This window comes from Mixophyes fleayi, chromosome 6 (genome assembly GCF_038048845.1).
Source record: "Mixophyes fleayi isolate aMixFle1 chromosome 6, aMixFle1.hap1, whole genome shotgun sequence".
In the NCBI taxonomy this organism is placed as follows: Eukaryota; Metazoa; Chordata; class Amphibia; order Anura; family Limnodynastidae; genus Mixophyes; species Mixophyes fleayi.
Genome location: NC_134407.1, coordinates 13,881,174 through 14,025,352, shown reverse-complemented (window position 1 = coordinate 14,025,352; position 144,179 = coordinate 13,881,174). Strand labels below are relative to the sequence as shown.

Here is a 144,179-nt window from a genome sequence, read left to right as displayed (position 1 = left end):
AATTTCAAATATCTGGGAGAAACAAACTGTCCTGTTCCACCTACCTGCAATTTACCCATACATAAACCCGTCCCATAGAAATTCCGTGGCCAACCTATTGGGGTACAATCCCTTTACTTAACTCCGACAAAACAATAGGTGAAAAAGATTTAACGAGCAGGAGCTCACGCAGTGGGTCTATCAGTATTAATCGGACCAATCCTCCTAGTGCATTTTTTATTTTTTTGGGGATGCCCTCCTTCCACAAGTGTCACAGGCATGCTTAAACCCACAGGCCACACCTCTGTCACATGACCTCCGTTGTAGGCAAAATATTTACCTCGAAAGGGCTGACCATATCTATTCGGGAGTTGTATCTGTCTCAACACACTCACATCACTCACTCTCGATCTAGGCTGAGTAACCTCTAGCCACACCTCCACGTCCTTACCACCCAGATCCATCACCACAGACCATCCTTCTTTCTGTGAAATACCTCCTCATATCTCCTCCACATGTTGCCTCTAGAGCGAATATATACCTCCCCTGAATCAAGTATTTATATTTGATAAGATTCATGTGCTCTTCCTGCCAGCTCTCCAGGCAACCAGCCTCCAACACCAGAAAGCCCTCCAACCGATTGGAAAACCTCCTATTGGTATCCTCACCCACGCCAGAGCGTGACCCTGCAGCTGCCAAAGCACCTTTTGCTTTGCTAGTGATGACACACATGCCCACCAATCGTCCCCTGTGCATCTTACCACGCACCGTGCCTCTCAATCCACGAAGGACAGCTGTATTGGAACAGCGCACCACATCATCACCTGTTATCCTGCCCTTGGAGCTGTCACATTCACTCCCCGCCCCATGGCGGGTACCACACAACTTCCTCTCCAGCAACCTTAACCTTATTAGTGATGGCAAACATAACAACAAAACGGCCTGTGCATATCTTACCACGCACCTTGCTCCTAATGTCACACAGGAGGGCTGTATTGGAACAGCACACCACATTGTCCCCCGATATCCTGTTTCCTTCATTGGAGCCAACAACTTCCAACCCGCCCTACGGCGGGTACTACACAACTTCCTCTCCAGGAGCTTCATTAATCTCGTGTCCGTACTCCCAGACCTGGCCGGAACCTCACTCCCGGAGGTAGAAGAGCTGGCATCAGAACTAAAACCAGACACCCTACTGGCATGCTCACCAACTGATCCACAACCCCCACCTTCCACATGTGACGACGGGCCCACCATGGCCTTAGATGCAACTTCCGCATAAGAAGCACGCCTGGACCTCTGACCTGATGTCACACACCCAGCCAAACCTGCAGAGAGAGAAACAGAAAGAGAGCTCCCTGGCCTAGGAGCCGCAGTCCCTGAATCCACCGACAGTGCTAAAGTATGATCTAACAAACTACGGTCAGCCACTGAGCGTCAGACTGGATCTGCTCGCTGACCTGGGTCAACTAAATTTGAGACAACCATGCAGGGGATGACTCGATGACCTGCCAGGGAGGACGCATGACCCTGCCTCGAATCTGACCCACCAGTCACCATCTGCACGTCACGAACACCCAATGACACTGAAGGTGTTAAAGCAGCAACCTGCGAGCCCTCCGTCCCTGCAACCACCGAAGACACCGAAACTGTGGTAGAAGCACTGGTGGTTAAGCCGAGATTACTGGGACAGCCAGGAACAGAAAAGTAAGGACCATAAGCAGAAGGGTGGGGGGGATAGCCAGGAGTAAACCAAAAGGCGGGCACGAAATTGCATAACGGAAAGAAGTGAGGACCTGGCTATGGGAAAATCAGCCGGAACTAATGCTCTGCCATGGAAATGAGGGCTGAGAGAAGGATGGGAAAGATGTGTGTCTAGGACCCTGACCCGCTGACCAGGGGGGGTTATATCCAGAAAAAGGGGAACAAAATGGGACTGGGTTACCTGAAGTGACACTAGTAGCGTACCCAACGGCTGAGCCACTGCCCACTACCAGTGGAAGACCAGGGTGGGAGGATGTGGGCACCATTCGATGCAGTGGGTCAGAACCCACGGAACAAGTGTGAAAGTTGCCTTGGGAAGTAGAAACCCCAGAGGCGGTGGGGGGGAAGGGTAAAGAGGAGGAAAGGGGTATAGGATAAAGGGGAAGAGGAGGGGGAAAAGAAGGAAAAAGAAAGGAAGAAGCAAAAGATGGCCTAGAAAAGCCGGAGGGAGGAGGGGCGGAGGGAATTGCTGCTGCATGGGGAAAGAGGAAATATTGGTATGGGAAGGGTTGGAAATGATGGAAAAAGGCAGGGAGGACTATGAACTCCGGGGGCGCTGGGAAGAAAGACTGGGAAGGGAAACTGGAACAATACCCTGACTACACCACAGGGGGGAAGAAATGCAGGGAAATACCAGAAGCCGTGGAGAGAGGGGGAGGGACTGAGGGGTACTAGGGATGGGACCTTGCCCAATGGGAGCTACAGCGTCTCCCCCCCAGTCACCAGGCCAGACTGGCATTCGGAGGGGGGGTAATAAAAGCCCCAAAAACATTGGTGGCAGTGGAGGTAATAACGGGCGCTCCTGGAGTGCCTGGATCCAAGATGGCCGCCACCGCTGCCGGCCGTGACCGCACACGTGCGGCTGGCCGCGCCTGTGCGTGAGCGTGCCACCACTCGCATGCAGAAACCTTTTTTGCCGCCGAAGCTGCGGCCGATCCACCTTGCCTACAGGCTTCCCGGGCAGTGAGGGGGACGGAGGACTGACCAGGCGGCGAGTCCTGGACCTGGACTCGCCTCTACAAGGCAGTGGGGTGGGACTCGGACTCTCTTGGCCCTAAGCATTATAAGTCGGGAAGGGGAAGAAGAGTGGAAATTGGGAAAGAAAATGAAAGAAAGGGGAAAAGAATACAGTAAGAGAAAAATAAGGGAAACGGAGGTTATGGTGAAAGAAAATGAGAAAATAAGAGGAAACAGAGTAAAGAGACAACAATAAAATACAATAAATAGAAGCACAAAATATGCACAATATATACTCACCAGGTCTGAAGAGTAGGCTATACTCACTTCCCACTACACCCAGCTAAATTAACTCTTGCTATACCTTGTCAAAGATATTTTTGGATCAAGTCAATTTATTTTAGCATGAAAATATTTACATTGTTTTATCTTATTTTAGTATATCATTTATATTTGATGTGGTTTTATTATGTCTATTGGATCCTTGCGTGTGAGCTGATGAGAGGGATATGAGCAGAAATTAAGGAGTTAATTCAAAGAACAAGACACGCCTATATGCCGTCTCAGCCAATTGTAATATGACATTTGTGACTTGTAATACAACCTACTTTTGTTACTGATAAAAACTGTCTGGTCTGTAGACGGGCAGAATTTCAGAGATTGAAATTTAGACTGATAATATTATCACAGCACAAGCTTTTATTTTGTAAATAAACAATGATATCATTTCTTATTCTTAAAGTTTCTTTTGCTGAAGAAATTAAATTATTACTTTAAGAACCTTATACTTTTCATCTACATGCACCCTTAGCGTTTATATCTCTTCGGGCTAATTCCAGCCCTCTTTTATACGTCTCTTTATGTGCCAGGCATCTGCTCAATGCTGTACAGCATGCACAATCCTGCCAGTGCTCACGGTCAGCCTGAGTTGGCAGAAAGACCAAACCTGTGTGTTCCACATTTACTTTACTCACAATGAGTTCCTATCCAAACTAACAAGATATCATTGGTTTGGAACTGTATCGAATTGCACTGGTTCAAGGACTTCACACTTTTGGTGGCACCTGTCTTATTAATTTGAAAATAAATTTTTGGCTTGCAGTTAACATATTAAAATAAACTATAATGTTATATGTTTTGTGCCTGTTTGAGCTATGGCTACATGTTATAGTGTTAAAAACATTATTTGAAATTGAACAGCAAACATTACTGTATTTGAGTTCAAAGTTCAGTTCTATGGAAACAATGTGGGTTCCTTGCTTCAGGTGGGCTAAAAAATGACACTTACATTGCTCAAATTCTAGATACATTATTATTACGTTCTGCTGTTACTATCATTAAATGCACTACACACCTCATACATGATACTACCCATAAAGTAAATTCCTTGTCTCATTCCATTGGCAAAATATTGCTACATCAAAGGACTAGGCTGCAAGGTAAAGCCCCCAAGTCTTAAAAGGCTACATAGAGATCTTATGCTGGTATGTTATAGTCTGATCAGTTGTGGATCTTTTGACACCTCTGGCTTTTACTGCCGTATGTTCCTCACATTCACCACTAGGTGGCACATTTGAGCAAAGATGAGGTGAAATTTCCCCTGAATCAGGTTTGCATTGGAATTTACATTCATTGCACAATACTATTTTCGGTCTTGTTCTATCTGTGAGGAGTTTGTATGTTCTCCCCGTGTTTGCGTGGGTTTCCTCCAGGTGCTCTGGTTTCCTCCCACACTCCAAAAACATACTGGTAGGTTATTTGGCTGCTAACAAATTGACCCTAGTCTCTCTATCTCTGTTTGCCTGTGTGTATGTTAGGGAATTTAGACTGTAAGCCCCAATGGAGCAGGGACTGATGTGAGTGAGTTCTCTGTACAGCCCTGCGGAATTAGTGGCGCTATATAAATAAATGGTGATGATGATTATGATGTGCCAGATATAAAAAAGAAAAAAAAAGCACACACACAACAAGCTACACAGCCCATCCCCGTGGACCATATGTAAATCTGCAAGTGGATTTCAGCTAGATGAGAAAATGTTTATTTTTTAATGTTTTTGCTATTTTTTTATTTACTCAGCAGACTCTACTGTAATAAACTGAACAGTAATCTAGAAGCTACTGAAAGAGTTAATACCTAGGTTTGTGATTTTGGAACCCAGTACCTTAGTTATGAAATCCAACATAGTGACTGGACAACAGAAACACAATGTTCTCACCATATTCCTAGCACAAAATCATATAAATGTTCTACCTACTAGTGTAACTTTACAAACCACTTACATTTGTTTAGAAACTATTATTATCATCATCATCATTTATTTATATAGCGCCAACAGCTTCTGTGGCGTTTTACAATTGAGAACAAACAGTAATAAAACAATACTGGGTAATACATACAGAGAGGTAAGAGGGCAACTATTATCAAACAACTATCACCTGTAATGTACCAGACCACTCATTTTAACACAAGCAGTATTCCTCTGAACACACACAAATGTGAATAACAATGTTTTAATTCATCTATATGCTTTAATTCCCCTCCCCTCCTGTCTCCATACCTGTTCTTCCGCTTCGTCTTTACTGCATATGACTAGCCGGAGTTTCTGAAGTATTGGTACTTTTTGTTCATTGTTCTGTATGGTTTCACCCTGTGTAGTCTACTGTTAGTACTGTGTGCGGCGCTGCGGATACCTTGTGGCGCCTGACAAATAAATGATAATAATAATAATAATAATATTAATCTATAGCATGTTCCCTAACAGCACTATGGTCATGAGTTCGATTCCTGACCATGGCCTTATCTGTGTGGAGTTGTATGTTCTCCCCGTGTTTGCATGGGTTTCCTCCGGGTGCTCTGGTTTCTTTCCACACTCCAAAAACACACTGGTAGGTTAATTGGCTGCTATCAAATTGACCTTAGTCTCTCTCACTCTGTGTGTATGTTAGGGAATTTAGACTGTAAGCTCCAATGGGGCAGGGACTGATGTGAGTAAGTTCTCTGTACAACGCTGCGGAATTAGTGGTGCTATATAAATAGCTGATGATGATGATAATAATGCTAATAATTATTAGAGGAATCCTCTACTTTTTTAATCCTATAATACAATATTTATATACAATAACACAGCTCTGCATACCCTGCAGGCTGCCCGGAAATGGAGTCTTTGGTCCATTAATAAAAAAACAGATTAATTGTGGCCAGTATCTGCAGCTCTTTTATTATTTAATATTTGCAGTGACAGTAGAAATAGCCCTACCGTGCCCCAGGGAAGCCAGCCAGTAATGCCGGGTATTCAAGGGAGGAGCTGCTGCGCTCGCGCATGCGCAGCAGCTCCTTCTCGCCGAACAGGAGTTATACAGCAGCCGCGGTGCTGTGACAGAAGCGTCGCGGAGGTGCTGTAAGAGAAAAAATATTTGGCATGTTTCAAAACATGCATTTTGCCCGATCGATCCGCGGAGGGGAGGGGGGGTTTCTGGAGACTCAGAAACAAAAATAAATTACAGACGTTAAATTCGGTTATGTTGGTTAACTGGAAAATTTGATAATCACTGCAGTTTTCATTTCTTACATGAACGCTTAATGTCCCTTTAGGAGCCAATTTTGAGGGTCCACCTAAAATGGTCAGATATCTTTATTGGAAATGTACTGCAGCATCTATTTGCTTAGAATGCAAAGCTTAAATAAACTAAACATTTTAAAATAACCATTACATGATAATTGCAAAGTAACTGGGGTTGAGAATGTGAAAAGATTTTGATTCAATAGATGGCTCAACAGAGTCAGGAGAGAAGAGAAACTGAGAAGGCAGATGTTAGAACAAAAGGTTACAGAAGAAGTAACAGAAGCTGTCACAATAAGGACAGGGTGATAGATTAACTTAAAGGAAGTAAGGAATTGTGCAACATCTTACACAACATTATGTAACAATGATTCATAAGTAACCTTTTCTGTTTCATCAAACATACAAGACATTGTTGTTTGGGGGTTGTACAATTCTTCAAATCTATTATATTGATTGCATTGCTTATTGAAATGTTACTTGGATGTGGCACATTACTCCACCTCAGGATATTTTCATTTTTTTCTTTGCCAATATTTTGCACAATGAAACATATTCAAAGGATCAATGCTATAAAGTCATGAATTTACATGTTTGGATCACTATTAGTTGTTTAACGTAATGGCTTACGGTGTAGCTTAGCTCAATAAACAAAGATGTCTAATCTCCCGAAACGTACAGCAGACTCCCAAATTAGTGAGGAGATCTCCTGGACTCCTTAACAGCAATTACTTCTCCTGCAAGGGTGCTTGACCATATGAAAGTGCAGTGATAACACAAATTGCGTTATCACGCACTGCTTAACTTGGCAAATAAAGAGGTAATTAACGAAGGGCAATGGATGAGCATCACAAAACACCTTGGGACTTGCACCGGTGTTTCTTGATGATCTACAAGCAAATGTTGAAGCATAAAATATCTATCATGAAAGGCCGATCTCCTACACTATTAGTACAACTACTTTCAATTAAATTAACATCCTCTTTAAATACCACATAATTTAGCCTTATCTATGGCTCAAATAGATCAATTTAATTTTACTTTTCTACTTTACATACACTGCTTCCAGAAATTGTAAAGACACTGGGCCTGATTCATTAGCGATCTTATCTGCCGTTTTTTGCGGTTCTTACGAAAATCTTCTCTGCACATGCCCAGAAAAGGGACTTAAGAAGGAAGATCTGTTGCTTATGCTAAGAATTTCTTAAGTTAAGATGAAAATCCTTCTTAAATGCACTTAAGAAGTTCTCCCAACACTTAAGAAAAAAGGGTTGGGAATGGGAGATGAATGGGCGGAGATTGTACTGACTTAAGAAGCGTAGGCATTATTTGTATTGACTTAAGAAGATTAGGCGTTTACATCCGGATTCGTTTGATAGCTAAGAAGAAATGCTCAGAGTTTTATCTTAACTTCCTGCTTAAAGTTAAGGAAGCTCGGGGTCATGTTTAAGTCCAAAGCAACTATAGCAGCAGCGCTGAAAACAACACTAAACTGTTCAAGAAGCATAGTTCCTTTAAAACACTCACAACTAAATACGCACAACATACATCTTAATGCAGTTCACTCCAACATAAAATTTTATCACAAAATTTTCTTTTATATTTATTTCAAACATTAAACAATGTGTACTTTTTAAAAAAAAAGTTTTTTATTACAACCATACTTGCAATAAATTGCAACGTAAAGTGGTTTATGTGTCTAATAGTTAGCATATACCTTTGTTGATATGTGTAAAAAACGGCTAATAATACACTAATAATAATATGAAAGCATAACAGCTTAATTTGTTAAAATTCTTCGGATACATTGTGTGAACTTAAACCAAGAGTACTCTTGCATAAAGGACACATAGGAAAACGACACAAACATGGGAAGGCTATACAAACTCCAGAGAGATAAGGGCATGGGGTGAGGATTAGAACTCAGGTCTCCACTGTTGAAAAGTGGATTGTCTAACCACTAAGGCAATGTGCAAGTGGAAACAATATGTGCATGATATAGACTTGAAGGAAAAGCTGAGCATGAACTTCTCTCATAACAAACTATTTTATTTTTATAATTTTTGCTAATGTCAATAATTATACAATGATATATTATACTCCTAAATATTTGGTAGATGCAAATTTTAAATAATTGGCTAAGAAACATCATTTATGTAGTATTTAATAATAATAATAATAATAATAATAATAATAATTGGACTTAAAATTGTTTGTCTTTTTTGCATTTTTTGGGGGGAGGGGCACTTTTTTTTCCTTTTATCTGTTTTTTGTTTTCTATTTGTTTGTATTCACTTTATTTGATACAGGTGCTTGTCTGTGTTGAAGCTTAACACACATTTCAGCATGCAATATAGGCATATTCCACAAAATGGGTCAGGAATCGAACTCATGGCCCCTCTGATGAAAAGTGGATTGTCTAACCACTAAGCCAACATGTAAGCGGAAACATTGTGTGCATGATATAGACTTGAAGGAAAAGCTGAGCATGAACTTCTTTCATAATAAACCTTTTTACTTTTATAATTTTTATTAATGTAACAATCAATTATATTATTATTATCAATTATACAATGAAATATTATAGCCCTAAATCCTTGGTACATCCATGGATGCGGATGTAACAGCTTATAATTCCCTGATATAAATATTTACGCATGATACAATGTAATTGCCCAAACATATACTAGCATACTCATCTTTAAATCACACATCACAAATATAGGGATATACAAAGTCCACGCAGATACAGGCATGATTGTGGATTCGAACTCATGACCCTACTGTTTCCAGCTCATTTGTCTAACCAGTAAGGAATATTTCAAATTGAAATACACATACAACACAGAAAAGGAACTAGTGGCAACCTAAAGTGTTAATGAGCATAATTAAATGAACAATTGCACACACCTTCTTAGTAACAGATATAAAGGATCATGTTTTGTTTTTTAAAATTAAAATAAGAAATTCTATGGTAATGCATATCAGAATAAATTGCAATCAGAACTAAACGCAAACACTTTTTAATCAGTATAAAAGGAAGCAACAGATTTTTGTAACCAACGTTGCATAGACCCAGCATCAGATCTTGTTATCTGAAACCACAGTGGCCCATACACCTGCATATACTTGTTTCATTACAATCCACTATAAAAGACTGCTTAATGCACACTTGAAGTTGGTTAGGACTCTATAGTGGAGTTTTCTGGTGTGGCTTTGTATAGTGGTCTTTTATTTGTATTAACAGTCATCTTTTCTCTTACTCTTTTAAAGACACTTTAAAGGTTTGTGTTTGTAAGATATTTTATGTTCCACAATAATGGTGCATCTAGTTTTTCATATGTAATGTGCATTTTAAAGTGTGTTGTTTGTATTATAAATTTTAACTCAATTTTTGATTTTTTGGTTGGGGCAGGGAGGAGTGTTCTGAAGCCTTTCAATCTAATATCTATTAAGATCATTCTTATGTGTTTTTGCACTTTCCCATGTTGCATGTTTATTCAACAGATCCCCAGCACTCCTGACACTGTGGAAGCAGGTCACTTCAGGTTCAACACTGACTTGCAAGGTAAAATCTTTTTCTAATATTGTTTATATCACACTTTGAAAATTCTTTGACATCCTAATGCAATTGTTTGGTGATGAAAGTAAAGGCCTGTACCAGATAGTTTGGACTTAAACAAATGTTTACCTTTGAAATTGTACTCTAAGAGCTCCCTCTTCCCCTGCTGAGATTATCAGATGTGACTTTTATAGCCATAGCACTTAGAAAAATAATGAAGCTTGATTGTTAGAGTTTCCTTTAAAATAGACCAAACTAAAGGCTTTCATTGATGTACTATCAGGCCTTAGCTGGGACATATCTGCCTCACTTGAAAAATATTCTGTAATTAAGCATATCTGTTAATCATATATCTGACTCACTATGTGAATTTTCTTTTCTGTCCAGGTAAAGTACATAAACTTAGTGTTGTGTGTTTATTGATTTTAAGGCACTGATTTGTTAATGTTTTATAATGGAGATACCTTACATTCGCTTTCATTGTAAGGATATGTGAGAAACAGACACAATTTTAGTAAATAGCTAAATGTTTGTAATTTATTGCAACAGACCTTATGACCCCAGGGCCGCCGAGAGGGGGGTGGCGGGTACTAATTACCCAGGCCCGGGCGCTGACAATGTTTTTTTTTTTCTTTTTTTTTTTTTTTTCGGGGGGGGGGGGGGGGGGGGCTCGGTCGTTGGTGGGGGGGAGCAGGGTAGTTAAAAAAAACAAAAAACCCATACTCACGGGATTGCGTCCCTCCTCTCTGCTGCTCTGTGCACCATTACTCCAGACTGACTGCATGCCGGGTGTGACATCATCATGTCACGCCCAGCATTCAGTCAGTCTGGAGCAATGGAGCACAGAGCAGCAGAAAAGACAGGGAGAAAGAGAGAAGTAAAGGTAAGTGAAGGTAGGAAAACGGGGGGGGGGGGGTTAAAAAACGGGGGGGTTAAAAAATGGGGGGTGGGGGCAATAGCAGCATGACACAGGGGGGTTAAAAAAGGGACAATAGCAGCATGACACAGGGGGGTTAAAAAAGGGACTATAGCAGCATGACACAGGGGGGTTAAAAAAGGGACAATAGCAACATGACACAGGGGGGTTAAAAAAGGGACAATAGCAGCATGACACAGGGGTTAAAAAGGGGACAATAGCAGCATGACACAGAGGGGTTAAAAAAAAGAGGGACAATAGCAGCATGATACAGAGGGATTAAAAAAAGAGGGACAATAGCAGCATGACACAGAGGGGTTAAAAAAAGAGGGACAATAGCAGCATGACACAGGGGGGTTAAAAAAGGGACAATAGCAGCATGACACAGAGGGGTTAAAAAAAGAGGGACAATAGCAGCATGACACAGAGGGGTTAAAAAAAGAGGGACAATAGCAGCATGACACAGAGGGGTTAAAAAAAGAATGACAATAGCAGCATGACACAGAGGGATTAAATAAAGAGGGACAAGCAGCATGGCACAGAGGGGTTAAAGAAAAGAGGGACAAGACAAGCAGCATGGCACAGGGGGTTAAATAAATGAGGGACAAGCAGCATGGCACAGGGGGTTAAAGAAAGGAGGGACAATAGCAGCATGGCACAGGGGGTTCAAGAAAAGAGGGACAAGCAGCATGGCACAGAGGGGTTAAAAAACGAGGAACAAGCAGCATGGCATAGGGGGTTAAATAAAGGGGCAAAGGCAGCATGGAGGGTGCAGTGTAATCATAAGGGGGCATAGCGTGGTGATAATAAAGGGGCACAGTAATGTGTGTGTGATGGCACGCAGCTTTTGGCAATGTAGTGTGTGTGAGGTAGATGGTGGCTAATTAATGGGTGCTATTTTGTTTGCGGGGTAATGGGAATACTATTTTAATGTTGGGGCTGGAGGAAGGCCTAATTATTAATCATGGATGTTATTGATTTAACGGTGGGGCTGGCTGTAATTTTCTAAATGTAGCCATTTTTTTTTCCAAATAGGTCCTCCAACATTCCAGGATCCAGACAAGCCGCAACTAAAGAAACCAGCAGCCACATGTGGTAAAAGTGAGAAGAACAGGTAGGACAGAGCAGCATAGTGTGTGAAATGTTGTCATTCTAGTAGGGACAATGCCAATATTTGGTGAGTGTTTGGTGAGCCCAGTGGGCGCAGGCCAAGACTGAACTCTTTCTGTACACACTGCATTCTTCCTATACTACACAAGGGTGCTAGATGTCCTGAAAGTCAGGAGTGCTTGTACAAATGTCACCCCCCCCCTGCGGAATTCAGGACCTAGTAATTTTATTGTGCTAGCCACGCCCCAACGGCGAAGTGCCACGCCCCCAATTGTGAGACCATACCGCTGAAAAATTTTGCGCTTGCTCCACTATAAGGGGGGCCCCATGAATTTGTTGTACCGGGGCCCTGAATTCCTCTTGACAGCCCTGTATGACCCAGCTGCCAGCTGGAGCACAAAGGAGGTGTGGAGTAAGAAAGACATGAAGGAGTTGCCTTTTTCAGCATGTAATTATCTATAGTTACCAATAATAATTACCTTTTAGGTTATTGGGGGACCTGCATTACAGTTAAGGCAAGAAATTGTGGATTTTACAGCTTGAAAGTACAGGTGTGTGTAAAGTACAAACAGTCAAGTAATAATTTTTTTCAAAATGGTCTAAGGTTGATCTCTTTTTCTCTAATATTTTAAACAGATACAGAAGACAGTCATTATGGTTTCCAGCAAGACCTGCTTTGCAACACCTCTAACCAATGAGAGAAAACCAACATGCATCAGTTTGTATTTGATAATTGTATTTTTTTTTTACAAGGAGTTTGTATTTTCAGTTTGATTTTATTTTGTGTTTCATTGGATTACTGTAATTGTGTTTATTAATAAATATTAATCATTTTTTATTACAATACCGAAATAATACATAAATATTTTTTTATTTTTACAATACTCATTCTCCTGTAACTCCTTGCTGCTTTGCACACTGTTGAACACCCTCTTCTCATACACATCCTTCACTCCATTGTCCATATAGACACAGTCCTCTCCTGGGTCACTTCCTATCTCTCTAACTACTTCTGTAGTGTACCCACCTCTGGCACATTCTCCCTTCCACTCTCACTATCTATTAAGGTCTCACAAGGCTCCTTTTTTTCTAAATGGTGTACTTTAATATTGTACATCTCTAGTGTTTGGGTACTAATTTGCTCATTTGGTCTCTCAAATGTACATTGCTTTCACTGAGCTATTTCTTTCACCTCTATCTGTTGAAAACCACTGTCTCTCTGCATTCGCCCCATGGATGTCACAACGATAGCTAAAGCAAATCATGTTTTATACAGAGCTCATTCTTGTCCATCATGCCAGAGTCACCAACTGGCCTCCAATCTCACTCACTGTCAATATCATCATCATCATCATCATTTATTTATATAGCGCCACTAATTCTGCAGCGCTGTACAAGCGCTGTACAGAGAACTCATTCACATCAGTCCCTGCCCCATTGGAGCTTACAGTCTAAATTTCCTAATATAGACACACACTCACACACAGACACACACACGATAGCAGCCAATTAACCTATCGGTATGTTTTTGGAGCGTGGGAGGAAACCGGAGCACCCGGAGGAAACCCACGCAAACACAGGGAGAACATACAAACTCCACACAGATAAGGCCATGATCGGGAATCGAACTCATGACCCCAGTGCTGTGAGGCAGAAGTGCTAACCACTAGGCCACTGTGCTGCCCTCCAAGATTTTAGATACAAGTTTTTTCATGTAGCACACAGATATCAACTTTAAATTTCAGTGTACAAATAAGCAATCAAGTATTTGTGTGCTACATGAAAAAACAGTCAGTATTTAACTTATGTGCAAAACAGAATACTAATTTGCACCCCTTGTATTGTAACATGGAAATTTAAAGTTGATATGTGTGTGTTACATGAAAAAACAGTCAGTATTTAACTTATGTGCAAAACAGAACACTCATTTGCACCCCTTGCATTGCAACATGGTTTTGTCCAGCAGACTGAAATAAGGATCCTCTTCATTTAAGATCCTTAATGAATCAGGCCCTTTGCCCAAAATTGGTGGAAAATTGGACAGAGAAAATTAGAAAATAAACTGTAAAGGACTTGAAATGAATGCTAATGTTGTAAATAGTAATAAAAACAGCTCAAAATCAGATATTTTTAGCTATTTCTCTACATTTTTAATTAAATCCAGATCCAAAACCAAAACCTTTCAGGATTTTTGAGCAAAACCAGCAACAAAACCAGATCACGAAAACATTTTAGAACCAAAACCACATCCAAAACCAAAACACGGTGGCACATCTCTCCTTCAACATGTGTGTATACTGCAGTCTGTTCTCTGTGTCTACGTATAGCAAATACTGTGAGCGTACTTCCACATAAATTCAAATTGAAACATACAGTATCTTGAGATACACCTTGATTTCAATAGGGTCAGATATACGCACAAGTTCTGCGCTCTTTTTAAACAAGAAATTTCTGTGCAGGCCTTAGCTAAGGAGCAAACTTACTGAAAGATTGCAAATCCGTCTCATCATGGTGACATTTACCTTTAGGCACTTGAAATGCAGATTTTGCAGGAGCTTCCTACTGCCGCGGGCAAAAGAAAACTTCCTTCTGCCTTACGGTTGTGACATCTCTCTGTGCGTAGTATGAATGTGGCAATTATACTCTTGTTGCTCCTATTACATCAGAATTCCAACGCTGGTTCCAAGTGGAATAAAGACACAGACACACACACACACGATAGCAGCCAATTAACCTATCGGTATGTTTTTGGAGCGTGGGAGGAAACCGGAGCACCCGGAGGAAACCCACGCAAACACAGAGAGAACATACAAACTCCACACAGATAAGGCCATGATCGGGAATCGAACTCATGACCCCAGTGCTGTGAGGCAGAAGTGCTAACCACTAGGCCACTGTGCTGCCTTAATCCCACTATACCCTCTTTGTTGCTTCAAATGTAATTTCTAAGTAAGTTTGTTAGGAGGATAGGAGGACCAGATTCATGAGGTAAATTAGGGTCCACAAAATGTATTAGTTTGATCCTTATCAAAACCATAACAAAAGTTGATTTAAACTAGACACATATTGCAAATCATAAGTAAATTACTGTCTGTTTTTTGTGGTAGTTACCTCAAAATGTTACACTTTATTTCAACACTTACAACTCAGCTAGGACAATAACTATCACACTTATAAATCTAGTGCCTGTTATAAAGTGACAGTAATTGCGAACATTTCTCAACTATCTGCCCCCACTTTGCTAGGATACGATGAATGAATGACAGGCACACAGGTGTACAAAAGGTCCGCGAGTGACGTGAGCTCGCACTCACGTGCTCAGAGAACCAATCACAGAGAAGAGTATTGGAGAGTATCTTAGTTTCAAGATGAGGGTGAGTATATTCGCACTCAGGGAGCTAAGGGTGTTGGCTGAGGCAATGGAAAGTATGCCTGCAAGGTATCATCTCTAATGAGATGAAACTGCAGGATTACCGGAGGGTGCGCAGGCGATCGTCCAATGATCGTCGCCTCTCTTCCCCTCTGATTACCTCCTCTCACGCACGTATCCAAGACTTCTCCCGCGCCGCTCCCCTCCATTGGAACAAGCTCCCCCGCTCCATCAGAACTTCCCCTAATCTGTCCTCTTTCAAACGAACATTAAAAACCCACCTTTTTCTTAAAGCCTTCCAGTCTAATGCCTACACTCCCACCGGTCGGCTACCTCTCTTTCTCATCCCTTCTTCCCTTCTCCCCCCCTTCCTCGACTCCGTCTCCGTTTCTCCTGTCTCTCCGTCTCATCCATGTGTCTGTCTGTCTTCCCCTCCCTTTAGATTGTTCGTGTCACAAATCGGGATCTTAGCCGCACTTACCTCATCCGCCGCTGTCATATCACGGCTACCTGGGTCCCTTCTGGCCGTCTGCAGCATTGCCATCCTCCACACCTCCATTTGTAAACAAACACATACTGTTTGTTCTGCTGCATGGGTGCGGCCATCTTGGATGCAGTCAGGTGATCATTCCAGACCAACCAGATTCTGCAGCTGTGATCACATGAACTGATCAGCCAATAGTTGTTTGGGACACCCTATTTAAACCTGCTGCTGTGATCTGTTCATTGCCAGAACAACACACTTCTCTCCAGAGGATAGTTCTTGGCTCCAGTGTTCCTGACTGCATTACAAGTGCAGTAATCCTGACTGCATTACTAGTGCAGTGTTCCTGTCTCCATTACTAGTGCACTGTTCCTGTCTACATTTCCAGACTGCTAATTCCCCTGCTATATTCTACAATCAGCAAGAAATATGAGCAAGAAGTTCATCCAGGCTGCTAAGTTCTGTTTCACTCATGCTCCAGCTAGTCCCAAGGGTCCCGAATCGAATCAAGAAATTCAGACGACCGTGACAGTTCGCTCCCTTGAGCAGGGCTCTCCTACCTCCTGTTTCCATCACTTTTAACTGTGCTCTCCAGCTACTCTGCTCACCTCCTCTCGGTCCCTCTGCCCTCTGTCTCCTCTCGCTTCTCTCCGCTCCCCTCAGTGACTCTCAACCTGTCATCTGTGCCCACCCTCTTGGGCCATAGTTACCTGCCTATACTCATTTTTCCCCTCCCTCCCTCTCTTTCATGCTGTGCCTGAGCCCCCAGAGTTATAGTGCTTACTGTTACTTGTACTGTGCTGTTTCACCTTGTACTGTGCCATTGTTTGTCCTTGTATGGCGCTACGGATACTTTGTGGCGCCCTATAAATAAAAATTAATAATAATAATAATAATAATTTGGCTGCGGTTTCACTGCCACAGATCTATAGTGCAGCTCCAGCGTTGCTGGAGTGAACTGAGGCACCGCCAGACCCAGCTTTTGGCTTAGCTGAGAAAGGAGATTTTAAGATGTGAGTTCTCTGTTATTCAGATACAACACTGCAATACACATACTTGCTTTCCATTTTAAAATCTTTTCAAAATTTACACAAGACTTGGTAAACCAAAAATGTATATCTAGATCAAGATTAGAAATGTCCCTCCCCCTCCAAAGCCATACGCTTTGGTACATGTGAAATTGTGCTTTAAAAATAAATGTACTATCCCTACTGATTAAAGGCCAAACTCCAGACCAATAAGGTATGTTTTGGATTCAAACTCATTACCCCAGTGCTGTGAAGCAGAAGTGCTACCCATTAAGGCAACTTGCTGACATTACCTTACAGACATTTATAATATTACAGTGGCAGATGTGTTATATTGCAAAAAGAGTGGAACGCCATCTTTGGGGATAATGCTCACAATTGGCCTAAGCTTTTTTCACATGTTACAAGGCGTTATCCAAATACCTCCTGTAAAATTGCTCCCTAATCTGATGCTATTTAGATTGTTCGTGTCACAAATCGGGATCTTAGCCGCACTTACCTCATCCGCCGCTGTCATATCACGGCTACCTGGGTCCCTTCTGGCCGTCTGCAGCATTGCCATCCTCCACACCTCCATTTGTAAACAAACACATACTGTTTGTTCTGCTGCATGGGTGCGGCCATCTTGGATGCAGTCAGGTGATCATTCCAGACCAACCAGATTCTGCAGCTGTGATCACATGAACTGATCAGCCAATAGTTGTTTGGGACACCCTATTTAAACCTGCTGCTGTGATCTGTTCATTGCCAGAACAACACACTTCTCTCCAGAGGATAGTTCTTGGCTCCAGTGTTCCTGTCTGCATTCCTAAGTGCAGTGTTCCTGACTGCATTACAAGTGCAGTAATCCTGACTGCATTACTAGTGCAGTGTTCCTGTCTCCATTACTAGTGCACTGTTCCTGTCTACATTTCCAGACTGCTAATTCCCCTGCTATATTCTACAATCAGCAAGAAATATGAGCAAGAAGTTCATCCAGGCTGCTAAGTTCTGTTTCACTCATGCTCCAGCTAGTCCCAAGGGTCCTGAATCGGATCAAGAAATTCAGACGACCGTGACAGTTTGTTCTGGCCAAATGGATCCGCCAGGGGAACATACCCCGAGGGAGGACTCTGTCCAAATATTAGCTGGACGCATTGAGAGACAAGAAACTAACCAGGGGCAAATTTTGAGATTGCTGCAGGATGTTTCTACACGTATGGATACCTTGCAGTTATTCCGCAGTCAACCATCCCATACTCCGCCTGAGCCAGTAATACCTGCTTCACTACCCACTTCATCCGGACTCCATCTTCCCACGCCAGCTAAATACAATGGCGATCCGAAGAATTGCCGCGGGTTTCTCAACCAGTGTAGTATACACTTTGAATTACAACCCGGGAATTTCCCTACTGCACGTACCAAAACTGCTTATATTGTTTCGCTACTATCAGGGCAAGCTCTGGCATGGGCATCACCGCTCTGGGAAAAATCTGACCCAATTTTATCTGATATTGATAGCTTCCTGTCTACCTTCCGCAGAATATTCGACGAGCCTGGAAGAACAGCGTCAGCCGCTTTAGATATTCTGCGGCTTCGGCAAGGACAGCAGACTGTGGGCCAGTATGCCGTTCAATTTCAAACACTTTCCTCTGAGCTGTCGTGGAATAACGATGCGCTTGTTGCGGTCTTCTGGCAGGGCCTGTCTGACCACATTAAAGATGTATTAGCATCTCGGGATTTACCTACAACGCTAGACCAATTGATTACCATCTGCAATCGGGTTGATATTCGGTTCAGAGAGAGAGCTCTAGAAAAGAGGAGGCTGAAACACCCCAAGTTCCTCCCCATTCAACGGGTCTGCTCATTGTCTCCTTTCCCTGAAGGACCCATGCAACTAGGCAAAGCACGTCTTTCACCCACCGAGCGACAACGGCGAGTTAGAGAGAAACTTTGCTTATACTGTGCCAGTTCCGGACATCTGCTACATTATTGTCCTCGCAAACCGGGTAAACATACCCTCCTAGCTGACTATGAGGAGGTGAGCCTAGGAGTGGCCCTTCGCTCCCCACAAGGCAAGGACTGTATTATCCCAGTCACCCTGAAACACGCTCAAGACTCCCAATACATTTCAGCCCTGGTGGATTCAGGAGCAGCTGGGAATTTCATGTCTGCCAAGTTAGCTGCTGAACTAGCCATTCCACTAGTGAAAATTCCAGTGACCATCTTTCTCTCTGCGGTTGATGGTAGCCGTATTCCAGGGGGTACCATTACGCATCAGACTTCTCCAGTGACTCTCCAAATAGGAGTTCTGCATTCTGAATCCCTTACCTTTTTGGTCATCCCAGAAGCCACTAGTCCTGTGGTTCTCGGGTTTCCATGGCTTCAATTGCATAACCCCCATATCGACTGGTCGACTCCACAAATCTTGGCGTGGGCTCCAACTTGTTTCGAGTCCTGTTTACAACGTGTTCTTCCACATTGCTCCACCTCTGATAAAGAAGTTTTGACAGTTCCTTCTGCCTACCAAGAGTTCACAGACGTTTTCAGTAAGCAAGCTGCTGAAACTCTACCACCTCATCGGGATTGGGACTGTCCCATTGATCTAGTTCCAGGTAAAACCACACCACGTGGCAGAGTCTACCCTCTTTCTATCCCTGAGACAAACTCTATGTCTGAATATATAAAAGAGAACTTGAAAAGGGGTTTCATTCGACCATCCTCTTCACCAGCAGGAGCCGGGTTCTTTTTTGTAAAGAAAAAGGATGGTGGATTACGTCCCTGCATCGATTACAGAGGTCTCAATGACATTACCATCAAGAACCGGTATCCTCTGCCCCTAATCACAGAGTTATTTGACAGAGTCAAAGGTGCCCAAATATTCACAAAGTTGGATCTCCGCGGGGCCTACAATTTGATTCGCATTAGGCGTGGCGACGAATGGAAAACCGCCTTTAACACCAGGGATGGGCACTACGAATATCTAGTCATGCCATTCGGTCTGAGCAATGCCCCAGCAGTTTTTCAGAATTTCATAAATGAAATCTTTCGGGACTTACTGTACCATACTATTGTGGTATATTTGGACGATATCCTCGTTTTCTCCTCTGATCTCCAGTCCCATCGCAGACATGTTAAAGAGGTCCTCAGCCGTCTCAGAAGGAATAAACTGTATTGCAAGCTTGAAAAATACACCTTCGAAGTTGAATCCATCCCATTCTTGGGGTATATCATCTCAGGTACTGGTCTCCGTATGGACCCAGAGAAGGTGCAAGCTATTCTTAACTGGCCTCAACCATCTACACTAAAGGCAGTACAGCGATTTCTGGGATTCGCGAACTATTATCGAAAATTTATTCGTGGCTACTCTACTGTAGTAGCACCACTCACCGCTCTCACCAGAAAAGGGGCTAATCCTGCCAAGTGGTCTGAAGAAGCCCAAACAGCTTTTCAACTTCTGAAACAAGCATTTATTTCTGCTCCCATACTCAGGCAACCAGATTTAACCTGTCCATTCTACTTGGAAGTTGATGCCTCATCTGTCGGAGTAGGGGCAGTTCTTTCCCAAAAACCAGCTGATGAGCAATGGCATCCTTGCGGGTTCTTCTCCAGGAAATTTTTACCAGCTGAACGAAATTATGCCATAGGGGACAAAGAACTGCTTGCCATCAAATTGGCGCTTGAAGAGTGGAGGCATTTACTTGAGGGAGCTCGTTATCCATGTCACCTTCCGTCCCGGTTCCAAAAATCGCAAGGCCGATGCTCTGTCACGTTCTATGGTGAAAGAGGAAGATTCCATCACTGTGGATCCACGGCCTATTATCAGCCCACTCAGCATCGCAGTCAGTAGACCCGACAATACACCTCCCCAGGGAAAAATTTTTGTTTCTGAGAATCTGCGTAAAAAATTGCTCCAATGGGCACATTGTTCTAGATTTGCCGGTCATGCGGGCATCCGCAAAACTCAATCTTTCATATCGAGAAGCTACTGGTGGCCTACTCTTCATCAGGATGTTCAGCAATTTGTTTCCGCATGTGGCAGCTGTGCCCAACATAAAAGTTCAAGACAATCTTCAGCTGGTCAACTTTTGCCTCTGCCTATTCCCACCAAACCCTGGACCCATATTTCTATGGACTTTGTTTCTGATTTGCCAAATTCTAATAATTTCAATACCATCTGGGTCATCGTTGACCGATTCTCTAAAATGGCGCATTTTGTTCCTCTCCGTGGCCTCCCATCAGCACCTATACTGGCTCAGCAATTTATAAAGGAGATCTTCCGTTTGCATGGGTGTCCTGAAGAAATCGTCTCAGATAGAGGAGTTCAGTTTGTGGCGAAATTCTGGAGATCCTTATGCCAAGCACTACAGATCAAACTAAACTTCTCTTCGGCCTATCATCCACAGTCCAACGGGCAAACGGAAAGAGACAATCAGGACCTAGAAACATTTCTCCGTTTGTACATATCTTCTTCACAAGACGACTGGGTAGATCTGCTTCCTTGGGCAGAATTTGCTCATAATAATCATTATCACGAATCTTCTGCTTCCACTCCATTTCATACGGTCTATGGCCTACACCCCAGGGTACCCTTGTTTACTCCACTTCCTACAGCCTCAGTACCTGCCTCTGAAGTTTTCCTAAAGAATTTTGCAGGCCACTGGCGCCAAGTACGGGAATCTCTACTTAAAGCGTCCCAACGCTACAAAATTCAGGCCGACAAAAAGCGACGAGCCATTCCAAGCTTGAAACCGGGAGACAGAGTTTGGCTGTCAACTCGCAATCTACGCCTCAGAGTTCCATCTATGAAATTCGCTCCCCGCTTTATTGGACCGTTTAACATCTCCCGGGTCATCAATCCAGTGTCCTACAAATTACATTTACCATCTTACCTCAAGGTACCCAACTCCTTCCATATTTCTCTCTTAAAACCATTGGTGCTAAATCGGTTTTATACACCCAAACTGGTTTCTCCTGAAGTGCAGACTGAACATGGTGATGAATATGAAATTAAAGAGATCTTGGACTCTCGGTTTCGACATAAGACCTTACAATATCTAGTCGACTGGAAGGGCTATGGTCCAGAAGAGAGAGCCTGGATCAAAGCTTCTGATGTCCATGCTCCATCTCTCATCAGAAAATTTCACCGCAAGTTTCCAACTAAACCCCAATCTAAGTGTCCAGTGGCCACTCGTAAGGGAGGGGGTACTGTCACAAATCGGGATCTTAGCCGCACTTACCTCATCCGCCGCTGTCATATCACGGCTACCTGGGTCCCTTCTGGCCGTCTGCAGCATTGCCATCCTCCACACCTCCATTTGTAAACAAACACATACTGTTTGTTCTGCTGCATGGGTGCGGCCATCTTGGATGCAGTCAGGTGATCATTCCAGACCAACCAGATTCTGCAGCTGTGATCACATGAACTGATCAGCCAATAGTTGTTTGGGACACCCTATTTAAACCTGCTGCTGTGATCTGTTCATTGCCAGAACAACACACTTCTCTCCAGAGGATAGTTCTTGGCTCCAGTGTTCCTGTCTGCATTCCTAAGTGCAGTGTTCCTGACTGCATTACAAGTGCAGTAATCCTGACTGCATTACTAGTGCAGTGTTCCTGTCTCCATTACTAGTGCACTGTTCCTGTCTACATTTCCAGACTGCTAATTCCCCTGCTATATTCTACAATCAGCAAGAAATATGAGCAAGAAGTTCATCCAGGCTGCTAAGTTCTGTTTCACTCATGCTCCAGCTAGTCCCAAGGGTCCCGAATCGGATCAAGAAATTCAGACGACCGTGACAGTTCGCTCCCTTGAGCAGGGCTCTCCTACCTCCTGTTTCCATCACTTTTAACTGTGCTCTCCAGCTACTCTGCTCACCTCCTCTCGGTCCCTCTGCCCTCTGTCTCCTCTCGCTTCTCTCCGCTCCCCTCAGTGACTCTCAACCTGTCATCTGTGCCCACCCTCTTGGGCCATAGTTACCTGCCTATACTCATTTTTCCCCTCCCTCCCTCTCTTTCATGCTGTGCCTGAGCCCCCAGAGTTATAGTGCTTACTGTTACTTGTACTGTGCTGTTTCACCTTGTACTGTGCCATTGTTTGTCCTTGTATGGCGCTACGGATACTTTGTGGCGCCCTATAAATAAAAATTAATAATAATAATAATAATAATTTGGCTGCGGTTTCACTGCCACAGATCTATAGTGCAGCTCCAGCGTTGCTGGAGTGAACTGAGGCACCGCCAGACCCAGCTTTTGGCTTAGCTGAGAAAGGAGATTTTAAGATGTGAGTTCTCTGTTATTCAGATACAACACTGCAATACACATACTTGCTTTCCATTTTAAAATCTTTTCAAAATTTACACAAGACTTGGTAAACCAAAAATGTATATCTAGATCAAGATTAGAAATGTCCCTCCCCCTCCAAAGCCATACGCTTTGGTACATGTGAAATTGTGCTTTAAAAATAAATGTACTATCCCTACTGATTAAAGGCCAAACTCCAGACCAATAAGGTATGTTTTGGATTCAAACTCATTACCCCAGTGCTGTGAAGCAGAAGTGCTACCCATTAAGGCAACTTGCTGACATTACCTTACAGACATTTATAATATTACAGTGGCAGATGTGTTATATTGCAAAAAGAGTGGAACGCCATCTTTGGGGATAATGCTCACAATTGGCCTAAGCTTTTTTCACATGTTACAAGGCGTTATCCAAATACCTCCTGTAAAATTGCTCCCTAATCTGATGCTAATTAGATGGTAGAAATTTGGCATCTGAAATAAAAATAACTTTAGTACTCATTTAAACAATAATAATGACATTTACACATCTGTGTTTGTCAAATTTTATTCCTTTTATTAAAGATTTTCTTTAGATCTGTATTAAAATGCATGTCAGTTCACATTATTATTAGGCTAGATCAGTGGTTCCCAAACTTTTGCAGTTCACGGCACCCTTAGAGTCTCCAAATTTTTTCAAGGCACCCCTCCAAAATAATTACTGAGCAGTTCTGTTTTAGAAGTAGTTGGGTCAAAAAAGTATTTAGAAGTAGTTGGGTCAAAAAAGTATTTAGGTCAGGACAGAAATACTTATTTAGTTGTATGCAAAAATGCCACCTCTACATCCAGACACACTGCCCCCTCTGCATCCAGTCACTCTGCCCCCTCTCACGCTGCCCCCTCTGCCCCCTCTCACTGCCCTCTGTCACGCTGTCCCCCTCCTCTGCTCTCTGTCACGCTGTCCTCCTCCTCTGCCCTCTGTCACGCTGTACCCCTCATCTGCCCTCTGTCCCCCTCCTCTGCCCTCTGTCACACTGTCCCCCTCCTCTGTCACACTTTCCCCCTCCTCTGCCCTCTGTCACTCTTCCCCCTCTGCATCCAGTCACTCTGCCCCCTCTGCCCTCTGTCACCTCTCATGTCACACTGTCCGCCTCCTCTGTCACACTTTCCCCCTCCTCTGCCCTCTGTCACACTTCCCCCTCTGCATCCAGTCACTCTGCCCCCTCTGCCACCTCTCACTGCCCTCTGTCACGCTGTCCCCCTCCTCTGTCATGCTGTCCCCCTCCTCTGCCCTCTGTCACGCTGTACCCTTCCTCTGCCCTCTGTCACACTGCCCCCTCTGCATCCAGGCACTCTGCCCCCTCTGCAGCCCTCTGTCACGCTGCCCCCCTCTGCAGCCCTCTGTCACTCTGCTGCCCTCTGTCACTCTGCTGCCCGCTGCCCCCCTCTGCTGCACGCTGCCCCCCCTCTGCTGCCCTGCTGCCCTCCTCTGCTGCCCTCTGTCCTCCTCTGCTTCCCGCTGTCCTCTGTCTTCCTCTGCTGCCCGCTGTCCCCCTCTGCTGCCCGCTGCCCCCCTCTGCTGCACGCTGTCCCCCTCTGCTGCCCTGCTGTCCTCCTCTGCTGCCCTGCTGTCCTCCTCTGCTACCATCTGTCCTCCTCTGCTGCCCTCTGTCCTCCTCTGCTTCCCGCTGTCCTCTGTCCCCCTCTGCTGCCCGTTGCCCCCCTCTGCTGCACGCTGTCCCCCTCTGCTGCACGCTGTCCCCCTCTGCTTCCCTGCTGTCCTCCTCTGCTGCCCCGCTGTCCTCCTCTGCTGCCCCGCTGTCCTCCTCTTGGCCTCTGTCCTCCTTTGCTTCCCGCTGTCCTCCTCTGCTTCCTGCTGTCCTCCTCTGCTGCCCTCTGTCCTCCTCTGCTGCCCTCTGTCCTCCTCTGCTGCCCGCTGTCCTCCTCTGCTGCCCTCTGTCCTCCTCTGCCCTCCTCCGCTGCCCTATGTCCTCCTCTGCTGCCCTATGTCCCCCTTTGCCCTCCTCCGCTGCCCTCTGTCCTCCTCCGCTGCCCTCTGTCCTCCTCCTCTGCTGCCCTCTGTCCTCCTCTGCTTTCCGCTGTCCTCCTCTGTCCTCCTCCGCTGCCCGCTGTCCTCTGTCCTCCTCTGCTGCCCTCTGTCCTCCTCTGCTGCCCTCTGTCCTCCTCTGTCCTCCTCCGCTGCCCGCTGCCCTCTGTTCTCCTCTGCTGCCCGCTGTCCTCCTCTGCTGCCCTCTGTCCTCCTCTGCCCTCCTCCGCTGCCCTATGTCCTCCTCTGCTGCCCTATGTCCCCCTTTGCCCTCCTCCGCTGCCCTCTGTCCTCCTCCGCTGCCCTCTGTCCTCCTCCTCTGCTGCCCTCTGTCCTCCTCTGCTTTCCACTGTCCTCCTCTGTCCTCCTCCGCTGCCCGCTGTCTTCTGTCCTCCTCTGCTGCCCTATGTCCTCCTCCGCTGCCCTCTGTCCTCCTCTGCTGCCCTATGTCCCCCTTTGCCCTCCTCCGCTGCCCTCTGTCCTCCTCTGCTTTCCGCTGTCCTCCTCTGTCCTCCGCTGCCCGCTGTCCTCTGTCCTCCTCTGCTGCCCGCTGTCCTCCTCTGCTGCCCTCTGTCCTCCTCTGCCCTCCTCCGCTGCCCTCTGTCCTCCTCCTCTGCTGCCCTCTGTCCTCCTCTGCTTTCCGCTGTCCTCCTCTGTCCTCCTCCGCTGCCCGCTGTCCTCTGTCCTCCTCTGCTGCCCTCTGTCCTCCTCTGCTGCCCTCTGTCCTCCTCTGTCCTCCTCCGCTGCCCGCTGCCCTCTGTCCTCCTCTGCTGCCCGCTGTCCTCCTCTGCTGCCCGCTGTCCTCCTCTGCCCTCCTCCACTGCCCTATGTCCTCCTCTGCTGCCCTATGTCCCCCTTTGCCCTCCTCCGCTGCCCTCTGTCCTCCTCCGCTGCCCTCTGTCCTCCTCCTCTGCTGCCCTCTGTCCTCCTCTGCTTTCCGCTGTCCTCCTCTGTCCTCCTCCGCTGCCCGCTGTCCTCTGTCCTCCTTTGCTGCCCTCTGTCCTCCTCTGCTGCCCTCTGTCCTCCTCTGTCCTCCTCCGCTGCCCGCTGCCCTCTGTTCTCCTCTGCTGCCCGCTGTCCTCCTCTGCTGCCCGCTGTCCTCCTCTGCTGCCCTCTGTCCTCCTCTGCCCTCCTCCGCTGCCCTATGTCCTCCTCTGCTGCCCTATGTCCCCCTTTGCCCTCCTCCGCTGCCCTCTGTCCTCCTCCGCTGCCCTCTGTCCTCCTCCTCTGCTGCCCTCTGTCCTCCTCTGCTTTCCGCTGTCCTCCTCTGTCCTCCTCCGCTGCCCGCTGTCCTCTGTCCTCCTCTGCTGCCCTATGTCCTCCTCCGCTGCCCTCTGTCCTCCTCTGCTGCCCTATGTCCCCCTTTGCCCTCCTCCGCTGCCCTCTGTCCTCCTCTGCTTTCCGCTGTCCTCCTCTGTCCTCTGCTGCCCGCTGTCCTCTGTCCTCCTCTGCTTCCCGCTGTCCTCCTCTGCTGCCCTCTGCTGCCCTATGTCCTCCTCTGCTGCCCTATGTCCTCCTCTGCTGCCCTATGTCCTCCTCTGCTGCCCTATGTCCTCTGTCCTCCTCTGCTTCCCGCTGTCCCCCTCCGCTGCCCGCTGTCCTCCTTCGCTTCCCGCTGTCCTCCTCCGCTTCCCGCTGTCCTCCTCCGCTGCCCGCTGTCCTCCTCCGCTGCACTCTGTCCTCCTCCGCTTCTCCCTGCCATAAAAAAAAGAAAGAGCACATAAACTTACCAATCCGCCGGGCGCCGGGACCCAGCAGCCTCCTCTCTCCCGCAGCTGTCACTGACGTCGATATTCAGTGACAGCTGCGGGAGAGAGGAGGCTGCTGGGTCCCGGCGCCCGGCGGTTTGGTAAGTTTATGTGCTCTTTCTTTTTTTTTATGGCTGGCCCGCGGCACCCCAGTGACAGCGCCGCGGCACCCCTGGGAGCCGTGGCGCATAGTTTGGGAACCGCCGGGCTAGATGCTTATAATTGAGAAGCAGGTTGAAGTTTTTACAAGAGGCTTATGTGTAATATTAATTCCAACAAACCGTAGACATCGTGCCCGCCAACAACAGGCGTTGGAGGAGGCGGAGGAGTCAGCAGAGGAGGTGAGAGAGGCTCCTGAGGAGGCAGAGGAGTCACCAGAGGAGGCGGCAGAGGTGCCTGAGGAATTGGAGGAGGCACCAGAGGAGGTGGCGGAGGCACCTGCGTTGGAGGTGGCAGAGGTGGCCCTGGAAGAGGAGGTGCATGCCATACAGGCAGTGTTTGAAAGGGTGATGGGTGAATGTAAGTATTGAAATTAAACACTTTTCCAAATTGTATTCCTTTTGAGTCACATTGTAGTTGAGCAAAAATCATGATTAATCTCATGCCCTTTTCCAAATAGCTAGTTATCCATTCCACAGATTTCAACCATGATGGCCATAATAATAATTTTTGTTGCTTCAAGTAAACCCCACCCCGAGCCACCACACAAAAAAATGGTGTGTGTGTCTTTTGCAATCTAATTACAAGACATGTGTCAAAGTTATTTTAGCCAATAATGGATGGAAATTTAGAACACACCTTAATATTTAATTTACATTGGTCCCTTTGCGCTACATCATAATTTCTTTAACATTTATTTATGATGGTATCAGCAAATCTGAGTCCTGTCCAGTCCCACACAGTCCCTGGCCCAATAAAGCTTACAGTAAAACAACACACACACACACATTTTGATTGATGAAGTCAAAAGGAGTTATGGGAGGAAAAAAAAATCACAGGCAGAACATACAGGGCCAGATTCATTAAGAAAATTTAGACAATAAAAGGAGTAACTTGGTCAAAGCATGTTTGATTGCTGGTATATTGCAAAAGTTGGAATATATTTATAATTGGGGTACGGCATGTCCTAGATCAACTTTAAATGTATCAGTGTGGTACCTGAAAAAAAGAGCCATTAGTTTCTTTGGTGCCCAATAAAAAACTTTTGGTCAACACCTTAACAAGATTCCAATTTTCTCTAATTTTGTCTTTACATAGCTTAATGGGCCACAAAGTCCACGCAGATAAGGTCATGTTTAGCATTTGAAATCATGACGCCATTGCTGTGAGACAGAAGTACAAACCACTAAGGTAACCGTGCAAGTGTGGAAAATGAGTACTCTCTTTTTTTTGTAAATTACAATATGTCTTTTTGTTACAATTCACAATTCACAATCCATTAAGGACTCATCATGGCCTTTCTATCTTACTCCAAGTACCCATCAGGTTCCCAGAACTGGCTTATGCCCAAGACCAGTGCGAGTCACCCATTTGATTCTGCTTTGCACCATATTTGAATTCCATCACAGTGGCTTCCTGAATTATAAGTCTGCCGTTAAACAGGTGAATACAGCAGAAAATACCACTCCCACCATCCTCTTTATATAATCGTACTCATTAACATTAATAGGATTATTTCCCATCATCTTCTACCTAAGAGAAATAAATTGGTCCTATCACTCTGACTCAGATTACAGACCCAGACCAATTGTTAGGTTCCCTGGGTCACAGTAGTTTTCCATTTTACTTTATGTGTATTTTTATGATTAAGCTGATTATGACACTGTCAATAATAAGCGCCATGAAAATGTGCTTTTCCTTATGCAAACCTGTCCTACCGAGTTCATACTATTGTCAATTTGTATGCAAATTGTTTCCTTCTATTACTTAAGCCACTGTACATTACCTGAGGCCAATTAACACATGTGACAAGTAAATGTTCCCTTCTTTACCTGGTGTGGGTGTGTGTGTGTACCAAATTTGTGATTTGCTGTGACTTGTGACCGGCTGTCATATAGACACATTTTGCTCTGTATCTCTGGTTCAGAAATAGGTATGAAGTTGAAAACTTAGTGTAGTGTAGATCTACATACAATACACAAGAATAATGGAAAATGCTTAATCCAGCTCATTGATTCTAGGGGTGAGCACCGGCCACTTTTGGTGTTTTGGGTTTTGGGTTCTGATTACCTTGAGGTTTTGGGTTCTAATGGGTTTTGCCAAAACACCACACTCAAGGTTTTGGTTCTGATTTTGGGTTTTGGGTTCTGATTTTTTTTTTTTTTTAAAAAAAAGCATAAAAAGTGCAAAAATCCAGATTTTTGGATTTTTTTCACTCCTACGCTATTATTAACCTCAATAACATTCATTTCCACTCATTTCCAGTCTATTCTGAACACCTCACACCTCCCAATATTGTTTTTAGGCCAAAAGGTTGCACCGAGGTAGCTGGATGACTAAGCTAAGCGACACAAGTGGGCGGCACAAACACGTGGCCCATCAAGGAGTGGCACAGCAGTGGCAGACAGGATGGCAGTTTGAAAAACTAGGCCCCAAAGAGCACATAATGCCAAAAAAAGAGGTGCAAGATGAAATTGTCTTTGGGCCCTCCCACCCACCCTTATGTTGCGGAAAAAGGACATGCACACTTTAACAAACCAATCATTTCAGCGAAAGGGCCTACCAAACTACTGTGGCTGAAATGATTGGTTTGTTTGGGCCCCCACACAAAAAAAGCTATTCATCTCTCCCTGTACAAAGTAAAAAACTGGCTCTACCGAGGCAAGATATCAGCCTCATGCTCATCCTCCATTTTTTCAATGGTGACAGCATCCAATGCAGCGACAGTAGACATGTCAGCAATGGTTGGCAGGTCCTTCAGTCCGGCCCAGATGTTCTCGGCATCCCCGCCAGCGGGTCTTTTATGAAATCTCCGCTGTTTCCTCGCAGCCACAGGTGTGGAAGAAAATGAAGGAGGAGCTGTTGGCATATCACGGTCCTCTTCAGAGGACAATCTCCTGACCAGCAGGTCTTTGCACCGCTGTAGACTTGTGTCCGCCGGAAACAGAGACACAACAAACGCTTTAAACCGAGGATCGAGCACAGTGGCCAGAATGTATTCCTCTGACTTTAAAAGAGTGACCACCCTCGGATCCTGGCAAAGCATACGAAGGGCGTCATCCACAATAGCTACATGCTTTGTGGAATCGCAATGCTTTACCAGCTCCTCCCTCACTTTTTCCAGCTGCTTCTGCAACAGCCTGATCAGGAAATCACCTGACTCAAGCTGGCAGTGTCGGAACTGACTTCTCGTGTGACAAGTTCAAATGGCTGGAGAACCTTGCACAACACGGAAATCAGTCTCCACTGCGCTTGACTCAGGCGCATCCCCACTCCTTTGCCTATGTCGTAGGTGGCTGTGTAGGCTTGAATGGCCTTTTGCTGCTCCTCCATCCTATGCAGTATATAGAGGGTGGAGTTCCAGCGCGTCACAACCTCTTGTTTGAGGTGATGGCAGGGCAGGTTCAGGCTTTTCTGATGTTGCTCGAGTCTGCAGTAGGCAGTGGCAGAATGCCGAAAGTGTCCAGCAATTTTGCGGGCCACCGCAAGCATATCCTGCACACCCCTGTCACTCTTCAGGTAATGCTGCACCACCAAATTTATTGTGTGGGCAAAACATGGCACGTGCTGGAAATTTCCCATATGTAATGCCCGCACAATGTTACTGGCATTGTCCGATACCACAAATCCCCAGGAGAGTGTAAGTTGGGTAAGCCACTGCGAGATTATTTCCCTCAGTTTCTCTAAGAGGTTGTCAGCGTTGTACCTCTTATTAAAACTGGTGATACACAACGTTGCCTGCCTTGGAATGAGCAGGCGTTTTGGAGATGCTGCTACTGATGCTGCTGCTGCTGTTGCTGCGGAAGGCGATGCATCTACCCAGTGGGCTGTCACAGTCATATAGTCCTTAGTTTACCCTGAACCACTTGTCCACATGTCCGTGGTTAAGTGGACAGTGGGTACAACCGCATTTTTCAGAGCACTGAGGACACTTTTTCGTACTTCTCTGTACATCCCGGGTATCGCCTGCCTAGTGAAGTGGAATCTCGACAGGATTTGGTACCGGGGACACAATACCTCCATCAACCGTCTAAATCCCACTCCACTGATGGCGGACACCAGACGCACATCTAACACCAACATAGCTGTTAAGGCCGCAGTTATCTGCTTTGCCATAGGATGACTACTGTCGTACTTCGTGCTCATGGCAAAAGACTGTTGTAGGTCAACTGTTTAGTGAAAGTCGTAGCGGTCTTACGACTTCCCCTCTGGGAAGATGACCGACTATCAGCAGCAACAGCAGCAGCGGCAGTAGTAGTTGAGCGCTGCAGGATCCTCCGGAAGAATCCCGGATTGAAGAGGACTCAGTCATGCCGGTGACATGTCCTGCAGGACTATCTGACTATCTACAATTGACGAGGAGGGTGTTGCTGGTGTGGATACAACAGGACCAAGGGATTTAGGTGTCCCTGGACTGCTGACGGTCCTAGCCACAGTTCCTGAACTAAACACTGAATTATAAAGGTTCTTCAGGTGACATATAAGGGAGGATGTCTCTAGGTGGCCAAGATCCTTACCCCTGCTTATTTAAGCTTTACATAAGGTACATATGGCCATACATTTGTTGTCCGGATTGGGATAGAAATAATTCCAGACCGAAGAGGTGGATTTCTTGATCTTCTGGCCAGGCATGACGATATGCTTTTTCATCCCATGGACAACAACTGTTTCCCCCCCTTGGTGCCTCATTCAAGATAACCACATCAGCATCCTCCTCGTCAAGTTCCTCCTCAGCGCCAGCTACATCAATATCCTCCTCCCGGTGTACAACATTGACACCTTCATTAGCCAAATCTGTAACTGGACTGTGGGTGATCCTTCCAGCATATGCAAAGGGCGTGCTGCAAATGGTGGAAGGAGACACCTCTTCCCATACAGTGATGGGAAGGTCAGGCTTCGCAACCACCAACACCCTTGGACTCGCCTTAAGGATTTGTGATGCCATCTCTTTAGAAGGCAGAGTTGTTTTCTGTGTTGTTGATGACAGCTTAACTCTCTTAAATTTTTTAGAGGGGGGGGGAGGAGGAGGGCTTAGATCCTTGGGTGAAGCTGAACCCCTAGTCATGAACACGGGCCAGGGTCTAAGCCGTTCCTTGCCACTCCATGTCGTAAATGGCATATTGGCAAGTTTACGTTTCTCCTCAGATGATTTTAATTTTCTGCTAATTTTAGTGAACTTTGGCTTTTTGGATTTTACATGCCCTCTACTAGGAGATTGGGCATCGGCCTTGGCAGATGACATTGATGGCATTTCATCATCTATGTCATGACTAGTGGCAGCAGCTTCAGCATTAGGAGGAAGTGGTTCTTGATCTTTCCCTACTTTATCCTCCAAATTTTTGTACTCCATTATAGTTTAATCTCTGGTACTAATATTTCTGGACTGCAGGAACAGTGAACGTAGTTTAATCTCTGGTACTAATATTTCTGGACTGCAGGAACAGTGAACGTAGTTTAATCTCTGGTAGTAATATTTCTGGACTGCAGGAACAGTGAACGTATTTATATATTGCAGTACTAATATTTCTGGACTGCAGGAACAGTGAACGTAGTTAAATATTGCAGTACTAATATTCTGGACTGCAGGAACAGTGAACGTATTTATATATTGCAGTACTAATATTTCTGGACTGCAGGAACAGTGAACATAGTTTAATATTGCAGTAATAATATTTCTGGACTGCAGGAACAGTGAACGTAGTTAAATTTTGCAGTACCGTATATACTCATTGACTCGAGTATAAGCCTAGGGTGGGAAATGCAGCAGCAACTGGTAAATTTCAAAAACAAAAATAGATACCAATAAAATTACATTAATTGAGGCATCAGTAGGTTAAATGTTTTTGAATATTTATTTCAAAGAAAAACAGTAAACTAGCTCTGTAAGTGGAAAAGAGTCAACAAAACCAATATGGTATCAACAATAACTTTAAAAGTACAAAAACCTTAGCTCAATCAGCAACCAAGCTAAAACACAAGAGTTAAAATCCTTCAAAACTGGATTCCTCCTCATCATCTGTATGTCCAAACAGAGCTTCAACTCTATCTGGTGTGAGGCTATCAGCATAGACATTGTCGTCATCACCGAGTTCGCAGTCATCACCATCACTGCTGTCGTTCTCATACAAAGCGCTGTCTTCACTGCCATCCATAGCATTACTAATGCCACATTTCTTGAAGGCACGTTGCACCATGTCCTCTGGAATCTCTTCCCATGCATCACGAACCCACTTTGCTACCAATTCTATGTCGGGCTTCCTCAGATTTCCAACTTTTGTCAGTTGGGCTTGACCAGACGACATCCATTCATGCCACATCTTTCGCACACGGTCTTTGAAAGGTTTGTTTAAACACACATCTAGGGGCTGCAATACAGATGTAAGCCCACCTGGGATAACGGCCAAAGTAACTTGAGAAGACTTTGCCAATTTTTTTATGTCATCAGATGTGTGGGCTCTGAACATATCCCAAACTAGCAATGATGGTTTTTTCTTTAAGGCTGTTCCTGGACGTCCGTTCCAAATTTCTTCCAGCCATTTTTTTGTTCCGTCTTCATCCATCCAGCCTTTAATATGTGCACGCACTGTAATTCGTGGTGGGAATTTGACCTTTTTAGGCAAGGTCTTTCTTTTAAAAATAATGACAGGCCACAGCTTAGTTCCATTAGCCAAACATGACAGAACGACTGTGAAATGGTTTTTTTCATTTCCTGTGGTTCTGAGTAAAATAGTTTTTTCTCCCAAACTTGCCACAGTTCTGTTGCTAGGAAGATCAAAGGTCATAGGTGTTTCATCCATATTCCCAATATCTCCCAGGTCAAAGTTATGGATCCTTCTTTGTTTTATGATGAATGAATGGAATGACATCACTTTCTCTTCAAGGTCTTTTGGCAACTTCTGTGAAATCTTTGTTCTTTGCCGCAAACATAAGGCAAACCTATTCATAAAGCGGGTACACCATCCTGCTGACGCAACAAAATTTTCAATGCCTGGTGCTTTTAATTTGTCATCTTTAGCCAATTGAAGGGCACGTAAGCGAATTCCCATACGTGTCACGCAGTAACCATTTTGACGACACTCTATAACCCATTTATGCAATTCAGTCTCTAGAGCTTCATATGAAGTCGTTAAACCACGTCGAGCTTTTTTTGCCTTTGGAATCTTTTCCAAGTCAGCTTTCATTTTCCGCCACTCCCTCACTTGTTTTTCGTCAACACAAAATTCCCTACTTGCAATACTGTTATTGCTCTCTTCTGCTCTTGACAAAACCTTAAGTTTGAAGCCAGCTTCGTATGACCTGCGTTTTTGTTTTGGTCCAGGATTAGAAGTACTGGGATCCATTTCTAACAGGATAAAAAAAAACATCTAGTATTTTATGCACTTTATTATGCTCATCTTCTTTTTTTTTTTTTACTTTACTTTTATACATTCAGCTGAGACCCCAGGCTTCCACTACAGTGGAAGCACATTCATTAGAAGCAGCGGCACCCAGCAGTTATGCTGCTCTAGATAACAGTGACCCCCCCCCCTGTCAGGATGTGTGCATTGCAATTAGTGAGGGCATCTCGGCTTCTCATCAGCACCCCTCGCCGCTAAGTGCTTTGGCGCACAGTCCAAATTCTTGAAGACACACATACTTTCGGTTGCTTTGTTTGTGAAAGATGGGTGATGATGCAGGGTTGAATATCTGGGCGGCACAGTGGTGTAGTGGTTAGCACTTCTGCCTTACAGCACTGGGGTCATGAGTTCAATTCCCAACCATGGCCTTATATGAGTGGAGTTTCTATGTTCTCCCTGTGTTTGCGTGGGTTTCCTCCAGGTGCTCCGGTTTCCTCCCACACTCCAAAAACATACTACTAGGTTAATTTTTATTACCGTACTTTTGCAGAAGAGACACGTGTACTAATGTTATTATAGTAAAATGATGGAGTTGTATTTTTCTAATTACATCTTCCAGATATAACAACAACATACGGGTAATCCATTATATACAGTTAATGGGGGGAAATACCAACAAGACATTTCACATCCCCTTGTTAAATCCTAGAGGGATATGGGGGAATGAAGTGTTAACACACAACACAAGACATTTCATTGTGTCTTTTTTGCGATAATACAACCACCAATCGTTGATGGTGACTGTATTCAACCTACCAGGACCACAATGCACGATTACAATTCCACGGACACCATACTGAAGCTAAAAGGACTACAACTAATAATATACTTATTGAACACTCAAGCGATGAGCGAGTTGTTCTACTGATGGCATGCAGCAACTTCTACATTCATGATTGTGCTGTGTTTTATCAATCAGTTTTCTTATTTATTAGAACGAGTATACATGTTGGAGATCTCCTTATTCTCGTACTGCTTAGACATAGAGAATTTCAAACCCTGGCTCTATTTTTATCTGTACATTGCCTCCTTTATTGATAACTGGACTTTATCCATATGTCTGCATACGCATTTATGGTTTTTATGCGCATGTTACAGTACGGTCATTACCGGTAATTAACCTACCGGTATATATCTGTTGCTATAATATTGTACAATATTTTAATTTGCTATCAATGCACTGATTTTTTATATGTACTTTGATATTTCATTGCATATTTACATTGATATATGTGCTACAGGATATTATTTTCACAAATTACCGTATATTAAATATATTCCATATTTTTACTTTGGATATAGTATACTGTGGGCACAGAATTGTATTTTGTAACGAGGATGGTGCCTGCCTCCATAGCTTCAGCCCTTAAGTTCCACTTAAGGGCTGAAGAGAAAGAGAAAGAAAATATTAACTTACAAGTTTGGTGAGAAAAAATCAACTTTCAAGAGCTTGGTGCCTGTTGCCGTAAGTTCCGCAGTGGAACGTATGTGCGTTCCACCGACCGCAAGTTCCAAATGCCGAACTTCCGGTCGGTGGAACGCACATGCGTTCCACTGCGGAACCTACGGCAACAGGCACCAAGCTCTTGAAAGTTGATTTTTTTCTCACCAAACTTGTAAGTTAATATTTTCTTTCTCTTTCTCTTCAGCCCTTAAGCGGAACTTAGGGGCTGAAGCTATGGAGGCAGGCACCATCCTCGTTACGGCCGTGCATTGGTGTCCTGGAGCATCACCCGAGTATAAGCCGAAGGGGGGCTTTTCCAGCACAAAAAATGTGCTGGAAAACTCGGCTTATACTCGAGTATATACGGTAATAATATTTCTGGACTGCAGGAACAGTGAACGTAGTTTAATATTGCAGTACTAATATTTCTGGACTGCAGGAACAGTGAACAAAGTTAAATATTGCAGTACTAATATTTCTGGACTGCAGGAACAGTGAACGTATTTATATATTGCAGTATAATTTTTTTATAGTTTTTTTATAATTTTTTTATAATTTTTTTATAAATTTTTAATAACAATGGACTTAGCAGGACAGAGCACTGGACAAAGCACCACTGGACTCAGCAGGACAGAGCACAAGACAAAGCACCACTGGACTCAGCAGGACAGAGCACAGGACAAAGCACCACTGGACTCAGCAGGACAGAGCACAGGACAAAGCACCACTGGACTCAGCAGGACAGAGTGACAGGACACAGCAGCACTAAAAAAACCAACCTCCCTCTTCCCTGATCTTAGGCCAACTGAAGATGGCGACGGCAAGCGGGGGATTTATAGAATCCGAGTCTCGCGAGATCCGACGGCGGGATTTGGAGTCAGAGCCTTTCAGTGTTTCTCCCCGCCGGGAATACCCGAACAGTGCTCGAATCGCCGTCGGATTGCGATAATCCGAGCCCGCTCATCTCTAATTGATTGCAGAAGAAAAACAAAGAAAAGTCATACAAAGGAACAGAACAAGGTTATATGAGGTTGAAAGAGGAGGTTCAGACATGATAGAGGGCAGACAGGGCCCAACTTGTGAGTTCTTACAATCTAGAGGGAGATGTGAAAGTCATGGGGAAGAAGGATGCTAGCTGGCAGTGCACAGTCTTTGTAGTATAAGCATACTTACCTACTCTCGGAAACTTGTTTCCGGGATAGGGGCGTGACTAGGTGGGAGGACGCGGGGCGCGGCAAAACGCACCATTTTGGCCCCGCCCCCTCGACGGGAATGACTTTTTCACAGGGGCGGGGCCAAAATGGCGCGATTCACAGATAATCGCGTCAAATTATGCAATTATATTAAGACCCCCTCCTTCACACACACAACACTGCTATACAGGCTCCTCTGACACATACACACTACACTCCTATACTGGCCCCTCTCACACAAACACACAATACATTCATATACTGCCCCCCCCAATACATTCATATACTGCGACCCCCCCCCACACACAATACATTTATATACTCCCCCCCCACACCCACACAATACATTCATATACTGCCCCCCCCCACACATAATAAATTCATATACTGCTCTCCCCCCACACACACACACACACACAATGCATTCATATACTTGCCCACACACACACACACACACACACAATACATTCATGTACACAGTCATTGTTCGTCACCCCCTCTCACACAGACATTAATTTAGCATACTGACACACACACACACACACACACACATTAATTTAGCATACTGACACACACACAGTATATTAATATACCATACTTGCCAACTCCCGCAAACAAGTTTCCGGGAGAGGGAGCGTGACTGAAGGGCGGGAGGGGGCGGGTCGAGGCCAATCGCGTCACTTTGCCCCTAGGATCCGGGAGAAATGCCAGCTCTGAACCGAATTTCAGGAGTCTCCCGGACTTTCCGGGAGAGTTGGCAAGTATGTAATATACTACTACTGCAGGAATTGGATCAGCAACACTGCAGGACTCTACTGATGCAGTCCTGCTATTATATCCCAATAATCTGGTGCTTTGACTCCAGCAAAAATATATGTTCTGTTAGTGAGGGAAGCTGTAATTATCTATATATACCTCATACTTGCCAACATTTTTTTTTCTTTTTCCGGGAGATGCCGGCTGGGACGTGGGCGTGCAGGGGACGGGGCTGCGAAATCGCGTCATTTTGGCCCCGCCCCCGTGACGGAATGACGCAAATTGCGTCATTTTACAGTGGGGGCGGGGCTAAACGCCGCGATTCCGGGTGAATCGCGGCGTTTAAACTAAATTTTTCCCCCTTCCTATCAGGGAGATTGCCACACTCGTCCGGGAGACTCTCGCAAAATGCGGGAGTCTCCCGGACAATCCGGGAGAGTTGGCAAGTATGATATACCTGTATGATAGATGGAGAAAGGTATGGGCGAGTAGCTACATTATTTCGACTAAACAGACAACTAGGCCACATAAGTGATTTCCTGTTATTGTTGATGCATCTAAAAACAGATTATCTAAACAGTGCCTAAGTAATATTTGAATAAGGGATTTAGCAAAATATTATTGTGACATGGAAGTTGGATATGGTGAAACAATGACAGTTATTTAAAAATATCTCAATACAATGTACAGTAGAATCTGGGGGAAAGGAGACCACTGTATTTCCAAATCTCTTCAACTGACAATATGAGTACAAAAAAATGTTCAACAAACAAACAACCTGTTTTTCACAACTTTTATTTAAATCTAGATCCAAAACCAAAACCAATCCAATACATGAGGATTTTTGTATAAAAAAAAGATCTAAAACCAAAACACGAAGATGGTTTTTGAACCAAAATCAAAATCAATATACAGGGATCTGCCACATCTCTACTTAAAAAGCATTTCTTTATTCAAGCCTGTCACGAACTCCCAGCCTGTCCCAGATACAGCAATCTGAACAGCTGGCCGTGACTGGTGTCACCTCAGTTACTTAACAATGAATACACCTTTTCTGCCACCACGAAGGATTTTTTATGGTGTCCTTACATTCAACAGAACCACTTGTTAATGTTTCACACTTAAATCACATACATATGTAGCATGACCATCCCTTGGCTTCGTAAGTTCACAAAGAATCACGGAGAGTACACTAGATAAAATATGGCTTAATCTGAAAAAAATTTCCAAGGCATATTTACAAAAAGGTAGTAAACAGACATACAATAAATGCACATATTAGTTTCAGAAGATAAAATAGGAAATAAAACCAGAATTCTCACTTACAAGTTTCAGAAATTGACGTGTGAGGTAGACATCGTTACATTACCATCATGGATCTTAGTAGGGGGTACTGGCAGATCCAATTGTCACCCGAGGCCCGCGAGCGGTCCGCATTTATAACCCCATTTGGGCTATTTGAGTTTTTGGTCATGCCCTTTGGAATGAAAAATGCCCCTGCATCCTTCATGCGGTTGCTTGTCTGGATGACATTGCGGTGTTCAACCAGACCTGGGAGGAGCACCTGATCCATCTGAATAGTGTGTTAGGCTGAATTACTGAGGCAGGTCTGACTATCAAGCCAGAGAAGTGCCAGCTTGGCATGCGTGAAGTGCAGTATTTGGGACACCGTGTATGGGGAGTTATCCGTTATCCTCCGCCCAGAGCCATGGAAGGTAGAGGCTATTACGGCATGGCCGATCTCTATCTCGAAAAAGCAGGTAATGTCTTTCTTAGGTACAGCTGGATATTATAGAAAATTCATGCACCATTATAGTACCCAAGCCGAACCTCTAACTGACTTAACAAAAAAGAAATTACCCCAGGTGGTTAATTGGACAAAGGATTGTGAGAAAGCATTTATAGCTTTGAAATCTGCTTTGACCCATACCCCTGTTCTACAGGCTCCAGATTTCAAACGGAGGTTTATCGTACAGACCGACGCATCTAACTACAGACTAGGAGCTGTCCTTAACCAGGTGATAGCGCAGGGAGAGTAGCATCCTATCATTTTCCTAAGTAGAAAACTACTCCCCCGGGAGGTGGCGTATGCTACCATTGAACAACAGTGCCTAGCCATCGTATGGGCACTGCAAAAGCTACAGCCTTACCTGTATGGATGGGATTTCACCATTATCACAGATCATAATCCTCTAAACTGGCTGAAAACAGTTTATGGGGATAATGGGAAGCTATTAAGATGGAGTTTTTTTTTGCAGCAATATAACTTCACCATACAGCTCCATAAGGGCGGAGGAGATGGAAACGCAGATGGCCTCTCATGCCAAGGGGCAGAAGTGGTGAATGGGCAAAGAGACAGTAACAGGTCACAGTTCTCCGTGCCCCAGGTTAGGGGGAGGTGTGATGATTATGTAGTATATCTAATGAATAATTGTATTTTATGTTGAATTTATGTATAACACTGTGAATCTTTTATGTAACCTTCCAAAGTGTATTTTGCTAAGTGACCTGAGTCTGACCTAGGCAAGTGTTTTTTGAAAATAGTCAGACCAGGGAGAGATAGCTTAGGGGGAGTTTGAAAGCTGAGTATGCAGAGGACTTAGTATCAGACGCCGTCCCTGCGCCTCCTCATTATGCAGGGACGAGCGCCTGCTTCCAGCTGTGCGCCCCGTTGCTAAGCAATGGGGACGCTTCTTCCGGCGGCGTGGTGTGCATGCGCGCCCGTCTCCGTAGCAACGGGACGCGCTCTGGGACTTCCTGTTTGATACATAGTATCGGGGGCTGGTCTGCAGATGGCTCCTGTGAAGTTATCCGCAATTCTCAAGTGGCCTAGACCTATGGGACTGAAAGCTATACAGAGATTTATTGGCTTTGCCAACTATTATCAGCAGTTCATACCGCAATTTTCCACCATCATCGCGCCTATTACCGCTCTGACCAGAAAATCAGCTAATACCCAGGTTTGGTCTCCGGAGGCTGTCACCGCCTTTGAAGTCCTTAAGAAATCCTTCTCATCTGCTTCTGTGCTTGCTCAACCTAATCAAAACAGACCATTCCTAGTCGAAGTTGATGCATCTTCTGTTGGTGTCGGGGCAGTTCTGTCACAAGTGGCTATTTCTGGGAAACTATTACCCTGTGGGTTCTTCTCTAGGAGGTTCTCTCCCTCTGAGTCTAACTACGGCATTGGAGATAAAGAGTTACTTGCAGTAAAGTCTGCACTTGAGGAATGGCGTCATCTTCTGGAGGGTGCTCTCTACCCGGTTACGGTTCTTACCGATCACAAGAACCTCATCTGCCTTCGGGATGCCCGGTGTCTAAATTCCCCGTCAAGCCAGATAGTCCTCATTTTTGCCCGGTTTAATCTAAAACTCACCTACCGTGCTGGTTCTCTGAATTCCAAGGCCGATGCTCTTTCTCGTTCCTTTGACATCTCTGACACTCCACCCTCAGTAGAACCTACACCAGTCTTAGAACCTTCATGTATTGTGGCTATCACTCACACACCTCCTGCCGATTGTTCCTTCCTGGAGCCACACCTACGCTTGAAGGCACTCCGTTGGGCACATGCCACAAAATTCGCTGGTCATGCCGGTACAGAGAAGACCCTCTCGCTGCTTTCTCGTCATTACTGGTGGCCCACTGTCCGTACAGATGTTCAGGAGTTCGTAGCCTCATGCACTACTTGTGCTCAGAATAAAGTACCTAGGCAACTTCCCGCAGGACTGTTACAACCTCTCCCAATTCCTGATCTTCCATGGTCTAGCATCTCAATGGACTTCATCACTGATTTTCCACCCAGCAATGGCTGCAACACTATTTGGGTCACTGTGGACAGATTTTCCAAGATGGCCCAACTGCATCTAAACTAGCACAAATCTTTATTAAAGAGATCTTTCGCCTCCACGGTTGTCCTCAGGAAATAATCTCTGACCATGGCGTCCAGTTTATTTCTCGCTTTTGGAGAGCCTTCTGCAAAGATCTAGGTATTGGTCTTAAATTCTCCTCTGGGTATCACCCACAGACCAACGGCCAGACGGAGCGAGTAAATCAAGACTTAGAATTATTTCTACGTTGCTTTTCCTCACACAACCAGTCCAATTGGAGTCTTCTGCTGCCTTGGGCCGAATTTGCACACAACAACCATAGTCATTCTTCTTCTGGATATTCTCCCTTCTTCACTGTGTATGGGACCCATCCTATTCTTCCCTCGTTTTCCTCCCCACCCTCCGCGGTTCCTGCCGCCCATGCCATGACTCAAGATATGGCTAAGCTATGGATTTCCATGAAGCAGAATCTTCTAAGATCTGGACGTCAGTATAAGTCCTCCGCTGACCACCATAGAAGATTGGTGCCGGTTCTCCAGGTTGGGGACAAGGTGTGGTTGTCCACTCGGAATCTGAAACTACGGGTTCACTCCATGAAACTTGCACCTCGCTTTATTGGACCTTTTTCGGTGACTCAAGTAATTAATCCAGTTACTGTCAGACTCCAACTCCCTCCTGCGCTGAAGATTCACAACACCTTCCATATCTCCCTCCTTAAACCTTTGGTACTCAACAAATTTCATCATACCACTTCTGTTACTCAAGCCATTCTAACTGCTATGGGCGATGAATATGAGGTTAGTCAAGTCCTTGCTGAACGTAAAATCCGAGGACGTTATCAGTACCTGGTACACTGGAGGGGTTTTGGACCGGAGGAGAGATCTTGGGTTTTTAAGGAAGATCTGCATGCCCCAAAACTCTTAGCCGCCTTCCTTAAGCGACGCCCTAGACCCGATGTTTCCCCCAATTGTGAGGATGGGGGTAATATCAGACGCCGTCCCTGCGCCTCCTCATTATGCAGGGACGAGCGCCTGCTTCCGGCCGTGTGCCCTGTTGCTAAGCAATGGGGACGCTTCTTCCGGCGGCGTGGTGCGCATGCGCGCCCATCACCGTAGCAACGGGACACGCTCTGGGACTTCCTGTGGGCAGTCAGCGCGACTGACCGCCGAATCACTGCCCACCAATGAGGAGCAGACACTTCCTATAAATACCTGGCTCTGACACCATTAGGGTGCCAGAGCAACTAGTTATCTAGTCTCCAGCGTTCCTGTTATATATACATATATACCTTCATTACCTGTTTGATACCTGTTACCGACCCGGCTCTCTCTCTGACCTCGCTCCTGGATCTCCCTGTTGTACTGCCTTGTACTCTCCGGTTTGACCTCGGCCTGCTGACTCCTCTTCGTCTCCTGAATCTGTACCTTTATTGCCCGCTTGGTTCCAGACCCTGCCTGTACGACCACGAATATCTCCGTCATCTCGCAAGTAGCTACCTGGGAGGGCCGTGACCTGCACGTTGTTCGCCGCGAAGTCCAAACCTCCTTGCGGGGGTCCCTGGTGAATACCGGCGGCGTGTTAGTCTCAGCGCCTCCTTGTGTAGTTGTGCCAATACTTGCAGGTGTAAATACCTCACTCGTGACACTTAGCCAGGGCGAACAGCAGAGGTGAGCACTCAGGTCATGTGAAAATACTAGGTCTCAGGACATCCATGATTTACTTTGAAACTTTGTGTCATTGTGGGAATCGATCTGACTTAATTGAAAGTATAAATTCCTATAGTTAAGGAGCCAGCAAGAAAATGGTTTAAAATTCCCTTGTAGCAATGGGACAGTGTCCATTTCTTGAGGAGAGTCTGTCAAGACTGAAATGTGCCAAAACTTCTCAATGTGACCTTATTCTCTCTCAGTCTGTGTGTGTGTGTATGTTAGGGGATTTAGATTGTTAGCTCCAATGGGGCAGGGACTGATGTGAATGAGTTATCTGTACAGCATTGCGGAATTAGTGGCGCTATATAAATAGCTAATGATGATGATTGTCATGGCAAAGAGGGACTTTGAAATTAATTGCAATTCATCTGATCACTCTTCATGACATTCTGGAGTATATGCAAATTGACATCATAAAAACGGAGGCAGCAGACTTTGTGAAAAATAATATTTGTGTCATTCTCAAAACTTATGGTCCTGACTGTAGGATAGTTGTACAATAATCTCCATAAAAGCCTGTTCTATGTTTCATATACTGGATAATTTGAACACATAAGTGTCACACACCGGACTCTTACTTTCCCTACCCGAGGTGCGGTGCACTTACCAGCCCACCACTGAGCACTGCACTACTCTCCTGGTGGCCGCCATGTCACTTCTGTTCCTTGCCTACTATATTTAAAGCACCTCCTATCAATTCTCTGTGCCTGTTCTTTAAGTCAGAGATCCTGCTTGTGCTAAGACGTGGCTCCCTGTTCTTTCCCAATGCTACCTACTGCTCTACCATCCCAGTGATTATTTCAGTGTTCAGATTATCACTCCAGTGCCTTCATCTTCAGTATCCCTGTGGAATCCCTGTCCGCAGACTATTGCTCCAGTGTATAGAGTTCCATCATCCCAGTGCTAATTCCATCCCTGTTCGCAGACTACTCCTCCAAGTGGTTAATTCAGTGTGCAGATTATCTCTCCAGTACCTTCATCTTTGGTATCCCTGTGGAATCCCTGTACGCAGACTATCGCTCCAGTGTATACAGTTCCACCATCCCAGTGGTAGTTACTGCCCGCAGACTATCGAACCAGTGTGTTCTACTCCTCTACTCTTGTGGGTAATCCTTTCCACAGGCTAACGCAATAATGTGTCCAGAGTCACCATCCTAGTGGTAATTCTCATCCACAGTCTATTGCACCAGTGTGGACTGCTCCACCATCCCAGTGGTTAGACCGGTCCGCAGACTATCGATCACAGTGTGTAGTTCTACCATCCCAGTGGTAATTCCTGTCCGCAGTCTACATCAGCTACCTAGCTGCCTACCTATTCCTAGCCAGCTCTTCAGGACATCTCCTCTGGTTCAACTTCTCTGCTCTCTTTCCAAGTTACCTAGTTCTCTCAACAGGTCTCGTCTGGTACTCCCTCAGAGGAAGCGACATGTGGAGCAGAGACTGCAAAGTCCAAACTTACTTGTGGGGGACCCTGGCAAAAACCATCTGCTTTGTTAGACTCTGTGCCTCTGGGAGGCGTAGCGACAAGCCCGGCAGCCCTAGAGGACCCGACAATCCCAACTACTGTGCCAATAAGGAATTCATTTTCTAAGTATCTTAAGCACAGGTTAAAATCCTGCATAATAATCAGTATACTCACAGAAGGTTATTTACAAAGTAAAAATTGTTCACTTTGCAGTGAAAAAGCAATTTTAGACCTTCAACTCGATTTGCACCCAGATTTCTGACAAGGCATGTGATTTTATGGAGTAAGATGGCGGCTCTTTTGGGGAAGCAGAAGTTTGCATGGGCTGAGGGACTATGTTCCCAGCAGGTGTTCCGGTGAGCCTCACTTTGTGGAACAACGCAGAACAAGACTTCCTTTTACAGAGTGAGATTATTATAATGAAATAAAGGAGTTTAGAAGGTCTGTTTTAGGGACATCCTGCGTAGAAGGCTACAGTGCAATTTCCACTCCACAAAAGAACCCAACCTGTCCACCATCTGAGAGCTGGTGGTCTTCTGGTCTTATACTGTACTTTTAATGGGACCTGTTGCACTTCGATACAGGAGCATATTTCTGGGCATACTCTGAGCAATGTAACAAAGTGCTTCAAACACACACAATTGACACATGAACAAAAGACAGTCCTGATGATTACTAACTCTCAAGCAATGTAATCCATAAATGAGTCTAAACTAAGAAATATTATAAGAGAGAATCAGAATATTTAATAGAAAAGGGTGGCACTCAATTGATAGTAGATTGGACCATGTTGTGGTGCCTGTTCAGAGTCTCACTTCTGATTTGTGGAGGTGTCGCCCCAGGGTGGGCAGTAAGCACACACCTTGATGTGTGCTGAGTTGACCTGTTCATTCTCCATTCTTACATTCTACCAATGATTAATCATGCAACAGCTTGTTCCTTATAGACAATTTTCACATGTTGGGTATTACGAGCATGGAAATCAGGATACAATTGGTTCTCAAAAACCAGTGTGCTGCCCAGAACTACTACCTTTAGGATGTAAGCTCTCAGGAGCAGGGCCCTCTTTCCTTGTGTGCTCCTTCTACTATTCCATCACCCTCTGTACCTCTTCGCCTGCTTCTTTAGCCCTGTTTCCTTAGCTTCGACCTCCTTCTCGCTGATTGTCTACCATCACTTTCACACATTGTCCTAGAAATAATTTGATTTGCATTACCATGTGTCCTGTGTGTGTGTGTGTTTTTTTTTGTGCTTTTGTGTTTTTTGTTAATTTTTTGTTCTTTCTGTATCATGGGTCACTGCAGACCCTTTGTGACCCCTTATAAATTAAAAATTATTGATAAAAATAATAATAGAAGTGATATTGCCCCACACACAATACTCTTCACAGTCAAACAGTTGGATTTTAAAAGCAAGAAGTACTTTTTTTTTTTTTGGGGGGGGGTGATGCTCACATTCAAAGAAAGAGCACGCTGTTTTTTGCCCACTTACTAGTGCAGATGCCAGTGATACTGCCCCTCACACAATTGCCATTAGATTTTAAAACTTGCATTTTAAAAGCAATAAAAAAATACGAAACACACACAAATATGGTTTTGGGGTCGTTTTTGGGGAGCAAGTGCTGCTCAGAATCAAAGAGCACCCTGTTTTGTGGCTGCTTATGAGTACAGATATGAGTGATACTGCCCCTCACACAATTATATACAGAATAACTTACTGCAAAACAGGCAAGATCCAACATTTTCCTGTAAATGACGTTTTGCCTTATTTTTAGATCCAAATTTGTCATGACTCGGTTCAAATTAATACCCCAAAATTCAGATGCGTCGGATAAAATAAACTACTCTAGAAAGGGGAACAAGAAAGAAAACAACCAATTGTTGGTAAATAACCCCTTTAAATTGTATTTTGGGGGAATCAGGTAGTCAATGTAAAGATATCATTAGTAGAACAGTATCATGAGCATATGTTTATCTGTGTTAAACAATCACTTGTTAAATGTGTTCTAAATTACGTTCTATTAATAACTGTGCTCTAAAACTCTAATTACAATGTAACACCTTAGTCACTGTGAAATATTAGCTCTTAATAACATTTATGCTACCTGTGTAATGTACTTATTATTACTGCTCATAATATTCCATGCAGGGGCCGACGCACAGAAGCACTTTTTACCTTGTTTTTTTGGGGGTGTTTTTGAAGGACTGAAAACACACACAGATACATACATATATTAACGCCGTGAGCCAAAATATGTTTGTCTATGGTGCAATGTACTTGTGATCTTCTTTCTTTTTGTGATGCTTTGTTGGGAGGTTTTTTTTTTTGCAGTTCCTTGTGAATTTTAGATCTTACAGTCTTATCCTTTAAAACAATTATTTAAAGGATAAGACCTAACACTACCCCCTGTGGTACCCCACTGAAGACTTTAGCCCCACCTGAATATGTTTTATTAATATGTAGTTCACTATCTGCTTGGGGCACAGATGTTGCATCACTAGCAGATATTTTGTCCGCAATCATTTGCCAGCTCTGAAAATGCTGCCAGAGAACAAGTCACAGCGTCTCTGTCACACATTGTGTCACAAGGCAGGTAATGAGGAAGAGAGAATTGCTTATTAAAATCAGGTGGTTTCCCATTATAATATTGCTAATCTTAAATAATTGAAACATCCTTCTAGTGGCATTTAAGAGTGACTTCTGGCTTTCAAACAGCCAACATTTGCAAAAGATTGTATTTGTTTTAAACTAAGCCGTTTTATCCTGCTACAGAAGTGGGCCATATGTTCTGCCAAATCACTTCATGAAATGGGAACTTTCTCAATGGCTAAGTAAAACTAGTCATCTCCAGATATAGCCAGCGATCTCCGTATGTGAGTTTCACAGGTGAAGAGACTTCTCATGTTGGTGTTCTGCTGTCTGGCTGATGAGCTGTAACCAAGGATGAAAGAGGGGAAGTGGAGCTTGTGCTACCAGCAGTGGGTTGGCTAATGGCCCCTAGGCAACAATGCCAAGCTGAGCTGTTCCTTCTCACCTACCTGTATTCTTATGACCACCATCAACATAATATCCAGCCAAGATGCCCAGTATATGATATACTTAGTATAAATATCTTCAGTAATGATTGCATAAAACAGACAGATCCACATACCTGTTACCCAATGTCCCGTATACCTAACTTCTCGTGCTGACGTCCTTTAGCTATGCCAGTGGCTAAAAGGGCTATTATTAGAGGTGGAATGGGAGGGGGGCGTATTGTGCCCCTTTAATAAACACTCTCTTCTTGCCGTTATTCAAACATACTGTGATCAGATTCCTATGGCTTTGCCGGTAACAATGGCAAAGGGACATTTGAAGTCACAGGATAGCAGTACACTGACACTTGGGGGGTAAATGTATTAAACAGTGGATTCTGCAAGGCGCCGATATTCATTGACTTTGCAGGGGAAAATTAAAATGGCAAAACTTGCCTTGGAAGCCATCGCCGTTTTAAATTTCCTCTGCAAAGTCGCAGAATATCGGTAACTTGCAGAATCTTCTGCCTAATGCAGGGTTTCCCAAACCCAGTCCTCAGGGCTCCCTAACAGTGCAGGCTTTCTGGATCACATGTGATATAATTAGGACCACCTGTGGATCTGTTACAATGTATCAGTCAGTAATGCATACACCTGTGCTCCAGCAAGAAAATGTGGAAAACCTGCACTGTTGGGGAGCCCTGAGGAGTGGGTTTGGGAAACCTTGGCCTAATGCATTTACCCCTTTGGATCTTAGAACAACAGTGCAGGGATATTTGGAGTTCCATGATAACAGCACATTGACATTTATGGTCTCTGAACAATGGCACATTGACACTTGGAGGCCCTGAACAATGGTTCTCTGACACTTTGATGAAGCTTCACTGAGTTATGCCTCTCTGAGTCCAGTGGTTCATGGAAGACTAATCAACCAAATCCTTTGTGACTTAATAGAGGCTGCATTCTCTAACCTCTTAATTTATTTAGATATGGTCTGTAAACATGAGATTTTTCGTGTTAGATTCTTATGAGAAGAAGTCACACTCCCCCACCCCCTCCAAAAAAAAAACAATTACTCGAGCAGGGTGAAAACATGCTAATTCAACTGTAAACTACTGAACTGTGTGGCAGAGTAGACTGAAATCCATTGGCATGTAATGATTTTTTTGTTCCAAAACTCACCTTGTGTTTCCAGACACATTAAAAAGGTATTTTCCACACGTGATATTTTTCCTCTCAATCTTTCTATAAAATCAAGGGGTAGAAATATATGCAGATATCGACTAAACTCTTGCCTCATATATCATAGTACAAGTATTAAAGCACATTCGTTAACGTATTATAGTTTATATGCTGTGCAAAAGGAAATGTATTTGAGCATAATCTAGGTTGTTAACCTGTGGTACATGTACCCCAAGGGGTACCTCGGTCAAATTCAAGGGGTACTTCAGTGAGTTAAATAGTACTCAACATACAATGTGTCAGTAAATAATATACAGTGTATAAAATTAAATGAGAATTACATTTGCTCAGATTGGGGGTACTTAATATACATGAACATGCTTGGGGCAAAAGGGTGGGGTACACTTTTCCTAAACTGATATTTCTGACATTAGACTAGTGCAACATGAAAAATCCGAAGACTAACCGGGCGACATGTCAGAAATACAGACTTATCATAACACACACACAGAACACTTCAGACACGGATCCAATAAATTGCGAATACAGAAAAAGGCGGCAGTTGAAATTGACATTACTTCAAAAGGTGGTTTCAAGCAGCAATGTCAGGACCTGGTGCTTGACCCTAATGTTAACCTTAATCCTGCACCCTAACCCTAACTCTAACCCTTAGATTAGATTATAATGCGCTGGGTCCTGGCATTGCCGCTTTAAAACCGTAAATGTCATAGTCGCCCTTTGAAGTGACGTAAATTTCAACCGCCGGTCTTTTCTATAGTCACAATTTATTGAAGCTATTTCAGAAATGTTCTGTGTGTGATGGTAGGTCTGTATTTCTGACATGTCACCCTGTTAGTGTTCGGAATTTTCATGTGCACAAGTCAGTGGCAGAAATATCAGTATAGGATTAGTGACCACCACTGGGGACAACTTGGTAAACCAGTAGCGCACGCAGGAGGGGTTTCTGGGTCTCCAGAAACCCCTCCCCTCCACTAAAGAAGTGCCCCTGTACTATCCAGCAGCCGCGGCGCTGTCAAAGAAGCGTCCGCGGCGCTGCTGTATTGTATTGTATACAGCACCGCTGCGGATACTTCTTTGACAGCGCCGCGGCTGCTGGACAGTACATTGCTGCCAAAACGGAGATGCTGCGCATGCGCAGCAGCTGTCGCTTTTTGGGGGGGGAAACCCCCCATAAAAATCCTGTGTGCACCCCTGTAAACATTTACCATAACACAGGGGTACATACTGAAACAGGTTGAAAATCACTAGTCTTTAAATCTACTACCGGGTACAAAATGCTAAGCTACAAAAAGTAAGTAATTAATTTCCTATTGCAAACACCTAGGCTAAAATAATAGATAACAAAGGTGTTTTCCTACATCAACTTAATAACTCAGAACAGGCAACATCAATATTTTTAGAGTGTCGTGAAGTGTCTTAAGTGTTTCATTTCTTTTCTTTTGCACCAAATTTACCAACTGTCCTATGAGACTTTTTTTATTCCACTTGGAACCAGCGTTGGAATTCTGATGTAATAGGAGCAACAAGAGTATAATTGCCACATTCATACTACGCACAGAGAGATGTCACAACCGTAAGGCAGAAGGAAGTTTTCTTTTGCCCGCGGCAGTAGGAAGCTCCTGCAAAATCTGCATTTCAAGTGCCTAAAGGTAAATGTCACCATGATGAGACGGATTGGCAATCTTTCAGTAAGTTTGCTCCTTAGCTAAGGCCTGCACAGAAATTTCTTGTTTAAAAAGAGCGCAGAACTTGTGCGTATATCTGACCCTATTGAAATCAAGGTGTATCTCAAGATACTGTATGTTTCAATTTGAATTTATGTGGAAGTACGCTCACAGTATTTGCTATACATAGACACAGAGAACAGACTGCAGTATACACACATGTTGAAGGAGAGATGTGCCACCGTCTTTTGGTTTTGGATGTGGTTTTGGTTCTAAAATGTTTTCGTGATCTGGTTTTGTTGCTGGTTTTGCTCAAAAATCCTGAAAGGTTTTGGTTTTGGATCTGGATTTAATTAAAAATGTAGAGAAATAGCTAAAAATATCTGATTTTGAGCTGTTTTTATTACTATTTACAACATTAGCATTCATTTCAAGTCCTTTACAGTTTATTTTCTAATTTTCTCTGTCCAATTTTCCACCAATTTTGGGCAAAGGGCCTGATTCATTAAGGATCTTAAATGGAGAGGATCCTTATTTCAGTCTGCTGGACAAAACCATGTCACAATGCAAGGGGTGCAAATGAATGTTCTGTTTTGCACATAAGTTAAATACTGACTGTTTTTTCATGTAACACACACATATCAACTTTAAATTTCAGTGTACAAATAAGCTATCAAGTATTTGTGTGTTACATGAAAAAACAGTCAGTATTTAATTTATGTGCAAAACAGAACATTCATTTGCACCCCTTGCATTGTAACATGGTTTTGTCCAGCAGACTGAAATAAGGATCCTCTCCATTTAAGAACTTTAATGAATCAGGCCCAAAGTCTGCCGTGAGCCGGCTGGCTAAAATTAGTGACAGAGTAGCGGCAAAAATACATGGCAGTTTAATTATTATTTCTTATTGCTTAACAAACAAATTTGTGGTTGTGCTGATCAGAGTAGAAAAAAAACACCCTGCTGGTCATACTCAAGCACAACACTCTGTTTTTTTCCCGTTTAATATAGATGTCTCTGACCGCCCCTGACAAAACTAGGTTTGAGTACAAAAACAAAAAAAATTAGATTTTAGATGAACAAAATATATTAGTTGTTTGAGGGGTGCTGCTACACCGCGGCTCTCATTCATCCACAACCCCCTTTATTTTGTCCACTTAATAAAGATGTCACTGACAGCCCCTGACAAAATAAGAGTGAGAGTCCCTCATCTGGGGCCTTATTCATTAAGGATCTCAACTTAAGAAACTTCTTATTTCAGTTTCCTGGACAAAACCATGTTACAATACAAGGGGTGCAAATTAGTATTCTGTTTTGCACATAAGTTAAATACTGACTGTTTTTTCATGTAGCACACAAATACTTGATAGCTTATTTGTACACTGAAATTTAAAGTTGATATCTGTGTGCTACATGAAAAAACTTGTATCTAAAATCTTGGAGGGCAGCACAGTGGCCTAGTGGTTAGCACTTCTGCCTCACAGCAAATGGGTCATGAGTTCACTTCCCAACCAGGGCCTTATCTGTGTGGAGTTTGTATGTTCTCCCTGTGTTTGCGTGGGTTTCCTCCAGGTGCTCCGGTTTCCTCCCACACTCCAAGAACATACTGGTAGGTTATTTGGCTGCTATCAAAATTGACCCTAGTCTCTCCCTCTCTGTCTGTCTGTCTGTGTGTGTCTATATTAGGGAATTTAGACTGTAAGCTCCAATGGGGCAGGGACTGATGTGAATGAGTTCTCTGTACCACGCTGCAGAATTTGTGGCGCTATATAAATAAATGATGATGATGATTGGATTTGTCAAATTTCTCTGAATCCAAAACACTCATCTCTACACGTAAGTACCATAAAAGTTCACATCAGAATGCATAAAACTTTTATTTTATAAAACATTTAAAATAATCACTGTTAACAGTATAATGTTTTCTAAAAATATTTGTTTTCAAATGCAATTTTTTAAAAAATATTTTTTAATATTAATTACATAAAGAAGACTGCAATGCGTACTGTATATAAAATGAGTTTTAATAGTATATGCTAGTTGCATACTGTCCTGTGATAGCTAGTAACACGCATATGTGCAACTTTATAAATCAAAGACTGTGTTGTGTCAGCATTTACATCTGACCTGTAGCGGGTGCAAAAGATATGTCTGAAAACAAACCTACTTACGACAAACACTGTAAACGCGTTGGAATGTCCTTACTGCACATGGACTCTGTTAGTCCGCCCCTTCCCTTCCCCTTTCTCCCTCTTAAGTCATAGACATAGTCGTAAGTGTCAGTTGCATGTGGACATGAGTTGCATGCAATTGCGTTCATTGGCATAATGTACATTTCTGGACATGCGCAGTGGGAATCACGCAACATACGCAATGCAAACATAAGTACATCCAAACATGAATCAGGCCCCTTATCTTCAGTTTTTGAGAACATTTAAAATACACGTGTGTATGGGGTACATTTCTATAAATGTTTGTTATGTGAAAAAAATATTACAAAAGCAACATGTTGTTTCAAATAGTCTCAAAATGAGAGATATTAACAGAAAATCATAAGAAAAGCCTTAAACAATGTTCAGGCACATGAAAATATTGTAAATGCATCTCACCAGGTAACAATTACCATCAAGGACCTGAAGCACTGAATCTACCGCAGCTACCGGCTACCATGAATCAGCCACAACTCTATTCAGTTAGCCACAATGACAACATAGAGAGTGTATATGTGTGTGTGTGTGATATTGTTATCCCTTTATAATTAATCATATCAGGTTTGCTCTAGTACCACATCATGAATCACTTCTCAAGTGATTCTTCTTCATTAAACTGTTTTCTATACTTAATTCTTGTTGCATAATCACATGAGCTATATCTAATTCAACATTATTCATTCCCTATTGCATTATGGTCTGTCTTCATTACCAGGGATGGCGAGAAATGTGTGGGTATGGTCCACATGGGAGCCTGGCGGTGGAAATCATGATGGGGACAGGTTCATCTGAGCTGACGTATAGGTGCGAGGAAAGAAGCAGACCAAGAGCTTCTGATTGGTGGGCATTGTTATACCCCTCCTGGGCTGCGTGCGCAGAACTGGCCTTTTGCCAAAGCTGTCCTTTCAGCCTAGGGGGTCCCTCAAGAAGAGGCTGTAAATGGACCAATATTTCTCTTCTTGGACCTGTTCATTACTCACCAACTATTAAACTTATTTCCTTTTTATGTTGTCATACTAAAGTGGTCATATTGGCTTATCAATATTTGCATTACTAATTTATGTTGGGCGAGGTACGAAAAAGTTCACCCGGTTGACACCTGGTGAAAAACAATCCCATTACCTGTGAGACGTTATGATTGTTGAAATATGTACAACAGACTATGGGTTTGCTGCACACCTATGGTATCATCCATCGCAGAATGCCAATAATGATCAGACTGATTTGGGTGGAGGCGCTGAAACCGCTAACATTGAGTGCAACTCCAAACGATGCCTCATACCCATGACACATAAATGTCCAGGGGTTACAAAAGAGAAAAATACAAATATAACACGTTTGCTCCAAGCATATCTTTGACATGAGCCAAAGTATTAATCACCAACGTCTAAATACTTTTTAAGATGTCTTACAGTTGCTACAAGATTTGTATATCCTATATCCTATATTTGTATAGCCTTTGTTACGCAGTGACAGACATCATAAATAACTGTACTACATATTAAGACTAATTAAAAAAATGGGTTGCAGTTAGAGAAGGGTAAAGATTGCACAGTACTTAAAATATACAGAAAAACACTCAAATCCCTTGACGCTACTAGATGCAATCTGGAAGCTATTACCAGGTTGGAAACGATTGTCCTTTACAGCCATAATAAGAGCTAATATGTTCTTGATGTATTTAAATAAACCAATCAAAAAACACTACAGTACTGAGGAATCAGTCGCTCCAATCCCCACAATTATGAATTCAAATTCAATAAAGTACACTTTAATAAAAATCAGTAAAAATACAAGCTTACAAATAACTAAAAATGCACACTGCACTTTAATGAACAAATCTATATATACAGGAACTTTCAATTTGTTATTGCACAATCCTAATCAGTGCACTGATGTTTACATCTTGATAAAAAGTCCTCCATAAATAAATTGGAAAAAAGGCTCATAGATGTAGATATAGAACATATGCAAGAGCGTACTCTGCTCGGTCTGATTAAGCCAACAGAGCGCTGCTGGTCAGATTTTTTGGATGCTCGCTGGTGGAAAATCAGTCCTAGAGAGGAAAAAAGCCAAGAAAAAAAGGTAACCTTTGAGCCTGATAGTTCTGGCACCTTTAAATTGTGAAAGAAGACCAAAGACATATCGGGATTCTTTGGTGTCCCTTTCTCTTGTGAGAAACCTCCACAACCTGTCAGGGAAGCATCTGTGATAATTGTCATGAATGAAGGAGCATCTGGAAGGGGCCAAGGAGGAGGTTCGGAGAGAATGTCCCATTTGGACAACTCATTTTTTACTCTCCCGGAAATATGTATGATGTCTGACCAGGAATAGCGGGCAAGTTCTCAGGAGACTTTGCGACCCTTTGCATAACAGGAGTACGTGTTGAAAGCCAGGGGACATTACAATCATCTTCTGATTAATTCTTGATAAGTTGCAGAGAGACATCTGCACTTTTTTGAAGTTTTTACAATACATTCCTTTGTGTCTAGCCATTTTTCTGGTTGTACTGCTAGAGAAAAATGGAATTTAGCTGGTTTTGGAAGGGGTCAGTAACGTCTTTGGGATGTTCACAAGGAATCCTAGGTTTGTAAACAGAGAAAGGGTTAAATCCCTGTGTTTCAACAGGGTACCATTGTCTGAGTGTACTAACATGTCATCCAAGTAAATGCTACATTGGATGCTCTGTTGATGGAGATGTGACACCACTGCTTTCATGACTCGTGTAAAAGTGTAAGGGGCGATAGACAGGCCAAAAACCATAACTGTCCACTAAAATAAGCGTTCTCTCCAATAGAATCTGAGAAGGCGTCTGTGATTGGAGTGAGTCAATATAGATTGGAAAGCTTCATTTAGATCTATTTTAATACAGAAGCAATCCCTTGCGAGAAGGTAAGGAATGTCTGGGATACCTTCCATATGATTGGTTGCAAATATCGATTCAAAGCTTTGACATTTAGGATTGGTCTTATGGAGCTGTCTTGCTTTCTTATAGGAAAGAAGTGGCTGATCCAACCTTTGGCAGCCGAGTCCACTAATTCTATTTTTCCTTGCCGTAGAGCTAGTGTCAGTACCCCGTCAACAAGAAATATGAAATGCCTGGCATGGGGAAACAAATTAAAGGGAGGTTTAACCCAGACTGGATTGTTTTAAACAACTACCTGTCTATGGTAATCTGCTGCCACTCCGAATATGACTTTCTGAGAGTTTTCTGATGAGGAGGATATATGGCTGAACGTACCGTAACTGCAGCCTCTGTTAGCGTTGATCCATGTATTTGAGGCTGATCCTCTGGTAGCATCTTGGGATCTGTGCACAAAGCCTCCTCTTTGGGTTCTTCTTGTGCCTTGGAAGTCCCGGGCTATCTGGACTCCCCGTCTCTCTCTGCCTTGTCTAACACGAATAGCAGAGGCCCAGCTGCGTCTGCTCCTTTGTATTGAATCTTTCTGAATGTGCGGTCTGTAGGGTCATTGTGTCTTTTTCCCCCACAAGGGAGGCTAAAGATGGGTGAATTACAGTGGCAAATAATGCGGGTACATCTGGTAACCCCATATAGGTACCAACTCGTTGTTCCTGATGAGTATTGCTCTAAAGGCCAGCTGTGCAAATGTGCTGGGATGAGGCAGATTGTCTTGCAATCTCCTCTGATTCCCAATCTACAGAGGGAAACTGATCAATTTCCTTTGGGGGAAAAATGTAGTGTCTGTCTGATAGGTGACCCCATACGCTGACTACGAGCCCCTCACGCTGCCAGTTATGGACAGAACGGCTGAGCTTGCTCCGAGCCCTAGAATGTTGCCTGCTATGGGCAATTCCAGGGAAAGCGGGAATATCACCTGAGCAGGCTTCCCTGGGACTCATTTTGGATTTTCTTTAACTTTTTGTCTTTGGAGCCTGTGGACTCCCTGAACAGGAGAAATGACTTGGCATTCTCACGAGGAATATTTTTCACCTCAGAATCTGAAGAATGAGCAGTTCTAAAATTCCTGACAGGAATGTTCTTTTTTATTTTATAAATTATAGATTTAGATGAAGATAGAGCCCTTTTTGAAATATTTTTGATGTTTATAAGATCAAGAAAACAGTGACAGAAGTATCAAACATATAAATGGATCAAGGAATAGTTATACACTTCTTATGTGAAATTATGCACAGTTATAGCATACTAAGAGAAAATGAAAAAAAAGAAAGAAAATGAGTAAAGGGCAGAGGCAGGGCCATCTTTTCCATTGGGCACGATGGGCAGCTGCCCGGGGGCCCCACGGGCAAGGGGGCCCCATAGGCACGGCTCTTAATGACAATAAATAATCCTGCAAAAGAAAAAAACCTGCAAAAAAAACCTTCAAGGGTCACTGAGCAAGTACATCTATCTATCTCTATATATCGATATCTGTATCTGTATATATCTATATATGGGCCCGGGGGCCCATAATGTTGTTAAGATGGCCCTAGGCAGAGGGAGTGCAAAGGTTAGTAATACAAAGGGGCTGGATACTGGCCTTTAATGGGCTCTCTTACCCTTTTTACTGCCAGCGATGGGAGAACATTTGTAGAGAATCTGTTACTGAGAAAGAAAACTGTGTCCTCCATCTCATCGCTGACAGAAAAATCTGACCAGCAGTGCTCTGGAACGCGCTCACGTGACTGCGGGCGTGCATGCGACCTAACATGCACGCTATTCGCACACCACTCCGTTTCTGGCATGGGAAGTGAAAACTCTTTAATTTCCTCTGCCACAGCGTATTCGGGAGGCTTGCTGCCTAACCCACCTGCTGTTGCTAGGTGGCAAGCCTAGCAACAGCAGGTGTGTTGAGCCCGGCAAATTCCTGTTACATGGCCACTGATAGGCTCTACGGGCTAGATTTACTAAGCTGCGGGTTTGAAAAAGTGGGGATGTTGCCTATAGCAACCAATCAGATTCTAGCTGTCATTTTGTAGAAGGTACTAAATAAATGAAAGCTAGAATCTGATTGGTTGCCATAGGCGACATCCCCACTTTTTCAAACCTGCAGGTTAGTAAATCTAGCGTTATATGTTGTTAATGCTGCAGCTTATATGAACAGCAGAGGTGTGCAGGATGAATGGTAACAAGCCCTTCAGTATTTTCAATGTGATTTGGAAGGTGCAAATTCTGCTAAAGTTCTGCTGCACAAGCCCTTAAACTATTTTTTTTTTTTCTTTTCCCACATTTTAATGGATTAGTGTGGCACTGTCCCTAACAGACACTTCAGGTGTGAACTCACTAAGCCAGCTAGAAATCTAACTTGCAAATCCAGTTCTGCCTGTGATTTTAATTGTATATTAGTTTATAAATTGCTATATTGTGTTGATCAGTTCTAACTGACAAGTATAGGGAAGGAGAGGAACAGTACACAGTAGTTTGCATGTTCACGTCTTCAGCTGGAATGTTTTTCCTCAGTCTTCAGAAAAACAAGGAAGTGCCCTCCCCCTTCTCAGGTGCATATAATCAGGTAGTGCTATGGGCTAGAGCAGGTGAAAGCTGTCTGTCTGTTACCATGTACCTGAGGAAGCTGCTCCTGAGCCTGGGCATCCTATGCCTCATTGCTGGAGGCAGATCAGAGCCGTAAGTAAGGTGTTATTCTGATAACTGACAGACCATATGCTGCAGGCTTGGGCTGTCCAACTAAGACTTCTAGCAAACCACAATGCTCTGGGAGTTGTAGTACCACAGCCTGATAGGCATAAGTTGTACACATCTCATATACCAGTTATTCTAATAATAGGGACATTATAGAAAACCATGGGGTTTGTTGTTCTCATGCTGTGCCATTGAATGCTTTATGAGGTTCTCTTAAATTTCATGTTTTCTGGCTGTCTTCACAAAAATACAGGTGCTTTAACCAATTTGCTATGCTCACCTCGGCTAATAATGGAGTAACCTGTGTTCCAGAAATGCATAGCAGATTATTGGTGAGGTTTGTATACATCTGGTCATTCAGATGAGGTCAGAGGGATTACTGTATGCACTACTGAGGCTGATATGTTACTTACTGGGTGATACTTACGTTTTTTGTTTTGAGAGTTACCACCACCATAAAGTGAGTTAGGGGTAGCTTTACTAAAAAGTTAAAGTGGAGGTGTTTCCCATAGCAACCAATCAGATTCTAGCTGTCATTTCTTTTTTTTAAAAAAATAGAAAAAATAGCTAGTGTGGTTGCTATGGGTAACATCACCTCTTCCTTTTTAGAAGGTCTTAACAGATGTACCACTTAAGGGACTTTTTTTTTTATTTTTTTTATTTTTTTTTAGGGTAAGCGGTGTAGCAAGCCTTTTTACTGAGATATGTGTTTACATAACTTTGCAACCCTTAACATTGCTGAGTACTGTCTGAAATCCCTGTGTTTCCACATTATTTCTAAAATGGTAAATGTCCTACACTAAATCATTATTCCCTGTGTATGTATATAATAAAAATTTCACCTTCTTAAGGTTGCAAGCTCTATAACTAACTATTTATTTTTGCTACATTTTTTACTTGCATTGTTATAATACAATAGCCTGGGCAGACTGCTGCCAATTAATCTTATGTCTATTTTTAGGTGATGGCATATAGTCATGTGAATTGGAAACCAATTAAATTGCATTCAGTCTTGTTGAAAATAGAAAGCTAGAAAAAAGGGAAAAAAAAAAACCCTCCACATTATTATATACTTGCATATAATACAACTTGGCTGCACAGTATTTTTGTAAGCGAAGTATTATGACTTCTTGCTTATGTGGCATTAACTGATGCATGAGCGGAAATAATAATTGTGTAAGGTGATGATGGGAGATGAGACATTGTGCTTTATAGGAGACGCCAGCAGTCTGGTAATTACTGGTTTATAAAACAAAACTGTTTATCAAAAACAAATTATTTTAAAGTGGTACTTGTACATTTATTTTCTGCCTTTTTGGTTAAGATCAAGTGTAGATACCCATGTATGCAGAAGTGCTTAAAGGTGCTCTCTGTAGGTGATGGGCCTGTATTTGATCCTCTGGCCAAAAGGCCTTTTGCTTAAAGCCCCAGGTGCAGCATGCCCCCGGCAATACTTTAATTATTTATTTATTTTTGCCCAGACCTTATGGCTGGGCAGGTGAAAGTGTTATACATTCCAACAGTATGGCTGGGGCCTTCTGCATTTTAATTTTTTTTTTATTTTGTACCGATTTTACACCAGCACTTATTTTGCACATTTGTTTTTGCTTTATATGTGGGTATGCCATTTATTTAGGAGGGGTTAGGGTGAGACCCAGAGGAGAATAGAACCACCGGAGCCTTGCAGCTGAGGTGGGCCTGAAGACCCTTGCCCCCTGAGGGACATTATGGCTCTGAGGGGCGGGGATGTTAAGGGACCCCTCCCCTGTGCTATTGCTTTTTATTTATAGGCACCTCAAGATTTATGCAGTGCCGTACAGAATACATACAGTGGACCATACAGGGTAAAACCATGCAGAGCACTAAACAAATGCCAGGACTCCCAAATCTCCAAGCATAGCTAGTACATTGAAGTTGGAGCAGACGAAAAGGTGTATAGACGAGAGGGCAGATGGCCCTGTTTATAAGAGCTTACATCCTGAAGGGAAGGGCAAACAGACAGCAGGCACAATGTGGTGTCTGTGGAGTGGATCTAGCGCAAAGGCGTGCGTAACGGGCAGGGGAGAGAGAGGTGAGGATATCAAGCGTGGAGAGATGGGTGGATGGCTGGTAGGCTTTAAGGAACAGATGATGTTTAAGTGCCCATTTGAAGGTGCATAGATTGGGGTACAGTCTGGTAGAGTGTGGGAGATCCTTCCAATGGAGGGGGGGGGCAGCCCGGGAAAAGTCTTGGATTCTGGAGTTGGGAGTGAGTCTGAGAGTGGAGGAGAGGTGACTGTCATTGGCCGATCACATAAAATGGGAGGGGGTGTGAATTGAGGAGGTTGGAAATATATGGGGTAGTGGAATTGGCAAAGTCCTTGTGGGTGAGAAAGTTGGGAAGGGGAGCCAGTGTGAGGCAAGGTAGCGCGGGGAGGAGAAGTCTCGCAGTGGGGGTGATTTGGCAGCTGGGGAGGCCGGTGAGGAGAAGATTACTAATGATAGAATCTAAAGAGCTTTTCAGCAAATAATGTATGTTCTAGCTTAATAAATGTTTGTTTCGTAGAGAAGTGTTATAATCACGATGTAAGACCCTGCCTAACATTCTAATTCTGTTTGGCCCTGGGAATATTTTGGGAGAATGGTTTTAGCTTTTTCAGGCATGAAAACTTAAGTCCATTTTAATAATCTCGGTAGCGCTGACCATGTGTGGAGCAATTACGTCTGGCAATTTGGTTGTCTTTGACCGATTAATCCCAATATAATCTATTTGATCCAGTCCTGTAGGATTTAACTGTGTGTACTGCATTTGCTGTGTGCACATTCATCGATTTGAAGCCCTGAAAGTGGTCCATTGCAATATATTCAGATTTGTCTAACAACTAGGTAACCCCACTTCAATGCTGGTGTCTTGTTGTTTTATGCTCTTATTCAGTTGGCCCCAAAGTACAATTGGTGGCTTGTTTGTTTTTTTTTTGTTTTTTTTGGGTTTGTTTTACCTACAAAACAGGGACCTAATACACTGGCTATTGTGGTCTCCTAAGCTACACAATGAATAAACTCTGGGACATCACTTGTTAGGCCATAGACTTTGTGTTTTTGTGTTTTATGTTCTGTCGGAGCCTTTTAGAGTTTTATTTAGTTCTGTAACTTCTCTACTCGTTTAGATGTAATAATACATTCCTGGGCATAAAATCAGAAGATGACAAGTGAAAACAAAAATGTATCGCTTTCGTGTTCACAAAGACCCTTTTTCTACCCATAGGTAGATATGGATATTTAATTGTTCCTTTGATGTTGTGCCCTTATAATTATAAGTTGAGTAACTGCTGAGATTTGAGTAGTGAGGATTGATGGGGTGCAGGACTGATGATGGAATCCTCTTGTAGAATTCCAGTAAACAAGATGGAATGTGTGATATCTCTAATGGGGGCTGTTATCAAGGGGGGCACATGAAAGATATAAAATTCTGCATTATGTGTACTGCCACTTATCACATACCTGGCCCTCACATAGCCAAAAATATTCCTTTTTTTTGCAAAAAATAACAAAGTGGTTCTTTTCATTATGGAAATGAAAGATGTGCAAAAACTGTCAGCTTCTTCAGTTTGATGGGAAAGGACTGGGCTCCTAAGAGTGCATTTAGGTGTAAAATTTGTGCCAATCCACAGCAACCAATCAGATATCTTTGATTGACAGACTTGAGCTAGACAAAAAATAATTGCTGTGGTTCAGTACAAATTATGTGCCTTAATGTTAATTTAGTAACTTCTCTACTATTTGTACGGTGAAAGAGGGTAATGTTAAATGAGGTCAGCACAGGGTGTATCAGTGTTTTCTCTTTTATATTTGGGTTAACAAGATATGGAATGCATTTCTTCTAAGATGGTCAATTTTAATATTTTAAGTAAAAGGTACAGTGGCATGAATCTGCAAAGGTAACGTCACTGGAGCAATCTAAGGCCCTCTGCAGCAGATGGTCAATGCAGTGGAGACCACAGTTGTGTGAGCTCATATACAGGCAAACTTTGGTTCCTAACAAATATAGATAGAATTCTCCGCGTTGTGACACTGAAGTCTAAATAATGACTGGATGTACGTCTGGTATCCTGCAGCTGAAAAGAACCTGTGGGTTCTGAGAAAACCGCTAAATAGGAATGAAAACTGGCGCTGAGGCAAAAGACCACACCTAAAGTAACTGAGTCCCATGTGGTTGATAAAAATATCACATTTAATAAACAAAACACAAAAATAAATAACAATATGCCATATCGTATATCAGTGCACTGATAATACCATTACCACTCATATGGATATCATATAAATACATAAAATGGATGATGGATCTTAGATCTGTAATGTTCAGGATAAAAAAATCTGTCTCACTAGGCAGATATGTCATCAATATTAAAAATGGGATGGAATGAATGTAGAGCATATAGACCCAGATTAAGAAGTTCCAGGATGTAAAGTGGAAAATATACTAGGTATCGATTTGATACACAGGTTCCGGCAATTGTACAAGTAGTATATATTTCCAGTATGTAGAGGGTAAAAATAGAGGTTTGTCAGAGGGTATTTGTTTCGCCTCACTTCATTGGTCGATATCTTATTATCACGATAAGTGGAATGTAACACATTAGTATCACTCTCTGTAGGAAATCCGATGTAATTAGCAATTGAGACCAATGCAATAAGTGAGAAATAAACTGTTACTTTCCTGGTCCGTAGCCGTTGGTAAGATGATACAAATCTGGGAGAAAGACACCAAACCGTCTGAGCCTCTACGTTTGGTTCAATTGTAGCTACGATACGATGTATCACAGTACGAGGTATGCGTGTGACTCTGTTCAATCCATTGCACCACGTTCATCAAAAATATTAGGACAGGTCTTTGAACACAAACGATCCTGGATATTTTCATTAAAAAAAGGATCCGATGAAGTGGTATAACTGATACTGAGTGGAAGGTTAATATTAGTGCCTAATAATTCTGACGCGTTTCATCACACAAGCGTGATTTCATCAGAGGAAATGGATATATAGATACCTAGTATATTTTTCACTTTACATCCTGGAACTTCTTAATCTGGGTCTATATCAGGGTTTTCCAAAACCAGGGCTCCCCAACAGTGCAGGTTTTCTGGATCACATGTGACATAATTAGGACCACCTGTGGATCTGTTACAATGTGTCAGTCAGTAATTAATACACCTGTGCTACAGCAAGGAGATCTGGAAAACCTGCACTGTTGGGGAGGACTGGGTTTGGGAAACCCTGGCCTATATGTTCTAAATTCATTCCATACCATTTTCAATATTGATGACATATATCTACCTATTGAGACAGATTTTTTTTTTTTTTTTTTTTTTTATCCTGAACATTACAGATCTAAGATCGATTATCCATTTTATGTATATATGATATCCATATGAATGGTAATGGTATTATCAGTGCACTGATATGGCATATTGTTTATTTTTGTGTATTGTTTATTAAATGTGATATATATTTTTATCAACCACGTGGACTCAGTTACTATAGGTGTGGTCTGTTGTCTCAACGCTGATTTTCATTCTTATTAAACCTTTTTGGTTTCCAATTTCTAAGAACATTAGGACAAATTCCCCATAAATATAAGAGGGCTTCGTGGTTGTTTGGCCGGCCAAACAACCAGTGATATCGCTGTTTCCTAGTAAATTAATAGAATATACATACTGGTAAGACCAATGGTAGCTGTGCCTAGTGTGTGTGGGCCTCTCAAAATCCTGTTACAGAAGTCTCATGTTGCACAATTCAAGATTTGAAAACTTGTGTTTACATGCCCTAATTATATGCTTGTTGTTTTAACACCCCGTTTATAATTGTTGGTTCTTTATTGTGCTTGAACATTTTTCTAGGTGTGTCTTTTATATTTGTATCTGAAAGTCTACCAAAGTGCGTACGTATTTCTGTGTACAGATGAAGGTTTCATAACGTAACTATTACTGCAAGTACTTGATACTTCGCTTCAGTGGTTCAAGAACACTGAATCCTGTAGACATTATAAAACTCAGTCTCCGTTATTAACCCCCCTGAAGCGTGTATAGAATGTGGGGTGAACATGTCTCCAAGAGTTAATGGAATGTATAATGCGATCCATAGTGAGACAGGGGTGTCGGACACAAATCGGTTTTGGTATGTTTCACAAAAAAATGTAGGGCAAGTATATGCTTTATATAAAAAAAAAAAAATGGTTACACCTCAACGTTATCAAATAGTCAAAGAATGCTTAACATCAAAATGGTTAAAAAGCAGACCCTCTCTTGTGCGAAATTGGGGGCCCAGGTATTGAATTAACACTGTGGCCATATGTTCACTAAAAGTCCAGCACAGTCTCTTAAGGAGAAGGTGATTTGTTTACTTAAGAATAAAATGACATTACAGAAACACTGAAACCGCTAAAATGTTCTCATCTACTGTGCTCACTTCCATTGCTATCCGAGTATATTTGACAGTCCCAACATTACTGCACTTTTATAGCTGTAACTCGTTTGTATCAAAATCTCTTTGTTTGTTTTATCTTTCTGCAGGCAATTTATGTTTCAAATCCCCGGCCTGCTGCTGAGCGGAGAGACGGTAAGAGGATGTTTGGATGTCCAGTGCCATGATGAACCCATGGATGTTGATATTGTCCTTGAACTTGGTGTGAACCACACCATCATCAAAGAAGTGGTCCCAGTTGGTAATCAGAACATTTGCTCTGACTTACAGGTTAGTTCCCTGAAAAAAAGCTGATGAGTCTCCAAATTATATTCTCACTGGAAATTCTTATGGACTGTTTTGTAATGTTGTTTTTTTTTTTATAGCTACTTGTACTTTCTATAGAAGCTTACTCATGGCAAGCTAATGACAAATGTTGGTGTATGCACACCTTGCTAATTTGTTACTAACGAAAAATAATTTGTTTACGAAAAATAAAAAAAATATCACAGTAAAATTATGAAAATCTTAAATATTTGAATTATGAAATGGTGGTGGAATCATTACATCTGTAACCATTTATTTCTCCATCTATCCAGGTACCTGTGGTGTTTAAGTCTGAACTAGTCTTTATAATTATTACTGCAGTCAGTGGCAATTTCAGTTATAAGACACGAAGGGCTGTGGTGGTGGCCCCAACAACCGACGCCACGTTAATTCAAACAGCGAAGTACATGCACAAGCCTGGAGATACTGGTAATTTAAATTAAGTTATCAATAGTATCGGGCACTAGTCAATTCTGACATGGTGGAGGCAGCCATTTTGTGTTCTGAGCCAGGAGCATCACTGAGACATGGATACCGCCACACTGTCCAGTTTGTGGATCTTGTGAATGCTACTTCAGCACACAAAATGGCTGCCTCCTATGTGTAGGCAACCATTGAACTTAAATACTAAAAATGTTACTTAAATCTGTCCCATGAAGAGGTTAATCAACAGGTGAAAGCCCTATGTCTGAAGAAAACTGTTGGTTCTTCGCCAGGGATAAGGCCAGTTTCCACTACGCCCTATATATGAAGTGTTCCTGATGAGGCTCTTGCCTTTCTTTCCTGCTCCTGCTGTTCCACCAGTCTCTCCCCATTTAGCATTATTTCAGGAGGCAGCTTGCTGTGACACTCATCACTTATACTCCATTTGCAGTTATTGCATTAGCTGAGAGTGGGCAGTAAGGGCCAAGGGGGGTACAGGATTGACAAGATTCCCTGCCCCCTCCCCTCCTGATGCCTCTAGTCAGTGTGGAGACGAAAGTGCTGCAAATGTTGCTTCAGGTGATGCCTCAGATTCCCTAGGGGCACCACATTCATGGTGTCCAGCCTTCTCACGCTTCCAATATTGGTAATGAAAAGCAAATCACTCTGAACTAAATACCCAATGCAATAATTATATCAAATCCCCCTATAACCATTGCAAGCATGCATATGGTGCAGCTTGGGGGTGGGCTGGCAAATTTTAGCCTGGGGGCAAGACTCGACAGCCTATTGGGAACATTTTAAGGGGGGGGGGGAATGCAGGTGCCCAAGGTAGCCCACTATGGAACCAGTCTGGGGGGCAAATGCCCCCCAGTTTAGCCTGCACCTGGTGCAGCTTATGATACTAAGGAAAAAAGGTGCTCTTACCATAGCAGCCAATCAGATTCTGTGGTGCAGTGTAGAAAGTGAAAGCAAATATTGTGTAAGGCAAAACCACCTTTTTCACCAGTTTTGATAAATACCCTCTACAGGCTTTGGTTTATGCCCCTCATTCGATCATATTTATGTGAAGACTGTCCTGTGCTATGGAATCTGTTAGAGCCTTATTATTATTCTGTCTGTACCATTGTTCTGTCTAACTTTTATGTTTCCTTCGCACAGTGCGCTTTAATGTGTTTAGTCTTACAAATAATCTGCATCCAGTGGACAAGACGGTGAGTGTGGTTCAGAAATTTGTCTTTTTGATTTGTCGATTAAAGACTTGTCTTGTTGTTCTGTTGCTGATTTGAAGCCTATAGAAAGTTTTTACAGTTGGAATTATCTTAAATAATGAGTTTAGAGTGAGGGGCAACCCACCAGAGAATGATTAAAGTGAGTTACAAACACAGCCCGATAAGGGTATAGAAACTGTTATCTCTATTGATGCAATAAACCGTAAAACTACTTTTAACAAGTTGGCTGTAGGCACTTTGGTTTGTATAGATGTGCATTTGATACCGCCATTTTCTTGCAGCAATTTAAAAAGAGCCTCTTATCAATATTTAAGATTTAGATGCTCTGTCTCTGTGAATCATCTTCTTATTCAAACTTGTTTTACACGTGGACAGGGCTGAACTGAAATGTACTCATCCGCTAATATTCTAATTCTCCAGTTGGTTACAATTTGTTCCATCTCTGCTCACTTCATCTCTTCTGTGTAAATAAAATCTAGGAAAATGAATTAATAAGCTGCTCTTACCAAAGTCAACCACCCTGAAAACAAACATGTGGATTGCATCATATCCTTAATCACTCTGGTGACAAGTGCAAATGCCATTGCTTTACAATAAATAGCATTTGTCTGTACTAACCAGTCTTATGATGGGGTGAAATGAAAAACCTTCTCCGAAATGTACTCTGAAAGACATGCCTCCTTTTCCCAATTGTAGAGGAAGCCAATGTTTTGGAGGTATCCGTATTCTATGTTTCCATCTATCATCAAGTGCTAGTCTATAATCCATATCAAGCATCGGTTCACATTAATTGATAAATCAACTTTTAATTATAGTAATTTGCTGCATCCTGGCCCTTCCTTCAGATGTTCTCATAATAATCACATCAATTTTTTTTTTTTTCCCTTAAAGGTGAGCAATATTCTAATATTGCAGCATACATTTTATTTTCTCCCCTACTTTTTGTCAATGTGCTAGCGCTTATATTAAGCTAATAATATTAAGTGTTCAAGGTTTTTATGATCAACTATTTGCTGTTTTATTTCATTTTTTAGTAACTTTCTCTTTTTTTTTTTTTTTTTCCCCAGTATGATATAATCTTTGTACAGGTAAGTAACCCTACACTATGAGTTCTCTATGTACTTCTTGTTTCATTTTGCATTAATACTTGTCTAGATGCAGATAGATTGACCTGAATTTGAGCAGTCTGAAAACGTGTGACCTTGTCAGTCATTACACAGTATGTAAAGATAGAATATTTCCTGTTTATCACATTCCTGTTAGGATTAATGCAGTAGACACTAAACATATATATGCATTATGCTGTGTTCCTTAAATATATTTGCTTTGATGTTTTGTGCATGATGCATTTATATCCATTCGAGTTTAGGATCCTGCTGGGAATCGACTGTTTCAATGGCAAAATCAGACAACCGAGAATGGCTTTCTATCTTTGAAGTTCGATTTACTTGCCGATCAAGGTGTTGGGGCGTACCGAATCACAGTTGAAGTACAGTCCAGCGAATCGGCTACTAAAGAGTTTATGGTTGAGGAATATAGTACGTATAGCTATATGATTTACTGTAGAAATGTTTCAATGCTGTGCGGTTGATTGTATTTTTTTTTTTTTATTTTTTTTTTTTTCTTGTTGGACAAAGCAGCAAAACAAATGTAATCTGTTAAAATGTATTCTGAGAATAAGGTCCATGGAAACTTGTTATAAAGTTAAATAGTTGATGGTAGATTATGGTCTCGTGGATATTTTATAAACTTGTGCTCTGCAACTGTCCTTCTCTTCAGTGTATAATATATTGAAGAATGTTTCTAAGTGTAACCCTGCACCTTCATTATGTTTTGCTGAATCAATTTTTATCAAGCACCGTAAATGACAGGTCCTATAAGACAGAGTGGACTTGCTGTCAGTATTTCTTTTTTTTACAATTAAAATGCAATCGTTGAAAAGTAGATTTACATCAAGGTGGGGTGGAAGGTCTGAAGGATAACTGAGAAGTGATGGCAAAAGACTATATGGAAGGCGATCTAGAAAACTATAATGGATCTGTTGGTTGGGTCAGAATCCATCTTGCTGTCAAAGGGGTTCCAGGTTTCAAATGGTAAAAAATCTTCTGTAAAGTAGAAAGCAGTTGGTTCTTTGGTGCCCTGCTGAAAATCAACCATGTATTGTGGATTATATTAAGTCTGCCCGGTGAGGCTCCTTTCCATGAAGAGGCTATAACACATCATTATAAAGTGCCTTGGAGAAGGTGGTATATGGTTAATGAAAATAGCCTCCCTAGTTCATCCCGATCACATTCTTTACATTGTTGGTGGCGATGTAGAGTTAGTTGTGTCACAAATAATATTAGCACAACTGAAAAAGGAGGCGCAGAGTCGAACGCACCTCTGGTGTTCACCAAGTTCAAAAGACTGCAAACAAGTGTTCATCCTGTGCTACCATTTGATCTGTTCAAAGGACTTTTCTGAGACCACTTGCATGAAATTTGAGGGCATTTTATTGAAGGATACTAAGGTAAATCCAGGTCCTCCTTGATGCTGTCCTTTGTCTACCATCCTGGAACAAAACAAATTTAGTTTCCTACTTGAATGTCCTCTTGCCTCCATCTATTACCGAATATCTTTCTAAAATATAGGGGTGTGTGTGTGCAAACTTGTATGAATCCCTCTTCTATTAAAGAGGTTTATGAATTGTGGGAACAGAATGTGATTGTGGCAGAGAAAGGGGATGGTAAATTGAGTTTAGTACAGCTATCTGGGCTTCATAGTGGGATAATTAAACTTTCGATTTTTGTTCTTATTGACACTTTCCTCAATTTCCGCTTTTTTTTTTTTTTTCATTGAGGCTGCTGTGTTCAGAAGTTAAATTTGGATTGAAACCGTTGGACATGTTTAGGGGATACTGCTAGACTCTTGTCACTATGCAGGTCCAGTTATAGAAATCTTAGGATTAATCAGTTTGCAAAAAAAGAAAAATGGTTATTTTCTTTAATATTCTAATTTTACAGTATATAGTCTGCTTGCTGTCGTTCTATTTCCATTCTCTGACCCAAATGTGTCTTCGTTTTTTTTTTTTTTTCCATGGAGTTGTTGCCTCATCAGCATAGAGGCTAAACTCTACAGAAAAAGCCAAAATGGGAAGATTACCCATCTAACAATGTATTTCATTTGTACAGAGATCTCTTCAGTCATACAAAGTTTTAACACTCCACCTATATGCCAATTTAATAAAGTGGTCGCAGCCCATGTCTATGTACTGTCCATAAAATGAAGTTCATGTGCGAACGTGGCTAAATTGAAATGCCAAATGGGGGGGGGGGGGGGGGAAGTTGTTTTGTGTATGTTGTGTTATGTAATGCAGTTTTCATATGAGCATCATCCAACTGTGAGATCTGATATCTCTGATGGATAAGGGATAAGCCTGGCTTCAACTAGAACAATGTTTCTGCTATATGAACTGAGAGGTTTAAATTAGAAATGGAAAACTTTCTCTCCAGATTGCAGTCATCCAGGGTCACACACATTAGTTTCACGATGTGCAAAAGAGGTTTTAGGGAGGGATAGTTTTTGATGAAATGAGGAGTGGTATGAATGAATCAACTTCTGACTTAGAAATGCATTTGAATTGCTAGACACATTATAAAGCTTATTTAGACATATTTAAAGCTGCAATCCCACATTGGAGTATTTAACTTGCTACTTAAAGAAATCGAGTTTCCTGCACCATTGTTCAGTGCCACCCTTTGACTACCTATACCGTAGAAGATTGGTAAACTAAAAATGATTGTAACTGCAGTTGTGTGTGTATGTATATATATATATATATATATATATATATATATATATATATATATATTAGTACATGTTTTATAGGTATTGACATTTTTTCTTAACAGTGCAGATCATAGAAGGTTTGGTTGGTGCACCTTTCAATAGTCTATAGGTGATTATACTAGATATCTGGACAGCATTTTTAGGTGTGTACTATAGCTTAAATACTGAAGTTCTTTACTAAAGTGTGAAGCATGAATGAGGTGTATTGTCTTTCCCTAGGAATTAAGGAACCTCTTTATTTATTTTTCCCCCTCTGCACAGTATAAATATTTTGCAACAGTAGACTAAAAATCAATAGTATTCAATCATTCTTTGTTACAGTTTTGCCTAAATTCAAAGTGGAAGTAGATGCCACGAAGTCTATAACCATATTGGACAGGAATTTGTCATTCAAAGCCACTGCCATGTAAGTGAAATGGAGGAAATATGGTAGTTTGTTTGGTACACAAAGCTTTCTACATTTATTTTTATAATCTTAACTTGTATTTGACTAGAATCTGAGCACCTTGGTTTTATTTTATTCTCATTGTCGTCAGGAAAATCCTCTGTTTGCAGTGGATGGGGGTAGAAAACTAGACAATCAGATCACGGTGCTGACCACAGGAGATTAATGGTCTGGTCTTGGAGTTGTAAACTCATGTGATTGTTAGTGAGGACAGGCTAGTTATGCTAGGTTCATAACGTTTATATAATATATATATATATATATATATATATATATATTTGTTGGGCTAGCATGGGTTTAAATAGCCATATTTGGGTTTTGTTTTCTTTTCCCTTCTCCCAACCTTTTCTCCATCATTTCTCCCCCCCTCACATGGGCTGGCAATGTGTAGGACCACCAATGTGCGTAGTATCATTGTGATTACCCACATTTCGCTTACCCTCTTACCTGTGCTTTTGAAGAGGGTACAGATGTAAGGCAGTCTTGAGAGAGAAACAACTTTGAGGCGGACAACGCAGATTGAAAAGAATCACAGAAGACGAGGAAAGGCAAAGATGGCAGTAGGATCCCCATCAGCAGGGAAATCTGCATTGTTATACTAGAAACCGCCACTTGCAGGTCGAAATTTGGCACATGCAAACAAAAAGGGGGTTATAAGACAGCTGTGGATTGGTTTGGGTGTGAGATGACTTATTTGCACTTATAGGTGCAAAATTCTGCAACATATTAATTATACTATGTGCCCAAAACCTACAAAAAAGTTTTTGATCTGTGCTAAACCTTGTAATTTGTGGTGAATTTTTTTTTTTTTTTTTTCCCTAGATACACTTATGGTCAGGGGGTCCAAGGAAAAGTCACAGTCAGAGTGTGCAGGCCACCAGCTAATTATTATGGAGGGAACGCCTGCAATAGGAATCCTGATGGTCTCTGTCTTCAGGTCACTGGAGAAGTAAGTTCCACCTGAAACATTAGCAGAGGTTGCACATTAACACCTGTATTCGGTAAGAAGAGCCACACTGGGGAATGTCTGTATGTGGAAGGATTGTTTAATCCATCTTAGAAGAGGTTACTGACTTGCATTTTACATGGTTTAAGGCTAATGGAAACTTGTTAAACTTTCTCTATTTATTCTGACAGAGTATTGTTGCTGGACCCCTTCCCTCCCTTACATTAAATAAAAGATATACAAGAGGCAAATCTTCTTGCCTCTTCAACCTGTCCTCCCCTCTATTTCCTTAAAGTTATCCACTCCATCTCTCCCACTGTATAAACACCTTTAGTTCACCCCTTCAACTTCTCTCTCCACTGGCAAATTGTCATCCTCCTATAGACACATTCTCATCTCGGCAATCCTAACGAAACCATCTCTCGACCCAGCCTCTCTCAAACTACAGCTTATTGCTCTTCTCCCCTGTTGACTCCCGTTCATGAGCATCTTGTTTTCTGTTAGAATAATGAGACTGATCTTGTGCTTATGATCCACTCTGGTCCCCACCCAGACACAATGGCACCCGTACAGCAAAGAAGCTGGCCAAAGAAAAATGCACAGTTCGCAACAGTGGTCGCAAGGCTCGCATAGAACACAGGAGCAAACTGTACAATAACAATGTGTCGCAAACGGAGACCTTGGGTCAGAGATGGGTATTGACTCAGGTTTAGCCCTGGGGCCTGTGGGCCTTTAAAATAGACCTTAGTCTTCCCAAAGAGAGGCTACAATTGGCAAGAGTGTGGACAATATAGTTGTTTTTTGTAATAAAGTTAAAATAAACCCCCCCCCCCCCCCCCCCCCCCCCCAAAAAACAAAACCTATACTAACTAACATTTTGTTCAGGGTCTCGCTTATTACATTAGTAACTACATTCCTTTAAAAATTTGCTTTGAACATTATTAAATATACATTTTTTTAACTTAAAAATTATACATATTTTTTTTTTTTTTTTTTTTATTAAAGGTGGCTTGGTGTGACAATGCTGATATGGCAAAGCGTGGCATGCTTCCTCCACTCATGTTTTCTTTTGCCTGCATTACAGTTGGACTCAAATGGTGAATTTAGTGGAGGCCTTGACCTGACTCTTTTCCAGCTTGATCGGTCAGGATACGTGATGTATCTTGTAGCTCAGTTAACTGTGACGGAGGAGAGTACAGGTAAACTGATCATTTGTCTGGATGTTTTTGATTTGCTGATACTGTTTGCAGGCTTGGAAGGAACACTTGCTGCTAGAAAATTGTCTGAGACAATCTGTAGGCCATGTTACAGTAACATTCCACTATGGATTGACAGGCTCCTCCTGCAGTAAAATTATTATAGCCATCTCCTCTCATAAAACCTTGTGAAGTTTTCCAAGTTTGCGTATAAGGGCTAAAGAGGACCTTGACCATTATGATTTCTAGAATAGAACACTCAAAGGGAGTTATGTGATGCAAAAGGTCATTGCCAGTTCTCCCCTCTCTATAGGAAACAATATATATACCCACTGGCATTTGGGGAGCCTCTTTGTCCCAAAGATCTTTACTATGATTTGTTGTATACGACACATAGTAAGAATGATGTAATCCAGAGATATGCTGTTGCAATATCTCCATTTTAATGAATGAAACCTTGCCAAACTTGCATCAGTTTCTAATGATCATCAAGTTGGATATTGCTCCGTCAAGCTTCGGAACCTAATGGTGGCAAAAGGAAAGTCCCCTTTGTGGTTCTGACAATATTACTATGATTAAGGCAATAAACCCCATATGTTACCTATTTATGAGTTTAATAAGGGGGACAAAAAAAGGTGTCGAGTACCTTGTAGAAGACCCAAATAGCATAGCTGACTTATTTGGGGAATATTATGAAAAGCTGTATTCTGTGGATTGTTTACATTTTCTTATAACATGATCACCAGGATTATATAGTCCCTTGTTAGTGTTCTTTCTGTAGCTCCTATATAATAAGCAGTGCTCCAGAGAATGTTTAATCCTTTGTCACAGTGCAAGTTCATGCTACATGTGAGCTGTGTCTTTGTTGGGAACGTTTTGTATACCTCTGTCTATAACTTAACATTTATTTATTTTTATTTTTTTCTAATACTTTTATTCAATTCTCTGACAGGAGTCCAAATGACTGCATTGCAAACCATCAGTATCGTCTCCCAGTTGGGCCGGGTATATTTTGATCGCACGTTTATGCAGCAGTATTACAAGAAAGGACTTCCCTACTCTGTGGTGGTAAGTCAATGCTCAGGTTCAGGAAAACCTTTTAATGTACAAATGTGTATCTCTTTTTATTATTTGTTACAGTATTTCTATTTTGACCCCCTAACCCATATATACACCCTTCACTATTAATATCCACCACCCCACTTTTTTTTTTTTTTATCCTCCAAACAGACCCTAACCACTAGGCTACCTATAGCACGGTTTCCCATTTGCATGAACTAAAGAGGTTCTTGCATTCAGGGCGACCGGAAATATATATATTTTTTTAATGCAAAAAAGTATTACTTGTGTAGGAGAGTGACAGTAAATGCTCTAATCCTAAGTGATTGATTGAAATAGTGACTTCATTGATTTTTCTACTTTCCACTTTTTTTTATTTTTTTTATTTTACGTACATTTAAAAAGTGCTATGAGAAGAGAGCCACCTCATCTGCTGTTACTGATATACTCAGGGCAGTCTTGCCTCTTATTGTATCCAACTTTCCCCACTATATTTTACATCATATATATATATATATATATATATATATTTTTTTTTTTTATTCTGCTGGTCTTTGTTTTTGTTTTCAAACTTGAGGAAATGGCAACTTTCATTCATTCAAGGAAACAAATCTTTCTGTTACGTTTACACATTACAGCTTGTTGCAGAAGATGGGGTTGGACAGCCTTTGAGCAACCAAAGTGTAGAACTGAGAGTGGATGGTAAGACTATTCAGAATCTGACAACGGATGCAGCTGGCAAAGCACAGTATGACCTTGACACGTCGGATTTTTCATATCCCGAAATTAATTTGCAGGTAAGTGAAGGCAGACTAATGTGCACCAGTAGAAGCAGTAACCATTTGTAAATGATAAAATGGAGTCTTTCCTCTATAAAGCATTACTATTGCAGTGTAAATGGTGGCTATGAAAATATTATATGGGCACATTCTGTTTTCTGTTTGTGTATTGGACCTACCTAACGCCTGCATGGTGATCTAGCATTTACTTAGTGACTAAATGCTCCATATGTAAATATGCCCAGAACTATCTATATATATATATATATATATATATATATATAGATAGTTCTGGGCATATTTACATATGGAGCATTTAGTCACTAAGTAAATGCTAGATCACCATGCAGGCGTTAGGTAGGTCCAATACACAAACAGAAAACAGAATGTGCCCATATAATATTTTCATAGCCACCATTTACAATGAAGCTTGGTGTTCTCCTTGTCCCTATCGCCGTACCCATAATTGCATTTATTTTTTTTATTTTTTTTAATTCTACATAAAGAAACTTGGAAATTTTTTTTTTACTTTCTTGAATAGTCTTCTCTTAAAATATACAATGTCCTCAGCTTGGATGTTTGTGCATATGTAATACAGGGCCCTCTTCTATTCATAAAATGTTGTTCACCTTTTCAGAAATGCAGTAATATTGCATGGGTAGTGAATTTCTTAAGTTGGCAAACCTATAACTATTGTGTTTACAAACTGAATATATGTAGTAGTATTTCTTGCGCAGAAGTAAGACTGATCAGTGGCTGTCATAGCTAGATACGTCTGTGTATATTGACTAGACTGCTCATAACACTAGTTTAAGCGCGTTTTTTATTTTTATTCATGGCATAATGTGAAATTTAACGTACCTTGAATTGGATGGCCAGATCTGTCATGATGGATTTGAGGTTTGCCTTTTAGTGATTATAATTGTGTATCTTCACTACCTCCCAGGCAATTTACAAGGACCCTGAACAGTGCTATGACTCCAACTGGATAGTGCCTTATTACTCAAACGATAATTACCAAGTCACAAGATTCTATTCACGGACTGGGAGCTTTATAAAGCTACTGGGACCTAGAGAAGAACTACAAAGTGGACTGAAATATGAGCTAACGGTTCAGTATTTATTTGGCAAAGCGGCTCTGAAGGAATGTGGAAACGCTCCCAACTTCAAGCACATGGTAAGTATTGGAAGAGGGTGGAAAGGAATGGTTGATTAACCAGCGATGGCCACACCCATAGCTATTGTGCTAAGAAAAAAATTCAGTAACACTTGTCCTGTAATCTCCTAATCTCCCCCCCCCCCCCCCCCCTTTTTTTTTTTTTTTCTCTTTCTCTCTAGGTGATGGCAAGAACAAAGATTGTAGAATTTGATGTACATCCAATAGACATCGCCAAATGTAAGCATCCCTGTCCTGAATGTTTGTGAAAACATCATTAATACACTTCTTTATATACAGCATTGTAAACCTGTTAAATGGTCCTGTGGTTTATGGAGGGGGTGGTAAATTGGGCACGTGAGGCTTAAAAATATATTTAACTTGCACTGAAAAAAGTTTAATCTTTATGAAGAGAGTAAACACATAAAATACACCGGGCATAGAAATTTAAAATTCCTCATTCTTAATATCTTCTCGTGCAGTAGTGTAGGACAGAGCCCACTGACATTGGGTTATGTTCCATTTTCGGGAGGCAGAGCACTGTACAAAAAAGAACGGTTTCCTTCCCTCACCCATAAACTTCTCATCAGGTGTGTGTGTGTGTGTGTGTGTGTGTGTGGTCTGTTTTTGGGTGCAGGATGTTTGACACCAAGTATTCTGTATGTAAGAGGAGGTTTGCTGAGCCTGCCAGCTGACCAATGCATGTACACCAAATGCCGGCCTGAATTGCCTGCTGGTTAACCTGGCTCCCACTGTTCTTACCTCGGGCCACCCCAGAACATGCCTGGGCAAGCTTCTTAATCCAAACAGTCTCTGACTTTTCTAGGAAGGGTCAGGGCTTTCTAAATTAAGTGTCCTCCTTTCCCTCCTTTCCCTATGGCTTAAGTTCCTGAGCATTGTCTTGGATGATTCTCTAGCAGACTCTCCCATCCACAAGCTTTTCAACAAATTAGGGCCTGGGTTTAACATTTTCTTGTCTCCTAAAGTTGTAATCTTCAACTGTTCTATCCTAGCAAAAAGGCGTTGTTCAAATGGTGGAGGCAGCAGGGCAGCACCAGAATTATTATCTTCTAGAATCTTGTTGTCCATCAAATGCTTTCTGGTGTATTTGCTCACAAATGTATTTATTGAATTGCGTATTTTCCTCTCGCTTGGCAGCTGTGAAAGGGGAGTTTACCTTCTCATTTGAAGCAACTTGTGATCATGCTCCTGAAGTTGACATAATTGTATACTACATGTCTGAAAAGGAGGTGATGGCTGACCGTATTCATCTCTCTGTTGAGAAGTGCTTCAAACACAAGGTACCTTCAATATTGTATGCAACATACCTGTGACATCAATGCTGTCATTTTAGCCTTACAAACAAATGCTAGGTTGCATAGAAGGTGTGTTTGTTTTTTTTTTTATTTATTTTTTTAAACAAGGTTGTGCTGGTACGTTACAAATGCAGCACTCTTTGTACCTCTCCTATTGCTGGTTGTCAGTGGGAGTTGAGAAGCTGTTACAGTGCTGACAAAATAACCTCTTCCTATTAACACGCTGCCAAGAAGTAGTCTTCAGAGAGCTTGTATAAATTTTCTGTGTCGAGCTGTCTGCAACATTGTACATGTGTAGCCCATCCAAGAATAGTCTTTCCCTTCCCCCCCCCCCCAATCTGCTCAGCCGAGTCCCTCTCCCTCTCCCTCTCCCTCTCTCCTCTCCCTCTCCCTCTCCCTCTCCCTCTCCCTCTCCCTCTCCCTCTCCCTCTCCCTCTCCCTCTCCCTCTCCCTCTCCCTCTCCCTCTCCCTCTCCCTCTCCCTCTCCCTCTCCCTCTCCCTCTCCCTCTCCCTCTCCCTCTCCCTCTCCCTCTCCCTCTCCCTCTCCCTCTCCCTCTCCTCTCCCTCTCCCTCTCCCTCTCCCTCTCCCTCTCCCTCTCCCTCTCCCTCTCCCTCTCCCTCTCCCTCTCCCTCTCCCTCTCCCTCTCCCTCTCCCTCTCCCTCTCCCTCTCCCTCTCCCTCTCCCTCTCCCTCTCCCTCTCCCAAACCCTCTCCCAAACCCTCTCCCAAACCCTCTCCCTCTCCCTCTCCCAAACCCTCTCCCAAACCCTCTCCCAAACCCTCTCCCTCTCCCTCTCCCAAACCCTCTCCCAAACCCTCTCCCAAACCCTCTCCCTCTCCCAAACCCTCTCCCTCTCCCAAACTGCACTACGACTTCTTCCCCTCCAATTGCTTTATTTCAATACTCTTGTATTCATTTAATTTTTTCCCTAGGTGGTAATGGAATTTTCTAAAGAAACGGGGACCCCTGGTTCTAGTGTTGACTTGACTATAACAGCGGCCTCAGGATCCCTGTGTGCAGCAAGGGTCATCGATTCCAGCCTTATGCTTCTGAGTCAGGGCCAGCAGCTCACAGCTGACACAGTACGGTATTGGCTAATGTGATGTGGGGATTTTATAGAGGGAATGTTTTCAGTTGGTTGACGAGCAGTGCCCCGATGACTAAAACAAATTGTTGTGAACCCTGTTTTGTTTTTTTTGTTTTTTTTTTGTTTATGTAAATGATTGACTGTAAATTGGGATCAGAAGTTCTTGATCCAGAATGAGTCTCGTTGAAATGATGGGAACTGTGTGCCATGGCTCAGTCTGTGATTTAATGGACCCATTTCTGTTACAGGTGTACTCAAATATCCGATACTACTTAGGTGGATACTATATAGAAGGATATACTATAGAGCCACCTAGTCCTCCGTGTATTAATGTCAATGATTATATCCAGATTGACGGTGTGTACTATGGACCTGTTGGATTTCCACAAGAGGGTGATGTCTTCGAGATATTTAGGGTAAGTATCTATAAGTTACAGTATTTGGAGAGATACAGGTATAAGACCTCAGTGGTCCTACATATGAGGCAAATTTTTGGAGCTTTGTTATGATGGTCTAATACATGTAAGCCTCGCTCAAGTTCTGAGTTGGCTTGAATTGATATTTTAGACAAAACATACCTCCAATCTTTAGCTCTGTACTTAAGTTAAGATTGGTTAAGGAAAGTTTGAAAACTGACTTCGGACACCAGGCTCCTGTGATGAGAGGGCATTTATCCCAGCTTCATTAGTACGGTAGAGGACTTATGGTGGCCCAAGGAAATCACTTTTCTACATAACCTGGTGGACAATGCTCTTGGGGAGAGAGGGGGGGGGGAGCAGTTTGTGGTTACAAAGATACAGGATTTGTCACAAGTTCCACCTATTGCAAGCCGCCCGACATATTCCAGTCACTCCTATTCACTACCTAATCCATAAAATTAGAGTTAGTAGGTGTGTTGTGTTTACAATGTGTGCACTTGCTGAACCTCCGCAATAGACCTGCAATACATTTGTTCAAAACTAATCCACCACCCCAGATTGTAAATGAAGTTCTGAAAAACAAAAAAAACATAGCTTGAGCCACAGCAAAAACAAGCTTGCCATGTTCATAGTAGTTAACTACACAATATAAGGGGAGCTTCTGAGGTCAACATAGCTCTGCAAGAGTTGCCGGTGTGCTCCTAATTGTATTCCCAGGCTATACAAAATCGGGAAACATTTAAGTGTAAAATAAATTAAGATGGCACATGGAATAACTTCTGCTCATATACTGTATTAATAGGTGTTTGTCACTTTCAGAGTCTTGGTATGGTTGTTTGTGCTTTCAATATGACATTACACAAACCACAAGTGTGTGGAAACACTTACGTGTATGGCAGACCAGGTTCACCCATGTTCGCAATGGACTCTGTAATGGCTACATCAGGTAACTAGTTTGCTGAAGTATTTTTTTGTCTCCTCATTAGGGAAGTGATGGAAGTTGTTTCTGCTTTGCTCAGTAGTATGTTTGAGTAATCGTGAGTGCTCTGTGTATGGCTTCTCATGTTGCTGTACATGGAGAGCCAGATTCATCTTTGGTTGCAAGTCCCTTTTTGCATGTTGTATCTTGTGTGGAATAGCTGAAATGACAAAACTGTCTACGAATTAAAGGGCGGAACGGGGAGGTGCGGATGAACATAATCATTATCTGCCTTACTCTACATTGACTAACTCCCAGTATATGTTTTAAAAAATACTTACAATTTGTATGTACAGTACGCATGAACATCCTGACTGTTTACTAGTAAAAAAAAAATAAAACAAAATTTCTTTAAACATTTCAAACCCCCCTGCCCGATTGCTTATCACCGGTGGCGACGGCAGCCCTGGGAGCTGCGGCGCACAATTTGGGAACCACTGGTTTTAAAAGTTGTTTAATCTACCTTAGTGCCTGTGTTCTGATAGGACTTTATACTGCACGCATCCATGTGCGCAGAGCTGGATTAAGGGCTGAACAGGAAAGGGTGGGTGGGGGCATGTGTCCTGGGCCCCCCTCTTGGTTCTCCAGAGCCCCTTGACCCTTATCACATCTACCAGTCGTCAGATTAAGTTTCACTTTTTTTTTTTTTTTTTTTTTTTTTGCTAGTCTGGGCAGGCTCTGGCTTATTAGTGGCCAACCCCAACATTAGACTGCTTCCTGGTAGCTGGTCCCCAGCCACCTTTTTACATGTGCAGCTCAGATCAGCCTTGGGCTGATCAGTTCCTCCCCTCCCTCTCTCCTTTCCCTCCTGCCAGGTACCGTCGGCTTATACTGTGTTTTATAGTTGCTGCGCCTCTGCTCTTGGCCCAGCTCTCACTACTAGTGCTTCAATGAAAACTGTTCGTCAGATGAAGCAAATCGTGAGGCGTTTCTGCTCTCAGGATTCCTGAACAGAAGGTAAGATTTACATCTTGCAGATTCTTCTGTTCTGAGTCTGGAGAGCAGAAATCCCAGGATTTACTGCCAGATGTTAGGCCTGACAAGGGTGTGGAATTTCTGTTGAACTGATGAGTCGCCATCCTGAGGACACTGTCATTCGTTGTCAAACAGTCTCTCATTGCAGGAAATCAAGGGGTAAATGTATTAACCTGCGGGTTCTTCAACACCCGCTAGTTCGGCGTCTTCAGTGTTTAAATTTAAAGCGGCACTGCCTTGTAAACGCCGGAGAATGCGAACTCACAGGTTAATACACTTACCCCCAAGTGTTTATGCTGCTGACTGATACATATTTAATAGTATGATTTTTACTATTTGAAATAAATGTTGGTTATTCTAATAACTCCTGATCCATAGTTGTGGGGATTTTTTTTTTGTTACTTGGTGTCTGAATTACTTCAGTAGTTTAAGATATCAAATTTTGTTACCATTGGCCAAAACCCACAATTATTCCCTACATAATGACATTTTGTTGGTACATGCATATTAATATCTTAACGTTTGACAAATTTGTAAAGCATGTATTGTATAATTAATAATTTTTTTTTATTTTTTTTTTACCCAGTTTCTGCTCCTCTCTTCCTCACCACTGTTCCCTGCCACAGGTGCATGCAAAATCTACAATGCCTCCTTGTTGCGTGGCCACAAACACTGCATAGAGCAGCTCATAGGTGACGGGGAACTGTGGTGAGAAGGGGGGTTATTGGTGTAGTGAAGGGGTATATTGTGCAGAAAGAGAATTGTTGTATGTGGGGGGTATTGCTCTAATTTGTGGGTCACTGTTTGCTTGTAATGGAGTGTTGATGATGTTGTGTCAAGGGTCATTAGGAGAATAGGTCTATTTGTTAAATGGGAATGCTATTGATTTAATGTTGTGGGCTTAGTGTTGGTTGGCTTGGCTTTCCCAAAGGTGACCAGCATATATCCTTTTTCCAAACAGAGCCCAATGGTTCAATATCCAGACTAACAGCAACTGTGCTTATGGCACCAGCAGGTATGAAATCTGCAAGAACAGGTAGGGGAGAGACCGTCTGCCAACTTTTTTTGGCGGGACTGTCTCTCTCATTCAGGACTTTGTCCCAGCTGCAGGGTAGTAAATCCCTCTCTACGCTAACTTGCTCTTGAGGCGAAGCTATATGCACCGGTGGTGAGCACACAGTTGCCAGTGCTTTTCAAGGGGAGGAGTTTGCTGATCAGGCTCATATCTGACAGCAGCACCCAGAGTGACGGACTGCCTCTTGTCGATTCGACCTCGCCTATTGACAATACTATTTCCCAAGCTGCCCCTGGTTGCATTCTAATTGGCCTATTTCAACAGGTATTTTACCTGACCAACCTAACTTCAGCTGGACTTGTACTGTAAGCTCCTCCTACCCTTTTTTAACTTTCAAGTTAAATTAACTTCAGCTAAAATGTGAAAGAAACCGTTTGAATAAGCCCTTTAAGATGGTTTTAAAGCGTCTCCTTAAAATATATCGTTGGTACCACCACCATCAAGACAGAACAAAGACCAATATAAATTAACTAATATCTTCATTTTTGGTAGATGCAAAGAAAACATTATTGACAATTTTAAAAATGTTACATCCTATACAATAGTTTATTTCTTGTGGATGATGACGCTCATACAATAAGGAGCCTCCCTGTCTAATGTACTCCAGGCGCCCCTGAACCATAACCTAGCTCCGCATGTGCGTATCCCGCACTGTCCTGTCTACATACGGCAAGTAACGTTTAGGCAGAGCGTACTTGTACCCAGATTCAAATGGAAACGTATTTTGAGCTGCTTGTATGTGGATACAGTCGGAACCACACTCAAATTCCATGCTCCAATTTTTTTAAAATTCGAGTTGCGTCAAGACTAATCAGGCCGACAGTGCCCAAGTATTTGTGGATTGTAAACTGTGTATATAATATTTTATTCCGCGTCATCAGCTAATTTATATAGCGCCACTAATTCTGCATCACTGTACAGAGAATTTGCTCACATCAGTCCCTGCCCCACTGGAGTTTATAGTCTAAATGGCACACGCACGCCAATTTAATAGCAGCCAATTGACCTAGTATGGTTTTTGGAGTGGGAGGAATCCAGAGCACCTGGTGGAAACCCACGCAAACACTGGGTGGAAATACAGATAAGGCCATGGTCTGGAATCAAACTTGGTCCCCCCAATGCTGGGAGGCAGAAGTGCTAACCACTAAGCTAGCTGCTCGTGTTTTTTTTAAAGTTGCGTCTGAAGATGAATCTGGCTGGCTGTGCCCAAGTATTTGTGTATTGCAAACTATGTGTATAAAATTTATTCTATATGTACTGTAAAATCCTGTGTTCTGCTGTGAGATGATAAACATAGCAACCTCCATATAACAGTGGATGATTCAGAATTCTGACATCTCAGAAGAAATCAAGAAATCCCTCCAAACAGGCTCTAGTCTTGCAGGACAGGGCAGATTTTTGTAAGGCACCATGGTGTGGTTATGGGTAAGGCAGGTATGGCCATGTGGAAAAAGAAACCTGGTCAGATTGGGATGAGGTTAAGGTGGATTCAGTCTGCTTTATTTATTTTTGTTTTATATGTGCTTATTCGTTAAATGTCACAATTTTTTATATATATATATATATATATATATATATATATATATATATATATATATATATATATATATATATATATATATATATATATATATATATATATATACATATATACATACACCTCATTTGAAATAATAGTTGTCTCATCACAAGGTAGTTGCTCGCTACACACAGCCTAGAACGTCCCTTTATAAAATAGAAATTTGTATTTGGTGAGGAGCACTACTAGACTAACGAACGAGTTTCCTGTTAATAGATTCCACTGCTGTAAATTTTATAACCACTCAATATAACTTGCGTAGATCCAGCGATAACCATCTTGTAAATTCTTTAAAATGACGTTGTACTAATCATACCTCGTAACATTCTCAACTGGAAAATCTGTGTATGTATATACACACTCGCTCAATTGGGCTGTGGTGAGGAATCTACAGCATTACAATCGCTGTTCTACTGAAACTCTGAAATGACACGCAGTTGACAAAGGGATACTTGACTTTATTTTATTTGGCACATTGTAGTCGTTTCAGAGTCGCATACATATAATTTCTTCTCTACAACTCCCTCATATATATTAAAGGTAACTTGGTGACTTATATGGCTGCCGCTCCTCAATAAGGAAAAAACAAAACCATAAGTCCCGAGCGATCTGGTTAGTAGATTCCATTCCCTGACACATTATTTTGTTAATATATGGTTTTAATGGGGACTGTAGAGAATACCAACTTGGCGAGCCATGCAACCAGCACCAAATCATTTTGCGGATTATTTAATTACTTAAGCCCAATTGTTTGGACTTCTCTTTAAATTAAATAGAAACATGGAATTTCACAATTGTTGGGAATAAGGAGACTAAATGGGTCCTATGTATCTTAAAAGATTGCTGAGCCGAGTCTTGGCCCCAGGCTAAAAATTGCCAGTCGGGCCATGTTTTTGAGCTTTTCATTGTAAGACTTGTGATGTAGGCCATTCCCCATTGTAGCTGTCCTTTACACAATCTTATGTCCTCCAGACTGAATGTCATATTCTAGGTGAGGTCTCTCCAATAACCTATATACGACCTCTTTCTGCTACGAATTCCACATACTATACAAACTATTGTACCATCTGCCTGGCTCATTACTTTCTGCATTCTCTTCCTATATTAAGTCGCCTAAACTAGTCATCCATACATCCATTCCTTTCTTACTGGTTGCCATTTTTGTGTCTTTAATACTCTTATTTAGCCTTTGCATTTGGGTCTCAAAAATGCACGCTTTAGCCTTTTACATTAATATGCAGCTGACACCTCCATTTGGTCTACTTAGATCATCAATAATTTTGCCGAAGGTCTCTTTACTGCAATGCTCTTCCCATAGACTTCAATGGCATTCGCCATCGGACATAGGTTCGAACTTGTTAATTTGTGCTAAAGTAACCTATAGGGACTGCTTCTGCGTTCGAAAACAGTGGGGAATCAGCAGACATGTCCGATATCTGCTGCGATCATTTAGTTATAAATAGAGGGGATACTTAATATTGCAGTGGTCCCCTTAAAACAGTCCCTAAGAGATAAACACCATGCAAAGCATAAGATAATACACACATGGTTAAATGGAAGCGCTGACATGTTGGAAGTGAAAAAGCTAATATTTCCATGGATTGCTGCTGCAGCTTTTTCTACTCATGGTGACGTTTGCAAGCTCCATTTCGCTCCCACCTAGATTTTCACCCGCCCATCAATTGCTGTTCAATGTTGACTGAAGGAGGTAGTGCAGTGAGACACAGGGGCACATTTAACAAATGACGGTATTGCACTATCGTGCACTTACCGTGAAAATAGGTGAAGGAAGTCTGCAATTGATATTTATGACAGCTCCGTTCGACTGTTCAATCTTCAAAACCACTAATTTTCGCTGCAGTTCGTTTTTTCTAACAGTCGCCATTCAACAGAATGGTGACTGCTCCTGGACGCAATCTAACAAGTCCCAAAAAAACATTTTTTTCGGGACCTTGTCATGTTAATGTACGCCAGAAGCTGGCGTACATGAGGAAATCTAATGCTGTCAGCTCTGCTCCGGAGAGCAGAGCTGGACAGCGCATGTGTGGAGGGATCACATGATCCCTCCCTGTCACTCACAGCTCTCTCTCTGCAACGATAGTTGCAGAGACAGAGAGGGGATCTGTGTACTGGACATGCGCACTTGAAGAGTGATGAGAAGACCTGAAGACAGCGCTTCCGAAGAGGGGGGTAAGTATGTGTTTTTTTTTTTTTTGGTTTTTTTTTTATATCACTGAAACAGCAGTTTTTCGGAACTGCTGTTTCTCTGCACGGCTGTACATAAATGTGAGAAGTAGTTCAATACTTATCATTGCGATAAGGATTGAAAACTACTTTTCACTTTATGTGAATAATGATAAATGTGCCCCACAAATCGCCTGTGCTTCCTCTTGCCGTTATTTTCAGAGTGGTTGCTGGCAATGTAAGCAGAGGTACCTGGAGAGGAAGTATCCTGTCCTAATAGATTCACACAGCATGCCAACTCTCTGCTAACGAGACGACTGCAAGGGAAGCTGACACAATTGGTGCTGTACTCAAATCTCTCCTCTGTGCAATGTTGCAGGACCCTCGAATGGTACAATTGGGGAGCAGGGACCAACTGGAAAGCTGTCCCCGAAATGGCTCCATCTGATATGAGCCATTTTCCATATCTCCTGATGGGCATGGCAGAAACTGGCATCTCCTGCTTGTGGGGTTAGACAGCACTGTTCCATTATGGACCGCTTTCAAAGTGATTTCAAGTGACAAAAGTGTTTGGGGACTTTGTCCCATTGACAGTGCATCCACTAATCATATATTTTGCCTTTTAAAAAAAGAAAAAATCCAAAAAACTGAGTTTTGGTAATATGTGTTATCCATGTCACAATGAAAATTGGTGCTTTTGCTAGCAATCAGGCTTCCGGCATCCAATATTAGTTTCCTCCAGTAAATTCTCATCATAACCTTTTTTTATTTATAGACTTGTATGTATCCATTGGTGGAACTATGTATGTATGTTTTCGAAACCACATATAAATGTAACTTTGTGCAGTAAAGCCAAATATAATGTGGATGTAAGGGGAACTTTGGACTGTTGCAGTAAATTGTTTGCAAGATGCATAGTTTGTCAACATTTTACAACCAATCTTTGAGCATTGCAATTTCAGAAGTTGGGTTATGAGATTTTGCATGGTAGTTTTTAGTAGTCACAAAGAGGGATTATTGCACCCAGCATATTTGATGCAATTAGAAAGGCGAAGCTTTTTGCACTAGTGCCCTGTGCTGGTCCTTTGTAACATTCCAGTTTCAAATTTTGAGTGGAAATTCTTTTGAGTTGGATTAACAATTTGCCACTAAAAATATTCAATAGATGTCAGCCAGATAAAATATGTGAAGTAATTGTATGACTGACGATGGAACAATGCTGAATGGTTCTTTAATATTGTTTTGCAGCATTCGCTGCTGCTCCAGAGAGTATTTCAAAAAACATTGCCGTGATCAGCTCTGTACGAACATTATTTCCTGAAGTATGGTATTTCAACGCTATACCTGTTGGGTGAGTGCCGAATAAACAGTGTTGTCACTGATTAATATGGTGATGACTTGTTCGTTTGTACGTTCATTCATTTTAATGTTAAGTCACATTGGTGTCTTTACTACTATTTGTCTTGATTAGATTTTAAGCACCCCCATCTCCTTTAATATTGTCCTATTTCAGTGCATTTGTGTTGCTTTAAACAAAATCCCACTGGTGCGCCAAAATTTCTTTTTGCACTTCTTCTTCTTTTTTTTTTTTTTTTGCACAATGGGAATTGCGTCAAACTGCTTCTCCGTTGTATTTAGCATTGTACCCATTAAAGAGAATCCGCCACCAAAGAATTAACTGATTTTATGGAGGGAAAGGTTTAAGGAGTTCTTCATGTAAACCTATATAAATGCCTTTATAGCCTCCATTTTTAGAGTATCTTTACTGTGATATAAAACCTTCTAGACATTTTTGCCTTTCGTAGTAATTTATAGGAACGTCCTAATCATCAGCTTGATATGACTCTGCCTTGGCTTTAGCTTTCAAAAAGGAAAAAAAAATAATGTACCCCCTGCCCTGAAATGAGTAATCTGCAACAGTAGCAAAAAACTAGTACAGTTTATGGCAAAGTTTGGGTTCCATCAGCATGAGGATCCCTGCAAGAGTGAGCACTTTGCTGTGCTGACCAGGTGGAGGCTGGTTCACATTATTACAATATAGGACCCAGGCTGCAGGTCTGCCTCTTAGTGTGCCCAAAGCAGTCTGGTGCTGGATAGCACTTTAGCAGTAATTCTAAATCGGGCACTAGCTGAGTATAATGTGTGGTTAACACCTATGTATGTAATTTACATGGCAACTGACAAATTTTAATATAGGGCCCTTGTCAAAGTTGCCAATGTTTTTATGCTTTGGTTGTCTCCTCAGGGAAAGTGGTTCAACTTCAGTGCCACTAGAGGTCCCGGGCACAATCACTGGATGGAAAGGCGACATGATCTGTCTCTCAAAGGAGTCTGGTATCGGCATGACCAAACACCCGGCCAACTTCACCTCATTCCAGCAGTTCTTTGTTGGATTCTCGCCTCCTTATTCGTGTGTCAGAGGAGAGATAGTGATCCTTAAAGCCTTTATTTCAAACCACATGGATAAATGTGCCAAGGTGACTGCTGGCTCCCCTGCCTATATTTTAAAGTGTGGTGTGTGTGTGTGTGGTTTTTTTTGGTTTTTTTTCCTGAACATGTATTGCTACTATGTACAAAAAAAGCATGAGATATTATCAGCGCTATACTGATCTGCTTCCTAGTATGTGCACAATAGAAGATGGTTCTCCCTCTTCTCAATACACAGAATATATAAAACATAGATGGTGTACATGCATTAGGCGCCAATCTTTAAGCACATCAGTGTTAGAGGCAGTTTCCTTCTCTATGGTAAACACCAATAGTACAATTCATTTCTCACAAACTCAAAAGAAATCAACATAGTGTAATAAATTCTTTCCAATTTTATAAAGATAGATGAGAGTCCATGTAAACACCATGTGGTGATGGATGAGAAATCGCATCAAGAAATTGCAAACTTTGTATCTTCTGTTTCAGATAGTCAGATAAATGCAGGCACTCGTACCAGAAGATTCTAGAAAGTAGGCATAGATGTTATATCCACAATCTGTCATCAATCAGGTAATCAGCTCCCCGCTACTTCCAACGCGTTTCAACTCTCTTGGGAGTCTCTTAAGGCTAATCCCTTGAAAAAGACTCCCAAGAGTTGAAACGCGTTGCCTACTTTCTGGAATCTTCTGGTACGAGTCCCTGCATTTATCTGAAACAGAAGATACACAAAGTTTGCAATTTCCTGGTGTGATTTCTCATCCATCACATGGTGTTTACATAGACTCTTTCTTATCTGTATAAAATTGGAAAGCATTTATTATATTATGTTAATTTCTTTTGAGTTTTAGTGAGAAATGAATTGTACTATTGGTGTTTACCATAGAGAAGGAAACTGCCTCTAATTTTGATGTGCTTAAAGATTGGCGCCTAATGTATGTACACCATCTGTTTTATATATTCTATGTATTGCTCCTATGTGTGTGGGTTGTCGTGGATCATTTTTGCACTGGATATCTTTAAGGTACAATACCAAAGAGTGAATTCCAACTGTAACTGATGTAATTGAACTTGCTGCTGATATGCACAGTTGTAGGTTGTATCTGACCTTTATCGTTTGAGCCACGTGCACGTTTGGCAACACCAATCTCAAGCCACAGAGAGCAAAGACGTCCAAGGCTAGATTAATTCAAACTGCATGTAACATACCAGCGGAAAATTCCTGTTTGTTTTAGTCAGATAACTGTTTATATGTCTTGAACATGGGGTAGAATCAAAGCGCATGTTTTAAGCAGGCAGCCACTCCAGGGGGTATATTTGCTAAATTCATGTTTGAAACAATGGAGATGTTGCCTATAGCAACCAATCAGATTCTAGCTGTCATTTTGTAGAATGTACTAAATAAATGGGCAGCACGATGGCTTAGTGGTTAGCACTTCTGCCTCACAGCACTGGGGTCATAAGTTCAATTCTCAACCATGGCCTTATCTGTGTGGAGTTTGTATATTCTCCCCGTGTTTGTGTGGGTTTACTCCGTGTGCTCCGGTTTCTGCCCACACTCCAAAAACTTACTAGTAGGTTAATTGGCTGCTATCAGAATTGACCCTAGTCTGTCTGTCTCTATCTGTGTATGTTAGGAAATTTAGACTGTAAGCCCCAATGGGGCAGGGGCTGAAGTGAATGAGTTCTCTGTGCAGAGCTGCGGAAACAGTGGCGCTATGTAAATAAATGGTGATGAGGATGAATGAATAGCTAGAATCTGATTGGTTGCTATAGGCAACATCTCCACTCTTTGAAACCCGCAGTTTAGTAAATATGCCCTCAGGATTTAAAATATGACCATGGATCAGTATGTGGCACCTCTCTGAAATGGAAATTACATACCGCACACCCAGTTTTTTTGTTCTCTTTTGGGAATAAAGAAAAGATCATTTCACTGTATTCTGAAACCCAAAAAACTCGTTATGCTAAAAATTTATTGACATGCGGTAAAGAGCGATTATGTTCTTTAACCCATAGTAGCCAATTCAATATCTGCTTTTAGCTGTATTAGTCTTTTAGCAACAACCCTATTTGGTTGCTATGGATGTTGGCACATTTGTTCAGCTTAAACCATTTTATTAAACCTATACGAGCAAACGCTCCACTCCCAAATAACGAAGTAGGATTTGCATTACAGTCTCTCGGGAAAACCTTGGAAACTAGTAAAAATAACACACATTGGTAGAAGGCCCGAGATGCAATGGTTCTCTATTGTGGAAGGTGCACTGTAGAGTAACTCTGTAAAGATACCAGTATAACGTCAGCAGTGTAATGTATGCAGAATTTTGCATACATGGTGTCCCTGGTGTGTGTGTGCACGCCAGTGGCGCACGCAGGGGGGGGGGTTTCTGAGTCTCTAGAAACCCCCCCCCTGTGCTAACTAAATGGCCACTGTCCTATACAGCAGCCGCGGCGCTGTCAAAGAAGCGTCCGCAGCGGTGCTGTATTGTATACAGCACCGACCGCCGCAGACTCTTCTTAGACAGCGCCGCGGCTGAACCCCCCCCCCCCCCCCCCCCCCCCCCCTACAATCCTCCGTGCGCCCCTGCACGCAATAGCATATTAAGAGTCTCCCCTCACTGAAGGTAACAAAGTAGAGCTGATTGTAGCATAGTGTTGGTGGGTGTGAAACTGTTGCCGTTAAGCTGTGCTGTAATATGCTCAGGTAGAGGTAATTATAATTGTATCCAGTGGCCACAAACAGAGTGCAAAAAAAAAACAGCTCTGCCTGAAAATATAAATTGTTAAATCCAACAGGAAGCCAAATTAGTGCATTTATTAGTGTTGGTGGGGGCCAGTAAAAGTGAAAAATGTAAAAGCAAATAAATTGGCCATTTCAAGTGGAAATAATCCAAGCTCTTCTGATGGTGCACATGTGTTTTGTGCATGGCAGCTGTGTGTACCTTGAAAGATTTTGGGATACATTATGTGGCCCCATCTTGTTGAAATGGCCACTCCATTTTTATTCCTATGCAAATTAAAAAGAACAAATGTTTGTTGGCATTCCTCTTCATGTCTGCCACTGCATGGCACACCGCTTGACACTTCCTGCTCAGAGTTGGGGAATATCAGATTTTTTTTACCCTCTGAGCAGAATGTTTGCACATAAACCAGAATACTAGTTTCAAAATTAAGTAGAGTTCTGGGGATAAAATACCTGTCTGTGGCCACCAGGGAAGGGCTGGCAAATTTTAGCCCGCGGGGGGCAAAACACGACTCGGCGGCCTATTTTTAAAGGAAAATAAAAAAACTGCAGGTGACCCAGCAGAAGTTAGCCTGCTATGGGACTGGCTCAAAGCAGCACAAGTGGCTGCTATGTGAGGCACAGGCTGAAGAGTCCCAGTTCCAGTTTAGAGTGGTTCCCTTCCTTGTGACTCGTGTTTTTTTTTTTTTTTTTTTTTTTTACACTGTGGGTACCTGGGATGAAAATTGCGTCTCCAAAGGAAGACTTGTTCACCCTCTAGTGTGAAGCCTAGCGATACGTTGTGCCCCAACACATGGTGTTACTGATATTAATCTGCGCGCTCCTTTGTGACTTTCTATTGGTGTTTGCACTTTCACTTGTTCCTATTACATTCCCTCTTGTCAAAATATGACTATGAAATTTCAATGAGTGTTGGACTAAGCTTTAAAAAGCCGTCTAATATGTACTCTGTAATATTGTGCTTTTAAACACTTATACACAAACGTCTGTGTGCTATATTAGGTTCGTGCAACATTACAACCTTCTGCTGACTACACAGCAGAACCGATGGATGAAGAAAATGAACAATGTATTTGCTCCGGAAAGAGAGCTTCGTATTCCTGGAAGCTGAGACCCACTTCATTAGGTAAACTACCTCTAAAAGCATTTACATCATATGTTTACATATATCATAATTCTAAAGAGAAAAAACGTGAGATGACATGTTGAGCTTTAATTTCTAATCTCCTATCATGCTTTATCTAGTTGGTTGTAACCATAACTCTGGTCCTCATAAGATTAGTGTATGATTTATACAATGCTACATTAACTCCTGGACACAGTAGTAGTGATGGGAGTACTTTTGTTCCACTGAGTGTATATATCTAGATCTCCCATTAACCTGTGATGTCCACAATACAGTGCTTGCTCGTATCTCTTTAAAAATGACCAATCCACTCTGAGTGTAGTAATACTGAGCACATACATTAGCTTGAACCTAATGTTTGGTGATCACGAAAGAAACTTGTGGCTTTTTCACTTACAATGTGGTGCAGTAATAACACAATCTTCATAAAGAAAAAAAAAAAAGTGCAGATGGTGACATTGAGGAGTAAGTGTAATAGCCCTCAAGGCCAGTTTAGTTCTGGTTTACGGAAAAGGTTGAGCTATTAGAGCCGAGTGAGAATCTTTGTACGAATTCCAGACCAGTTTTGATACCACCTCTGATCATCCTAACATTGATGAAGTCCTATCTGTAGTCTACCTGCTGCACAATCCCTCCTACCCTCAGGCGCTAACCTCTAGACCCCAGCCACCAGTCAGTAGGTAACTGACAAGCTGTCAGGCTAACCCTACTTTAGAAGATCATACCACATATTGTACTTAGAGGTATTGCACCCTTCTTATGAAAAGGTTGACTGTATGGGGGATGCATCATTGTTGGGTGCTAAAGAGCTTGACATTGTGCAGTTCCTGGCTTATAAAAAGGTACAGAGTGCAGTATATGACAATCTTCTGTTCTTACAAAAATTAGAAACCTAATAATTTTCATAGGGTTTAATAGATGGTCTAATATAAATGGTAAGAGAATGAAGTCTACAGGTTCACATCTATCTAAAATATCTACTGGACATATTGGTCCTTTTTTAAGGAGGGAGAATCCCTATGTGGACAAGGTGTGGCACTGAGGTATCCAAGTTTATAACCATTTATTATACCATTTAATGTTGCTATAAAAGAAAATTATAAACACCACACGCAATATAGTAATCTTGGCTGCTGTACTTATCCGACTTGACTCGCCAAGTGCCAATACTTCAGTTTATCATCACACTTTTCTTCCCGGGTGAATGTGGTTTACACACTGTGAAATCTGTAACTTCAAATTTGCAGCCTACTACAACTGCTGTCTCCAATTTTGCAGGTGTGTTGAAGATTAATGTGACAGGTGAAACTACTCATATTGGAGATTCATGTGAAGGTCCCGCTGACCGTAACCAACCCGCTCTCATGGATACTATGGTGCAGACATTCATTGTAGAGGTGAATCTTTTTTAATAACCTTTTTTTTTAAAAAAGCAATAAATATATATTTATTTATGCAAAGGCATCTTTAGAGAAGACTAGCGTATTGTACTAGCACAATTGTCAAAGGATATATACAAAGACATAATTATATCTCCGGCAGCTTGTGTAACTATTATGGCGTCCAGTAACATAGCGAGCCCTAGAACCAGAGGAAAACCTATCCAGATGTATTTGTCTGGCTGCATATTCAGTTGGGGGCACGTCTGCAGTTACTGAGAATACTGGCCATGTATGCATTAGCTATATAGACCAAAATAAGGTACATCTACCCTTCCCAGTTAATTCACTGCTGGATCAGTGATCACATTTTATGAGCTATTTGAAGCAAGTACAAATGGATCAGACTGAGAATAGATTAGGCGAAAGTCTTAAAGAGCAGGTATACCCACTATTTGATTGGTATTATAAATAGAATACCCAAACGAACAGCGTGACCAAAAGCTGGCAGACTTGCTTTGCAGAAATGCCCCAGCAGCTCAACGTACTGCAGTTTTGGATGTTTAGAGTTATTTTTATCATGGGGATATGATACAAGTCAGAGGTGTGAGGAGCTACAGCTGTCTGTAATGGACTGGGGAAATGGTATTATTTAACAGAGCTCCAGTGGAAAGTAGAGTTGGCACTGACCAGTGGATTTTGCCTTAGTAGTTCATATTAGAAAATTCAGAATTTCCTTAACAAGGGACCACTGTACCCAAAAGTGAACATCCCAGTAGGAGTTTCAGTAACTGCACTACTTCTGAAGTAGCGGATATATGAAGCATAGGGCACAATAACATTAAGCCTATGGCAGTTATTTGGTTTTAAATGAATAACTGATGAACGGGGCAGCATGGAGCTGTACTGAGCTGGTAGCTGTCGGGCTGTAGCCAGTATCTTAATCTGCACAGTAGCTGTACTGAAGAAGTTTGTGTCAGAACACTCAACATAGCGAATTGTTCACAGATGGGCTTTGGCAAACAACAATTCCTCAATGATTCAGACTTGTCATTAAGGGTGTGCACCGGGCACTTTTAGTGTTTTGGGTTCTGATTTATTTTTAAAAAAGCATAAAAAGGTGCTAAAATCTAGGGTTTTTTTTGTTCGTTTTTCACTCCTACGCTATTATTAACCTAAATAACATTCAATAGCAATAATTTCCACTAATTTCCAGTGTATTTGGAACAACTCACACTTCACAATATTGTTTTTAGTCCAAATCGTTGGACCGAGGTAGCCTTCTGGACTGCGTAGTGTAGTGGCCCTGGTACCCAATTTGATACCGGTGCCACAATAAAAAAAACCTTAACTGGTCAGAATTTCACTCTACAGATGGCTGATCCTACATCCTCTGCAGCATATACAGGGTGTAGTTCTAACGCGTCAAAACCTCTTGTTTTTGACAATGACAGGTCATCTTAATTAATTTTGGATTTGGCCCCAACATTGAATGTAGTTTAATATCTGGACTGCGTAGTGGAGTGGCCCCGGTACCCAATTTGGTACCGGGGCCACAATATAAAACCCTCAACTGGTCTGAATACCACTGCACAGATGGACACCGGACGTACGTCTAACACCAACATAGCAGTTAAGGCCGCAGTTATTTTTTTTGGAAATACAGAAAGAAAGAAAGTAGTAATAGAAATGTCAGTTCCTCTTTTTGGGAACTAAATATAGAATTAAACTGGCTCTACTGAGGCAAGATGTCGTCCTCATCCTCTGATTCCTGGCCCCCTTCAGTGTGTACCTCCTCATCCTCCCACATTATCAATTCGTCCCCGCTGGACTCCACAACCACAGGTCCCTCTGTATTATCTGGAGGGCACTGCTGTGCTTGATTGAGGACTTGATGATTCATTTTTATGAACATCATTTTTTCAACGTTCTGAGGAAGCAACCTCCTTTGCCGCTCACTGACCAGGTTCCCCGCTGCACTAAAAACTCTTTTGGAGTAAACACTGGAGGGGGGACAACTCAGGTAAAATAGAGCCAGTTTGTACAGGGGCTTCCAAACTGCCTTTTTTTCCTGCCAGTAACAATATGGACTGTCTGACATGTCTACTTGGATGGTGTCAGCAAAGTAATCCTCCACCATTTTTTCAATTGTGACCGCATCAAATACAGCGAGAGTAGACATGTCTGCAATGGTTGGCAGGTCCTTCAGTCCGGACCAGATGTTATCGGCATCCCCGCCAGCGGGTCTTTGAGGAAAACTGAGCTTTTTCCTCGCAGCCACAGGTGTGGAAGAAACTGATGGAGGAGTTGCTGGCATGTCACGGTCCTCTTCAGAGGACAATTTCCTGACCAGCAGGTCTTTGCACCGCTGTAGACTTGTGTCCGCCGGAAACAGAGACACAACATACGCTTTAAACCGAGGATCCAGCACAGTGGCCAGAATGTATTCCTCTGACTTTAAAATAGTGACCACCCTCGGATCCTGGCAAAGCGTACGAAGGGCTTCATCAACAAGAGCTATATGCTTTGTTGAATCGCAATGGTTTACCAGCTCGTTCCTCACTTTCTCCAGCTGCTTCTGCAACAGCCTGATCAGGGGAATCGCCTGACTCAAGCTGGCAGTGTCGGAACTGACTTCTCATGTGGTAAGTTCAAACGGCTGGAGAACCTTGCACAACACGTAAATCAGTCTCCACTGCACTTCACTCAGGCGCATCCCCACTCCTTTTCCTATGTCATAGGTGGCTGTATAGGCTTGAATGGCCTTTTGCTGCTCCTCCATCCTCTGCAGCATATAGAGGGTGGAGTTCCAGCGCGTCACACCCTCTTGTTTGAGGTGACTGCGGGGCAGGTTCAGACTTTTTTGATGTATCTCGAGCCTGCAGTAGGCACTGGCTGAATGCCGAAAGTGTCCAGCAATTTTGCGGGCCACCGCAAGCATCTCCTGCACACCCCTGTCACTCTTCAGGTAATGCTGCACCACCAAATTAACGGTGTGGGCAAAACATGGGACTTGCTGGAAATTGCCCATATGTAATGCCCGCATAATGTTACTGGCGTTGTCTGACACCACAAATCCCCAGGAGAGTGTAAGTGGGGTAAGCCACTGTGAGATGATTTCCCTCAGTTTCTCTAAGAGGTTGTCAGCGTTGTGCCTCTTATTAAAACCTGTGATACACAATGTTGCCTGCCTTGGCACAAGCAGCCGTTGTGGAGATGCTGCTGCTGCTGTTGCTGCGGAAGGCGATGCATCTACCCAGTGGGCTGTCAGTCATATAGTCCTTCATTTGCCCTGAACCACTTGTCCACATGTCCGTGGTTAAGTGGACAGTGGGTACAACCGCATTTTTAAGAGCACTGAGGACACTTGTTCGTACTTCTCTGTACATCATTGGTATCGCCTGCCTAGTGAAGTGGAATCTCGACGGGATTTGGTACCGGGGACACAATGCCTCCAACCGTCTAAATCCCACTCCACTGATGGTGGACACCGGATGCACGTCTAACATCAACATTGCTGTTATTGACGCAGTTATCCGCTTTGCCATAGGATAACTAGTGTCGTACTTGGTGCTCATGGCAAACGATTGTTGGACGGTCAACTGTTTGGTGAAAGATGTAGTGTTCTTGCGACTTCCCCTCTGGGAAGATGACCGACTACCAGCAGCGGCAGTAGTAGGCGTACCGCTGCAGGATTCCTCAGATGAATCCCGTATTGAAGAGGACTCAGTCTGGCTGGTGACATGGCCTGCAGGACTAAATCTGATGGAGATCGTGGAGGAAGTTGACGAGGAGGGTGTTGGTGGTGTGTATCCAACAGGACCAAGGGATTTAGGTGTCCCTGGACTGCTGACGGCCCTAGCCCCAGTTCCTGAACTAAGAAGGTTATTCAGGTGACGTATAAGAGAGGATGTCCCTAGGTGGCCAAGATCCTTACACCTGCTTATTTGAGCTTTACATAAGCTACATATGGCCATACATTTGTTATCCGGATTGGGGTAAAAATAACACCAGACAGAAGAGGTGCATTTCTTGGTCTTCTGACCAGGCATGACGATGGGCTTTTTCATCCCATGGACATCCACTTTTTTCCCCTCTGGTGCCTCATTTAAAATAACCACATCAGCATCCTTCTCATCAAGTTTCTCCACAACGCCAGCTACATTATTAGCCTCCTTGACACCTTTATTATCCAAATCTGGATCTACACTGTGGGTCATCCTTCCAGCATATGCAGAGGGTGTGCTGCAAATGGTGGATGGAGTCGCCTCTTCCCGTACAGTGATGGGAAGGTCAGGGTTCACAACCAACAACACCCTTGGACTCGCCTTGGGGATTTGTGATGTCATCTGTTTAGAAGGCAGAGTTGTTTGCTGTGTTGCTGACAGCATAACTTTTTACATTTTTTGGAGGGGGGGGGGGTGGAGGAGGGCTTACATCCTTGGGTGAAGCTGAACCACCAGTCCTGAACACGGGCCAGGGCCTAAGCCGTTCCTTGCCACTCCATGTCGTAAAGGGCATATTGGCAAGTTTACATTTCTCCTCAGATGTTTTCAATTTTCTTTTTTTACTAATTGTAGTGAACTTTTGCTTTTTGGATTTTACATGCCCTCTACTAGGAGATTGGGCATCGCCCTTGGCAGACGACGTTGATGGCATTTCATCGTCTGTCATGACTAGTGGCAGCAGCTTCAGCATTAGGAGGAAGTGGGTCTTGGTTTTTCCCTACTTTATCCCCCCAAATTTTGGTACTCCATTATATGCAGCACACGTTGTATTACAGTACTATTTTTTTTAAATACTGCAAGAACAGTGAACAATTTTTAATAGATTGCAGTATTAATGTTAATGGACTGCAATAATTTTTTTTTAGACTTTTTAGAATATTTTTTTATTTATTTTTTTAAAGGATTTTTGGCGAATTATAATTTTTTGGGAAGAATTTAATACTTTTGAAATAAATATAAACTTAGCAGAACAAAGCACAGGACAAAACGCACCGCGGGACTCCGCAAGGACAGAGCACTGGCAAAAGCACCACTGGACTCAGCAGGACACAGCACAGCACGAGAAATAGCAGGACTGAGGACCACCGAACACACCCTCCCTCTTCCCTGATCAATGCCCGAGTGAAGATGTCGGCGGCAAGTGGGGAATTTAAATAATCCGAGTATCGCGGGATTATGACTCAGAGCCTCGTTTAAGTTTCGGAATCGGCGGGAATACCCGGAGAGTGCTCGCATCTGACTCGGATCCGCAATGTTCGGGGGGGCTCGGATTCCAGGAATCCGAGTGCGCTCATTCTTACTTGTCATTTGGAAAAACAGGTGCAGTTCCAATGGGCTAAGGAGCAGGAGAATTGCAAAACGCTGCCTGGTTAGATAAATCCAAGTTGTTGTTTTTTTTTTTTTTCTTTCATGCTAATGGGAGAGCTGGGATAACCAGAGAAACAGGAGTCCTGAAGCCATGGTGGCCATGCACTCTAGGGGGTAAATGTATCAAGCTGCGAGTTTCTGACGGGTTTGAAAAAGTGGAGATGTTGTCTATAGCAACCAATCAGATTCTAGTTATCATTTTATAGGATGCACTAATTGGTTGCTATAGGCAACATCTCCACTTTTCAAACCCGCCGGTAACTCTGCTTGATACATTTACCCACAGGGGTGGATGAATATTGGCATGGAGTATCTTTTATGGCACAAACTGATGTAAGAGACTGTCAAAATATTTATAAACAGATGCTGTATTAAATGTTCATTCTTAGGGAAAGTTATTTTTCCATTCCGCAATCTAGGGAATTCTTGAAATGGTTTCAGTATATTAAGAGAATGCTGCAAATTCACTGTTTCAGCTTATTCTTTAAAGACATGAGTCAGTTTTACCTGTTCCCCATCCCATCGGTACATAAATATAGATGTACTGAACGCAGCAGCCACAATGTAATTGGTGTATCTGTGTTCATTGGTAAAGATGGTGATTTGCAAGGTTAGGGCTAGGCTATGTTGGCCCTCTTTAGCTGCATGATTTGTGAGATTTTATTGCATCCGGCAAGTATTTGGGTCTGTAGCTTTGTTTTTCTTGCCTCTTGGTACATTATCCATTGGCTTAACTTTCATTTATTTGGCAAATCAAGTGGTGGTGGTTGAACCAATGGATGTCATTATGACTTTAAAAAAAGTTAAGTAAGGTCTTTAATTACATTTGCATATAACAATATAGCTTATTGAAAGGACAGTGTTCAGTATGCAAATCTAATTTTTACTGGTTGTTTTTCCTTCCCCCTTTAAGGCTGAGGGCATACGACAAGAAGAAACCAAAAGTGACCTTGTCACTGTGAAAGGTAAGAGGATGCTACTTTTTTAATGTCAGTATCGATAACCTTTCCAATACAGTTTGGCTGTAGAATTTCAGTTTATATGTCTCGCTAGTTATCTCCACTTTTAGAATCGATTAGACTGAGTTGTGTACCAGTCCTAATAAGCACCTATCGCAATTTGACTCTACAGTCATAGGTTAAACTATACGGTCCTATGGGACACAATTGGTGCTGTTAGACTAGGTGCTAAGCAGACCAGCTTGTGCATGGGCATCCTTCAAAGGGATACTAAAAGCTTAGGGACACTAGTTTTACCCACAAGTAACACTTCAAGTAGCATTCATCAAAATTGCTCCGTGTGGGCCGGAGCAGGACTAAGGCTTTGAGGGGCTGAGGGCACTTAAGACAGGGATTCCTTATGGTCTTGTATGGCTATCATTTTGGACAAATGGAGGCAATACTGTGTGCCCCAATAGTTGGGTGCACCCAGCTCTGCTTTCATGAGCAGTACCCCGTGAAGCAGGACATACCTCCAAACTGTCCTTTCAGTCAGACCAAATCCTGACTAAGCAGGACAGTCACTCAAATTCAAGATTGCCCCACCAGGTTCATGATAGTTGGCAGACTGTCCTTCTCTATCCTACCTGTTGTCACTTTCACCAACTTTGGCTGCAAGTGTCTTTAGCTCAGTTGCTGCTTGTCTGGATCCTGGAATGTTGAAGGCCCTATTTTGGGGGAAAAAGACAGATGCGTAAAATTTAGAAAGCTGCACACCACCCCAGCATTAAATGGGTCCAGTCACCCCACCTTAATTTAATAGGCCTCGCTATTAAATTAGCCCTACAATCACCCCACAAATAAAATGGCACCCATTAAATAATTAGTCCCCTCCCACGTTCCACCATTAAATTAATAGCCAATGTTACATTAAGAACCCCCTGTCCCAGAATCTTCTCTCTCCCTCTCTTGCGGCCTGCACACATGGGACAGCACCTGTCATGTGATGCGAGTCCCAATCTATACGTGTTTGTGGCTGGGATAGGAGGAGGAAGCCAAAATGGGGGAAGAGAGGGAGGGACGGATCATAAGATCTGTGGCAGCATGAAAGAAGGTGGCTGGTCTCTGAGGAGGTGCCGGGTACCATGCGGTCCCCTGCTGGCACCCCTTTCTATGGGAGTACCTGGTCTGGGGGGGGCCCTGGAGAGAGGTATGCCCAATACTGCCAGAAGTCTGGTTAACACCGAATTCCCATGGCTGTCCCATTACTTAATTGACACTTCTGTTTGGACTACAGCAGGAAAGAGTTCCCATTTGACTTATAAAGAGGTAAACTGATGTTTGTATTTAACTTTAATTTGTGTTTTTGTATTTAATTGGTTTATATAGAAAAATGTGACTTTGTCACTTAACTGTCAAGACCTTATTCATTTGTGTGCATATGACATTATCAGTGTACAAATGGTAAGGAATGCTAAAGTCATATTAGCCTAACTCTGCCAAACCACATCTCTATGCTGTTGTTGGGGTGTAAGCTGACATACATCTGGTACAAATGCTACGGTTCTATAGCTGGATGCATCTAGGTGTGTCAGCCTGAACATATGTATGTAAATGCATTTCTTGTGTGCGCCTTTTTAACATCTATTTAGATAGCGCTGGGAATACCGCAGCACTGTACAGAGAACTCTCTCCCATCAGTCCCTGTTCCATTGGAGCTTAGTCAAACGTCACACACACACACACACACACACACACCTGGGGTCAATTTGATAGCAGCCAATTATCCCTACTAGTATGTTTTTGGAATATGGGAGGAAATTGAGAACATACAAACTCTACACAGATAAGGCCATGGTTGGGAATCTAACTCACGACCCCAGTGCTGTGAGGCAGAAGTGCTAACCACTTAGCCATCGTGCTGCTTTTTCATATGTAAGTTTCATAGTGTAAATGTGTGAAGCTCTACATGAGCCTCTTGGAGTTCTACAGTGTCTGTTGTACCAATAGAAGTCTTTGCTCTATAGGGTACACCCTTCTGAAATGCTAGTCATGGTAAGGTAAAACATATTTTTAATATGCCATAATTTAATGGTTCTGGAAAAAGTGGTCCCTCCCTTCACAATTCTCAACGCTACTGTGAGTGATTACTGCGTACTCTATTTTTTTCGTCTTAGGCACAACCATTGAGATACCCATCAACCTCTCCCCTCCTGCAAATGCTGTGGCTGGTTCTGTAAAGGCGAAAATTAATATAATTGGTAAGTAAAGTACAAACAATTGCAACTAGGCAGTTGTGCTCCTTGACATAATGTGTGGCGGAATCTGATATGGAAATCATAATCTCAGAATGCAGAGTTGGCTGAAAAGCAAATCTTCTGTTTGTTGTGTGCCCACAGATGCACAGTTCATACAAGAATAGACGTGCTATTGAAAGCTTACATACAGTTATATAGCCTTTTGGCTGGCACTCCAAACATCACTAGTTATAACCAAGGTCTTCAATGAGCAAAACATGCATAGATACAAGATGGTCATCTTTGTCTAAGGACCAGATTAAATCCTATGATAACGAGTGACTTGACTCTTGTTATCATATTAAGCAATATGGTTCCAGGGTCTCTGAACATCTACAAGATAATTTTAAACATCCTATCTAAAGTCCTGTCTCATAAAATATCTAATTGCGTCCGTGAACTTGTTCTAATACTTAATTTTATTCAAACATCTATAGCATATGTATACAGGGCATTCATTGAGATAGAGAAGTAGGTCATTGTTCAGACTCTAAGCCTGAGGGCTTCCCATCGAGCACAAATTAACCACAATACATTCAAATGTAAAGAAGAGACTGGCAGCCTCAATTAATATGCAAAAAGGGCACCAACAGACATAACTTCAACTTCTCATGTACTGTAGATGTGATGAACATGATCTAAAAGTCTATCTTAACCATTATCCTTTCTTCAGGTATCTTTCTTACTCTCACGCCCCTCCCAAATTTCTTTATCAAATCATACGGGATAAAACGGGGGGCAAAAGGACGTATGTCCAAACATGAATCAAGCCGATAATGGGGAAAATGGTTCACCATGGGGTCACCAGTTAGTGGCCAGCCAGCTGGATAGTTATTCCAGATTGACAAGACTCGTCTTTTCAGATCCTGTCTTCTGTTTGCATGTTAATGATACTGTTCCGGTCTTATTCCCAAGTTCAACTCTATCTACCTGCCTGACATATTACACAGTGCTGTACACTTAGGGGTTCATAACTCATTTACAAGCAATTACATGAATTGGAAGGTAAAGGTGGTCCTGGCAGAATGAACTTGTAAGAGGTGTGTTGGAACTCTTGATACAATGACCATTGTAGCTGGTGTCTTACTATTGTATGGCGATGGCATTATCGGTATGGTTGGAGGGTGGAGTGTACAAGGTACAGTTACTTTAAGGACAGTTATGGTTGCCACCAGCTGACAATTTTTCAACTAATCATCTTAACAATCTCCTTCATCCGGCATGAAAGACAATTTATCTGACAGGGCAGCAGTCAAGGGCAAACTACAATGGGAGTAGGCTGTGCAACCACTACAGGGCCCGAAGGGGAGCATGGCAATAACTGGTCACCCCTGTTCTGCTCCCGAAAGAGTGGAGGCCTAGTCTGAACTGGCACATGTACAGCGGGCATCGTATTTACTGTTTATAAGCGCGAGGTCTCCATCACAATTGGTTTCATCTTAATATTTTTTTTTTATTTTTTTTTTTTTAAGTTGGATAGTTACATTTTAAATCTATATTTTGCCAAATATATCTTAACTCCGGGGGATTGTAGTCAATTTTAATCTCCCTTAACAGACCAGTACTTTTTAAGCAATTTATTTTACCTGCAGAATCTGGTTATTTCCTGAATGAATAAATACAGAAATGGAGGCAATCCTTAATTTTACAAATATCACTTACTCCTGGATCCCTATTCTACCCTGTTAGGGATTTAGGATATGCTTTTAGTTACACATTTGGGGGGGATGTATAAAGCTGCCACTTCGTTGGAAAATGGAGATGGGGGCTATAGCAACCAGTCAGTTCTAGCTGTCATTTAATACAATCTACAAATGACAGGTAGCATCTAGTTGCTATAGGCAACATCTCCACTTTCCAAACCTGCCGGAAATGCTCAGCTTGATACATTTACCCCTTTTGGGCTCTCTATTTTCTACATAATTGTTATAACAATGTAATATTACAAAAGTAAATGGAACATCATTTCTATTGTATCCTATGTGGTTTTATGTACATCTTAAAAAAATTTCTTTATTTGCAGGAGATTTATTGGGCAGTGCTTTGACAAATCCAGAGTCTTTGATTAGAGAGCCCACAGGATGCGCTGAACAGACGCTCTCTTCTTTGATCCCGTTGCCACTAGTAACGCAATATTTGAATTTAACTGGTCGTCTGACAGAAGAGCTGAAAAATAGAGCTGTGATAAATATGGGAATTGGTAAGTGTGTGTATAAATGTAGCACTGGGTTACCCAGTGAACAGATTGGCAACATAAAGGTGAAATGCGTAGGTGACGCTTCTTTAGAATTGATTTGGGGAGATGTGAAAGTCTTCTAGAGTCCGGGCCACTTCTGATTCAATATTGTGCAATCTGGGTGAGTGTGAGAAGCAGTTGATTTGCTCAACATTGCTTGGAAGTATCAGACAAGCCCTTAACAGTCAATTTCTATTGGTTGCGAGGAGGTTGGGTTTCTAGTGTCGACCGCCGTTTGATTGCAGCCAATAAGTTCTGATGACCTGCTTTTTCATTTTTGTTTTATGTAATCAAAACCTACTGAAAGATGAGATTGTGGTATGCTTAGCATTATCGAAGATTGCCATATTATGAAGCGAATTACTTCACCTGTTCTAGAAAATGGAAATATAACACATGAGGGTTAATTAAAGACTGTATCTGAAAAAGACATATTGTAAAGTAATAGTTTCTGATATGTCAACAAAACTATTTGATTCAGCACTTTTTTTTTTTTTTGCTCTTTTGATAAATATTTCACACTTCATAAAGTTCACAGTCTGAAAGGATTTTTACTTCAATGGAAAAATGTGCCGTATGTGATCTATAGTCTGTAATGCAAGGCAAATACTGCAGTAATGGCCACACCAACTGTGCCGTGGTGCTCATGGTAGAATACTCTGATGATCCTGGAAGTGTTCTAGGTAACAATCATTGTAACTCCCTTCTGTCTTTCTAGGCTACAGGAGAATGTTACAATTCAGAAATGGTGATGGAAGCTTCAGTCCTTTTGGAAGATCCGAAGGGAGTGCATGGTGAGTTACAAACTGTGGCCGGTCACAACTGACAAATATAGGAGTGACAAAATGTCTCTAGACAGGATACTAATTGGACTATGCATTGCATGTGATGCCACTGGCCAAAGCATAACTAGTTGCAATATATATGGTTTTTCCACTTTCATGGGTTCATACAGCTATACAAGGACAATGGGTTCATTCTCACACTGCTGCTGGGCAGTAATAGGCAACCTATGGCCATGGCTAAATGTATCCTTGACTGTTCTAATGTTTGTAGGGTCTTACTACCCTCCCCCCAATGGGGTGACCCTTTCCTTTCTTACGGTGCCATCTCTTGCTTGGATGGTCCCATGTGAAGTGTTGGGGGTCAATAGTTAAATCTGAATTGATAGGCATACTTTAATGTACTAGATTTTAAGGAGTCAGACGTATTAAACATAGCCTAATGTATTCTCTACTGTGAATTTTAAGGATGTTCGAGAAAAGAAGTTTCACAACCATATTGGCATAAAGATGCATGTGCGTTACTCCTTGTACACAAGTTTTTCTAATGAACACAAGGGAGGAACTATAGACAACACTAGTTACAAGATTACACGCTTGGCTATTTAATACCAGAAAAAGCTCAGCTATGCACAACCAAACTTAATGTACCACACATCCCATTATCATTTAAGATTGGTTATTAATAATAAAAATATTTAAGTCCACTTAATAAACAAATGAAAAGGAAGAATAATAATTAAAAAATCGGTATATAGCTTTGACAATTCTGTGTGCACATCCCGGAAATCCACAGTCTCATGTGGAGAGATAGATATCCACGAAATTATATAAATCTAGATATAAGCACTAAATGATGTAGTTATAAACACTTGTCAAATAGAGCCTTAAAATGCCAATTTTCTCCCTTTGGAACGGAAGGCATAAATCGCCAACAAGTCAGCTGCTGCTTTCAATAATAAGTAGGAATCTGAGTCTCACCCGTTCCATGGCAGCTGGTGTCTCGTCCCACTCGTGGTGGGATGTGGTGTTTTTTTGTTTTTTTGCTTTTTATTTTTTTAACTGATGGTAAATGATTACACAATTAGTTGAAGCAGACGCTTCTCTTCTAAACGTGTGTGTGGGTATATATATATACGATTGTGTTGAAATTAGAGATGGCCGGGCTCAGTTCCCCGAGAACCGAACCCGCCTGAACTTGAGGTATCGGAGTACTGAGCCGAGCAGGCTCGGTACTCTCCCGCCTATTCGGGTTTCAAATAGAGGCAACACTTCATCGTGATGTCGCCAGATCTTGGCGCTCGGTTCTCGCGATGTTTCAAATGCATGAATATCCCCCTCCAATGCAATCCAGCGCCATTTGACAGAGGGAGAGAGAAGGGTTAGGTCGCAGCATTATAGCAGGGAGAGAGCACTCCTTACAGCAGGAAGAGAAGAGGCATTTTTGCAAACCTTACCAACTGTTTGGGGTGTCATATATTCCCTCCTCAAGAAACTATTTTCTGCCTGCAGAAATAGTAATATACCAGCAGTATATTCTGAATTTTCACTACAACTGTTTGGGGTATCAGATACAGACAGACACCAAACTGCCTTTGTCTATTTCTATTTTATTGTACAGTCTATGCAGACTGGGTTTTTGCTATTTAACTACAAGTGGAGGGTGCAATATACACCCAAAGATGATGGCTACATTGCCAATAGTCAAAGATGGAGAGGATGACAAGCAGGCTTGTCTGTAGAATTTGCAGGCAAGTGTTAGAATTAAGAACTGCCTACCAGGGATTAAACTGTATTTTTCCTAATTTGAACTAAGGTTTGAGTGTACACTACAGCCAAACAGAAAAGATGCTTTGGGCATTTGTATTGATCGTACAGTGTTTGCAGGCTGCTTTTTTTTTTTTTTTTTTTTTTTTTCGATTAACTATAAGTGTAGGGTGTAATATACAGATAGACACCAAACTGCCTTTTTTGCTATGAATTTCGATCTATCTTTTTAGTGCGTGGTCTGGCACCCCTGATTGGGCTGTCTCTCTGATAAAAGCACACATCCCAAGGGGGAGGGGAAACAGCGCAGGTTGACATTTATTAGCTGTAGAATTAACTTGCTTATCCAAGAAACAGGTGGAGCACTAAATTAGGTTATTTTAGCCCAAAAAACTGGTATTTTTTAACGAATTGCAAACCAAAACACGCAAGGGTGGTTTTACCAAAACGCAAAGGTAATCCAGATCCAAAACCAAACACGGGGTCAGTGACCATCTCTTGTTGAAATAATCGTATTCTGGTTGCAAAATTGTTACAAGATTAATTTTGAATGAAGATACTATATTAATCAATTTGAGAGGTTGAATTATTGGTTGGGAATAAGATTCGAAGTAGAGGATGCCCCCCGAACATCGCCAATCCGATTACCGGCTCTCTGCTTTTCCGCTTCCTTGGATCTGAATCGAGGCAAAACATCATTTTTATGTTGTCGGATGTTGCAGCTTTTGGATTCCATAAGTACCTCCCACCTCAGAAGATCCAGCACTATTGCTCACACAAACAGGGGTAGCGGTGTTCTTACCACTTGAAAAAAATTTACTGGAAATTAATGTTGGGATAAATACTAATGTAGGAACAAAAGAGCCAAATTTATGTTATTTTTATTTTTATTTTTTTTATTTTTTAAGCAATTATTTTTTTAAAATTTAAAATACAGATCTAAAACACGCGAGGGCAGTTTTACCAAAACATGAAGTTAATACAGATGCAAAACCAAAACACAGGGGTCAGTGAACATCCCTAGATAGAAGTCCCCAATAAATTATCCTTTTTTTTTGGATATTTTTTTGTGCTTCGCTATTTGATTGTAATGCATATAAACATTAATCTTGACAATTTACATGAAATAGAAATACTAGGAGGGAGGAAAGGCTGAGTACAAATATGTGTGATGAAGTTAATATGGTGAACAAGTTACAGAAATGTATGAATACAGACTTGGGGAGAGAACAGTGGAGCACACAAGTAAATAAAGCCATGGTTTGATGATTAGACAATATTAATTATGTTGGTGCCATAAACTCATGTTGGATTTTACACCTAGAAAACAAGCTTTAAGATCAGATGTTTTGCTGTGAAATCAGAGGCTGCATGTGAAGCCCCTGCAGGTCCCTCCGTTTCTCTTCTGTGGTGGTAGAACACAGCTGATTTTTATCATTTAGGACCTACCATGAGCCCCTCCACAAGGTGTGGATTTGGGGTTCATACATGTTATCCAGACCAGGTGCTGATATTGACTTTGACACCAGTTTATATAGTTCAAAAGCCTTGGACTGTGCTACATGTAGTCATTGATTTAACTGTATGTAGCTGAGATTTTGAACTACTCAAAACTTAGCAAATTAGCACATGGTCTTGTGTATTTTGATTTTGTTTTGATTTCTCAATCAGGTTGACTCTCCTAGCCTTAAAAGCCTTCTGTCTCATTAAGCCGTACATCCCTGTTGAAGACAGAGTTGGCACCCAAGCTTTGGTCTTCCTGGAGCAATTACAGGATTTAAACACTGGCGCTTTCAAGCCAAAGGGAGCTCTGGTTAGCGCTGCACTGACGGTAAGAGTTTAACGCCTAACACTAGAAAATCTATATGTGTGTTCTGCACTGGAAGCATAGAAATCCTACATAAATAACCACCTCTTTCTAGAGATTGTTATCCAGACATGAGGGTGAGGCAAGGAAGATTGAATAATTGAGTCTTCCATGCAGGGGCGTAAATAGACAATGTGAGCCCCATGTATTTTTCGCCCTTGAGCAATACACTTGTATACTTCGGGGCCTCCTATTATGGTCTGTGTAGCAGCCACTCCTCCTGCTACTATGGTAACCACACACTTGCATCCCCTTGGCCTAGATTTCATTAAAGCCTTTCAGTTTTATTCTACATAAATTACCGCTTTGTGTAAGCCAATTTAAGTGCCCAGCTTACCAAGGAAGACAGAAGTTCTTTAACGCCAGAATTTTTTAGACTGTGATAACATATGGCTCAGTGGTTAGCACTTCTGCCTCACAGCACTGGGGTCATGAGTTCAATTCCCGACCATGGCCTTATCTGTGTGGAGTTTGTATGTTCTCCCTGTGTTTGCGTGGGTTTCCTCCGGGCGCTCCGGTTTCCTCCCACACTCCAAAAACATACTGGTAGGTTAATTGGCTGCTAACAAATTGAACCAATCTGTGTGTGTGTTAGGGAATTTAGATTGTAAGCTCCAATGGGGCAGGGACTGATGTGAGGGAGTTCTCTGTACAGCGCTGCGGAATTAGTGGAGCTATATAAATAAATGGTGATGATGAGAGTGGTTGTTTTGGTATTTTTCACATATGTTCTTCAGTGCAGGCCGACACTTCCTTGAGATTTCTTATACCTATTGTTTCATTTGTATAATTCAATGCACCTTTTCAGAATATTTGTCTTGTCAAATGCTTTGAAGAACCTGGCTGGGAAAATTATCAAATCTTCAAAACACATAGTGGATGTGTTGCCCATAGCAATCAATCAGATGATGACTATCCTTTTTTATCTAGCACATTCTAGAAAATGATAGCTATATCATCATCAGCACCACTAATTCCACAGCGCTCTACAGAGAACTCACTCACATCAGTCCCTGCCCCATTGGAGCTTACAGTCTAAATTCCCTAACATACACACAGGTCAATTTGATAGCAGCCAATTAACCTACCAGTATGTTTTTGGAGTGTGGGAGGGAACCAGAGCACCCGGAGGAACCCACGCAAACACAGGGAAAACATACAAACTCCACACAGATAAGGCCATGGTCGGGAATTGAACTCATGACCCCAGTGCTGTGAGGCAGAAGTGCTAATCACTAAGCCACTGTGCTTAGTGATTGGTTGCTATGAGCAACACATTTACACGGTTTGGTACATCTGAGTGTTTCACATATCTCTAACATTTTGGGGGAATATTGAGGTAGTCTATAGACATAATCTTAGTGGCTTTGTACCAATCCTTTACTAGTTCTTTAATAACTTCAGGTTTGTGTCTAGTATTAAAGTAGTTTAAAAAAAATGTTTAAAAGTTGAAACATTAAAAGTGCGACGTATTAAAGTTAATAGGGAAAACAGATGCACATATTTTACATATAACTTTTTTTAATAGGCCCAAAACATACACCAATCAAATAAGTGCACATATTTGGTGTTTGTCATGGTGTAACATAAGGATGGTTTTATGGGTTAAGTAACTTTTTTTTTTTTAAAATTTGGTAAGTGAAGTTTTACAATTAAGCACTTTTTTTAATGCCTGTAAATTTAAGGACATGGGATGATTTTGGCTCCATAGCACAGTATTTGTCAAGAGAAAACTATTTAAATTTACTTATGGTGAGTAAAAGCAGAGCAAGCAATTCCCCAAAACTGATATGACAGAAAAATAGTGGAGCATCCTGAATGCCAATTAGTAATGGAAATTGTTTAAATCCCGTTAGAATGGGTAATTCTTTTTTATGGCATTTATCACAAAGAGTTGTGCTTTAGATTGGGTACTTTTTTGGTTCCGCACAACTCCTCTTAAAATAAGACCCTTTAATGACGCCAAGCTACTAATGCAGTCAATACGTTCAACAGAGTGCCAGTCAATGTTTTTTCTGTCCAGGGGAGGGCTGGCAAATTTTAGCCCAGGGGGCAAGTCTTGACTGAGGATCCTATTGGGAACATTTTAAAGGGAAGAAAAAATGCAGATGACCCAGCCAAATGTAGCCCAGTATGGGATCGGCCCGGGTGGCTATGTGTCTGCCTGCCACTGTTCCTGTCCAATACATGTGCCTGAAATCTGATGACTTGTTTCTCTCTGACCATAACCGCGATTACCACTACAAATATCATGCTTGGGGCATCCCTGGCTAGTCCCATTAGTTATACTAAATCTAAACCTACCGCCAGATAAGTCTCAATTAGCTGTACCATATACCAGAGTATAAAGCCGTAACCATTTCTCTAAATAAAATGTTGGACTCATTGGGGTCCAAAAATATTTTATGGTATGCACATGATTCCCCCCCCCCCCCCCCCTTTCCATTGTCGAACATTAATAACCTTTTTATTGTGTTCTTATTTGCTTCCCATCCCTTTTGATAGAGGTCTCTGGGTCGTCCTTAATGAGTTCTGGTAGAAAAACTCTTATCTGATTCACTAAAATTTGTGTGTGGAACTTAATGGCTTTAGAATCATTGGCCTGTATTTCTAATAAAATTAAACTGGTTTCCTATCTGGGCACGGACTCTTCCATGTGGACGTAATATCTTTTACTTCTACAACTTTTCTGAAACGGAACCATCGATAGAAGTTGCTTTCTCCGCTGAAACATTAGGTAGTTAGTTTTCGCCAGAAAATGTCTTCCTAATTTGAATTTATAATTGCATATTCCACTATATAGTATGAGCAATAGCATCTTAAACTCTTGATAGTCTGTAATAGCATGGCAATACTTATCTGTTTCCTTAGAGCATGCAATTCCTATAGAATTGGTCAATAAATGCTACCATCTATATATACAATGTTGGTTAACTATTTTATTTTTTTAATCGAACCTCTAGATCGGAACTTGGTTAAACTAATGAGTCTGAGAGATAATAAGTCTCTGTATTCTTTTACAGGGCGGTGCTGATGATGACGTTGGCTTTACCGCAGCAGTGGTTCTTGTTCTGTTAAATTGCGTCTATACATCATCAGTAAGTAATTGTATTGTTAGCACATGCGTGAACCCTTAGTAAGGTATTTAGCAATGCCCTATGTACTAAATATTCAGCTACTGCATAACTTCATACTGTAGTACTGGCCTTTTCATTTATCACATTATACTGTTCCTTGAGTTACATGATTTAACTTTCTATGCACATCTCTACAATGATGCAGGCTAGCACAGTTTCACTAAAACAGTTTTTAAAACCTCAGGATAGCACTTTCAATAATATTTTTAAAGGATAATTCCACCAAGAACTAAATTTTATTTTTTTTGGAATAGCCGAGGAAGCATCTAGGCATAAACTTCTTCTATACCTGAAGCGCAGAGTTAAGGATATCTGGCTGTCTTTCTTTGGGTGGAGTTGGATGACCAACATATTTTTACTTTTCACACGTCCACTGCACCTGCTAAGAACTGGAAAGGTCTCAAAGGTGCATCGACACCACCTTTTAGTCTTTTTGAAACTGGCATAGTGAGGGTGGGGTGGGACTGCTGGACACGTAAAGGTGCCCAATGAGTGCTGAGAACAGTGTGAAATGCAGTAAGACTTCTTTCTTTTTAATTTTAGCTTTGGATGGCATTCCTTTTAAAAAGAGCTTACGTCTTACTTATGATTGGTAGCCTGCAATGCCGCACTAATGCCTGATAAAATGGCATTCTTTAAAGTCACAATAGGCCTGATTCATTAAGGAAAGTTATGCAAAAGTAAGCAAACAAGGCAAAACCATGTTGCATTGGAGGCGGAGGTAAATTTAAAATGTGATGGCCGACTTATAGTCGGGTTAGGGCATGTCCTAGATCAACTTTACATTTCAGTGTACAAATAAGTGATAAAGTACTTGTGTGCAACATGAAGAAACAGCCAGTATTTTCCCTATATACAAAATAATAAACTTATTTGCACCCCTTGCATTGCAACATAGTATTGTAGTTTTATTACTTTAATACTTTTTTTTTTTTTTTTTTTTCTTTCCTCGAATTCATTAAAATCTCTTCTCTTCTATTTACTCAAAGCCAACACTGCTACGTCCAGCTCTTGAATACCTGGATAGAGCCTCGAGGAAGGAGCAGAGTGTGTATAACATGGCTTTGATTTTGAGTGTGTTCCGGGAAGCTGGGAATGTAGAGCGGAGCAACGCTGTGTTTCAAAAGCTGAATGATTCATCGATTGCGAAAGGTACTGACTTGAACAACTAATTTTGTTTTATGTACTGTTCATCTATCACCCATTCATGCCAACCTCAAAATACTCATAGTGCACAAAAATTAACTCCATTATGATGTGGTATATGAACCTCACAGGGTAATTAGTAAAGCAGAGCTGTGATGGACAAGCTGCAAGAAGGTTTAGATTGGCATCTGAAATCTACATCTCATGATTGCGCCTTTAACATGACTGGGTATACAGGTGAAAAATAGGGCTATAGAGCAGTTTTAAATGACATATGATGACCCAAATATATCACTTAGAATTACAAATAGAAGACAGAGCTCCACATGCAGTCCAATTGCATGGTTTTGGAGTGGAACTCTCAATGGAAAGGTTGTGGCTCAGTCACGTAGAGCAAAATTATGAGCAGGGTAGATCAACTACCAATTACACAAAGGACAGACCTGTGCAGTTGTACAGGAGGGAAGGGAGACAGCCCTGGAAAGATATTGGCAGGAAACAATCCAGTACATGGGTGCAACTATTGACCCAATGCACTGAAGGAGACATAGAGACCAGGCAAGACCACCTGGGAATGCAGGTGGCTATGACTATGACTGGAGGCAAAACTGGAGAAAGAGCCCTGCTCGTGAGGGCTTACAAACTAGAGGAGAATGAGGTAAAATGAGAACTTGCAGATCCCCAAACAAACTTCATAGACAACATTCTGTTCCTTTCTAGTCAAATGGCATAAAAAAATTTTTATGAAATGTGGTTCATATACAAAGGTGTTTTATATTTGAATTCTGAATACTTATAAACTATATCTGTAATGGTTTGAATTGTACTTCAGGGAGGGACACACTAGTGGTTGCATTTTTTTATTCCTGTTTCTCTCTAATTTGCAAGAGAGACATTATAGTGCCACCCTGAGCATCAAATTAATAGTCCCTTTAACCATTTTGATAACCAGAGTAACTGCACTGTCAACAATGTGGAAATGGTATGAAACGGACCCATTTTTTTGAAACCTTATCTCTATTTATTTTTATACAAATTTATCCACAGCCAGGGCCACTTAGAATGACGAACGCTACTAGATTTTATGTGCAGCTGTCTCCAATACTGATTCTTATTCTGAGGGCTGCTGCTGGAGATTTAGTGCACCGGTGTAGCAATGCTGAAGGAATAGAGGGATTCAGTGCAAAGGACTACAAGCTGCAGTATTCCACAAAGTCTCCAGCAGGGGGGGCTCTGTCCATACAACTACTGGAGAAGGCTACCTATGTTATGGGGTGATAGGCTTGTTAAAGGTATCCACCTAGAGGTAGAAATGCCTAGAACTCATTGTGACAAGAGTGCTTTAATAACACTATTTGTTCCCTCTTATATTGCATTGCTATGTGATCTTCAACTTCCAATTGTCAAATGTAAATTAAGTAAAGCAAAAGAATTGCCACTAGCACTGACCTTGCAACTTTGAAGTTTTGGATCAAATTTAAGTTTTATAATAACCTGTTACCTATTTAAACTTTTGCAGACGGCACAATTTATTGGGAGCGTTCAATCAAACCAAAGCAGCAGACATCCCGTCTGTTTGCGCATGCTGATTCAGCAGAAGTTGCAATTGTGTCCTATGTCCTAAAGGCCTTGACTAGAGGGAAACCTCCATCCCAGGAGATGCTAAACTACATGTCGCAGTTGGCTTTAAGGCTTGCAAGGTGGCAGAATTCACGTGGCTCATACAGCAATACACAGGTAATTTTAATATTTTTACATTTTCACTGCTTTACTCTGATGGTATCATGATGCAAACAATTGACATGAAATAGATTGCAAGCTCATTTGGTCAGGATCATCTCTACCTTCTAAGAGCTGCGGGGTACATATGTTACATTAGGAAGTGGAGGGTGAGGCTGTGGCTGTTCCGGTAAGCAGGGTGGGGGGACCGTACGAGTAGTACAACAAAAAAATATAAAATGTTTTTGGCCTCTTGCCCTCTTCCCCATCCTAAAGATGCTATATTTGTTGGAGACCTTACAATGATTTGGACATCTGTATCTTTGTAACAATATGGCTCTAAGTAGAAGGGATTCAGCTCTCCTGTTGGTGGGGAAGGGTGTTTCGTAGAATCGGAATAATATTTACAACATTTTAGTGCAACTGTTATATTTGAATTACTACAATCTTTGAAAACCTAGAACTGCAAGTTGCATAATCCTTTTAAAGTCCTTTTGAGATGACCCGTTAGAGCTTTATATCATAACACCATTGGGATATGTATACATGAAGGTAACAACCTTCTAGGAAAATATACGGGTTATAGATTGTACGCTCCTTTGAGCAGGGCCATCTCCTCCTGTCTTCACCACTTTTAACTCTGCTCTCCAGCTACCTAGCCCTCCTCCTCGGGGACCCTCTCTTTCCCCCCCCCCCCATCCCCTCTCGCTCCCTCCTCTCCCCTCTGGGGTTCTCCCTGTCATCCGTGCCCTCCCTCTTGGACTCCGTCAGTGGCGGACCTTCCCCTCTCCCCTCCCCCGCCCCTTTAGCTGTGCCTTGAGCTCAGCACAGTACAGTAAGCAATAAGCACAGTAACTCTGTCTCATCTCGTATTGTAATTTTGTTTGTCCCTGTACGGCATTACGGACACCTAGTGGCGCCCTATAAATAAAAATAATAATAATAATAATAGATGTCAAAGATAGGTCCCATTTCCCAGAGAACGTTGTGAATCGTATGTTTCTAGTGATTTGTATGTTTCTAGTGATACTTGTATTTGCTAATTCATTGCTCACCTCTTCCTCAGGATACGGCTATTGCTCTCGAGGCCCTATGTAGCTATGGTGCTTTGGTGTACGAGAAAGATGCCACTAATACTGTTCAGGTAAAATATGGAAATGAAGTAATTGGAGACTTCAGCCTTGATGTCAACAACAGAATCCTGCTTCTCACAGTGCCACTACCCCACATACCTGGAGAGTATCTCGTTGTTGTCGGTGGGACTGGCTCTGTCCTGATACAGGTAACCATGTCAAACACTCCATCCTTGACCAAATGTCTGTTATTACTGCAGCAAAATGACAAAGATTGTGTAAGAACTTGTTCATGGCCCTAAAATTATCATCCATCTTCGGCCATATTTGTCCAGGCCTTCCCTTTTTATGAAACCTATACTTTTCACAGAAAGTGTACTTTTTCTCATTGCTCTAGAAAACGGAGTGAAAAATGTTGGCATTAGAGATTGGACCACCTTTTGGGTTTTACAGCTGTCACCTGGAAACACTTGGAATCAATCAGAGGGAAGGTAGAGGATGGCAACATGTGATGGCTCATATGGCATCCCATGCCATCACCTTTGGCTTGTGGTTGTAGAGTGTATAAGGCTAGTTCATTCGTCTAAGGCTCAAGGTCTAAAAGCAGCTGTTTAAATCATTTCAGTGATCATGGCACATGAGCAGTCTAAACAAGGGTCAAACAAGAAGAAATTTAGGAGATGGAGGAAAAGAAATTAAATCGGGGCTTTGGTCGACAAGGGATAGAACACTATAGTTTCAGTTGAGATTTATAGTAATATTCCATCTAATTACCAAAATGTAGTAAATATTACACAGTATTTCAGGCTTATGATGGACTGAGGTGTGCACCTGCATTTTATATACTGTATAGTTTTGTTTGTTCACTGAACAGATTGTTTATACTTTTAATGGGTTTTTTTGTCTGCTTTTTGCCTTGATGCAGGTTGCTGTTGAATATAATTTACCAGTGAGCCAGGACGATTCTGGTTTCTCACTGTCTGTCAATTACTCTCCTGAGAGCTGTGTTAATGGAGTGGCGTATAACTTTCCTGTAGTCTTCAATATCAGGTACAGAGTGGGGCTCTCCATAATTCTGCCTGGTCCCCGTCCTCTTCATTTTACACACTTGGTGAGGGATGTACAAAATGCTAGATTTGCCTTGAGATCAATTTGAAAATATCTTCACTTTTAGGGGCATATTCAATTGTCGGCGGAAACGCCAAAAATCTTGCGCTCCGCGCTCTTTTACCGTTGTTACGGTAATTTGCTCCCTGAGCCGTGAGCTGAAATCCAGATAACTACCGTAAAAACACGCGACAATTGAATATGCCCCATAGTGTGCAAAGAACTAAAATTATGGATAAGAATCCATTATTTAGGCCCCCCTGGAGGCATTCCTTCCCAGGCATTGAGGGTGGCTATGGATCTTCCCACTGTCTGCAGTCCCCTATTCTCCATCCGCTGTAGGAGATTTTTACAGACAAACCCACCCAAGAATTTGTGGTTTCTGTTCTAGTCTGCACCTTTTCTTACTACACAGATGAAAATAGGATGGAGACAAGATGGTAATAGAGGCTGTTGGGACCCATACTGTGGGATTCACCTACTAAGATTTAATGAAGAACACAAAATAGTTTACTACTTAGTTTTTGAATAGTTTACTATTTCAAATGTATTTATGACCCACATTATTCGCAAACACAGCAATTAGTTACGTGTATGTAGACTACTTAATTGAATTTTGTCAACCGAAAATTCAAAGTCCCATGCACTAATGGTATTCTAAACAGACAGCCCACAATAGTGCTTGAAATTCTTGGTTAAGTAGTCTTGGTTTTCATTTGATACATGTCCACTAGACAAACCTCAGCTAAATTGTTTTTTCAATTCTGTTTTTTTTCTTTTTTTTTTTTTTTTTTTTTTTGCAGCTATCATGGTATCCACAATGTGTCTAACATGGCTTTAATAGACCTAAATCTGCCGTCCGGATATACTGTGGATTATCAGTCACTTCAGAAGGTATCAAAATATCATAAATGAGATTGTTGGAGTGTGTGTGTGGGAGACCTGTTGGGATGTGATGCGTGGAAGGTTAAAGGGATTTTTCTCCACCCCCACCCCACAAAAATAAATAAAGCAAGTGGGGGTCGCTGCATCAGTTATGGCCCAATCCTGCCATTGTCTCAATGCAGTTACATCCTTTATTTACTATTTGAGGAAACCATTTGCTATTGGCTTTATTAATGATGCACAAATGTCATAAAGTAGAAATGTATATGGGCCCTGACTGGATGAGCTTTATTGCTATCAAATCAAGTGCTGATTGTAATGCTGTATATTTCTAATCCTGATTCAGAGGTGACAGTGCTCGTCATTACTAAAGCCTTCCAGCCGATGTCCCACTAACAAGCTTCTATTTCTTAACTTGTGTCTTCTCTTCACAGCTGAAAAATCAGGTGCCCAAAGTGGAACAGAATAACAACCATGTCATTGTGTACCTTTATTCAGTGAGTCAATTTCTTTCTTTCTCAGAGGTGCACAGAGCACCATTTTACAGCGCGTCCAGTACATTTTGGATGGATAAGGAGTTTTATTGGGGGGGGGGTCTTTTTTTTTATGTACTAATTAAAATAAGAAATCTATATTAAGCAATTGAATAATTGGTTATGAAAGCTGAAAGATGATTAGGATTTTTTATGATATTTGTCAGACTTCAGTTGGCTGCATATTAAAGCCTTAAGTATAACCTGTACCGTCATTGATTGCAAGTGTCCTATTCTTCACGAGAGCAGACGGATCTGTTTTGTGTCTTTTTGTGTGTTTGAGTGATGTTTTCATTCTTTAAAACTGAGGACTTGCGAATATGCAGAAAATTAAGTGGGTGAGGAGAGAAAAACCTTAGCGAATTGGACCATTGGCATGTTCCACAGCACCACATAGTATTTCAGTGGTTATGTGCGCTTATCAAATGGGTATACAGATAACTGACTCCAGCAAGACTTGGTAGAGCACATGGCTGCATGTGACAGGGCAGTGTTGTGATGTGAGGAGGGGAAAGGGAGGCAATGAGGAAGCCGCAAACAGAGGTTCTGGAAGAAGCAGGGTCCTCCAGCAGCACAGCAGTGATGTAAGGTTACTACTGGAGTATAGTGATGTGAACTGCAGCTTGTCATATCTGGAAATTTAGAATTGTTTAGGAGGTTATATATTTTTTTAATCTATTTTTACCTTTTTAAACGTGTGTTTGTGGGGATAAAAAAACAATCTGTAAAAGAACCTTTTTACACCCTGCTGAACACGGTCAGTTTAGCTACGTACAACCTGTAGTTGACCATTTGTTAGAAAGAGAAAGAGAGACCCACGAACTAAAGTTCCCTATTCAAAAATGTTGCTCTTCAACAGACAAGTGCTTAATTTTGAAGCCAAATGTTTAATGAGGTGAAATTTGCAACCACAGTACACGACAAAGCAAAATGAACTAACCGTTGCCCCAGCTCTATTCAGGACTACAAAATTGGCAAACTTCAAATTCACAAATACAGTGGGACATGCCATTCCATGGAATGGGAATCTGAGCAACAATCTGTTCAGATGCACCAATTCATTCCTCCCTACTGTTTAAATTGACTGCGTGTTCTTCTCGACAATTTATTTTTTTTCTTTTCAAAATCATAGGAGGGCATGACATTATTTTACAGTACTGCAAGAGAGACCGACTAATCATAGCAAGGAATGTATTGCCCATTTCCCCAACCCCATCCATACACAAGCATTGGACCCTTGGCCATATATGGTAACTCGGGAGATCTGTCACTTGGATGCTGCATTTGTTCTTCCCAAGTGATAAAGGAATACATACTGTTTTTATTGCTGGCCTGTTTGCATATTAAGCTTCTCCAGTTTGATTTAGAATGGTTTGCAGAATGTAGCTTGTATATTTGCAATCAATCGTGGGAGGGTTGGTCCATTTCAATATACTTTGAACCACCATGTCCTATAGCTGACATTCTGTCACATATCTATATCTATATCTATATCTATATCTATATCTATATCTATATCTATATCTATATCTATATATATATATATATATAATCTATCTTTCATCCAGTCTGGGGGACACTGCTTACCATGGGGGTGAGTAGGGTAGGGAGGAGTCTGGCACCTAAATTAGTTACCTTTTTTAGCTGCTGACTGACATATACTCCCGCCCCTTCCCCACAGAACTCAGTTTGAAGTACCGTATTTCCCCAAGTATAAGACGCACCCATGTATAAGACGCACCTTAATTTTGGGGCCCAAAATGGAAAAAAAAGATGTATTACATAAAGACTGACAGCTCCGAGACTGTGGGAGGTGCCTGAAGGACCTTAAGGTCCTTTTGCCAGCCAGCGGGGACACGCTGTGTGAAGTAGCCAGCGGCGACACGCTGTTTCTGATTAGCGGGGACTCCTCTCACACCAGGTGCCGACTTCTTCATTAAGGTAAGTAGCGCTTGCAGTGTATAAGACGCACCTTTTTTTTTTTAGACCCAAAATTTGGGGGAAAAAGGTGCGTCTTATACTTGGGGAAATATGGTAGGTGCCCAAGGAGTATGGGCCGAAATTGAAGAGCTGCAGGGTTCACTGTAATTAGGCTTTTTTCTTTTCTGTATAAGTTTTTTTTTTTTTTTTCCTGTTGACTAGTACACAAGTGGCTCTGTAGTACAGAGAACACTCGTGTTGAGAAGCAGCTGTCGGCAGAGGGCAGAATGGCTCTCGCTGACAGTTTTAAGAAACAATGAGGGCTTCTCGTAGTGACAAGCGGTCTACAGTCCGCTGTCACATTTCACAGGATACCGGCGCTGCCACTGGCAGAGAGCGCCGTCTATCCTATAAGTCCCCGGAGGCCACGTTCGAAGGGAAGCGGTGAGACCGAGTGGAACGTACCAGGTTCCCCTCCTGAGAGAGGAGGAGGGGAAACTTGTGGAATGGCCAGGCAGTGTGTGCGCTGCAAAGGAGCACTAAATGGCAGATCTAAATGGCGACTCCACTTGTAAGAGAAGTAGAGATTGCCGACATTCTGCTAGAGAGCACAGCAAAGGGGAAGTTGGTTATGGAACCCACCCCTCCTGCTGGTGGAGAAGTCGGAAGGTCCCTCTGGCGCCAAATTGGGTCAAGAGGAAGGAGATAGCAGCCTTTCCGGGAAAGCTGCTGACAGGCTTCTCTCGAGAGCTAAGTATATTTTTATACTCTATATGTTTTAAGCACATTTTAAGGGAAGAGCATAATGTTTCTAAAGGATTATTGCTCTCTCATGAACAGAAATACTATCTTTTGACTGGTTCATACATTAATTAGTGTTCTGTGTAAATATCTGATGTATGTGCTTGTATTTGGCGGTGTGGTAGCTTTATTTTCTATTTAAAATGAGAAAACTAGAGCAACATATGCCAAGTGTTTTCCCCTGTTCCAAATGTAATGCTAAATTGGCTGGTGAGCATTGGAACCCAGGGATGCTCTATACTGATTGCAGCCATTCTGGAAGGTCTAAGGCTGCTTACAGCCTGTCCTTGGCTAAGTATATTTTATACTCTCTATGTAGATGGGGAAGTATAAGATTCTGAGCACATTTTGGGGGGATGAGCATAATGTTTGTAAGAAATTATTGCCCTCTCATTGACAAATACTATCTTTTTGACCGGTTCATAGATTAGTAGTATTTTCTGTGTAAATATATTTTGTATATGTACCTGTATTTTGCTCTGGTGTTCTACTAAAAATGTGAGAAAATTCAAGCAAAATGTGCCACGTATTTTCCCTGTTCCAAAAGTAATGCTAAATAGCGGGGGAACATTAGGATCCAGGGGCGCTCTGTACTGATTGCGCTGCGGCGTCAGTTGGGGCGCAAGGTAAAAACGGCTCCATTCAGGTTTCAATCCTCCTGAGTGGGTACGGTTTTTGACACAGGGGGTTGGTACCCCGGTCAAACTATGATCTAACCCATCGGAGGTTCCAGTGGTAGTTGAGGTGTTGCCTTCTGCCTCTGAAAACGGTAGCCTTTATTAATTCAGACATGTCTATAAAGAAAACAAGTCCTTTACCCTCGGTAGTAGGACAATCTTCTCTGGCGTATCAAGTATTTTCCCCTGCGGGAAGTCTGGATGGTCTGCAGTGATAGAAGGCCAGGAATTCAGAAATGGCAGGTTTATATTGGTTAAACCAGTGACTGAAGAGCCCGAGACATTTACCTAAAAATAAGAGACATAGATCAGCAAATTCGCTGTTTCTATTGTCTGACTCAGAGGGATCCTCTGAGGGAGAAGGTGAATGGTTAGAGGACTGTGACTCCTCATTAGTAGGATCATAGGAGAGTTCATATTCCCTCACTCTGCAGAGTTGAGAGAGATTGCAGCAGCTTTTGGAAACATCCAGACATAGTGTTTGCTATGCAAAAAAAAAAAGGGAGGGAGATGGAAGCATGGGCTGGCCACTTGGCAGCTGCTTTGCAGGATGCAGAGTGGTTTTCCTTGGCTATGTATCTGAAGGAAGACACGAGTTAAGTGTATGAGGCAGACCAGAATTCAGCATCCAGTCTTCCTCCTAGTTTCGGCTACAACTGTAGCGACCAGAAGAACATTATGGTTTAAAATATGGAATGCGGATGTGGAATCTGACAGATTATAGTATCCCTTCCTTACGCTAGTGGCGTTAATACTCCAAGATCTAGGATTCCGAGGTTGTTTTTTTTCAGACAGCCCTTTCGGGGGGGGGGGGGGGGGGGCATGTCTGGCAGAGGTCATCCGGTTAGATCTAGATCTTCTGGAGGAGGAGACAATCTCTTCGGGGGAAGATCAGCCTCATCCTCCTCTTCTGGGCGAATTATGCACATGGTGTGTCAGAAGATTTTTCTTCCAGAGGACAAGATAGGGTCTCTGCAAGAGGGGATGAACAGAATTCTGTCCTGTAAGAGGCCGTTGGTCCTTCTGTGTATGAGGAAACATGGTAGTGTCTTTTGAGACTCTCCCTTATGACAGGATCCACTCTCTGTGTTTTCAAGGGAACATGTTGAAGAAGTGGACAGGGTCCCAACTGAAGTTTGTCGTCTCCAGAGATAACACCATCTGACGATCTCAGTCTCTCGGATGATGTTGAGTCACAACAGGAAGTTTACAAAATTTATTGCAAGACCAGAAGAGATCTGATAATGGCAGTGTATGTGTTCACAATGCCAGGGGACTTCAGGCGAGGTTACCTGGTTCCTCCTATATCAATGATTCCCAGAGTCCTTGGAGACTCAAGAGGGAGATCGGCCAGTCATTCTTGTGGTGCCAGCTTGGACATGAAGAGTCTGGTGTCAAGAGGTTCTTCTTGACATTGGACCTGGGTATTCGGTACCCCTTTGGAAACTTCTGATGCAAGAATGGTCCCTGAATCAGCAGAACTAGCCCAATTGAATTTAAAGGCATGGCTTTTGAAGCCATTCTGTGGAAATCCAGAGGGTTTTCTTCCAGGGTAATTGATATCCTTATCTAGGCTAGAAAGCCGGTTCGGCTTAATTTTGTCGCCGCATTGGCGTTCATACGTGCATGGTGTAGGAATAAAGCCTGCAGTTCAGAGTCTTTTTATCTTGTTTTTATACAAGACGGTTTGGATGTTAGGACTTTCTGACAGGGAGTGCTTCATATACAACCTCCCTATGTTCCACCAACGAATCTTGGGATCTTCTTTAGTCCTTTATACGCTGCAGGAGCTTCAGTACATACGTTAGTCAGCAGAGTTGTGGTTTTCCTTCTTGCTATTGCCTCAGCTCGAGGGGTATCTGAGCTGGGGGGCTTTGTCATGAACCTTATCTGGTTTTCGGGATGATAGAGCAGTCCTAGGGACAATGCATCATTTTTCCTAGGTTGGTGTCTGGTTTTAATGTAAACCAGGGAATGGTGGTTCCTATGTTCACAGAGGATCCTCAGGGATCCGGAACAGGGAACATAAATTCGTAGAGCCCTGACCACATCCAAAATTTATGTCAAAAGGACTGCAATGATTCGTAGGATAGTTTCTTATTTATCTTGTTTGATTATTTTGGACGTGGATGATCAGCGTCTAAACAATTTATTGCTAGGTGGCTTACTCTGATTATAAGGCAAGCTTATGTCTGTACTAACCGTCCGGTACCAGAGTGTATTGTTGCCCATTCTCCCCGTTCTGTGGGGATGTCCTGGGCTTCACTGAATGGGACCTCAGCGGACCAGTTATGCAGAGCAGTTACCGGGTCCTTGGTCCATACTTTCACAAGATTGTACCAATCCAATGCCTTGCGTCTTTGGACGCCTCAATTGGCCGTAGTGCTGTATGTGCTGGGCTATCAGAGCGGTCCCACCCTTTGGTGGGCTGCTTTAGAACGTCCCCATGGTAAGCAGTGTCCTCCAGACTGGATGAAAGAGAAAAGAGGATTTATATACTTACGTTAAATCCGTTTCTCTGATTCCGTCTGGGGGACACTGCATTCCCCCCCTCTTTTTTTTTTTTTTTTTTTTTTGTATATCTTAGTTTGATTAACAAAGCCCTAGGAGGACAGGCCAATCAACCGAGTTCTGTGGGGAAGGGGCGGGGGTATGTCATTCAGCAGCTAAAAAAGGTAACTAATTTAGGTGCCAGACTCCTCCCTACCCTACTTAACCCCATGGTAAGCAGTGTCCCCCAGACGAAATCAGAGAAACGGATTTAATGCAAGTATATAAATCCTCTTTTTCTAATGAATGGTTGGACCGAGTGGGGTAGTGCACATGTCCAAAAAAAAGGTTTGGTCTGTCCATCCAAAGTAGCACACAAACCGTTTGGACCAGCACATCATTGATAGATGGAGGGCCGTACAGTAAACATCCACGCATATGTAAATTTATATATAGTATAAACTTGCATCCGTGTTATAAAGTAACCAAACCATTATAAGGTGGTATTTATTTAATATGGTTTGGACTCAAAATTAAAGGTCTTGCATCAGATTGAGAGAGGGAGTGCACTTCTTTAACTGTAGTTTTCACTTTGTTTCTTGCTGGGTCAAGGAAGGTGTCGAAATACCTACTTTTATACCATGAGACAATGGAACTTCTGGTTTTTTTTTTTTTGCTTTTTCTGGCCTGCTAATGCATCATTTTAACTTTCTTATGTTTCTACAGGCCTCCAGTGATATCACCACCATTTCCTTAATGCTTGAAATGGGTTCAATGGTGTTTGATTTTCAACAAAAAGCTCTTCAAGTCTGGGACTACTATGAAAAAGGTAAATTGGTAAACTGCAAATATCACCAAAACCAGAGTTTTTGTTTTGAATGCCGTACACATTCCATTGTTTAGACAACTTGATGAGTGGAACCCTTTTGTGATGACTAGTGTTCAGTTTGTGCATGGATTTCCCATTCCCCATATAGGGATGTAAAAATGTAGTAAACAATGCAGAGTAGTCTTGCTCTGATAAATTAATTTGTAAAATTGCATGTTAAACTTAACATTGGGGAGACACTTCTAAGTGGCACTTGCCTCTTTCAGGATTGCACTATTCCATGCATGCATCAGCAATGTGAAACCCTAAACTGATTGTGGTTGTATTAGAATCGGTGATTGCACTGCATGCTTGGTGTATTGATAAAGGTCTTGCTAATTTTTGCCTAAATGAAATGATCGAACAAATTACAGTTGGCCATGTTTTATATTTCGACTCTGCAGTTTGGTCATGCTTTGAGTTGCGGTGCTCAAATGCACAATCATCCAACCACCAAGCAGAAGTCTAAAAGATACAGCCATTTGGTGCTCTGGACAAATGGCTGAATCTGTTCCTGACTTGGTGCTATTAACTCTGTCTACCGATGACCTCTTAAGAATCACACCATCTGAATTCCTGAGAAAAACTAAATGTACACATTAATAGCCAAATATATACACACTTTTTTTTTTTTTTTATCTAAGCAACTAACTGCTAGATTCGCTATGTCGCTAATTCAAACAGGCACAGCTGTTAATGCCCCTTCCCTAGTGAAAATACACCAGGGAGGGGCATCCGTAACAGCTGTGCGTGTTTTGAGGTGGGCATGTATAGAAATATAAAGGAGAACAAGAAATTGGGGGGAAGGTGTCGGGGGTTCCTGGCAAACTGGAAAAAATAGTGCATTAAAAGTAAGTAACATCCCATATGTAAAGCCATATTGTTATCACTGCTTTCTTTAATATGGCTCTTAAGCAAAATCATTTTAGGCACTAGACCAAAAATATATTGTCTAGTGCTTGGTTACATTTATTATGTTAAGATTGTATTGTATTGTATTGCATTGTATTGTAAATTTATTTTGGTTTTTTTTGTATTCTAATCGCTTTGCCTTTTTCTTACAGGTGAAAATGGTGCAGCTGTGCTCCGTCATCCTTGTTCTAAGATGTAAGGAGTTCAGAGGTAAGATTATATATGGTTATGATAGGTCTACTGACCCGTCCTCTACATCAAGTGGTTTAATGTTAAAGTCTTGGGCATTCAAGAACAGATGGTCAATATTTTCACTGCTTACACAAACAACGTGATGTTCTAGTTATTGAATGTAATTTTTTTTTTTTTTTTGTTACCTAAACATTATTTAAAACAGACTTTTTTTACTTATGTTGTATTTTGTTCATCTTTCTATAAATAATCAGTGTTATATAGTGGATATTATGGACAGAACTAGATTTTTTTTTTTTTTTTTTTTGTCATTTTCATAAGACTTAAAATGTCTTTAGCATTGCGTACCTTGGCCTGTTTGGATCAAGGAAGACTGATGCTGTGCTTGATTTACCTAAAAGATTTACGACGAAGGGCGATTTCATTGACTCTGAGTCATTAAAGAACTCCCCCCCCCCCCCCCCCCCCTATCCTCCATTCCTCCCTCTCTCCCCCGTGTCTTTCTGTCTGTCTACCTTACCCCTTAGATTATACGCTCCTTTGAGCAGGGTCACCCCTCCTCCTGTCTCACCACTGTTAACTCTGCTCTCCAGCAACCTGGTCGTCCTCCTCGAGGACCCTCTTCCCCCCCCCCCCCCCATCCCCTCCCTCCTCCCTCCCCCCGGGGGTCTCCCTATTATCCGTGCCCTCCCTCTTGGGTCCTTGCTGTGCTTTGAGCTCACTGAGTTACTGTGCTTATTGTTTACTGTACTGTGCTGTCTCTCCTTGTATTGTAATTTCGTTTGTCCCTGTACGGCGCTACGGACACCTAGTGGCGCCTTATAAATAAAAATTAATAATAATAATAATGTGGGAAAGTCATATCCTACACTAAGCAGATCTAGAAGGATGAAAGTGGCTGCCTGTAGGTGGATTCTTTTAATCTACACAAGTCCATGCTCTCTAGAAAACACTATAGTCTGCTTTGTAAATGGTATTGCCCAGAATTCTAGTCTCCTTAATAAGATGAGTTATTTATGGAAGGTCTAAGTACTGTACTTTACTGTGTTCTGTTTTTCCACACAGGGAAATATGAAGGACTTCCAGTCTTGATAACCAATGTCCTGTACATCCTGCACCGCTGACTGTTGTGTTAATGTGGACTTGCGAATTCTATGAACACATCTATTTAGCTGAACCCCAATTACTTGCTGTTTATAGGATGTGATAGGAGCATAATATAAATAAATATTGCATTTTCACTGTGCATTGTATTGAGTCTTTATAGCTATATTCATAGTACTGTACATATCTTGCACAAAAGTAGGCAGATCACAGATGGGCATTTGGGAAAACAAAACACAATTCACAATTATAGCTGTTTAGTAACTCTAAATAGTCACAATGGTTATATCTATTCAGCTGGTTCACAAGTCGTTCTTACAACAGGTCTGGCCAACCAGATACCAGATAGCCATGAGTCCTACAACTGTACCGCTGAGTTATAGCTTAAACTTGCCATCATGGAAATCTTCACATGTAACGCATGATGATGAGATACATTCAGTATTAACCGTCCCTGTTCAAAAATAGTTTAATAGTGTTACCTCGTCACTCCATTACCGGCAACTAAAGCCACCTCCTGCTTCTTTATAAGACATGTCCTAATGCGATCTGATGTTGGTAAAGTAACAGACTGGTAGATCAAAAAAGCTGATGTAAATAGCAAATTTGTCTTATACAGTTTGCACACAACATAGTCATTGGGAACTCAAGACCCACTTTTCCCTTGTTCGGTCCCAACTGATTCCTTTACTTATCGTGAGAATTGGCTTCTGTTTTTTTACTTTTAACCAGTTATCACTTTAAACATTTATTCCCTAACATCACTAACTAGAGTATGCAATGTGCGATCTCTTCGGCGAATGAACAGGACAACTGCTGATGAATAGGAGATTAAAATGATACTAAACATGACACCGTTTCTGCAAACTGAACATTGTGTTTCACTAAAATTTATATATCTTATTAACCATAAATACTACTATATTTCGACATAAATAACTATGTGGTGCAACTACAATTAATGTGTACTATTTACAAGTGTTTGCGTGTAAATGTGAGTAAAATGTAAAACCTTGTTATTGCCACGTGTTGTGGCTGGATACGCCCTTCCACGCCATAGCATGCTCTATGCTTAATTTCAGACAAAGACAACCAAGTTTGCTCGATATTAATTGAAAATACTTTATCCAATTGGCTGACACCGACACTGTAAACCTAGAAGTATATGGTTATGCAGGGCCGGACTGGGACTAAAAATCAGCCCTTGCATTTAAAGTCCACAGGCCCACCTCTGTTCCAGTAGCAAAGAAACCATGTGCCGCCGCGGGCTTGACCACATTGTGTTGTGGGTGTGACCAACATGGTGCATTGATACATACATTATAATAAAATGTTACATTTATGAGACAGTCGCCCAAATTCAGGATTGCCCCACCAGATTCAGGACAGTTGGCAGACTGTCCTTCTCTCTCCTACCTGTCTTGGTCACTTACACCACTTGTAGCAGCTGGTTTCTTTAGCTCGGCTCATTTTTGTCTTGATCCTGGAATATTGGATGCCCTATTTTGAAAAAAATGGGTACATGAGATTTAGAAAGCTCCGACCAGCCCCAGTGTTAAAACAATAGCAGTCACGTTTTATAACTAGGCCTCCCTCCAGTCCCCACAATAATAATATTCACATTTAATAAGTAGGCCTATTCCCCTCCAACCAGTCCCAACGTTATATAACAGTATACCCATTTCCCTACCTCCAAACAGTCCCAGCAATAAATTAAATAGCATTAAAGTTTAATAAATAAATCCATTTTCCACAACCATCCCTGGCAATTATTCATATTCACATTTAATAGCCCTCCTCCCCAAAATCAGCCCCATATTCAATTGATAGCCCTAAAACCCCAGCATTAAATTAACGGTTCCTTCCCCTCACCTTAAACAATTAGCCCCCACCTACATTCCACCATGAAATAGCCTACCTCCCACATTATATTAAGATCCTCCCTTTCCTCACATATTATATTAAAAAACTGCACGCACACATACATGCAGACTCTATGAACATAGGGCCACACACACACACTAAGAAAATGGTTCCGCGCTACCTTTCCTAGTGTACATTGCTGCCTTTGGGAATGGTGATGGGGTGCGTCCCAATCCCCAAGAATAATAAATGGTAGATAAAAGATTTCCCAGGCGCAGAAGTAAATTGCTGAAATGTTGCATAAAATACATTTTTTATTTTGAACCAGTGCACCGAATTTGTTGAAACTAATCCGCATAAACCTATAAACACAATCCAATTGGAAGTGTGTGTTCGGCCACAATGTAGTATAAAGCAAGAGAGTTGCTTCATTAAATAATATACAGCAAACAATCTCTAAGCTGCTTAGTGGAATGGATTAAACTCCGACTAGTACACTTGCTAGCAATTTACTTCTGCGCCTGGGAAATAATTTTTTATATACACACACACACACACACACACACACACACACACACACACACACACACACACACTCTAGCTGCTCGGTGGACGGAGAGTCAATGACAGCCACCTATGCAAGTAATCACATTGGATGGCACCTGTCACGTGATGCCGTCCCGTGTGATTAATTGCACAGGTGGCTGTCACTGACTTTCCGTCTGCTGCGCAGAGTGCTGCTGCTCTGCGGGCATGTTGCGCACCGGCCCATCTGACAATCTGCCCTTCTGGCATTTGCCAGATGGCCAGTCCGGCCCTGCTGTTATGGGACATGATGGGGTCAACAGTGGGAGTCTGGGAGAAGTACAATTTTGTACTGATGAAAAGTGTAATATTTGAAGTGATTTTATAGTCTGTTTACTTCGGGTACGTCTGAGAACAAAACTATTGACACAATTCTATTAAATTATTATCGTTTATTTGTAGGGCGCCACAAGGTTTCCGCAGCGCCGCACACAGTACAAACAGACTATACATGGTAGAACAGTACAGAACAATAAACACAAAGTACCAGTACTTCAGAAACTCCGGGCGGGCAAATACAGTAGAGACGGAGCAGAAGAACAGGTATGGAGACTGGAGGGAAGAGGGCCCTGCTCATTCGAGGGAGGGTAAACAAAGTCAGGCACAAAAGGGAGCCAGTGAAGCAAAGGTGAGAGAGAGAGAAGAGGGGTCAGGGGAGGATGAGCAGAAGAGATGAGAGGTTAAATGGATGGTTTGGTAGGCCTTAAGGAACAGGTGAGTTTTTAAGTGCCCGTTTGAAGGAGCACAGATTGGGAGAGAGACACGGATGGAGCGAGGGAGGTCGTTCCAGTGAAGGGGGGCAGCACGGGAGAAGTCTTTGATTCGAGAGTGGGAAGAGGTGATCAGTGTGGAGGAGAGGCGGCGATCATTGGCCGAGTGCAGGGAGCGGGCAGGAGTGTGAATGGAGAGGAGGCTAGAGATGTAAGGGGCAGTAGACTGGGAGAGAGCCTTGTAAGTGGTGGTAAGGAGTTTAAAAAGGATTCTGAAGGGGAGCCAGTGTAAGGCAAGACAGAGAGGGGAGGCAGAGGAGGAGCGGCGTGAGAGGAAGATGAGTCTTGCAGCCGCATTGAGTATAGAGCGGAGGGGGGCAAGGTGGGAGTGGGGGAGGCCAGTAAGGAGAAGGTTGCAGTAATCGAGGCGGGAGATGATGAGAGCATGGATGATAGTTTTGGTGGCATCTTGAGAGAGGAAGGTACGGATGCGGGCAATGTTACGGAGTTGGAAGCGACAGGCTTGGGCGAGGGATTGAATGTGGTGGGCAAAAAAGAGAGAGGAGTCAAAAGTGACACCCAGGCAGCGGAGTTGGGTGACAGGAGATAGTGGAGTTATTAAAAACAATAGAGAGGTCGATGTGGGATGGGAGTCTGGGCGGGGGAAAAACCATGAGTTCAGTTTATGAGATGTTAATTTTAAAAAAGCGTGAGGACATCCAGAAGGAGATGGCTGAGAGGCAGTCAGTTACACGAGGGTGGAGGAAAGATCAGAAGAGATGTAGAGTTGAATATCATCAGCATAAAGGTGATACTGAAGACTGAACGAGGAGATGAGAGCACCAAGGGAGGAAGTATAGAGCAAGAAGAGTAGAGGGCCTAGAACAGAGCCCTGAGGGACTCCAACAGGGAGAGGGGAGGGGGTGGAGGAAGAACCAGACGTGGATACAGAGAAGGAGCGGTTAGCAAGGTATGAGGTGAACCAGGCATGCACAGAATCAGAGAGGCCAAGAGAGAATAGTTTGCAGCAGGAGGGGGTGGTCCACGGTCTCGAAGGCCGCAGAGAGGTCGAGGAGGATGAGTATGGAGAAGTGACCTTTTGGATTTGGCTGAAAGGAGGTAATTCGTGAGGCAGTTTCGGTGTAGTGGAGGGGGCGGTAGCCAGATTGCAGAGGGTCAAGAAGGGAGTTGTCAGAGAGGTGACTGGTTAGGCGGCTGCAGACAATCCGCTCAAGTAGTTTGGAGGCATAGGGGAGAAGAGATAGGGCGGTAGTTTGCAAGACAGGTGGGGTCAAGATTGGGTTTCTTGAGGATAGGGGAGATAAGAGCGTGCTTGAATGAGGATGGGAATACGCCAGAGGAGAGTGATAGGTTAAAGAGGTGTGCGAGGTAAGAGCAGGCAGTAGGAGAGAGAGAGCGGAGGAGACGAGAGGGGAGGGGATCAAGAGGACAGGTAGAGGGTGGAGAGGAAAGAATAAGGGAGCAAACGTCTTCACCTGATGTAGGGGTGAAGGAGCACCACAGCTGGCCAATGGAGGGAGGTGAAGCGATGAGGGTGGTGGGAGAGGGATAGGAGGAGGAGATGTTCCATCTAATGGCTTCAATTTTGGAAGTGAAAAAGGTGGCAAAGTCAGAAGCAGAGAGGAAAGGCGGGACAGTGGGAGGGGGGGGGGAACAGGAGGGAGTTGAATGTGGCGAAGTGGCCGCAGGGAATGGAGGACTGAGAAGAGATAAGGGACTTAAAGAAGGATTGTTTAGCGAGGGACAGGGCAGAGCAGAAAGAGGAGCGGATAAATTTAAAGTGAAGGAAGTCCGCCAGGGAGCGAGATTTCCTCCAGAGGCTTTCGGCTGTGGGAGTGCACTTTTGGAGGGAGCAGGAAAGTTTAGGGAATAAGGCTGGTTGTAGAGAGAGGACGCTTGATCAGGGCAAGCCAGAGAGAAGGGGTGATGGGAGAGTTTCAAGAGAGACGGAGATGGGGTCGATGGCATCAAGGTTGCGCCTGGTGTACCAGGCGTAGAGGTACCATGTATTGAAGGAGACCACAGGAACCAGGCGAGTTCAGGCAGATCACGGGTAGTCGCCAGAGGGACAGTGAGCGGAAGGGACCAGAGTTCAGGCGTGACGAGAGTTCCGGAGAGAATGTGGGTCCAGAGTACAGGTGATCCAGGATCGGTGAGGACAGAGGTGAAGGAGGTCCAGGGAGCAGGAGAGCCAAGAGTTCAGGTGGACCAGGGCCAAAAGGGCTAGGTGTATCAAAAGGGCTAGTTGGATCCAGAGTTCAGGAGGGCAAAAAGGACTAGGTGGGTCCAGAGTTCAGGTGAGCTAAAAGGACTAGGTGCAGAGTAAAGGTCCAGAGTAAAGGTGGGCCGGAAGGATTAGGTCTGGGCCCAAGGTCCAAGGTAGTGACAGCGTGTCTGTGTGAGGACTAAGGTGGGGGGGAGGGGGTTGTGCACAGAGGCAACCAGGGAGGCAGGGAGACCAAGATAGGTCTAATGGTGGGGGCAGTGAGCAGAGGAGACCCAGTGGGGGAAGGGCTCAGAGGCGACCAGGGAGGCTGGGAGGTCAAAAGAAAGTTTTTGATCACTGAGAACTTCATTAGTGACCAATGATAATAAATGAAGCCTTTAGAGTTGGATAGAGCGATATTACCTCTATATTTGTATACCATTTTTTGGCCATCTTTTAAATACCCATGTGCTTTTTGCATTTTTCCAAATAGGGTTCTCCTCTAGTCATTACCATATTCTGTACCACAGTTACTGTATCAAGGCAATAAAGAAACCATAATCACAATGCAGATTATATATTGTAAAAGGGTAATACTGTGGAAAATGTGCTAATGACCATTTAATACTGACCTCCATTAATTACCACTCACAGGGTAGTTTCCAGTTTAAACCCAGCTCTATTTCAATATCTGCTCAATTTACTCTGATTCACATGGTAGAATCAGGGAAGCATGCAGGATTTTTAAGGGGTCCCCCCCCCCCACCACAAAAGAAAAAAAAAAAATGCAAGAGCAACAGCTCCGTTTCGGCAGCACTGTACTATACAGCAGCCGCGGCGCTGTCAAAGAAGCGACGGTGCTGTGTACAAAACAGCACCGCCACGGACGCTTCTTTGACAGCACCGTGGCTGCTATATAAAACAGTGCCGCTATGTAGGGGCACTTGAGGGGAGGGGTTTTTGAAGACCCAGAAACCCCCCCCCCCCCTGCGTGCGCCCCTGAGAATACAGGGAATAATGATGATCCTATCAAGAAAGATTTTCCACAAAGTCTTATTTAAGAGGTGTATTCTTATTAACATCATAATTGTAACACTTGTATTATAAAACAGTTTCATTAAACGGAGTATATTAAACAAACAGGTTTCATTTACTCTATTCGCATAGGTGGTTTAGTACTGCTTGTTTGATAAAGCTATGAGTTATTGTGGGTCAGCTATTGTAGTGAGGGTGTGTGTGTATAAGCTTGTATTGTGTAGTAGGAGGGTGTAGTATGAATCGGTGCCTATTGTGAACGGTGTGTGGTGTGTTCTTGTGTGAGGGGGAGAGGATTGGAACACTGTTAAGGAGATACACGCAGGCTGTCTTCCATTTTACTCATTCATAATAGGTATTTTTAATAACCATATTTACACATTATAAAGTGTAGAAAGCATAATATATATTATGAAATACAATGCATTGCCTACTTCAACTGTCTTTCCAATGTATATATGTGCCTTCACTATCTGTGTGTGTATCACAGAATTACTTAAAATGCCCTTGTTATCTAGCAACTTTCAGACCATTGCCAGGGTACAAATATGATCTGTAAGACCCATGGCCCAATGGTGGAATTCTTTAAACCCATGTCTTTTGCAGTAAAAAAAAAAAAAAAAAAAATGTAGAGTATAACTATAACTCTACAACCATGTAACAAGCATATTACACAACAGTCAGTATTAACATTGCCAGTACTGGTTGCATAGTTTACTTCAAAAATTCCAATCATACAGTGCAACCTTTGTAACTATAGCAATAAACTTCAATACTAAAATCCCAATAAAACATATATTTCTATAACAGACTTAAGTAACAAGCATTCAAACTCCTAAATCAACAATAATTTGGTACAATATTTACAAGGCCACAGCACACAGTGTCCTCTTTAAAATCCCTTTATGGCAGGGTTTCCCAAACCCAGTCCTCAGGGCTCCCCAACAGTGCAGGTTTTCCGGATCACATGTGACATAATTAGGACCACCTGTGGATCTGTTACAATGTGTCAGTCAGTAATGAATACACCTGTGCTCCAGCAAGGAGATATGGAAAACCTGCACTGTTGGGGAGCCCTGCTTTATGGGGTAGTGGAGGTGAATGACTTCACACCTTTTTTTAAGACCACATTTTATACATAATCTATACGCACAGCCAAACTCCTAATTCCTGAGTACAATTTAACAATATTGTTTAAATTATCTTTCCCAAGTCATCATTTCCACTCAAGCTATTTACAACTTCTATTACAAACTTCCATTAAAATCTAGTAAAAATACATACATTCTAAACTCTAAAGAGAGCTTCTAGCCTTGTGTGTGATTTTAAGAGATTCCTAAGGGGCAGAACCATGCATGTCACAGGAAGTTGTCCCACAGCCTTTGATATGTAAATGTAGGCAGGTTCTAAGAGAAGATCCTGTTCCACTTCTATTGTGTTTATCATTCTGACTGTATAGTTTAATAGCTCACAGTTTGGACAAAGCATGCTATTTGTGGTGGGATAGGAGAACAATGTCCAGGGACTGGTTTGAATGAAAAATTAGATATTATCTCTTCATAAATTGTACAATGTGACCATACATGTTTAGATACTTAATATATTGACACCAAAAATATAAAGATTGAACATGGTACAATATCAGTGTGTAGATACATTAACTTATTCTACTGATTTCTTCTTATAAAAAGGTGTATGTACCTTCCCTCACATGTGCATGTATCCCAGATCCTATTGTAATTCCCAATTTAGCAACATTTACTAAGCATTCTCATGCTGCATAGTGCAGCACTATCCTAATATCATAAGTTAGCGCAGATTTCTTATAAGCGATATAAAAATATAGGCGAGTTTTCTTATCACATAACCGTTGGTCCTAAAATAATATATATAATCAGCTTAGGTCCAAAACATACCATGCTCAATGCAACATTACCACTATTTGTATATAATATTCAACTCCTAGTATCACACACACACACAGCTATAACACATATGATCACGCACAGAACTATAACTGCTGCCAGTACAACCACATATCACGCTGTTTCTGAACATGACCGGATATCACGTTGTACTTGTATATAACAATGTGTCTTAAAATAAACTGTATAAAACATGCTGTCCTCCATATTATATACCTAGCAATAACTGCAGCCAATGACCCATATTGAAGCCATTAAATACTAATCCTTTGAAGCCTTTGCACAGTATCCATATTTCCACAGCTACATGTTATCCTTTTGCAGCAGCCGTTGCTTAGTATCTCTTTACAATTAACTTCATGGTAGCCTTGTCCATATGTCCAATATATAGTGTCCATAGTGAAGAGGAAGTATAGAAGGCAAATGGGGGAGATGGGTTGAGGGTACGGGACAGATTGAGTTCAGGAGAAGAGAGAGCAACAGTGGGATCTGCTTTTTTTTTTTTTAATTACTATTTTTTATATAGATCCCAGCGTTCCCATGGTGCTCCTAGTCATCATGTCTACTAGTCTGATGTGATAGTGTCATCGCACCTGGCCAGCCTGCATTTCTGTAATTGTGCATGCATCACCTGAACGATCGGTGCATGGACTCTGCAGCAAACACAATAGGGAGGACTCCCTTGTAGTCCCTATCTTATCATTGCGGGGGTCTGCTATAGGAGCAAGTATTTGCTCCAGCAAATTTGTTCTTATTAAGGGAATGCCAATTTGTTGGAGACTCGTTCCTTCGCTCTTAGCTTAAAGCTATTGTTGTGCTTCAACAAATAGATTATACAAAGTCTGCTAACTTTCATGTTTTACCATTTTAGTTAACTATTAAAGCCCATCCCTAAGGGTCAATTTTGCTGCTCGTTTCTTCACACACATAATCTGCAACTTACAGGCCCAACAGCTTGTTGCCTCCGATAATAGCCCTATCTGATCCTATCCTAGACTACCAGTGAGCAGAGGTTTGTTTTCTGCTAGTAAAGCTCTGATATTCTGTAAATCTACATGTTACTGACCATTCAGTTTGTTTCATGAATGTTTGTCACAATTGTTCATCTAGTCTGATTTCACCACACAGGAAGGTGGAGGAGGATTTTCAGTCATATCATTTATACAATATACTGTGTGCTCTATATGGTTATGTATACCACAATATTTTAGGCATTGCCTCGCACTGCTATATACATGGATTCTCCGGGTAAGTTGTATTTCTGTATTTATCTACTATATGTAAATGATGGCGAAAAATGTAACAAAGTAATCAGCTCAGAAGAGCTAATTGTAAAGAAAGTAAAATTTAAAAAAATGTGGAAATTCTCATATAACTCAATGAAAGCGTATAACTGTGAATAATGTTCACAGTTAAATTATTTTTATGAAGACCATCTACTGTAATCGCTTTCCAAGCTGTGAAAGGTTTTACGTCTTCTGACAAGTGTGCTGATGAGTCCATATTTTATCGTAAAAACATAGTTTGATTTTCAGAGTTTATTTTTACTGTTTTTTTGCAGTTTCTTATTTATTTTTAAGTAAGGTGATTGAACTTGGATGAGAGAGGGAATAAGTTTGTAATCACTTATAAATAATTTAATCTGCTGTTATTTGGTGCTTCTGAGACTGCAGCTAAAGTTCATAACCAAGAAAGGTTTTAATTTTCTTGGACTTTGTTCTGATAGCTGCATAGCTTAACACAACTAGGTAAGGAAACAGACCCGCCACCATCCACCTAGAACAAGTTTCTCTGCTTCCGAACGTCCCACTTAAGCTACTACTGCAGTGGCCAGGGCTGGGGTAATGTATTGTAGCTAAAAAACATATTACTCCCCAATGAAAGAAACCAGCCCAGGTGACTGCAATTGTAGCCTTAGTGGGAAGTTTGGAAGCAGAGCAAACACTGCTCGATAGCACTGAGAGAGAGCAGAGATTAAGCTGTTAGTAGTAAATGCTAAATTTGCATTAAACTATATGTACACAAAATAAAACACTAATGAAGTACATAGGATAGAAAAGTGATATACAATACTATGCAAAGTTTTAGGCAGGTGTGGTAAAAATGCTGCAATATAAGACTGCTTTCAACAATAGGAATGTTTATAGTTCATTTTTATCAATTAACAAAATGCAAAGTGAATGAACAGAAGTGAAATCTAAATCAAATCAATATTTGCTGTGACTCTGGGAATCTTCTTTCCTGTAGTAGTCCAAATGGATGTCAATTAAGTAATGTGAATAGACAGCCGCGACATATATAAATATATATAATATAGCTGCAATGCTTCTGCATGGTCCCTGAATATTCTCTGTGATGGAGCTGTAAAATTCTGCAACTCCTGATCCTTGCATTCAGTTCTGGCACCGCTATGACTCACCGGTAAAGTGTAGAATTAGAGATGCTGGTGCCTGTACATTATGCTTTCCTGGAATTTCTCGTTTCCACAGCTGTCGTGTCACTGTACTAGTACTAACATGTCCGTTATTCACATCTATCCCAGATAAAACTCTCCAGACAAAACTCTGGATCCCGTCCTGGAAGTTTATCATTATCACAGTTCTGATTGGAGCCAATATCATCATCCTTCGCATCATTAGTAAGTGATATCCTGGTCACAATCATAGCTGTGATATGCTATTGTCTGTCCATCTTCCTTATTCTGTATTGTACCCAGTTCTCCCACCTGTCAATTTATAAGATAACAAGGCAGCTCTGTATAAGCTCCACCGAGACATCTAGCGGTAGGTACATTATAATATGAGACATATATTGTGAAATATACCAGTCAATTCACATGATGTGGGTAATTTTTTTTAAATTAGAAAGTGAAGTTTTAGATCTTTAAGGAAGTTACATTCTCACGTTCTGTAGTACAAGCCAATAAGTCAATCCCTCAATTAATAAAGCATAAACAAATGAATTATGCCAAATGTCAAAACGCCTTCTAAAAGTAATAGCAACCTTCAGGCGTGTCATCTACACAAGTGAACTGGTACAATCCTAGAAAATAACAGGTGACCCCTCAGCACATCTCCCAGACAGAGGACATTCAATCATTTTAATTGTGAAATTAAATCACAGCATACATTTTCCACATATATTTCTTCACTAACTACAATTGCAAAATCTGCATACAGTCAGACTGATCTTCTGGACTGAATAGTTTAATGTGGACATAATTTGTCTTCACTTTTAATGAATAATCATGCAATAATTCCTGATTATATTTTTGATGCATTAAATCTACCTCTCTCTGTGATCTCATCACTCAAACCCTCAATGACTCAGGCTGATAAAGCAAAGATTTTTCATCACTATAGTTAAACTATTTTATAAAATGGAAAAATACACGGCTAAGCAACTGTGGTCAGCGAAACACAGTGGACAATCACCAAAGTGAAAGATAAACCTACTACATCAACTGCATTTAATCCTCCACCATTACCTGCTCAACCTAATGCAGATACCATATCTGCATCGTCAAATACCATTCATCTACATTGGCCCGAAGCCTTAAAAGAAGCCCAAGAAATATCACACATTTCTCATTTAGTGGTTGGAAAATGTGCAACTGTGAAAGAAACAATTCACAGCAAAAATTATATGCATGTTTTATTATGATCTAAGCACAACAATACACAATCCAACATCAAGAACAATCTCTCCAAACACTTAACAAAATAAAATATTTGAAAATCAAACCAGATATAATAATGTAAGAGTGATAGGCCTACCTGAAAATATAAAATGAAAACATCCGCCTCAACTCTTAATGGAAGTGTTACCACACGTATTGTGCATTGAATCTCCTGTGAATCCCATATTGATTGAAATAGGAAATTTCTGGCATTCTTAAACTATCCTCTAACACAGAAACATTCCATCTGCAAAATAAGGTATTGCTCCTGCAGAGTCCTTGTGTAGGCCTTACGCCCATTATATCTTTTTATCCACCATGAACCTAATCTAACAAATTACAATAACACCTCTGCATGCTAATGAGTCCCATCATATGTGCTGGTTGTTCCCTACTGATCACCCCTCCAATGCATTTTACAGTGTTGCAGACCCTCCTATCCTATTCTAACTGCAGGCCTCCATTCACCACTGTCCACAACCAAAGACTGCAGTCCACACTGCTCGCAACATTAACTCCCACCTCTCCCCATCTTCAGTAGACCTCGCTTGCTTTGTACACCAGAGAATCAAGGGTTATGTAACCCCATAAAATCTCCATGGTTCTTGGTCCATCTTACTTCATACAGCATAGTACAGAGGACCTCAATCAACGTACATCAGCCACATGGTTACTACTCCTGGTTCCATCACCTCAGTGATAACTTTAATGATATACTGGGATTACCTGTATTCCTATCATGCTGTATGAAGTTACAGTTAAAGTGCTTCTTGTGAGACATAAAAACTCTATTTGTTATAAATATAATTAGTAAACTATAGTGTGAACATCTCCTATATGGTATGTGCAAACAATGCTTGCTATTGAAAAAAGTAAAATAAATGTTAACTGTTCTCAGGTGCAGTGCTTGAGCAAAGGTCCAAATGTAATACACAGTTTGCCTTTAAACTGCTTGAGAGAGGGGAGAATGAAATTAATCATTGCCTTACTTTTCATTCTTGCGGATATTCCTGAAGACACACATGGTGTAAAGTCCACACTACTATTACGTTAAGACCATGTGCATAGCAATTAGCTGTTATCTGTCTAGTGCAACTTTTACAACTAAATGCAAAGTTATTAAATAGCCCATCTGTCTTTCAGTGTATCAGGATATAAATTATGTGAACTATAGCACAGAGATAAAGAAGCAGCTCTGTGTGAGCCCCAGCGAGACACAAGAAGGTAAGTGTATTATAATCTGAGAGATAACTCATGACAAGTGAGGCTTCATGGGACGAACGCACTTAAAGGGTGACAGGGTTTGTAATAAGCTGAACACTAACCTGACGGGGTTAACATTGGGTTGGGCCCGACCAATGGGAGATTCTGGGGGAGGGACCTTGTTTGATATAGTAGGCTGCACTTCCTGGGCTGCCTCATTCCACAGCACGAGATCCCATCCACCCACTCCTCGTTGTTTGCATTTTCTGGGTTAATGTTGCGGTAGGAAGGCACTGCATTCAGTGGCTGATTTGTGGGCGCACAGATAGTTGGTCGTAGGTCACTGTTCCCTAGGTGGCACCAGTAACTCCTTTTTTGGTCCTTCAGTGAGTAGGGTCCCTGTCCGGCTCGGTGAGGGAGGGCAGCGTGAGTTTTAAAGGGGCAGTCACTCTGACGCCAACTCAGCGCTAGTGATGACGGGATTTGTTCCCCTGTGGTTGTGGATGTACGGCGGTTTGCGCCAGTCCATTTGTGTTATAGTGTTACCAGCTTGAGAGCTGTTTGGCAGTGCCCTTTCTCCGCCACCATAGGTTTAGTTAAAAGTAAAACTCATAATAAAAGTTCTCGCAATATTTTAATAACTTATCCAAGTCTCCGTGTGTTTATTTGCATGCGAATGTTTAGAATTTGTAAGGTGTGATGTGAGGTTTATGGGAACATACACAGTGAGCCCTTTATGTGTAACCTATGTCTTATATCTATCAGACCATTCAGTAAGTGTAAGCTGTTCAGAGAAAACTCAGAGAGCAAGAAGGTACGTGAACCAATAGGATCGTGTAGTGTTATTGAGAATACGTAACTCACAGCTACATAGATCTAGCATCCATACTTCCTTCAATAATGGAGACTGTGTGTGGTAATTCGATTAAAATGAATATAGAGGAGGCGAGTGGCCAGCTCTCCTCACTCCCCAGTAGGTCTAGAGCAACTACGTTGGAGATTTGGATATTGATTTTATCTTTCCATTTCTCTGTTCATCAAGAATTTCTACAACACATTCGCTATCAGAGGACCAAGATGCGAGAGCGGTATTTGTAGCACCTGATCATCCACTACAGGATTCTGCAGCTGAGCATTTATTTCCCCCTTTCAACGGGAATTGTCAAGGGAGGGTGAAACAAGGTCTTTCGGCTTTTTTAATCACCGTGAGGGGACGAGCAGTTCCCATTAAGCCACTTGTCTCATCCGCTGCATCGGAGTACATATCCGCTCATAGGATCACACTTACAAAGAGTGAGCACTTTACAGCATGTCTGTCATTTAAGCAGCAAAATGGGACAGCGGTACATACAAAAGTTGATGATTTACTGTTGGATCAAACAACTGATGAATAAACCTTCCCTGGGATATTTTTTTTTATAATGGGGAGACCCACAGCTCATGATCACCATGTTATATTGGAAAAAGCCAAGGCTGTCTAGCACTGGCTGAGGATTCTGGGAGGGAGACCTGTTGCATATTTAAAATGTATGTATTGCAATTGGCGATGTTGAGTGTAAAGTGTTAGTACTTATTTGGAGTGCAGCTGGAGATGCACAACCCCCCAAAGTGGAGGCCATTAGTAGTTTGAGACTTTTTTCTCCGCTAGCTCTTAGCTGGAGAATTTTCTAATGGAGAATTTCCATTCTGAAGTAAGAAGGCCATCATTCTACCCCCAACCCGTCCCCTCTGTCTCTTTTCTCTGCAACTTCTACTCTTCCCCAAATGCGGCCATCTTCCTCTGCAAACCTAATGAGCTCAAGCGGAAATCTTAGTGCATTCGGCAAAGCAAGGCACGCCGCGGGTGCAAATCTGCATTTGCCCATTGCTTTTTGCAAATGACCTTCTGAATGTACTCTATAATCCGTATATAAACTCCTCTAACTTGGTCTATCCAGTCATCACTAACATGTTCTCTGAAAGCTACACCCTGTAGTCAATTGTAATCAATGTTTTGGGAGGTTTTTTTTACACTAATAACCTGCTTTGCTCCATTCAAGTTATATAGATATTCAATAGACAAAATAATTTGCTTATTTCTCATTCTTTTTCTCCTAAAAGCATTGTAAAGGTCCCACAAACAGTTTGAAAGGAAGGGTGCACGATGAGGGCCTATATAGATGTAATGTCTATGCAGTGATCAATAATCCCTATACCAAGTTCCATTAATGCTGTGTGATAATTTAATGCAGCTTAGACAGACATGCTGATACTCGAGTATATTAGTGCTTGGAGGGTTATTTACAGACCAAAACTAATATTGAAATATATATAGTATACAGGTAAAGCGTTACCTGTATACTATATATATTTCAATATTAACCAGAACAAACATTTTTAAACCGTGTCTTACAGGGTGTATACTGTGTCCTAGTAACTGGCTGCTGTATGGAGACAACTGTTATTACTATTCAGATGCTGCACAAAGGACATGGAATCAGAGCCAGGACCACTGTGAGATGATGGGAGCCCATCTACTGGTCATAGAGGACCAGGAACCACAGGTATTGTCTGTTGTCTACTTTATTGACAGTGATACCAGCTTAGAGCCAATATCCTATTAAATTCTTCAAGTACATTAATTAATTGTTATGATTGATGCTGTTCCTTTGCTCCAGGTATTTAAACACCAAATTCTCACACAACAGACAGATGACATGTTTTGGATCGGACTGTACCGTGCGGGAGATGGATGGAGATGGGTGAACAGCCGGCACTATGACACCAGTCTGTAAGTGGCTCTGATGTTACACACAATCTTGTTATAATATTGACTTCTAAGACCCATCATGGACCTGAACACACGTGTTTGTCAGTAAAACCTGTATATCATTTTATATTTACTGTTTTTTTGTCAATACCGTGAACCCCTTTTATGCGATATGTTATTTTGTCTTGTTTTTTTCTACCCAGGTTCCAGCTGGAGGTGAACTCAGGAAACTGTGCATTGATGAATAAACATGGTTATTACACTGGGACCTGTAATTCTAAAAATAGATTTATATGTCAAAGGAAAGCTGTAAAGATCTGACATTATTATTTTAAGAGAATTTACTGATGTATTATCTAAGACTAAAGATAACTATTTGACAGCTGATTAATGTTCCAATAGGACTACAAAGGAAAACATAATTGAATATTACAGAAAATGAAAACGTTATCTGTAAAACATGCATCTCACAAACTTTATTATTATTATATACTTGTAAAAAATGCAGTTATGGTTGTTTTGAAGTGAAATGATTGCTATGGAGAATCTGAGGATTATGGGTAATATTGCCATTTAGATTAATTGCAAAAAAGTTTTATATTTAGGATTATAAAGTAAAGTACTTTTGTAAAATGCAATCAAATATTTGTTACCAAAGAGGAATTTAAATTTTTACTTCAGAGTAATCTAGGTCAGTCTTGTATCTTTTTTTCTTTTATCAAAATTTACAAAAAGACTTACCAATCCAATAGGTAGACCAAATATCTCAAATATGGTCTTGTTAGATGGGAAATTATCTCACTACAGTGACAGTTGATGATTTCACAGGA

General features: G+C 42.0%; 2 protein-coding genes across 4 annotated transcripts in view; both read left to right on the top strand.

Moving 5' to 3' along the window:
• The first annotated feature begins 58,301 nt into the window (after positions 1-58,301).
• On the top strand, positions 58,302-127,510 carry LOC142160852 (ovostatin-like). The gene is made up of 36 exons (XM_075215884.1): positions 58,302-58,407; positions 64,974-65,154; positions 65,463-65,619; positions 66,775-66,827; positions 67,913-67,933; positions 68,215-68,383; positions 70,995-71,079; positions 71,941-72,067; positions 73,149-73,263; positions 74,213-74,328; positions 74,958-75,116; positions 76,045-76,275; positions 76,437-76,494; positions 77,413-77,555; positions 78,504-78,653; positions 78,907-79,074; positions 79,897-80,023; positions 87,118-87,220; positions 88,115-88,346; positions 92,045-92,168; positions 93,447-93,565; positions 99,836-99,887; positions 102,038-102,121; positions 104,181-104,357; positions 105,112-105,187; positions 108,614-108,773; positions 111,833-111,907; positions 112,936-113,098; positions 114,612-114,829; positions 115,878-116,093; positions 116,810-116,934; positions 117,795-117,885; positions 118,311-118,373; positions 125,024-125,126; positions 126,230-126,287; positions 127,335-127,510. The coding sequence occupies exons 1-35, from the start codon at positions 58,340-58,342 to the stop codon at positions 126,274-126,276; spliced, it is 4,356 nt and encodes a 1,451-aa protein (XP_075071985.1). The 5' UTR covers positions 58,302-58,339; the 3' UTR covers positions 126,277-126,287; positions 127,335-127,510.
• A 9,354-nt stretch (positions 127,511-136,864) lies between these two features.
• The window catches only part of LOC142160196 (killer cell lectin-like receptor subfamily B member 1B allele B), a 7,450-nt gene continuing 135 nt past the window's right edge, over positions 136,865-144,179 (top strand). The window contains exons 1-6 of one of the 3 annotated variants that reach the window (XM_075215141.1): positions 136,865-136,966; positions 138,261-138,356; positions 140,541-140,621; positions 143,055-143,143; positions 143,258-143,370; positions 143,553-144,179. The exon at positions 143,553-144,179 is cut by the window's right edge and continues 135 nt beyond it. In XM_075215141.1, the coding sequence (XP_075071242.1) occupies positions 136,954-136,966; positions 138,261-138,356; positions 140,541-140,621; positions 143,055-143,143; positions 143,258-143,370; positions 143,553-143,670 (510 nt within the window). In that variant the 5' untranslated portion in view covers positions 136,865-136,953 and the 3' untranslated portion in view covers positions 143,671-144,179. Of the gene's footprint in view, positions 136,967-138,260; positions 138,357-140,540; positions 140,622-142,994; positions 143,144-143,257; positions 143,371-143,552 lie in introns of all 3 variants that reach the window. The other 2 variants (XM_075215140.1, XM_075215139.1) reach the window with 2 other exon arrangements.

Coding starts and splice junctions, on each gene's coding strand:
- LOC142160852 (XM_075215884.1), top strand. CDS start 58,340: ATGTACCTGAGGAAGCTGCTCCTGAGCCTGGGCATCCTATGCCTCATT. Junction 58,408..64,973: donor GCTGGAGGCAGATCAGAGCC/GTAAGTAAGGTG, acceptor ATCTTTCTGCAG/GCAATTTATGTTTCAAATCC. Junction 77,556..78,503: donor AGAAGTGCTTCAAACACAAG/GTACCTTCAATA, acceptor TTTTTTCCCTAG/GTGGTAATGGAATTTTCTAA.